Source organism: Gouania willdenowi, chromosome 6 (genome assembly GCF_900634775.1).
Source record: "Gouania willdenowi chromosome 6, fGouWil2.1, whole genome shotgun sequence".
In the NCBI taxonomy this organism is placed as follows: Eukaryota; Metazoa; Chordata; class Actinopteri; order Blenniiformes; family Gobiesocidae; genus Gouania; species Gouania willdenowi.
Window position 1 is genome coordinate 52,111,084 of NC_041049.1, and position 144,179 is coordinate 52,255,262.

The following is a 144,179-nucleotide window of genomic DNA, read 5'->3' on the forward strand; positions in this document are numbered from 1 at the left end:
GCGAGTAATAGATGTTCACTTATTTATAACAACACAAAGCAGAGAGGGATCTATACGTCATCTCTGAGCCACTGTGAGTCCTGCTGTGGCCTTTGCTGCAGGTGAGAATATCCCAGCAGGCGTGGTAAAGCAGCTTTGTCCCATCAAGGTCTTCCAACACGGTCACTTGGTTAAAAGGTCAAAGTTAAGCAAATTAATCCAGGATTTTCCAAATGTAAGATAAAAAAAAATTAAAAAAAAAATCTACTAGGGTGATGATTTCGCATTCAACAGGTTTGGATGACATAAGACTGTTAAAAAGACAGCAATACTAAATTGATATTTGTGTGACCATTTGGAGTTTCCCTTTGTAAAAAGGCTACAAGAAATGTATTTAGAGTTTTCTTTTTAAATACATGGGGGCACATATAGACTTACAGAATCTGTCAGCAACAACCTACACTGAAATAAGCAGGCTAAACAACGACTAAAATAGAAATGGATCAAATTTTTGCCCTACCTTGGCATGTGCAGTGGAAAAGAACAGGACTAAATAAACGTTTTTTTTTTTTTTGTTTTGTTATTTTTCTGCAGGATATTTTAAGGGCAAATATAATGTATTTTGTTTTTCTTGTATTAACAGGAAACAGAATATAGTTTAGGCACAGAGTAAAATACATGAGTCTCAACAACAAACCAGTACCTTTTCCAAAGAATATTTACAAAAAAAATATGTACATATACATGAAGACAAAGAAAAGGAAGGAGGTGGTAGGAGTGAATTGAGAAAGAAATCAAACCTAAATCAACAGTTTTTTGTGGAACGCTTGCTTTGTTGTATATTTAATGATTAAAGTTCTACTTTGTTTTAAATGTACATGGTGTACATTATAAACAATTCACATAAATAGAAAAGTCAAATAATTGAGAGCTCTGGCTACATTGTTTATCCAATACCAACATTTTTAAAAAAATAATTTTGTGAGGATTTAAAAAAAAAACCCCAAAACAAAACATTATGTTCTATCTACAAGTCAACAATCAGCAGTGGCTCACCTTGTTGTTTATGTCTGGCAACATAATGGCGTTATCAGTGTCAGTCCTTACGATCCAAACACAGGGAATATTATAAAATCCAGCTTGTTCTCATGTTATATGGCTCTGTCCGCCCAGCATTCACACCGGAGGAAGAAGCGCTCCTTCACAAGGATGGACAGTGATGGGTACAAATCTAAACGTCTTGTCAGATCCTCAGTTTGCACTTGTTCTCCTGGTTTTTACGCACACGGGCTAGATGTAGTCACTAGTCAAAGAGGATTATAGAGCGGGACAAGCTGCCGAGGCTCCTGCGCCTTGACGCGCACTGATAAGACCCAGAGGAGCCACCTGTTCAGGTTTCCGTCGCTGACAGCTGGGGCGGTCCCGATATAGATTTGTTTTTGTATCCGTTGGCTTTGCTTTCTTCCACCCACGCAGTGCGCTGTGGGACTGATGCGGGAATTTGCGTTTTGGTTCGATCTCACGATGAGAGTCGAGAAGAACGTGCGATGCTGAACCTGAGATCATCTGAAGAGTCTCCGACCCAGGAGCGCATTACACACCTTTAAGACCACATGTGCATGGTGGGAAGGAGACCGATTATATAATATCTATATAAAAAAGGAAAATGCATCTATACTTATCCTGATATAAACCATATAGCTGCCTATACACACACATATATATATATATATATATATATATATATATATATATATATATATATATATATATATATATATATATATATACTATAGGATATTAATAGACTTGGAAAAATTGTGTTGATGATTCAGTTTGCTGTGTTCTGATCTGGGAATACGTTATTCTGCACTCTTTCCATTCAGATGTGTATTTTGTGGTGAAAAAGTAACAGGCACATGTGACCCTGCTTATTGGTGCCCAGCCCCAGAGAAACTCACAAGAATTAACTCCAGTATGAGACTTAATGGTCTATTAAAGGAAAACTCAGGTGTCATTATTGTCCAGCCAAATCCAAACAGATTCACAGGAGCATCATCATCAGGACTTTCCAAAATGAGAATAGGTAAGATATTTTTCTTCTCAAAATAGCGATATACAATATAAATTCAAATAAAGTTGCACAATGTGCCAATTTTGGCTTTTTCTTCAATAAGGGACATCACATGTGAGTGAGTTCTGTAGTGTGGCTTGTTTAGTAGTAGTAGGACGCACTCAGAAATCCATCTAACTGACTAAAAGACCCAAGTCATTATGATGAATGGAGAAGTAGTGTTTTACATTGAGCACAACAGTGTTCAACTGCAGTTCTTATAAAAGTCAAATTCATATGTTGGTTTGTGTGTCATTTGAAAACAAAACACTATTTTGAGAAAAAATAACATTTTGTTAAGTTTCATTTTGCAGGAGAATTGAGAGGTTTTGCCCATTGTGTGTGTTTTTTGTATTTGTGTGTAGAGTTGTGAGAGTATGAGGCATGCTTTCAGAAAATGTGTGTAAACAATCAAGAAAAACTGTAAAGTCAAGGTTATTTTTCCCATAGCAATTTTTATCGTATCAATGACGCGATTTTGTATCACAAATGCAGTGTATCGTACAACCCCTAGTAACTACTGAATGCAGGTATAATAAAACACAGGCCACAAGAGGCACATTGACGACCTGCAGAGCAACTGTTACAACACAGTTATTCTTTACAGTTTTCTCGATTGCTTTATGTGCAAAAGCAAGAGACATTTTGTTTTTCAAGGACAAATCCATTTCTTAGGGTACACACACTATGAGTGCAGACGTGATGATTAGCCAACAACAAAGAGAATAATGTGATAAGACGACAGCTGTTATGCAACAGCAGAGGACACTTCAGTAATAAGACTCAGCTTCAAGAAAGCTGCTCTCGACCTTGGCATTACAACTTCTATTATCCTCCAGTTTATTTTCCTATTCTCATTCCTGCTTGTGCATTCAGCTTAAAAATATATATCTTGCATCATGAAATATATCCAAATATTTTTCTAGATAGTGGTCTGATACATATTTAAAGTAATATTAAAGGATGTTGATAGTGTGTTTAATGACCCAGGTGGTTGAGTGGAAATGATTACATAAATAACCTCCAGAATTGAAAAGAGAAGCACAAATTCTACACAAATTCAAGGGTGTATTCAATTAGTGACGGCAAAGGAAGCAGGAGATACTCATCCTAAACCTCCTTGTCCTTTGTCTAACTAAGCAGCTGGGAGGCAAAAGTGCTCTTTAAAACTGATCAGTGCTGATTTGCTACAATCAAGGCACATTGTTTGAATCACATTTATAACAAGATAAAAAAAAATAAAAAAAATGACCAACAACACCAATGTCTCCATGCTAAAATTAAAACACATGCTTTGCCAAGCATAAAAGCTGGTTACAAAGTGAAGCAGCTTGCTAGTAACTGTAAACCTTTGCCACACTTCACTTGGGACAATCATTTATCTGTGGGCATTCTGTAACCCTGGTGACATTGCAATGGAGAACAAATGAGAGTCACAGGAACCAAACAACCAAAAATACTGTATATCACACTGTTACAAATCAAATACTTTAAATGAAGCAGGACTTTTAAAAGTCATCCACAAATGAAAACTGAGCTCAGAACAAGAACTCGGCAAGATGACAAAAATGCGACGAGGCGTCTAAATGTGCGTCTGTTGAATTTCCAAGCAAAAGTTGTAATGTTAAGACAATTGATGAAAACATACCTCAGGTTGGATCCTCCTGTTCCTGCCCCAGCCCCAGTAGGAACTCTGGAAGAAGCTAAAACCACAGCAGGCCGGTGAGGTTCTTTCGCCCTTCATAGCACATCTCCTCCATGCTGCCACGACCACACCCCAAAGCACACCTCAAGTCTGACACATTTGTAGCCAGAGAGGAGGCAGTCACTCAGCAGGTTTGACAGAAGATTAAAGATGATGATGATGATGATGCCCGGACTGTATTTTTTAGAGTTCCTCGTCTAGAAACAAAATTTCAACTTTGCTAATCTAATAAACGTTGCATAACCTCTTCTTGTTCTTCTCAGCCGTTCTTGACACTCATAATTTTGCTTCGTCATCTATTCATATGCAGTCATTCTATTTGTTTGAGATCTTGTTCTTCTGTGCTGTTCTTCTCTACAGCATTCCTGCAAACTATGTCTCTCTTCTGTAATACGGATGGAATAGAGAGGCAGGCGGCTGACAGACAGTGAGAGGATGCTGTTGCTTTGTGCTGGTGCTATTATCAGTGAGGAAGTGCACTTTGTCTTCTATGCTGCCAATGACGTATAAAGAACTCAACTGGGGACTAATCCTGAGCCAGAGACAAAGCAGCAGGAGCCAGGCACATTCTGAGAGAGTAAAGTGGGGAGTTGGGCGGGACCACACAAACAAATACTTAAAGGTACTGTACATATTTCATCTTCGTCCCCAGTGTGCTCTTCCTGGGACTGAGAAAATGAAACGGGAGGTGGAGCGGTAATGGAGCTCCCTGGTGGTTCCACAGACGTCTGTAACTTTCCGGTCCCTGCTCACTTGGCATGGTATCCTGGAGACAGAGTCAGTGGGGATGTCATCTCCCCGCTCGTGTCTTCTTCTCTGCTCCTTCACCTCCGTCACCCTTCTCCACCTACTTCACTACTGTTTGAAATCTGCAAGTTTCTATTGACAACTTATAATCACGGCCCCAGGGAATCCTGCTAGTGACACAAAGCAGCGGAAAATAGAAAAATCCAAACCTGAAACTACACAGGGGAGAACTGTGGGGTGCTACTGTAATTACACCTAAAAACCTACTGTTTGTATAATCACTGTTAGGGGTGGGACAATATCCAAAGTTCACGAGACGAGATGATACATGATATTGGACTCACAATAACAATAAGAGACGATATATTTGAATAGGGTAAAAATATTTTTAAAAATGCAGTTTGAAAGACAACCATGCCTTAATTTGACTAATTTTGAACATACATACTTTTACTCTGACCTTTTCAACTTAAGTAAACATAAAAAAAAGAAAATGAACAATAACTCAAATAGAATAATTATTTTTCATTTACAGTGCAAAAAGTGCAAATAGAACGCAAAAACAGAACAGAGACTGAGCGTGCTTTCACACTGGTTTAATCCCAGACTCGGAGAGTTAATAATTTTATCACCTCGGTTTGCGTTAAGAGTGCAACTTCCGAGTCGCATCAAACAGCTTTTGGTGCAGTTACATAAGCCAACTACTTGAGGGCACCGTTACTGGAGTAGATACTTCAAACAGAAACCAGAAGAACAGGCTCTCATCTATGGGTCAAAGTCAGCACAAAAGAGTCTGCCAAAACTTTTGCCTTCTCCGTTTTTTGTTCTTTCACAATGCCCTGTTTTGCGCAGTAGCTGGTTCTCCTGACCACTCACAATGCCTTGAGTTCAACGTCATCTCCAATACTTCCTGTTTTCAGTCCACGGAAAGCGCGCTTGGGTTCATAGCGCTCCTAATCGCTCTAGACTTCGATTGAAAATGTTCAGAGACCGGCAGAAGCAATCCCTCTGTGCGCTCACATGTAGAATCTGAGCAAGTTTCTTTACAAATTGAGATCTATTTACTAGCCACTGGTTCTGTAGACAACTATTAACATGACAAGCAGGTTCATGTGCTGCTACATGGTACGAACCGGTTTACTTCTGCCTTAAAGCATGTGGTTACATTGCTGTGACACACACAACTCACAGACCTGCTCTCTACATATGTGCATATGTGACAGCACCAAGCGCCAGAACGATTCACCTCCTCAGTGTCGATTTGTGCATCTTACTCACACTAATCGAAACACATCACCTGATCGTTCATTTACTACACAGCACCCGACCCCGACCCACGCCTGTGTTTAAATGATAGAGATTAACCCTGAACCCGATCCACCCTGTTGGGGCTTCATTTTCTAGCATCAATTCAGACTTTTGGGCATTGATGTAAAGGTACACCAGCCCCAGCCCCTATTAATTGTGATACCACTTGTACCATCCATCCATTGGTGCCTATCTCCAGTTCTCAATCGGTGTTAGGCAGGGGTACAGCCTTCACATGGCGCCAGTCCAGTCCACTTGTACCATTGAGGATATATCAAGCAGCATTTTATATCACAATATCTTGTCGCACGATATATCGTCCACCCTGACTGAGTGTAAATTCAGTGTTGGTACTTGTTACTATATGTTGTTTTCATACCAAAGCGCCAACTCATTCAGCTGTAGAGGCCTTGCTACAACATGTACCACCATGCTGCCAAAAATAAAACCTGTAACTCACCAGGTTTTTGGTGACAGAAAAAAATGATGCTATTTCTGTAGCCTGAAGCAACAGTATTGTATAACTGCAGCACCAGTTCTAGCACTTGTATAACACTGGAGTGCATTTGTTGCCTACATCTACACATGGGCTAAAACATATAAAAACAGAGTTATTAATTCATGAGTTGCTGTTAATGCACAAACAGAATCACTGCAGAAAGTCAGCCTCACAGTGAACAGGAGGGGGCTGGAGCGTCAACACATGCAGATAAGACTTTGTTAAAATAGAGTCCAACCACCCTGTCAGGGTTAGCATCACCTGGTGTCTTACATTCTCTCAGGCAGTTGGTTAATCACTGCCAGATGCCAGACGGGGCAAACGTCAGCGAGGTGAGCCAAAACAGACAGAACAGTGTCAGTCCCCACTGCATTTGGCTCCGAAGCCTGCGGGTAATCTGACATCGCTGGCAGCTGCACTGCAGCATCTGCACATTTTAAGCCTTGCAGCAGACTTCTCAGTGACAGCATGTCACTAAGTGAGGTATGGGTCAAATTTACAAGTTGACACAAACCTGCTCACTTAGTCAGTCATGGTCACACAAGCTACTGTATAAAATGATCAGTTGGTTCGTAAATGTGTGTGAATTGACAAATTGTGATCATGGTTAATTAATTTGTGAATAAACATTTAGTGCTTCTAACTAAGCCTTCAGCAGACTTCTCAGTTGTCTCTAAACGTATTTATAAATGTTTCTTTTCTTTTACTTTTTTTAAAGTCTTTACATTCAAACACTTCAGTCTCCACACTAACAGTGTTTGGTCTAATTTAAAAGGCCCCAAGATTCTTTTTGTGCTTTGTTTGGACAGGTTTGAAAAGTTAAATATGTGTATAACACAATTTTATTATTATTATTATAATTGATAATAATAATAATAATAATAATAATAATAATAATAATAATACTAACAGCCTTAATAAGCACAATTTTGTGAATATAAATCCTAACAAGAAGACAGTCATTAAAATCCCCCGCCAGATTTTTTGTCATTATAACTCACAACCTTTTCCTAAATGTCCTAAATCTAAGAACTTAGATGTATACATAAGAAAATATTATCACATCAGAATATCAAATTACTAACTATCTTACTATCTTAAACGGACGGACGGATCTCAAACCTATATCCCCCTTTCCACTTTGTGGCGGGGGATAATATTATTAACTGGAACTACAAGAAGTTATGAAAGGGGGCCAAGCCTTCCCACGCGACGCGGCCCCCATTTTTTGTGAAGGATGACGCGCTTGGGGCGAGCGTCAGGACACAGGCCAACGTGTCATTTGCAAAACACGTTTGCACCCATTATAGCGGTGCACGTTTTGGTATGGGTGGTCTGTGTGTTCCTCTATATCCACCGTGTAAATTTCACAGCTCGCAACATAATACTTCAGTTGAAATAAATGTGTGTTGTTTATGTTGTATTAAGCCACGCGCTATTTGACCAATCACGATTAACTCCAAGATATGGCCTCAGGAGCGACCCATGGTCATACTCACCCAATTTGGTAAAAATCGATGTTGCCATTTAAGAGATATATATTTCCCATATTTGCAGTGCCCCTAAAGGCCAACATTATTCAAATTTAGCTCATACCCCCACAGTCACATGCCAATCGACATTCTCTGATTTGGTGTTGTTAGCATTTATTTTGACCAAGATATGCAACTGTTTGCGTTTTTATAGCTAGCTAGAAAACTTTATTTGTTAATAATTTGCGCATATTTTAACCAAACAAAATTATTTCCTCAACTTAAGATCAGGTCCAACTGAAGACTCCACGTGCAAAGTTTCACGCTGATTGGACAAAACCCCAAGGAGGAGTTAGAAAATGTAGATTCTGCTGTTTTCGCGATCTTGCGCAAACAAAACTCTAAGTGGAAATGAGCGTGGCCTAGCTCAGCTGATTCGGTGATATCTGTGTATTTAAGGTTTTTGAACTTACGACATATGGTGTGAGAGTTATAGGCCAAAAAGTGTTGACCTTGGTTATAGCGCCACCTGCTGGCAGACATATGTGAGTATTGATACCCTGGAGCCACACACTGAAATTGGTTATCCTATCTTAAACAGTTTCTGAGAAAACCTGTCCACTTCAACTCGGACACACGGACGGAGCTCAAACATATACAGTATCCCCCTTCCGCTTCGTGGCGGGGTATAATAACTCACGTTTTATAATTGATCTGTAATTGATTATTTAAAATCTATGTGAAACCCCCTCATAAATAGGATAAATAATCCTCCTGTGCTCTATATTAACATCACTTATCATTTCATGGACAGTAGTAATCACTAATGGAGACAAGGGCAGACTGTCCGCCTTCTTGATCTGACAGTAACCCAGACTGACACGTGAAGCAGAATTGGGCCATGATTCATTTTAAATAACATTGTTTAGTAGGTGACTGAACCTGTGTCCTAGTTCAGTCCATTCTTGATTTGTGTATGTAATTATTATATACCAGGTCTGGTACTAATTGTATTTTCTTTCACATCAGCCATTTTATATCAGCTATCATAAAGCTGTTGAATGACCATAAGATGTATAGAAAACGACAAGTTTTGGCCAAAGTGATATCAAAAAATTATATGATGATGACAAAAGGAATAAAATGTGTTTTTTGTTGAGATAATATAAAGCCTTTTTGAAAAACCTTTCAATTATATTACCATTGTCAGCTTTCCCATTACTTTACAATAGAGATGTAACGATTAATCGTAAGGCAGTTAAAAATCGATTCATAGGTACCACGGTTCACATCGATGCTCTGAAAATTGAATCGCAGTACTTTTTTTAAACAGCAGAGGGCGCTATATATCAATCCTTCCAGAAGCGGACGTGGCGGGCGGAATCTGCTACTACTTTCTTTCTGGCCGCCATTTACTGTTAAACATGCTCATAAATGATTCTTTACCCCTTTAGCACCGAAAGAATATCTGTAATATTACGTGAATATCTGTAAAAGTCACGTTTTTCGATTAGCTCTGTCTGCTAGCATAGCTTCTCTTCTTCACTGGTGGAATATCTGCATGCCAACCGACCATTGGGTTACCAGCGCCCTCTGCTGGTCCCAACAAATATCTGACGTAAATACAGTAAAATGACGGACTTTTAAAAAAAAAAGAAAACAAATTGTTAAGGCACAAAATACATTTTCAGTTGCACTTTTAAAAAGAAAAAGAACTATTATGTAGTTTTGAATTGTTTACTATAGAACCAGAATTTAAATTAATGGGCTTCTTCTTCATTTGTATTATTCCTTTATTTATTTCATTCAAGATTTATTTTTAGTTAAATTGCATTGTTTTGAATAGTTTATCAAAGGATTCTTTTGACAATGAAAAATAAAAGGAAAATAGTACAGTATTTTACCCAAAAAAATAAAGGAATATTTTTCAGTCATCATTTGTCTACAGTCCCATTTTGTAAAATAAATCGTGAGAAAATCGTATCGTGAACCCAGTATCGTGAATCGAATCGTATCGGGAGTTGAGTGAATCGTTACATCCCTACTTTACAATGACTGTATAGTAGGCTATTATATATATATATATATATATATATATATATATATATATATATATATATATATATATATATAATTCTTCAACTGAAATAAAAATGATAAAAACAATAAAAAATCCACAAAAAGCTACACAGAAGAGACAACCACACAAGACAGGACAATGGGAATTTCTGATGACCAGGTTAACAAAAGACAAAAATAACAAATGTTGCTACAAAAAATAATATCTGAATATTGTCTTATTTAAAAAAATAAACTGAAAATGTGTCAGTCATTTCATAGCCCTTACCTTCCTCTGTAAATAGCAAATTTACTCCAACAACACATCATTGGTTGGACAAAACTATCTGTGTAACATTGGTCTTTAATCCCAACTGTTCTCTGTTTGAAGAAAAGTTTATGTTCAAATGTGTGTTTTCGCATGCTTAATTTTGTTAATAGATTATGTTGTTTATAGATTGGTAAGTGTTCCGATGTTGCCTACATGCATCCCTCCTAATTGTCTTTAACCTACTTCAGTGAAAGTTGAAAAAAAAGTGCTGCTGGCATGAATTAGCAAAGGGAAACTGTCAAACAAACTGATAGCTGTTTACACTTTCCTTACCCCTGCCTGATAGTTCTCTGAGACTGGAAATCAACCTGTGTTTGACATGTAACATGTCAATTATAGTTTTTAGAAATGTCTCATTATCATATCGTATTCAACCCAATTCCCAAAATCACTTCTGCCTGCAGACGCCTTTCTCTTTCAGTACATACGTCGCAGACAGCAGTCTTTTGCATTAACCTGCTTTACAGATTGACTTCTTACCTCATTAATCATCCTTTCATCAGCGGTCTGCTGCGTATACCATCCCTGAAACGAGACCTGACCCAGTCCCTCTCTGGCTCTGAAAACCATTCAGTACGCAACTGTCACCTTGACAACAGCTGATCAGATGAAATCCACGGGCACTGGTGCATGTGCATCACAACCTATCTGTATCAAAATGTGTGATACTAGTCTTAGCGTGAAATAGTTAACCGGCACTGCCCCTATCGTGTGTGGTGTGGGTGTTGACCTGAATGCCCCGTCGACCTGAATGCCCCAGGCTTTTCCCTGCCAGGTATTAGAACTTGAGGATGGAGACGACGTACATGTGTAGCCAGGCAAAATGGAGTGATGATGGCTTGGCATCTCCGGCAGCTCTTAGGCCAAGCAACTTGTCCACAATTGAAAGAAACAACGCCTCCAGTAGGGCTCGAGACTGCGACCATTATGGTCGCATATGCGAGTATATTTTCAATGTGTGCGAGTGAAAAATGTATCTGGTCGTATCTGTGCGAGAATGTATTGGGTGACGTTATTTTATACGGTGTGGCTGAGCGCTTCGTCACGTCCCACAGAGTGCACTTATCTTTCTCTCTCTCTCCGCACTGCAGGATTACCGTAAAACAGTCTATAACAGGCACTGCAAATTGGCTGGCGGCCAGGTTGACCGAGGATTTCGGAGTGGAGGCTGCAGGTGAGGAGACGGTGCGTGCTCACGCAATTTTGCTGCGGGTAATGCAAAGGTGAATAAGTACAAACACCAATGAGCTCCATTGGAGTGCACGCGGAACTTGAACGAAGCCAGGCATAATGAGCCCTTCACTGAGAGTGCGCTCCCATTGAGAGCAGCAGTAAAAAGGAAAAACGTGCGATAGAACATACACGCTCATCAGAATCAGCATGGAGGGACCAGAACTGATGGACTATGATGCCAGGCCAGATGTTCAGCTGTGGTTCTCCCACGGCAGGTGTCTGCAACCTGTGGCTCTGGAGCCTATTGTGGCCCTTTGACTCTTTTGCAATGGCTCCCTATAGCTTTAAAAAAAAAAAGCTATTGAAATAAAATAATTTTTTACAGAGGCTATTAATGATTAATGACAAATAAAATCAAGATATAACAATTTGTTAACCTAAAATAAATCACGTTGTGCAATGATTTTTAGAATTTTAAATCACTGGTAAGATAACTAAACCAATAAAACACTATTCTGGAAGAAAATAGAAAATAGAGAATTTAATTGTGAGGGGACAGATTCATTTAACCACCAATGTGCTGGTTAAATATACATGTTTTATGTGTGGCAAGAAATAAGTAATTAGCATGTGTTGATCACATGATCATGTGTTATCAAATTCACATTACTTTTTGTAGCCTTTCAAATACGAAGAAATAAAAAAGGTGCGACCATTTCTGTGCTGGTGCGACCAACTGAGGAAAGTGGCTCTTAGGTAAGAGCCAGACTTCTTCTGCAGTCTGAATAGAGTTTCACCAGGAAAGTTCCAGAACAATGTTTGCACAGTAATAACAGTCTTTCATCATCTTTAGAAGAAAAACTACTCACAATAATCAAAAATAATGGTTGGAATAATGTAGCACCTTTCTAGGCCTCACATGGCCTCTACAATATCCACCAAATTAATTCATACATTCACATTTGCTTGAGGCAATGTCGTTTAAGGTACTTCCTCAAAGTTATGGCTGGTGCCTCCTGGCCAACCATTTCTCCTCCTTCTCTCAGCTAAACACTCGATCCAGATCACTCAGGTGAAGGAGGAAGTGTATTAAAGGGCTCAGAGGAACAGAAAAGAATGGCACAACTTTGACGGGCAGCAGTGATGTAGGGAGAGGTTTCATGCTCCTCACTTTGCATTCTGTAAGTTTGTTATTTCAATTTGAACTGGAGATTACTGGTAGTCCTGTTTTCATGTTCATTTCGGAGTAGATTTAGTGTTTCATTGGGTTTGAGGCCCTGTATAGCGTTGGCTCAGTGTCCCTACTTTTGTTTAGTTTGGCCAGGGTGTCCTGTCCCTTTTGTTTCATTTAGGTTCTGTTGCTACTTTTATGAACTTTGCTTTGAATGTAGGGTAGGTGATTTTCGAAAGCTAGCGTGATTTTGAATGTAGCCTCCGCGATGACGCCGCCTTTACCCCCCTCCCCCTCCCCTCTGTGCTCCGTCTCACTCACATGCATGCGCACAGCTGCTGCAGAAGAAGAGCTCAGCTCATCGCTTGTATTGTGTAGAAACGTCGTTGTCTCATGTCTCATTCAGCAGTAAGTAAACACAAAACTTTACCACTACATATGTTAAAAAACATGACCAAAAACTCTGTTTTAACTCAGCGGTGACGCGCTTTCAGTGTGAGCTTGTGCATGTGAAGGATCAAGAACGTTTATTCATTTTTTTCCATTGGTCAAAGTTATTACAGGTATACAGCTGCTACAGTTGACAGATTTTCTTTGTTCCTTTTTCAGAGCACATAAGATTTTAATTTCAACAATTTCAACCAAAAACTTAAAAGTGTATACTGTATGTAGAAAATCGCATTCCCTAGCTTTAATAGACGCTTTTAAATCCATTATATTATTTGACTAAGATCTAAAGTAACGGACCCCAGTACCCCTCGCACCCCAAACATTCTAGACCAAGATTTTCTAACGATAAGGTTAAGCAATGTGATAGATCACCTTTATTGTCACATATGTAGAGCTACATACATGAAATGTGTTCTTTTGTATTTAGCCCATCCCTGAGGAGCAGTGGGCTGCCACGTTGTAGCGCCTCGCTGACCTCCTATTACGAGCCTGCTTCCTTAACCACTACACCTCCACAGCCCCAGGATCAGTACAACTTTGATAGTGTCAAATATCTCATTCTCTCTAATCAGTTCATCCAAATCATGCATTTCAGATGTAATATCATTTCTAAGTATGTAAGTATTTATGATAAGCTTATTTTAGCACAGCAGTATTACACTATACATTTTGCTGCTTGTAAAGATGTCTATTGGAGCTTTGTTTGTTTGTACAGCAGGTAGTAGGAGGGCACAAAAAATAGACAGAGTGGCCTGTCATTCCTAAAAAAAATCTGTGGCTATGTACCTATTAGTCACACAACTGCAAGCACTATCAAGTCCACTTACATAACAGCATTTTAAATAAGAATGTGACATTCTTAAAATGCCCAAAAGCTAATGAATGCCAAATGAGAAGTGTGATGGGGGGAGTACATTAGCATATCTGCAGCTATGAGATCACTTTTAAATAAAAGCACTTGCAATCAAGCCAAGCACTCATTAACTCAGCTCCCTGGGGGGCAGTTTACCCTGCATTCTTTGCAGATTCAATTAATGTTTATCAGAGTGAGGGAGAGACCACCTATAGCCGTCCGCTGGGGAACGGAAACACCGCCACACGATTGTCACCTGCAGCAGAACGAAATTGTGGTGCTTTATCTTTATCTTCTTATTCTGTTTTCAGTCTTTTGGGATCCAGTGGAGGGAGGAAAGTCATCTGACAGCACTAAGGAACCTGCTATGCATGTGGAAGACTATTTTGGTGGTGATGGAACATGGAGATTCACACGTCAACACGCATGAGCCATGTGATACTAGCAGTGGTCTCAAACTTCTGGGCTGAAGTTACCCCTTTTTCTCATTTCTGAATCTAAGTAGCCAAGAATTCTGTGAAAAACACTTATAGAGCATAATAATGGAATGAATGAGTGATAATCATTTTAAAGAATGTATTTTTGTAAATAAGTGGAATGAAACAGTATTTAGTTTTATCATTTTCTGGTTTCTTTGTATTTTCAGTTCATGTTCTAATCAAGATCAATACTATAATGATTTTTTGTGTTTTTGGTGTCATTTTGTGTATTTTGTTTTTTGTCTGTTCTTTTTATTATTCAGTATATTTTTCTCTTATTTTACGTGTTTTTGTGTGTTTTTGGCATTATTTAAATTATTTTTCTCTCAGTGTATATGTTTTCGGTGTCGTTTGTTTCTTGTGTCCTTTTGTACGTTTTCTACTGTTAATTTTGTGAATTTTGTCGTAATCCTGTGTATTTTTCTCTCATTTAGCGTGTCTTTGTTGTCATTTTGTGTGTTACTGTTAATAGTAAGTATTTTTCTCTCTTAGTGCGTGTGTTTTTGGTGTCATTTTGTGTTTTTGTTGTCGCTTTGTGAGTTGCTGGTAATATTTAGTCTGATTATAATTTTTAACTAAAAACAAGCATATTTTTAATGCTTTCATTTGTTAATTTTCCCCCCCTCTCTCTCTTAAGTACCCCCTGCAGTGCCAGTACCAATAGGGATGCATAAAATGCTTAAAAGCATTAGTAGACACAAATTCTCTCAAGTACATATTCCTTAAACGACTGCTCAATGAGAAAAGGTCAAAGGTCTTTCGGAATATTTGTTGAAGCACCGTAATGAAATGTATAGACACCTGGTGCTTTTAAAAACAAGGTCGTGTGACTCTGTGCTCAATGATACTGATATCAGCCTGTAATCCAGTGAAGGTGAGCACTCGTTCTAAATGGCATTAATTCAGGTCTCCGGTGTCAACAAGGAACAAAGCTGTGATGAGAAACCTTATCGGGACCAGGGTTCATTGGAAGAATGGGGCAGCACCCTCCTTGCACCACTACGTGGGTGACAGCTGGGGCATGTGTGCAGGTTTGCCCTGATAAACAATACATGAAAGCAGGTCAAAACAGACCAAATAAAAGTCAAGGTCAGAATCCAACACAGTATGCACTATTGTGCCCTAACTATCACTATTAGCATTGGAGCGCTACGCATAGTTGTTAAAATGTACATAATTCACAGTTTTCTGTGAACAGATATGAAATGCAGAAATGCTCTGATAGAAATATATATATCAGCATGACTCACTTCACCAGTGAGTCATATTGGAACAAGAAAACACTTTTTCTAGTCTGAGGGCCTTTCATGGCCTCAAGAGTCTTTGTGGCGTAAAGAGCAATTGCTTGCGTATGTACGTTGTTGCCATTAGCTAAGGAACACAATTACACACAGTCTGTGGCGTCTATTCTTCTCTTTGGTCTCAGAGATTTTCATCTGTCAATTGCCTTGAGAGCCTGCTGCAAGGTTTCTAGCCACATAGTGAGAATAACACAAGCAATATATTTAATGCACAGACATTAAAGTATTTAGAGGTGCCATGGTGGGATAGCATTAAACATGTAGAATATACTGTATATACATATATAATTATATTAGCGCTGGGAGTCTGGGACTAAATCGCATTACAAAACATAAATACACTCTGAACAGCGCAAAACCTTTCTAATTTCACAAGTTCCAGGCATACCCATAATACTGATACATAGACCACAACACAAGAAACGGGAGAACCAGAGGTGAAGATGTTGCTGTGCTTTGTGGGTGGAATTTTGTTTTTTAAAATAACATCCATCCATCCATCCATCCATCCATTTTCAAACCCACTTGCTCCTGTTTTACAGGGTCGCGGGGTTTTTAACTAACAAAACAATTTAAAACATAATTCATCAGCTTAATCAGCTATTCTATTTATTTCATGCCACGGATATTCTAACTATTTTTCATTGTTCAGTTTCAACTTCTCCTGAATGTTCTGTACTGTGCTGTTTTTATTTTTATTTTAATAAACAAACACTTTACAAAAGATATGGAAAAGCATGAATATAGCTTACGTTCATTTAGGTTTGTGCCCTGTGAATGCAATCATAATATTCTTTTTTCATACTGGACATTATGTTGGCACTCAGTGATATAAATATTAAACACTATTTTGTTGTTTAAGCTAATTTATTGTGTTTTCATTGATTCAGTCATATACCAAAATCCATTTATTTTTAAAAACGTTTCTCGTGTCAAAAATTGTTTAGCAATTAACGGATGAAAACTAGCAAATTAAGATTAATTAATTACAAAGTTTTTAATTAATGAAATTATTTATATTTATATATTATATATTTCACCGCACGATTAACTAAACAAACGTACATGTGTAATTTATTTAAGAAAAAGATGAGGTTTTAACTGACGGGTCGGACTCGGACGAGAAAGCTCGATCAGCACTCCAACTGTGACACGGTTATTTATTTACTCGCCGTTCATGTGACTGTTTACTGCAAGACCTGTGCACATGCCTCTGCATACATCTGTGGAACCAAACAGTAGTTTAGTCCACCGTGCTTGTCTTATTTCAGTCTCCAAGCCGTCTTCTTCTCATTGTTTTTTATTTCCGGTAGCGGGCCGCCTCTCCAAGCCATCGAGAACACGCCCCAGCGTCATTTGACGTCACCATCAGCGTCATTTGCTTTCACGTCCACAGAACTGCATGACCCGGAACAGCAGCACAAAATGTATCACACAATCATTTCAAGGCAATAGATAGAAATATATGTGGACTCATTCTCTTTGGTTTAGAGCGTTCATCACCCAATAGCATTAAAAAAAACTTAACATGAATGTTTATTTTTTCCTCAAATCGTGCCCTATGCTCCTTTAAGAACTTAACACAATCAGAGTCTGTTGTAGAGCAAAAGTTACAATTTTTTGAAGAATGTAATTGACAGTTGTTCTCCCAAGTTTAAAAACAAAAAACAAAAATGTAAATAAATTGTATTTCATACCATTTTGTACTTGTAAAGGTGAAATATGTGATTATCGCTATACATCACAATGTATATCACATTGTTTAGTATATGGATATATCATAGTGTGACATGCAAATCGTGAATCACATCGTATCGTCATATTAATGGCTTTGCACACCCCTAATACTGTATATATAGAGTCAAAAAAGAATGGCCAGTGCAGGCAACTTCAGTAGGATGACCACCAGTAGTATCGTAGTCATTCTGCGGCTCACACATTAAATTAACCTTTCCATTAGTCTTGCCCACTAATGGGATAGCGGTTCAACTGTGTGAAAGGTTTAATCAACAGTAGGTGGGGAAGTGTTGAATTAAAGCTCAGTATGGGAGCTCTGAGCGGGTTTGAAAGACATTAATCCTCCCTGCACACAGAATAGGAGGAGTGTTGCCACGTGAGCAGAGCCTTTTGGAACAAAGCTAAAAGCTGCAGGAATTACCAAGAAGAGTCAATGGTAGAGTCAACATGTGTCGTCTATGGAATAAGACCCCACTCTTTGTAATGAAACAAAGATAGACATTATACTGAGGGGGAACTCTATAATATTCAGTGTGCTCTGCAAATGAATTTCCATCACCATACCTTAATCATCAGATGTGGAAAGATGCATTTTCCGTCCCTTCGAAGTTTATCCAGTTTGTACTTGGAGAGATTTCTGTCCAGAGTGAGAAGAAAAAGTTTAATGTTGTACACACAGATGTACAGCATGAACTGTTTTAACATATTGAGCTATAGATCAGCTCATTCTCCAAAAATAGTCAATGAGCATTGACCATGAATCTAAGCTTAAGCTTCAGTTGTTCTCAAATGGGAATCATTCTGTACGTCTGTGAAAACAAACGAGTGAGCATCTGTGACCTTTAAAATATAGTATAATGTATAGTCTGTGTGTGAAATGTAGTGTTGTCAAATGTAATTTTATTCAAATATTTAGTTTCTTAAAGTTATTCAGTTTCATTATCCACATACAATAACTGTTCTTATCACATGCAATATTATATAATAAAAACCTCCTCTTTCCACGGATGCAGTTAATATTAATGTTTACTGTTTTTCACACCCTATGACTGTTAAAATGCTGCAGAGAACATTTTTGTGTCCACACCTGCTGCTGTGAAATGGTTTTGGACATCATTTATTATCCACCATTTTCATTTACGTACCTCATACCTCAGAATCAGAATATACTTGAATTACCCCAGAGGTTTAGTGTATATTGTTAAATATTTTGGTTTGCTTTTTGTTTTTGCTCTTTGCAGGGAATTTCCCCATTGTGGGATTAATAAAGTAATATGAAATTTAATCAAAACAGTCTGTTTTCTTCAATGTAAAACTTAAAATCAAACATTATTGCTATGGGTTGTGAGGATGAGGATGCCTGGAAGTCTACTTCACTGTGACTTCAGCTTTTGGCCTTTATTACTTGTTATATATTCAATACATGAGAATATTTTTCTAGCTTTTTCAAAAAAGTGTGTGTCAATAAAGCAATTTACCAACACTGTTTTTCAGTTCACATGCAGGTAGTCTGAATGTCAAAGCTGAAGGGTTTATATTGAGTATTTGTAGATGACAATCCTGTGGCACAGACACAGAAACAATGTGAGAACAGGGTGAATTAGACAACTGTGGTTAAATAAACTACACTGACATCTTCTGGGCGTTTGTTTTACAATAAATGCGTCTCACTTTGTTAGAAGAGGTCGCTAAACTCAACTCACATCCGCCTGTTTTACTGCCATTCAACACAATGTGTGGGTAAATATAATTATGACAATAAATACACCCAATCTTTACACTAACCTTTTATTTGAAGACTTTCTTGGTGCGTTCATGATGAAAAAGTAAAAATGATGCTCAATACACAATGTACTACTGACGGTCTGTGGCGACGCGCCTCCAACTCCACCTCCACGGTATGTCCAACACACGCACACGCACACGCACGCGCGCACATACACACACACACACACACACACACACACACACACACACACACGCACACACCACACACACACACACACACACACACACACACACACACACACACACACACACACACAGACAGAGGGACAGAGGGAGACAATATCACCCACCCCCTCCCCCACCCGAGCTGAGTGACATTGGGCACGAGACCTCTGGGCTGTTCAAAAACATCAATTTTACATAATTTAAAAAAAAATAATAATAATTCAAGAAATTGATAATAAATTTTAAGTCAACAAGGTTGTGCATATTTAAATTGTATTTGTGAAATAAAAATCTTGGTTTTTTGTTTTTGTTTGTTTTTTATTTGTAATTCTTTATGTTTTTATACATGTATTTTATTTCTTATTCTTTTTTTTCACAATGTCTGCATTATGGAAAGCCAAGTGAGTATTTATTAGATATCTTGATATAACATGTAAAACCCCCCCACCCAAAAAAAAAAAAACACTAGTTCATGGGTGAGCTGCAAAAACTAGCCAATCATGAATTAAGGTTGTTAATTAACATAGTCAATTCAATTGTACGTTTGTGAAGGCCAACATGCTTACGAGTTAACTAGTTTAAGCCTTTTTTGTCCTCATTAGTAAACTAGATTGACCCAACATGTTCATTAGTGAACTAGTGCAAATGAAGCAGGTGTCTATTTGTACGGTTTGCAATACGCACAACCCCTGGCGCTATAAGTACGTTTACCGAAGTACACTTAAGTAGCACCTCAGGGTTAGGGGTTAGGTTTAGGTTTAGGTTTAGAGTTAGAGTTAGGGTTAGGGTTAGGTTTAGAGTTAGGGTTAGGGGTTAGGTTTAGAGTTAGAGTTAGGGTTAGGGTTAGGTTTAGGGTTAGAGTTAGGGTTAGGTTTAGGGTTAGGGGTTAGGTTTAGGTTTAGAGTTAGGGTTAGGGTTAGGTTTTAGGGTTAGGGGTTAGGTTTAGGTTTATTGTTAGAGTTAGGGTTAGGGTTAGGGTTAGGGTTAGGTTAGGTTAGGTTTAGGGTTAGGGGGTTAGGTTTAGGTTTAGAGTTAGCGTTAGGGTTAGGGTTAGGGTTAGGGTTAGGTTAGGTTATAACCACGTAGGTCAGATAGGTCAGTCACGTGACCTAAACTGGCCAATGAGGGGCGCTGCGTGGAAATAGAATATTGGCATATTGATACGGCAACCGCACGGATAGCTAGACTGCCATTACTAAATCCTAAGTATTAATTGGTTAACATGTCTCACTTTAGACTGGGGAGCCAATAGGAAAGCTCAGTGCATGCTCCTCCCACCTAATCATTCATTTTGGTTTCTGTAACTATTAACTAGTATATACTTTTAGCCCCACTACTTCACTAGTGCTGTTGCAAATGGGTTTTCAAGTTAACTAGTAAAAATCTTACTTTTACTAGTTCACTAGTAAACTAAAGACCTTCATCATGATTGATTAGTTATTAATATGTCAGAGTTTACTAGCTCACTAGTGAACGGTTCTCAAACTGGTCTCACCCTGGGACCCACATTTTGTCCCGGTCATAAATTCAACCAACAAATTTACTTTTCAAAAATAGCTGTTGAAAACACACATACATACTCTTTTTTCATACATAAATCTATATATTTTCCTGTGCAACATGCATTTCACAGCATGCCTGAAAAAAAAAATAAAAAATGTTTTAATCATAATGAGAGACCAGTTCATCATGATAGACATTAAAGCTGATATCCGGAGTATCTGAGAAATCTATATTTATGTATGATTCTTTTGAAATGCAAAAAAATACCTAACTAGTCTTTTACTATGGTCTACTGCTGGTGTTCATTCATATACATTAATGTATATAAGTCCCTCCTTCGTCCTATAGACCCCTATACAAATGGAAATGATCTCCAACTGCGCACAGCCTCTTCTACTTCCTGTTTTTGAGACTGTCAATCAAAGTGAATGTGGAACTGTGCACGGAACAAGGCCACACGTCACCACAGCAAACATGTAAATATGATTTTAGCTCTTACCTGACCCATAGACCTATATCAATGCGACCTTGTGTGACCGTGTTATGTTCTGCAATGCGCGTCCTCAGAAACTCTGAATATCAGCATTAAGTATTTATTTATTTTGACGAGCGTCTGCGACCCCCCCACTACGGGTCCGCAACCCATACCAATGATATATAATTACACACTCAGCTTTCCATTTGACACTATATGTTGTGCAAACTTTTCTTGACAGCAAACAACATTTATTTTATTTAGAAATCTAATAAAATAATTATATTGGATAATTGTGACCATCACCAGCCCTACCTATGAGGAAGGGTAAGCTAAACTTTATTAGGTTAGGTTTTGTTTGTAGTCTTGTGTCCTCTTTGTGACAGAGCACACTACCACCCATACTTTTCTCTACTGCATATGATTGAGAGAGAGATTTTTGGTCATGTTGTTGATGTCATGTGTTTGTTGATGATTTTATTTGATTTTACTGATGATTTTAAATGTTCTTATTGATTTTAAACAATTGAATGTTTTATCATGTAAAGCACAATGAGTTGCCTTGAGTATGAAATATACAAATAAATTTGCCTTGCCTTGCCTAACCCTCCTTGAATCAGATGGATTACATCCCTCAACCATCTTTGATCAGGATTAGATAGCAAAATGTTTAAATCCAGTAAAACATGGATATTTTTGAATATTTTATAAAATGAATAAAAATTCAAACATTTTCAATAAAGTAGTTTATTTAGGATAAACAAGGCAGCAATACAGCACCAGTGTGTCACTCACATTCAGTTCTTTCATGCATTTATGAAAGGATTTGTTCCACATTCTTCTGCTCCATGCTTGTTTTCACCAAAGAAGTCTCAGCTGTAGGTGTCGTCAAGAGGTCAACATCTGGTCACATCTGGTGCTGGCTTCCATAGTAAGCAGTTCAAACAGCACTGGACTGATGGTCTGGGGTTTTGGTTATAGTTGAAGTCTGACAGGCAGCAGATTAGATTCACCAGACTTTGTCAGTGAGGTGAAATGATACAATCACCTCAAAGAGTCAAAAAAATGCATTTCATCCAAGGTGTTTGTGATGTTTTTCAAAGCCTAATGCATTGTTTGTATTGGTCCCTGTTGGAACAAACAATATGATTACCATGATTTCTTAAGAATATACTATATATATATATATACACACAATACAATTATGATATAATTATAATTGTATTTTAAAAATTGGACAAAACTTGGTGGCTGTTGTAAGTGTAATTAAATTGCAATTTAGTTTAGATCATTTACTTTTGTAATTGTAATCGCTATGAAAATTCTATAAAAAAATGTCAATTATAATTCACTGTTGAACATGTTACAGTTCTATGTATAGTTCTACACATATGTAGTTAACAATTATTAAAATGTGTTTCATATCAAGCTTTCATGCATTTTACCAATTTAAAATAATTGAAATCAAGGGGTATGCTAACATAGAAAAGGCTCAGATATCCACACTAAAAATATTAAAACCTATATTTTCATTGATTAGGAAGCCCAAACAAGTTAACCATAGATAGGAAAGAAATTATATGATAGATATTTGTTTTTAGTTTATTTTACAGCTGATTTAGGATCAGTTATCATTTGAGATGCTAACAAAACGCTAACACAGGAGAAGGTTTAACTTTTATTAGGTTAATAATTGCAGGCTCAGGGATTGTTAATAATTGTAATAGTAATTTATTAATTGCGAGCGTAATTTCTTCTTCTACTTCATTTTCTCAAGTTAAAAAAATATTGTAATTTAATTGTAATTGGAAAAAATGCTGGTCACTGTATTCATAATTGAATTGTTAATTAAAAAAGATTAATTGAAAACGTAATTGTAACTGAAAAATGTAATTGACCCAACCCTGATACAAGTTTTCTGGGACTACTTACCTAAGTGGTCTTTGTATGTCTTTAAAGTATTTATGCCTCAAGCCCCGCCCATCTGTACACAAAGCAAAAATGAAAGATTTTTTTTTTAAAACAAAGAAAATTGTAACATATACTTTGTGATGCATTATGGGATTTTCCTTTCATAGTCAATTCTTCTTCTTCTTCTTCATTAAATTCCAGGTTCAAAGCCTTACTTTTTCTTCTGCTTATTAAATCAATAATAGATGATTTTAATCATTTTATTAATAATTTAACATTTTATTGTTGATTTCAAACTTTGTTATTGATTTTTAAGCTTGGTCTAATTTTTAATCATGTAAAGCACATTGAGATACCTTGTGTATGAAATATGCAGTACCAGGTCACACTAGAGTTGTCTATTTAGAGATTAATTTATTGTGATGCAGCAGACTGCATGCAGTCGGCCAAAAGAATCAAGGCAACTGCCAAAGATATGCATCCTCCGCTGACCTCCCTGGTGCTTTTAGGAGTAAAATTTGTCAGTGTTGACACGAATACAGCAGCAAATGATGTGTATTTAAACGTCCAGGGTTTAAAGCCTCATAAATAAAAAGACAGTATACCAGCATTGCCACGTTGCTTGATACACTGTCCACGGTTTGGGATGCCAGCAGGTGGGTTTCCTGGATTGATGATGTGACACTCGTAACCTGTAGGACAGTGAAGGGTTCGTCGCCATCCTCTGTTGTACTGCAGGCTTCAGCTAAAGGAAAAAAAAAAACCAAAATGGACAGGTTTTTTTTTTTTTTTTTTTTTTTTTTTTTTTGCTTTATATCAGTTTAATTGACAGAATAATTCAATTTCAGTCTACCTTTGTGATCAAACATTTTAATTGAAAATGTCTTTTTTTTGGTCTACTCGACCATAAACATCCTCCTATCATTGGGAGAAATCAAAAGCTTTAGTCATCTTTAATTTGTTTTGTCTGTTTTTGTAAAGAAAAAAGGTCGATAAAGACTCGACCCCCCAATAATTAGCTATAAATGTATGTTGAATTACAACACCCCCAAAATTATAAAAATTGTATTCAACGTTTTTTTTTTTCCATTTTCATATTTTTTTTCACTTTAAGGCATATCAACCGTTAAATAACAAAAATAGTTCAGTTCTGATTATTGCCATCATATCAGATCCTTAGTCTCCTCTAAAACTTACTAACAGGTCAGGTAAGTCTCACCTTGTAGAACCTCCTCAGGACCGTCAAGCAGCCACCCATTACCACCCAACCATCGGGGCTTGGGCTGCACCAACCAGTCCAACACTGCTCGTAATTTAAAAAACACACACACCAAAATTAACAAATAAAATTTCAAATGGTTAAGAAGTAATGGCCCGAAACTAAGGCTTGTAATTCATCAAATTAAAAGAAAAATGTAAACTATATGTATGCGTAAATAAAGACAAAACTCTTGCTATTCTTAAGGTATGGAAGCCAAAAGTGGTTCCTGGTGCTGACCTGGTGGTGGCCTGAACAGATTCCAGGCAGGCATAGATGCAGCCATTGTAACAGCATCGTTTATGCCTCTCACACTCAGAGTCTGAGCGACAGCCGGGCACTTCACAGGCCCTCTCTGGTAGCATTTGGGGTGGTGGAGGACATCGGTCATTCTTTTGATGCTGTGTGGACATGGGGTGGTTGGGGTACTCGTAATCCTGAAATACAGCAAAAATAGACACTGTGTCAGATTCAGGTAAAAAAGAGTTTCTGTGCCAACAATATTTAGTTTGGTTTCAAAGAAATAGACCACTACTGGAAAACAAGACTCCAATGTCTATGGTAAAGAGAAAAGCTTGATAATGTGTTTTTTTTTTTTACAGAGAGCAGATGGTAATGAAAAAGGGATATTTAAGCATTAAAGTTTTTTTTTATTTATATAATATATAATATTATATATATATATAAGTGCCAAGTAATGATCAGGCTTAATAGTCCTTTTTTGATGAGTTGCCAAAGCTTTGCCTGCATAACAAATCTCATTTGGAAGGGGGGCATATCATTATTTATTTTTTTGAACCCATATTATAGTTAACAGTGTGATATTATTGCTTTTTCCTTTTGGAGGCATTAAATGTAGCTTTTTTTTTTAAGTGTAGAAACAACTTAAATTGTATAAATTGATTTTGACCAAAAAACCCTAAAAAATATGTGGGTGGGTTTAAAGTTTAGCTTGATATTAATCACCAGTTTAAACCCAGAAACTCATTTACGTCTGCTTAGTGTGAAAACCCTGAGATAAGAGGTGAAAATATCACCTCCAAGCACAAGTCAACCTTAGAAATCAGTCAAACATTGATAAAACCACATCATCGTAACAACAACAAATGTAAAAACAGCCTGAGATATGAGCATGTGCTTGTGATCATGTTGAGAATGCGGACGAAGGAGCAAATTATTGGTGGGGATGCATGTAGGGACATCCTGGAGTTCATTTATAAGATTTGAGGGTGAGACTAAAAAAACGGCCGGTTCTGAGGTTGAGTTCACTCCATAAGGAAATAAACGGTAGTCAAATCAAATGCATGTACAAAACAACAACAAGAAGAAGAAAACAAGAATAAAGAAGAACAACAAGAAGAAGAAGAGAACATTAACAAGAGAAGAAGAAGAGAAGAAGAAAAGAGAAGAAGAGAAAGAGAAGAAGAAGAGAAGAAGAAGAAGAAGAAGAAGAAGAGAAGAGAAGAAGAAAGAAGAAGAAGAAGAAGAGAAGAAGAAGAAGAAGAAGAAGAAGAAGAAGAAGAGAAAAGAGAGAAGAAGAAGAAGAAGAAGAGAAGAAGAAGAGAAGAAGAAGAAGAAGAGAAGAGAAGAAGAAGAAGACATCCCTTGTTTTTTTGCAGTATTGTATTCTAACCACCAGGGGGCAGTAAGAGATCTTAATGTAGGCAGAGTGAATGGAGCTGTTTGCACACACTGATGGTAAAGATTGGAATGCATGTCTGACCGTGAACTACTTGATGTGAAAGGAGAAGGTGATTGACTGTGAGAACTATCACTTTACTGCTGAGGTGAAGTGAAGAGAAGCAGACATGATGAGACAAACATGCAGTTTTCTCTTTAGCTGCTTTAGCACTTTTGGAGGCACAGAAACAAACACACAGACATTCTTTGCATGCTGAACATTGGATAATGTATTCATAGTGTCTGTGGTTCAGTCAATTTCATCTAGTTTGTAATCATCGTTTCTCACTCAGCACGTTTGCAGGACGCGTGTTTAAATATTTTACATAGGCAGTATTGAATATCAAGATTATTTGTTCCACATCAAAAGCAGCCCATTCATTATTCAAGGCGTGTGTACACATGGGATGAATTACAATGCAACAAGCATAGCTGCCCCAAACTAAACATACACACTGATATTTTTTCATACACTCACGCTGCTTTCATAGAATACGGTGGAAAGTCCATTTCCAAGGACTTTACAACGTTGAAATGATCAACAAAAACGCTGAAGCAAGCCCTGGGAAAATAGTTTGAAGGTTTTTCATAATCAAAGCTTGGGAATCCTGTGATTTTTAATGATAGTTGTGTCTCTTCAGATAAGTTTAAAAGTTTCAAATTGATTCCAACCCTGGCATTCACTTGTTCTTTATCTGGAGCCTGAAACAAGGACACTCATTTTCAGGGTTTTGTTTTTATTGATGCCTATTAAGAATGGGTGCAAGTGTCTCTGACTCTTCTGATGTGAAAGTGAATGAACCATGGAGAAACTGCTCATTCTCTACAGTAGCAGTGTAAAGAAATACACACAAATCTGTTGTTAATTTGGCTATTTTACGCACCGCTCCCCCTCAACCACACAATACAAGAAATGACTTGGTTCTCCCAGTGAAATCACACACTCTTTAATGTGTGTGTGCATATGTTTGCGCAACACACACATTAATTCAGCCTTAACTATTACATTACTTTTGTTAATGTTGTGTTATGGAGTATTGGACAGAAAAATAAGAAGAATTTGGTGTTTTGGTGAAGTATTAAATATATGTCATGAGCAATGATGATGGTATCAAAAGGTTATTTTATTACCTTGAAAGCTAACATTTAAACACTTGAGCTGTATTTTATCCAAAAGTGATAGTGTGCCACAAAAAGCACTTTCAAAGTGACCCCCTGACACATTTCTGGTGTTTTCACAGATTGAAAGTTGTGCCGAAAACTTGCCGGATGTAAATTTTGTGGCTTTTAACGAAAACACCGCAATACGGATGAAATTTATTGACGTCACATCACAGGGAAGACCATAATCAATCACAACAAAAATGGCATCAAGCGAATAATGATCTTCCTTGTCTGGCAAAGAAACACAAGAATTTAAGGAATGTAATATCTGAAATGAATCTTTGAACATCGCAATCTAACCTTGTATCGTACGTGATAATGTCAGGCATTTCATGTAAGTTAAAGCAAAACCATAAAAATATATTGATTCTATTTTCACTGTGCCAACAGAGATTTAGCCAATACTATATGCCTAATCTTTCATTATTATTTTTTTTCATTCTAGCATCATCTTTGCATTCTTCTATAGGAGTCCCGATCCCACAATGCAATGCACAAAACTTTTCTGAAGTTAAAGTCATATAACCATTTGTCAACAAACCAGATGATTGTGATAGTCAATAACAATCGTTGACATTTGTTTGTGAGTAAATTTTCCCATTTTACGAAAGAAATACCTTTGATTAATTGATATATGAGGCCTACGCTATTTTGTGAAAAAAAGTGATCAGTAATCAGTAGTAAAATAAATACATTTTTTCAATGTTAAGAACAATGTTTATTGAACTTGATCAACTTTCACATTCTTTAGATATAGTATTTATGTATTTATCTTCTATGCATTTTTTTTTTAAATCATCCTTAAAGAGGCCATTTACTGGAGTACTAACACACATAAAAAAGACAATCATATTTACGGCCACTTCAGAGACTTTAATGTTCATTCATGTTTGGGAGGAAATTAGAGTAGAGTGGAAGCAATAGATAACATGCAAACTGCACAAAAAACGGTCCCTGGTGCACTTCTGGAGCCAAAGGTTTTTGTTGTGTGTCAGAAGCCATTACTCTTCATACTCAACTGAATAGATCAAACAAAACCGTGTGCGATCACTTTGTACTTCACTTGTAAAGCAAGTGTGTGTTAGTGTTACACAATGACTGTTGCTGTGCAGTGGAACACATTCACTCCCATAAACTACTACTACATCTGTGAATGAGCGCTCCAAAAAAACGCTGTGATTTGGGTAATTGTATAATGACTTTGACTCTCCCTATCACACATCCGATCTGTTTGCAGTCCCTTTTTTCATCCTGCTTTCTGTGCCACAGCATTAAGTCCTGGTTGGTTTCTAAAAAAAAATAGCTGGTGTAGACGAAGCAATAACCTTCTTACATCTTAAGACATGTTTTACCGTAATATTTCCTTTTGATCTATCAGTCATTTCTGTTGTTTAGCTCTTAGGACTTATCTAATGCTTTTAAGTCTTCTTTCATCTTGGTACATGCCAGAAGGGCAGCTTGTTATACATCTTATCACAGACTGGCACTGGCATTGGTAATAGTCTTGTACTTAGTGTCACCCTCACAAACACTGCCAGTGGGCATGTGTGTAAAGTTCATGTCCATCTGTCCTCTGTCTGAATCTTCTGTCCTTTCTATTTCCTTGTTTATAATCTTAAAAGCTCAGAGAGATAATAGATGAAATGTTTGATGTTACTGTAATTGCTCTTTCAATGTTTCCTTCTGCTCTCCTGCTCCTTTTGTGCGGCCTCTGGAGATCTTTCTGGCTAACTCACTACGTCTAAAGATCTTGGACTGATACTTATGTTTTCTGCTTCCTTTGTGGATTCGACCACACACAATTTTGGCAAAAAAAACACATTCTCCCACTCATGACTTCATATGGTCAATGGTTTTTACAGTCATATTCAACAAGTAACGGGTCAGTTGTTATAACACATCTATTTGACATACAACCGACTGACCAAAAAACGTATAGAGACACAAATATATAGAGATAAATCTGGAGGGGCTGTAAGTCAAACTTAGTGAGTGAGAGATGAAAGTTTAGGGGGAAATTTCAAAGCAGGAAAGTATGATTAGATTAACAGCTGGTTAAAACAGTTGTTTAAAAGTGAACATACTGACTGACTACATGTCCATCCTTGAAACACAGATGCACAGGGAGTCCTTTAGAATTCACAGAACAAAAGAGTTTCCAAATAATTGTTAATGAGAAAAAGATCTGTTAACTTTGCAGTCTTAGAAAAAGGTTAAAGTGTGGCTGTATAATCGAGGTGAACAAAATGATTATCATATACACAAACACACAAATGGGCCTTGAGTGGTGTATATTGTGTGCATTTGCGCACGTTTGTGTGTGTGTGTGTGTGTGGTAAATGCAGGTGACATGCATGCACATGTCACATGACTGGGATTACTTCTGCATAAAGCTACTTGCACCAACCTTACCATTACTGGCCCCTTCCACTCACATTTTGTTCAAAAAAAGTTCTAAGCTAGCTTCCATATAGCAACTTTTCAGGCTTTGCTAACCTCATTTACGTTACTTTCATACTGACGATGTTCTTAGCTAGGTGCTACTACCTCATTTAATCATCTGCACATTGTGTTGGTTCTAAGATGTTTAAAAGAAAAAATACTCCCTCACTCAATCTGTTTTTTTTTTTTTTCTGCGATTTTTATGTCTAGGGTGACCATATGTCCGGTTTTACCCAGACATGTCCTCTTTTCACATCTTGTCAAGAAAAAAACTCATGAAAATGGGTTTCCCAGGGACCCTGAACACATCTTGGGAACAAAAAAGACTCTTCCTCTATCTAAGAAATTCCACCAGTTTCTGAAAGCTAAGGAGTTGCTCCTACATCCATGTTTTGACAAAATCATCAGGCACGCACCAGAGAGAAGAGAAAGACTTAAGTCCAAGATGGATTGAAAGAAACCAAACACCGTTGGATTTAATGTAAAGCTTTTAGGAAGAAAACCCTCCATGAAGGTCCAGAGAAGGGTTTTTAAACGAAGGAGCCACTGGGAGAAACTTAGAATGTAGGAAGTTAAGGGTAAAATTTCTGAAAGAATAAATGTTGTTCTGCTTATTTGTAGCTAGTCTTTATGTGCGTAGAATATTTTTCATGATTTTTAAACCTTATGGACAATAACAACTTACTCATCTACTATATTGTATTTTGCCGTCACAAGGTAGATTAAAAAAACGTTGAGTACTTTATGAGTATACCAAGATCAGCACGAGTGTCCTCTTTTTAAAAATCAAAATATGGTCATCCTACAGAATTTGAATACATTTCCACTTTGTGCTGATCACATTTGGTATTTCAATGTGATTATTTCAAAAGTGGGACAAACTACAGGCTCATGAAGAAAATGTGTTTTCGTCAAGTACAGAATTTGACATTAACGTAAAATACTTAATGGTCTTTAAAAGAAGACATCTTTATGTAAGGATGTATTTAAACTCTGTGTTGATATTATAACCTCATTGCTTGGGATTTGAGAATTTATATAGTCCCTTGGTTGTCACTTAAATGGTCTAATTTTGTTTAGACAAAGAGACTTTCCTTCCAGGGAATAAATGACACTGTAAAGTTTTATGATGGTAGCGTCAGACTCTATTTGCTCACCATGTCAAGTCCAGGCAGATGTCTCAGTTAGACTATGTTATGGCTGTGCAAGACTAAACAGTCTGCTATGAGTGTGTTTGGACAGAAGTGTGTGACTCTGATGTGTATCTACAGTTTGTGAAGCTGAAGCAGACTGAAGTAGAGTGGTTCCCGAGAGCTTTGTCAAATGTATGAAACAGCTGGACTTTGTAACAGTTATTGGTAGTAGTTAGCTCAGAGAAAATTATTACAATTTATGAAAGTAGATTTGTCGACTCCAGAGTCTACTGATAGTATGGATTCATTCCAATGATACCAATAAATTAGGATAAATCAAATTCTTTTGGAAGACCAATGTGGACATACAGTATCTCCATTGGATTTCCATGTAAGAAACAGCAGCCAATCAAAAAATCGGAGCAAAAATTATAAGCCATAATCTACAAGTAATGATGAGAAACTTGACACCGGCATAGGTGTCAAACTCAAGGGCCAGGGGCCAGGGGCCAAATACAGTCATTTAGAGCATCCAATTCAGCCAGCAAGAAAAAGTAAAAAAGACAGAAACCATGAATCATTGTGTAAATTACAACTAATTCAGTTGTAGGTATCTCAGCCCCAGCAAATTCAATGAAAATCCACAATATTTGGGGCGCTCACAGTTTTCCAATGCTTATATCGCATGATAGCTGTTATTTTTATTCTCAAATTGTTAAAATAACTTACATTTCCCCAAAATAAATACAAATAACACAAAATCAGGGACATTTAAGTGAATTTAAGTCTAAGGTCACTTATTGCTTTGATTTTGAGGGTGCTTTACTTATTTAATAATATTTATAGGTGGAAGGACAAAACAGGGCACATTAATGTTGAAATTGCTCGTTTTCCCACCTAGAATCTGCTTTATTTGAGATGAAAATGGTTCGTGTTTGTCCCCTGAACCAAATTGAGTTTGACACCCCTGGGTTATGGTAGTAGAAAAAGAAACTTGAAACATGACACAAGATCTGATTCACAATAGTTTGAACAAACCACAAAAAATGGCATATGGTTAAGAGGTAGGGATGTAACGATTCACTCAATTCCCGATACGATTCGATTCACGATACTGGGTTCACAATACGATTCTCTCACAATTTATTTTACAAAATGGGACTGTAGACAAATAATGATTGAAAATTATTCCTTTATTTTTTTTCAGAAAAAAAACTGTAATACTGTACTATTTTCCTTTTATTTTTCATTGTTAAAAGAAACCCTTGATAAACTATTAAAAACAATGCAATTTAACTAAAATTAAATCTTGAATGAAATAAATAAAGGAATAATACAAATGAAGAAGAAGCCTATTAATTTAAATTATGGTTCTATAGTAAACAATGCAAAACTGCATAATAGTTATTTTTCTTTTTAAAAGTGCAACTGAAAATGTATTTTGTACCTTAACAATTGGAGTGCTTTGTATTTACATCAGATATTTGTTTGGACCAGCAGAGGGCACTGGTAACCCAGTGGTCGTTTGGCATGCAGCTAATCTGTGCAGTGAAGCAGAGATGCTATGCTAGCAGACAGAGCTAATAAAAAAACGTGACTTTTATAGATATTCAAGTAATATTACAGATATTCTTTTAAATAATTTATGAACATGTTTAAGAGTATAAGGCAGCCAGAAAGAAAGTAGTAGCAGATTCCGCCAACACTTCTGGATGAAAAAGTACTGCGATTCAATTTTCAGAAAATTGATTTCAACTGTGATACCGATGAATCGATTTTTAACTGCCTCACGATTAATCGTTACATCCCTATTAAGAGGTATTTAACATTAGATTAAAGATGTCAAAGTCTGATGTTTTGAAACAATAGAAAAGTGACTGTAGCTCATCCCAAATGCTCCTTTTTTTTAAATCCAGATGAAGTCGACAGTGCAATGTAATGAACTTTCTCATACATTTTTACAAGTCAAATATTTTTTTTGTTAGTTTTTTTTCCTCAGCAATATCTGTTTTTCTGAAATGAAAAAGGTTCATGTGAAAACTCTTTGCGGATGGCAATTACAGCATGTTTTAATTACAGCAACATGGAATCAAATTGGTGCTTTTGACTCATCCTCACTCAGAGCAGGAGGAGACAAGTGGAGGACATTTGAAAAAGAAAGATTAAGAGCTGCACATCGAAAGAAGCAAACTGGGAAAGGAAGGGGAGGAAGTGCTTAGGGTAAGTTGTTCATAAGTGATACAGGAACAGAGGGAAATCTGGTAATTGCGAAAACCTTATCAATGAGTAAGATTCCCTGATAGATGGGAGTGGCAAGTGAGTGCCTGTCAGAAACTGAGAACATTTATAAATCTTGTTTTAGGTGATCAATCGACTACACTGAGTGAGAGAGTTGAGTTATGATCAGCACATTCATCTATCAAGAAAACAGTTACATTATTGAGTTTTCATTTAGACATTTTTCTCATAAATAAATGAATTTTTAAAGAAAATAATACAACAATAATAATAATAATACCCCACGACCCTGAAAACAGGAACAAGCGGGTCTGAAAATTGATGGATGGATGAATGAATGAATAATAATAATAATAATAATAATAATAATAATAATAATAATAATTTTATTTTAGACCCAAGAGGATCCATATCACAATAAAAACAAAACAGATAAAATCAAATCATAAAAAGAATCTTTGATCGAGTAACTCAACAGATTCTTTTTAAATATATTGGGCTTGTATGTGGTGTTGATATGTCTTTGTGCTTTCGTGTAGGCCATGGTGTTCTTGAAAAGACGGTTTTATCTTATCAAGCTCCTTATCTTGTTGAATACATGTCATTAATCGAATATACTATTGCATTTTCTCATGGTTGAAGTGTCTTTCAAAAGTTGCCTGGTTAAAGAAAAAATGTACATACAACCACTATAACACTTATGAGAAGTATTTAAGCAGAGCGTAATTTCAGATTTACAATCAGCCCAGGTTGTCATTGTAAATAAGAACTGGTTCTCGACTGACCTTACCTGGTAAAATAAAGGTAAATAAATAATGTCATTATACCAAAACAGATGCAAGATAAACTATGAATATAAATTAACTAGCCATTTGACCTAAAGATGTGTACATCCAGTAATATAAGAGAGTGATAATAGGTATACAGTGGATAAAAAATTGAGTATTTATAGTAACAGCATGGAACAGAGGTACCTGAGAATACTTGTGATAAAGTGCACCTGAATACATATGAAATATTGCAACTGAGAGAATACTTATATGTGGATGTTCAGGAAAGATTGTGGAAGTGGACCGTGTAGATTTTGTGCTGCATTAAGCTTACTGTAATAACTACTGCTCCACAGCATGTTTTTGAGGTAGAGAGAGTGGAAGTGTCAGTCTTGGTCCCACTCAAGGCATGAGATGACCGGAAATGATTAAAACTATAGAAATAAATCCATTTAGGAGCCACTAAATCAGTGTTTTTCAACCTTGGGGTCACCTGAAATTTGTGAAAAATGTAAACACATTTTTTAAATGTTTAGTTATTATCCTTTGAAAAAGAAATACAAAATTAAAACAACACACAATCCTAAACAACTGTATTTCTATATCACTTTGTGAATCTAGTTAAATTAAAATGCAGTTAAAAAAAAAAAAAAAAAAATCTGAGCAAAAACTCATTTTAGAAAAAAATGTCTTTGGGGTCACCAGAAATTCTTGATATCAAAATGCGGTAATCATCTAAAGAAGGTTGGGAACCACTGCACTAAATACAGTTTCATTCCACCTGTTCACAAAACGAGATTCTTTAAAATGTGTATTATCACTCATTCATTCCATCATTATGCTCTATAGTTGTTTAAATAGTTTTCTAAGCAAAATATTGGACAAAGGGGGTACTTGGATTCAGAAATAAGAGAAAGGAGGTACTTGAGCAAAAAAACTGAAAACTAAATGTGTTTAAGGGACACACAGAGGTCAAAGGTCAGGTTAGTAGCCCCACCTTATGGTTGAGTCCTCGTTTACTGATCCTCCTGGCATCACTTCCTGTGGACAGAACCATCAGGAACAGCAGCAGCGACAGCACTGATCCCAGCATTGTCTGACAGCACCTTTATCTCCAACTCAGTGCAGAGGATACCTCGCTCTTCTTTTCCTGCTTCTCTTCTTATCACAAAGTTTGTACTTCCAGTTTTTTGCAGGTCCTGGTTTGTGTTGCCTTCCCTGCTGAAAGCTCCAACCACTCACTGTGTTCATGTGCTGCCCAAGATTACACAAGCCCTCGCCTTTTCAACAGAACCTGCCTCTATATCTGTCGGTGGAAAAGTGCCGGACAGAATAACAGCTTGGGTGGAGGAATTGCAGGAAAGGGGAAAGTAAAGATGAGATGAATGGAAGCTGTGTTGGAGAAGAAACTCAAGAGTGAGAGAATTCCTTAAAAATAGCTGAAAAATGCAGAGCAATGGACAAACAGCAGCTGTCTCGGCATCAGTTGCTGAAAACCGGAGCTGTATGTGCTGGCACAGCGTGCGCACATGTCTCTGAAAGAGAGGAGGGGAGGTGATCGGAGGGAGGGAGAGGTTTTTCAGAGGGCAGTGTGCAGGGAGACCTCCCCCCCTGCCCCATTGCTGCATTTTGGAGCACATCTGGGGAACTTTTTAGAAATGTGACAGCGTGGTGATGTACGCATAGGCCCCATTGTTCCATGGAAGTCTTCTAAAAATGCACAATGTAGGACAATGAGCTTTTTTTTGCTGAACATTAGGTTTAACTTCTTAATATTAACTGTTGATGGTACAGCATCAGTAGGGAGGGGACATGTACAGTGTATGACAGTGGGATTTGACATTTATGTGAATGTTTGAATGAACACATTGCAGTGTTTGTGTAATGCGGTTGGAGAGGATGCAGTGTGATTTCAGTGGCACTGACCCATACAGAATGACAGCATGTGGTGTCTCAGGGAAAAGGGGCCTCTCTGTCTCTTTTCCCATCTTGTGCTTCACTGGTCTTCCTTTTTTCCACATACATCATGGAGTCGAACCCTCTAAAAACGGGGACATTCCCTCACCCTCGTCATTGCCCTCCCACCTTATACCATTAGACCTCCCCCCCTCTTCCCTTCCCGTCCCCTCCCCTCGTTCCATTCTTAGTGTCTTGCTCTGAAAGGGAGAAAGAATGCCAAGCCTGCAGAAATCTCAGTCATTATTATTTTTACAGGAGCAGGGCTCATGTCACATGGAGGCCCCGGATACACTTACACAAAAGACAGAGCAAAGAAAATGAATGGGAGAGAATGAAAGGTCAGGGAGGGGGGGGGGGGGGGTACATAGAGGTAGTCACAGAGGGCAGTGGATGAATGAATGAATGTATGAAACCTGTGCAGAATAATGATGATCACATTAAAAAAAATGTTTAACCCTCCTATTATCCTTGGGGTCCAATTGACCCCAAGGATAATAGGAGGGTTAAACATTTTTTTTTTTTTTTTTTGCTTTGTCTTTCACAACTTTTCCTAATTTGATGGGTACAATTGACTATGCATAAAATGCATGATAATATTTTATTCAATGTGCTGAACGTATATTGCACGCATCGGTCTTCCTCTGAGGTCAATTTGACCCTAAGCTGTTTTAGCTGTGTAAAACTTGTCTGTCTGTTTGCGACCCATGTGTAACCTTACATCCCTACACCTGCAGGTGCAGAGTTGTTACTTTTGAGTTGATACATCAGGTATCCTCATTTTGGAACAGCTCTTTCACAGTGAAAGTGACATAGAGTTTCTGAGACAGAGGACTTCACAGTGAATAACCCCATATATGTTAAAATAAGTAAATAAATATGTGATAGGAAAGCGGGGGTTCTCTCAATCAATATGGTTCATTCTGTGAGAGTCATGCATGTGCACCCCAAACCTGATGGTGGTGCTGCAGGAAAGATCATATCATCACCACAACAACTCCTGTTGTTCATTAATGTTGTCAGCAAATTTGAGAAGATCTGGATAAAAGCTATTCAAGATAAATGAATTCTAATCTAAAAGTTTGGCCTGATGGTGGCACTAGAGAACAGGTCAAGGTTTCATAATCAAGTGGGTTTTTTATGTATTCAACAAAATAAACAAAGTGCCCGACACAAAAACTTGGTCAACAATTTTCAGAAAATCCTTTTCTGGAGGCAAATATCCCAAGGGTCAGAATAACCCCAAGGGTGAAATGTGTAATATTTGAGGAAAATAGGAGGGATAATGTAAAGTATTTTTTTAATGTTTTTGATGTCTTTGTCAATAATGATCCTGATGAGAAAACTACTATACTGCAGCACATTTGATTTCAGACAGGCTCGTTGGTAATATTGAAGTGGAAAGGAATTCAGCAGCCCAGTTTACAGCAGTGGACCGAGTACTAATGTTCCCAGACGGGTTCTCACATACATCATCCATATCCTGTCTGCCTTCTCAATGTGGAATGTACAGCATCCACCAATATCAAACAAAGTGTTCAGGGCAGGATGCAGGTAGGGACAAAAGAGCCCACAGACACAAGAACCAAAGCTATTTGAAGATTATTATTCCTTCACTGTCAGCTGCTGGCGAGAGTCGGAATTCAACTATAGCATGTGACTATAGGAGGGATAAACAGGGAAATATTTGAGCAGAATGGCTGTTCAGATAAAAACGTCCGTCAATTGAGATAAATCCTGTAATTTGACCCAATTTTTCTGAAGATGTTTGTAGAAAAGGACCGTCTGCAGATCTCAGGACACCTCACAGCACATGCACCACCTCTCTGATAATTTTTTTGTCTAATACATGCCGTAATGGTTGGTTGCCATCCAAAGACAGGCTTTGGCTCGACACGCGGTTTCAACGAGTGCAGGGAGTTTGACTTCGGACAAACCCAATGGAAATGTGTGCAGCATGTGTTTTATAATCAGATCCATCTTGTGCATCTGGATGGAGTGTCTGAGCATTTAGAACTAAGAGCTAATAGACACTTGAAGCGAAAGCTTTCACAAGACGTGGGAATTAGATTAAAAATTAAGTACATTAAATTCACACTGCAGACTTTTTGACCTAAAGACCCATATGAGTTATTTTAAATGATTCATCAGGCCAATATACAGCGCTTTACAGTATCAATGCTCCGAGCGAGGCTTCCCTCTTGAAATATCCACCATGTAAGTTTGGAGAGACGGACCGTCTTTGGCCAGGTCATGTGACCTGGAGAATACCTGGAGAACATTTCACTTTACAGCAGTCATGTGACCACAGGCCCGAATAACATCGTTCCCACATGACGTCACAACATGCGGGCATTTTCCAACCCGGTGCCATTGCTGTGGGCATGCTGAAACGAGTTCAGCTTCTGTTTACAGTTAAAAGAGCACAATATGGTAACTATAGTTTCATGTTGAATTAATGGTGCACTAATCACCGTGATAGTTCAGTTAAACGTGGATTTAGCGGACGGGTGACCCGGTGTGCGCGAGGCGGTGTCCGGGGCCGGGTCTATTCGGCGACTCTGGAAGCGCGCCGGGCTCTTCTCGCAGATCCCCCCAGCTGCGGTGCCCGCAGGGGTCCCCCCGTCTGTCGCGCCGACGCATTGACGGCTAAGATGTCAGGGAGTGGGGGGGGGGGAGCGCCACTGATGCAGCGAGGAGGGCCAAGCGCCGGGCCTCCGGCGGTGGGGAGAGGACGGCGGCGGCGACGGCTGCTCCTCCAGCCGCGGCACGAACCCAGCCCCGCTTCGCACCCCAGCCCGACCGACCTAGCCCTTAGAGCCAATCCTTGTCCCGAAGTTACAGGTAAAGTACTGTCTGCATACACTATCAAAAGATGAAGGGAGGCTGGCCTGACTGGCTGTTTGTTGAAAAGTTACAGGTCGAGTGCCCCTTTAAGTATGACTATTTATAAAGTTATTCCTTTTTTTGCTTAAAATTGAGAAAAGTAATTGAGCTACTGTTTTTCTAAAGTATAAAAAGTAATTTCTCTTATTCATCTAACACAGTGTCTTATTCCTTCTATTGTTTCTTCGCCTTCAAAATTCTCAGCCAAAGTATTTATTTATTTATTTTTTTTTAAAAACAAGCACAATTGCAAACCAAATTATTAATAAAAGATCCACCATTGATTATGAACACGTCCCACTTTCAAATTCACATGAGCTCAGCCAGGAAAAAAGGTGAATACAAGACAACAGACTTTAAAAATTAAACAAAACAGTGATAAAATTACCATATTCACAACGTTCAGCAATCAACAGGCTCCTTGTTCAGAATTTACTTATTCTGTTGACTCAGTCAGCTGGGATGGTTTCCACTACATATTTGAGACCTTCTACAAACTTGGAGATGGATAAAAATCCAGTCTGGCAGTGTTTTTGTAATTTTCTTTACATAAATGTTTTGATATGAGAATCCAACACATCATGAAACACAGAAATTGTTCAAATTATGTCATTGGCGTATTGTGTTCTGGACAATCCTGCAATGGGAAGTACAACTCATCATACAACAATAGTCATATATCTAACATTATTAGAACACTTAAAAAATAATTAAAACATTTTTTTTTACAAGTATTTCTTTCTTTTTATTTCTTTACATTTTTGGTTGCATCAATAAAATAATTGCAACAAAAAAAGTGTAAGTAAGTGCATGCTCTACTCTTTAAATCACAATATGGGGCCCGGGGGCGGCTCGTGTGTTTTGCAGTGGCGGTTCTTGGAAATACATTTGTCATGGATGCACTGGCCTTGGGCTGTGGGATAACACTCATACTGGGCTCAACCATAGACACGTTGTTCCCAAATACCTGTTTTATGGAATTTCCACTCACTTCTTCCTCTGTTCACAGCCACCACCATTATTCCTAAGCCGCACACTGGTCACCAAACTGGCTTGATAACACAACAATAAGCACAATATACACAACCACAATTTCACATCGCATCACTTGAAACCTTTCAACTATTCCCCACCCATTCTATATCCTATCTTGTATCCCTCTTCCCTGTTAACTTCCCCACCCCCCTCCACCCCCTCACCCTGGTGTAACACTGCCCTCTCTTTTTTACATCCTCCCTTTAATAAAGTATTTCTTACCCTTCCCTAGGGAGGGCTGGTGATGGTCACAATTATGCAATGAAATAAATAAATTTATTTAATTGCAATAATAAAATATGCATTGCTGTTAAAAGATTGCACTTCTTGTAGTGTTAACCTTCAACAGCATTTGCAGACAAAGGAAAAAAAAAAAAAAAAAAAAAATCACAATATGGGTGGAAATGAACTACTTGGCGGAGGTATGCGCTCTCCGAGTGCTTTCACTTTGGATCAACAGCATGCTCTCCATCAAGGTGTTTAAGACGTGTTTAAAATTAAGGTAACTGAAACACAAGCTTTTTACAAGTTTATGTTTGAAAAATCTGGATTAGTTTTTCTATTTTACCAGTTTTTTCTCCACATCATGCCCAATACATCTGCTAAAGTGTATGACGTGTGTTTTAACCTTTACAAAGACTAGCCACAACCATCAGCATTAAAACCTGATGGATTCAGATACTAAAGACATTTGCTTTGGCTTTGTGTAGTAGTGCAGAAGAAGATTAAATAGAAGACAGAGTGGTAATGATTTTTCAGTTGTACAATTTGTAACACCCATTGTGCTGCTGTCAGCTCAATGTTTCCATAAAACTCTACACATTAATGTTTACAAGCTTCTCTCTTTGGCTGTGCTCAGTGTGTTGTAACAGAAAACAGAAGTCTGTAAAAGACATTGGTTCCAAATCAAGGCTTCCAGCTGTGGGTCAGGGGTCAACCTACGGGGTCAGGGGTCAAGTGCAATCTATAGGTGTGAGACTGACTGGACTGTAGTCAATATTGTTTACTTTTTTTGGTGGCTTTCAGTGTCTTTGACACTAATTCCAAACCACTATCACAGATTCTGAGCAGGAGTTTCTGTTAAGAAATGTCAGATACAGTTGTTGCCAAATGTTTACTTACCCTGTCAGGATTATTTTAAAATTCTGCTCGAAACATGCAAGAATTTTTATTTGTTCTTAATTAGCATTAACAATAAATACAATAGTAATAGTATCAACATTGTGAAAAATACCAACATGTTTGTGGTAAATATTTCACCACTATTACACAGTTTGCAGCCATCTTCGGATGAACTGTCACCATCAGTGTGAAACATTTTACTGCACGCCCACATTGGTTCTGCTTTAAATTCATCCAGGTTCAGAGACTTCCAAACCCATCTGCTGCGCCAACCAGAATAATCCAGAAGGAGCCTCTCCTTTTCACTGGGTTCCCACTACAATGTGGTATCCACTATTAACATATTGCTTCAGATTGGATGGATAAATATTTTTTCTTTAGCTCCGTTTGGTTTGCGTGTCTTCATCTTTGGCATTTGACCATTTCTAGATTAAGGAAACAGTGTGAACAGCTTGTCCGCTTGGCATTTGGATCCTTTCCTCGATTGCTTGTTTAAAAGGTTGAGACTTATTGGCAATTTGGCTTGTGCAGTAAATTAAAAAACCAATGTCTGTTCTTTGAAGTTCTGTATATTAACAGCTGGTAAATTATTTTTTTAAGGCTCAATAACAAATTATAGCTCAGCTTTATCTCTTAATGTTGGTTGTATACATAATAAAGCTCTGACCTCATTTATATTGTTGAGAGCGGACACTCTCTGCATACTTACATCGTTTTATTGGGCAAGACTTATACAAATAAAGAAAGGAAAGAATATTAAACAGAAAAGTAAAGGGTAAAACTGCACATGATTATGGTATGCAATTGAATTTCCTCTATTTTTGCTTTCCAGTGTCAAAAAAGTTGCTCCATCCCAGTCAATGCAAAAAGAGAGTTTCATCAGTTGAAGTGGGACAGATGTCTAAAAATGCGAGCTGGCAATAAACTGATGGAAAATTGGAAAAGCTAGCGTGGAGGATCAAAGTAGAAAGAGAAGAGAAATTACTAGAAGGCAGACTGGCTACAAATGAGTTTGTTTGACGAGAGGTTCGGCTTTACCTGCCAATAAATGATAAAAAGGAAAAATGTGTGTTTTTAGGAATGCTTGTGCTTAACTGCTTCCCTGCCATGACTTTTGGATTCCACGCAGCATGAAATCAAACTGTACTGTGAGAACGTCCTCAATCATGGATTCCTTTTTTCTTAATTTAATCCTTATTCTTCCCATTCCTTGTAACATTTTGTGCGATTTCTGCCAAATGTTTCCCACACTTCATCTCTTCCAATGTTTCTTTTTTTCCTTCCATTCCCACCGAGCCTATTTCTAAATTTCTCACTTTTCCCATGCCCTTTAGGGTCCTCCTGGTTTTCTCTCCTTCTCCTTCTCTGCTAACAAACACTTTCAGTTCAGGTAGCTGTGCAGCATTCCTTGACATGACCCCAAGGTCAAAAAACAAATTTATCTGTTTCTATAGCGACCCTCAGCTCGAGAGTGTCAGTATGTGGGGGTCAAAGTGGCCGGGGAAGCGTCTCACCAAGTCACGATTCACTTCAAAGCTCTTCCTCTGTTTTCAGCTTTATTGGCGTTGATGTTGAAAGGGTCAAGTGTGGAACGCCTCTTCTCTTTGTTGTTGCTTTTGCTCCTTTCAACTAAAATTGGATTTGATCTCATGATCTGTTAGAATGAGGTCACTGCTACCGGGGAGGATTAGGAAAGATATGTTGATGGAATACTCAAGTATGCCCTTCAGGTGCTGCACAAATGTATATATGAATAGTTTAAAAACATCTGGTTATCTGATGTTGATTAAGGACTTTGAGTCTGCCATATGATTGAGTGCTCACACTGACTCGATTTTACTGCTAACATATGTTAGATGCCTCATTAGTATAGTTCTAGTTACTCAAAAAAAAAGGAGCTTTCTTTGCTAAATGTAAAATAACTAAGCTACATTTACTTGCAACCAAGCTAATCTTTCATTCTGTCTTTCTTACATGAATTTATGTTGCTTCTTTAAGGAGTTTACTTTTACATCAGAGCCTCAGTAAAGTTGTGTTAAAGACTGAAGAAAATATGCATTTAGGCTTGCAAAATCTGCAGCAGTGGCAAAAGTAATGTACACCTGCAGCTTTAAAAGTCATATTTAGAATTCAGGACCACAGAACGATTCTGTAAAAAAAAAAAAGAAAAAAAAGAAACGCCAGCCCAGCATTTTCACAACCATTGATTAATGGACTGAATGCATTTTATTCAGAGGAGGCATATCACATCCATAACCTGCATGAGTGAAAATAGATTAGTGTTTATTATCAGTGTATTTAAGCTTCAGTGACTGATGACTGAGAGGAAATAGATTTAAACACAAAGTCATTTTTTAGATGCATTTATCAAGTGAAATGCAAACAGTGCTACAGGAAAGGAGACTTGAATTATGTAAATGGCTTTGCTCACTTTAGTAACAACACTTAAACTGTAGACTCAACTGCCTTTCTGTGATGTTTTTTGAAGTCTGTATGTTTGATATAAAAGATCCACTAAGAGAACAAAGGAATGCAAAAAAAAGGGAAAAAACTTAGAGATACAAGAAGAGCGCAAACCTCCACCAAGCACCAAATATCCTTGTTGTCTGATATTTGCACTGATCTAGATCCAATTTTCTCCTGATCAAGGTACCATGATCATTCACACTTTAAAGGTTTTAAGGAAATTTCAGAAAAATCATGGTAAAATGTGCATTGCAAATCTGATTAGGACGAAACTCAGTGGAGTAACTGAGGAACAAACCCAACATAACTCCATCAGATTTAATAAAAATCAGTCAATTATGAACCGATACATTAATTCTTAAAATTTCACCAATGATGGAAGATTTTTTGATTGATTCAGAATCAGTATATTGATTGGGATCTCTGGCTTAAAGTCTATCTTTTGCTGAAATTTTGACAAAATCTGCTAAGTACTTTTGACAAAATTCTACTGACAGGCAGACAAACAAACTAACAAATAAATAAATGCAGCTACAAATATTACCTCCTTGGCAGATGTTTTAAACTACTGAACAACTTAAATAAAGCAAAGAAGAGTCAAAAAATGTAAAGTTCACAAATTCAGTGGGCCCACAGTGACTAAACACACTAGTTCAGAGAAGAGAATCAGTAGATCAGGCACACCTTAGTGGAGACAGGAGGTAGCCTATTCTCTCAAACACAGACCATGGCAAGAGGGTAAGGGTTTGACGATACACAGTAAATGTCACCCATAGACCGAGGCATCCACTCAACAGATTATAAACACAAAAAAATAAACTTAAGAACTGAAACAAAACCAGATCAACACAAGCAAAGCAAAAACATAAAACAAACAAACTCACTCAAGTCTAATGAATTACATCTATGAATACAATTTTGAAAAATACGGAGAAAAACTAATACAGCTCAGACCATGATGAGCTCTTTTTTAAGCCATTTTTACCACCCAAGTAGAGGTTTATGGTCCTTCAAGCTTCAAATAAACATCAAAATCTGGTTAACCAAGAAGTATTTGAGTTAAGATTGTTGAAGAAAGACTTGATGATTCCTCTTCTGTTTAGAGGAAGACTATTGGCTCTGCTGTTTTATGAAGTAACTGAATGTTTGTTTGGTTTTAATTTCTTTGTGGCTTCTTTGTGTCACTGTAAAGAGTTATTTCTAAATTATAGCAATGAAGGTTTTTATAATCAGCACTTTATTAGTGGGTACATTCATTTTAGGCCATTTTTTTGTCTCTGTAGTTGTGTGAGATTGCGGGCGGCCATGAAAAACCTCCTTGTAGGTCCAAATTGGGGTTTTTATTGTGGGGTGCTGTTGCTAAATCTCCCTTTAAAGTGTGTTTTTGCCAGTTTATGAATAGTGAAGTGTTTATTCAATCAGTCTGCCCCAGGGCAGCTGTGGCCACAATAGTAGCTTACCACTAAGTGTGGAGTGAAAGAATAATGTCTTCATTTTGTAAAGCGCTTTGAGTGTCTATGATAAAGCGCTATATAAAATCCAATGCATTACTATTATTATAATGTATACTTGTTTTCTTTTTGCATGTTGAAACTATGTCATGGTGACATTGTTTGGTTACATTTATTATTGGCTCTGCTTACCAAGCAAACTGCGGCAGAAGTGGAAAACAAAGTTTAAAAGTGACAGACAGTTTTGAACCGGTTTTCTTTGGTATCAAATGCAAGGAGTCAATTCTACCATATGATTACATGATTTAGTGCAAAAATAAAATGCATATCTATTCTTTTATTTATACAAATATTTACTTAAAAAACCTGAGTCATAGTCACATTACAGCAATAAATACTGAGCAACAATGTATTAATATGTTACCAGCTAATTGTGGCTTTTTGCAACATTTAGCAACAAATCACATTTAAAAAACGTATGTGATTATTTTTGTTTCTTTTGACCAGATTTACAGCAATACCTGTGAAATTTGTGATAATTTTTTTTCCGCAAAAATGTAATGTCAATGTTAAATCTACATGTTAAATCTAAATGTTAAATCTCAATGTGGTGGGTGAAACTAAATATTTAGCGAGTAAGCTAATTCTCTGAAATGAACTTTTATGTTGGTACCTTTGGTGAATTTGCGTGTTTGCTAAATAGTTAGTTTCACCCACAACATTTACATTTAACATTCAGATTTAGATTCAACATTTAAATTTAACATTTAGATTTACCATTTAAAATAAACATTCATATTTAGATTTCATAATTAAGACTGAGGATTTAACATTGACATTATAATTTTTAAGAGAAAAGAAATATCACAAATTTCACAAATATTGCTGTAAATCTGGTCAAAAGTAACCAAAAAAAAAAAAAAAAGATCACAATTTTTTAAACGTGGATTGTTGCTAAAATTAACAACTTTTAGCAACAATCCACGTTTAAAAAATTGTGATTTTTTTTTTTTTTTGGTGCGCAACTTTACAATCGGCGTTCCATATATTAAAGGCAATGTGTTTGCCCTAGTGAATTCATCCTAAACTGACCATATAGGGCAGGCCTACATCAGTCTCTTCAGGTTTTGTCCATTGAAGGATTTTGCAAACAACTCTACAAACTCATCACTGGAGGGCGCCAAAGCTACATTTTATACCTATTCTAGTTTTTCACTTTACTGTAAAAACACAACAAAACAAAATATTTAATAATAACACAAGGTCACATGAGTTCATTCAGGAAAATAATAATTTCTATTCAGAGATTATTGCAAATTCTATAAATTGGATGTGGACAAGGTTGTTTATGTGATTTGCATCTGTGTTTGCTATGTATTTTATTAACAGCCTGTCTAATGTCCACTCTACTTTGCAGCATCTGTAACATTTAATGGACACAATTGACCGTCTTCAGTATGAATGGATGAAAACTGACACTTTGCTGCTATTTGACCTGAAATTCTTCAGCCTGAGTTTTGTTGTCCGTCCTTTTTGTTCATGTCATATCCTGGATCTCCTTAAGCTCAGACTTCTGACTCCTTCGGTTCATCTGATGGAGAAGTAGCAGGAACAAGGCGGAGACAATGAGAGCCACTCCTGCCATCAGGAACCCTGTGCCATAGTCACTCATCTGGTCAATAAAGAATCCTAATCAGAGGAGAGGAGAGAAAGCTTTGTTATAGATATTTAAATTGAACAAAAGCATGTGCTTGGTTAAACTAAACAAAATTTGATTACAGTCCTGACACAAACCAGAAGGCTGGTGCAGAGATAAGAGTTGAATACAGATAAAACTCCTCCCGAGGCTGTAATGTACATACTTTCCTTTGATAATGAGAAAATTAGAAGGCTTTGATGGATCTTTAACATACATCAGTTTTAGCTGAAGCACTTTGAGAACATTACAGTCAGTAGATTAGAAATAGCTCCTGTTATAAGAGGGACCACACTCAGTTAAAAATAGGACACCATGGACTATATTTGTATCCACTTCAGTTAACATTCGACTCTCTTGAGGTCAGTTTACCTCCAGCGTTTTCTTGAATTCGACCTGTGCATGCCCTTTTCTAAACAAAACAAAACAAGGACCATTTCCTCCACAGCCGTTAATGTTTACATTAATGATAAATGACTTCTATGATGATTTTGTTTAATGAACTTAGCTTCAAAGAACTACATTATGTGAAAATGTGTGGTGTGTGGCTTTCTAGGAAAGGATTTTCTTGTTGAATTACTACTAGATGCAGGTTGGAAGAGAGTTGTTTTCTGGCTGAGGTTTGCTTGATGCCAATAAGGAAAGGTGTTTCTCAGGCTGTTTACTTAGGGCCATTTTTTTGTTGTGGTGGGTGAATAGGGACTGTAAACACTCAGTAAAGTATGTCAAGGACTCCTTTTATGAAACAGAGCTGAGATATAAAATATAGTAAAATTACATTAAATTGAGCCACTCAAGGAACCCCTTCATGATAATCACTAATTTTGCTGCATTGATTAAAAAAAAAAAAAAAAAAAAGCCATAACCAAGTACACTGCTTCAAAAAAAAAAAAAAAAAGAGTGGGAAGAGTTTGACCTACACGGTTTATAAAGGATACCTTTGATGGCATGTCAGTTTACTGTTTTGGTTTTTTTTCCTTCATTCTGTAAAAGAGTAAATCTCTCATAATGATGAGAGATGAGGTGGAGGGAGGAATAATGCTCAACATACAAGACAAACTCAGAAATGTTAAAACTGAAAAACAAACCCTTAAAACAAACACAAAACCCTAAGAAGAAATAAAGCAGACTAAAAACTGACATGAAGACAAAGCAGCAGCACTCACTCAGTTTATATAATCTCAAATATAACAAGGTTTGAATGTAAACCAAAAAATGGAGAAACAAAAGTGAAACTGAAAGAACGTCACATTGAGAATGGTTGCTCACACTCACCTTCCACTCAGAAATCAACAACACTAACCCAAAATAAGTAGAATTTTAGGAAATTGTTACATTTATGCAAGATGGAGGCATACAAATGTACAACCGCACAAGGCATTCGTAGGTGAATGAAATATGTAAGAATAAAAAATAATGTGGCTAAAAATGTCTCTGATCCCTTTATGTCAGATAATAATGATGATAATATGGCTTACATATCATAAGATATAGATTTTAGATTATTCAAAGTTGTTCAAGGCATATTATTGCATTGGTAATTTATATATTTCCTGACTTTCCGTGAATGCTCGAATAAGCGTGTCCATTTAAATATTGTCGACGCAAGGAATTGTGGGTCAGCATTATGTGGTCTCCTTTGGTAAAGAATGCATCAGTGTTTCCTAGGCTATAGGAGGTTATAAAGGAAGCACTGAGCCTGATTTCCTTAGCTTTTAGAGAAATGGAACACTCCGTATCATGGCCGCCACTTAAACACTTCAGAGGGTTAAGGAAAAGCGGATAGGAAAGGAAATAGAAGGGACTATTTGGTTGCACGCAATCCCTCACACTGACAAAGTTACAAGACCTAGGGTGAATAAACAAACAGGGATCCCAGACACAACAAAGATAAAAAAAATAAAAAGTATTGGCTAACCCAATTTATTACCAATTAAATGACTTACAAAACAACAACCAACCAAAAAAATAGCTATAACGGGACTTGAAGACTAAACAATGGAACATCACACTAAAAAAGAAAGTGAACGTAACCAACCACAGTTTACAAAAGCATGAAAATAAAACATCCACATGGCTGGATCAAAATAATAACAATTTGCATATCGTCAACCCAGAACAATAGCTGTTTTCGCCATTTTGAGATTGTATGCCCAACTCATGTATTTTGATCATATTTTTCTACATGTACAGTATATATTTTTAAAATTTTTGCTTAAAAATTCAATACATTTTAAATCAACATTTTCTATAACATAAAATTACATGAGTTAGGCATAAAATCTGAAAGTACCCCCCCCCCCCCCCCCCGAAAAAAAAAAAAAATTGGCACTTTTGTTATAAGAGAGAATGGTATTAGAAACTGTTTATTAAAAAAGAAAAAGAAAAAATGACAAAAATATAAATAAAATAATAATAATATTCTTACAAATTTTTAAAAAATGAATGAATTTGTTTGGTTTGGTGTCACCGCCTAGGATTTGGCCAACAATACTGAACCAAATGAACAAAGCTTATATGAGAATTATATAAAATACCAACAAGATCAAAGCATTCCTGCAGCATCTAGCCCTTTGTTCTCCATTGCTCTCACTGTACTTGTGTTAAGGTACATATTTAATTCTGGTAATTAATGGGTATTCAAACTGTCACTTGCTGAAACTGCCCTTCTAGAACAAATCTTTACTCAGAAAAGACGCATTTGTTAATGTTATGATTTTACATTACGATCATGTGATGGATCATCATTGACTGCACAATTACAATGAGAAAAAAAAAAGTCTATTTCCACAGCTGTTCTGCTATACTATGGGACATAATGCACAAAAGTGTCACAAGTAATTGAATGAAAACCCAGTGGAGAAGAAACTATGATTACAAAGGACAAAAATAATATTCGGTAAGATTCCATCCACGAAATGAACACACCCAAGACATCAAGAATTGTATGAAACTTGGTCCATGAATATAAAAATCAAAGATCCAGCACTAAAGGCATTAAATACCTTGATTAACTGAGGGCAGTCCTGCATGACATGGAGGTATAAAAATCTGATTTTATTAAACAAAGACTCACAAAACTCATAATGCTGAATGGTTTAAAGGTGAATCTGTTGTCTGATATTTAATCAGTGGTGTAAAGAGTACTGATATTTCCTACTCACGTTGAAGTACTTGATTGAAATTGTACTCAAGTACAAGTACAAGTAAGTCATACATAAAATACTCAAGTAAAAGTTAAAGTAGCTCAAATAAATAGTACTCAAAGTAAAAGTTACTCGTTACTTTTACCCCCCATATTTATTTTCGGGAATAAATCTTGCCACGGTTCCCTTGCATACAGTAAACATCTCATGTACAGTATAAACTTAAAAAGTAGAGACCAAATCTTGCACGATTGGAACTCAAATCATTTTCCACAAAGGCATATGTATATATATATATATATATATATATATATATATATATATATATAAAATTATTTGTCAAATTATGCTTTAAACAAAATAGCACCAATGATTGGATAATGGATTGGCAGACCGGGGTGGTGGTCCCTCTCTTTAAGAAGGGGGATCGGAGGGTGTGCTCCAACTACAGAGGGATCACACTCCTCAGCCTCCCCGGCAAGGTCTACTCCAGGGTGCTGGAGAGGAGGATCCGGCTGATAGTCAAACCTCGGATTCAGGAGGAACAATGAGGTTTTCGTCCCGGTCGCGGCACACTGGACCAGCTCTATACCCTTCATCGGGTGCTCGAGGTTTCGTGGGAGTTCGCCCAACCAGTCCACATGTGCTTTGTGGATTTGGAGAAGGCGTTCAACCGTGTCCCTCGTGGTGCCCTGTGGGGGGTGCTGCGGGAGTATGGGGTCCGGGGCCCTTTGCTAAGGGCTGTCTGTTCCCTGTATGACCGCAGCAGGAGCCTGGTTCGCATTGCCGGCAGTAAGTCAGACCTGTTCCCAGTGCATGTTGGTCTCCGCCAGGGCTGCCCTTTGTCACCGGTTCTGTTCATTACTTTTATGGACAGAATTTCTAGGTGCAGCCAGGGACCGAAGGGGGTCTGATTTGGGAACCTCAGGATTTTATCTCTGCTGTTTGCAGATGATGTTGTTCTGTTGGCTTCATCAAATCAGGACCTTCAGCGTGCACTGGGGCGGTTTGCAGCCGAGTGTGAAGCGGCCGGGATGAGGATCAGCACCTCCAAATCTGAGGCCATGGTTCTCCACCGGAAAAAGGTGGCTTCCCCTCTCTGGGTCGGTGGAGAGTCCTTGCCTCAAGTGGAGGAGTTCAAGTATCTCGGGGTCTTGTTCACGAGTGAGGGTTGGATGGAGCGTGAGATCGATATACGTATCGGTGCGGCATCAGCAGTGCTGCGGTCGCTGTATCGGACTGTTGTGGTGAAGAGGGAGCTGAGCCGTGGGGCAAAGCTCTCAATTTACCGATCGATCTACGTTCCTACCCTCACCTATGGTCATGAGATTTGGGTAATGACCGAAAGGACAAGATCGCGGATACAGGCGGCCGAAATGAGTTTCCTTCGCAGGGTGGCTGGGCGCACCCCTCGAGATAGGGTGAGAAGCTCAGTCACTCGGGAGGAGCTCGGAGTAGAGTCGCTGCTCCTTCACGTCGAAAGGAGCCAGCTGAGGTGGCTCGAGCATCTGTTTCGGATGCCTCCTGGTCGCCTCCCTCAGGACGTGTTTCAGGCATTTCCTATTGGGAAGAGGCCTCGTGGAAGGCCCAGGACCCGCTGGAGGGACTATGTCTCTGAGCTGGCCTGGTGTCGCCTCGGGGTCCCCCCAGAACAGCTGGAGGAGGTGTGTGTGGATTGGGAGGTCTGGGCATCTCTGCTGAGACTGCTGCCTTCGCGACCCGGCCCCGGATAAAAGCGGAAGAAGATGGATGGATGGATGGATGGATGGATGGACACCAATGAATTCAATTCAAAATAATGAAATTATCAGGCTCTAATTCTTCCTACATTTACAAACTCTAAAACTGAGAAAATAACCATTATTTAATGCTGTTTTAGCACCGTCAATTACATTTTAATCCGGTTGGTCGGCTATGAGTAATAGTTTACTCAGTAACAGTTGGGTGTAAAAATGTAACAAACTTACTTAAGCACAAGTAAAATTACTGATTTAGAAAAGTACAAGTACCCATAAAAGCAACTCAGTTACAGTAACGTGATAACTAATCCATTACTTTTACCTCTGTATTTAATGCATGTCAGAACAAAGTAAGGATGAGGATAAATGAAACTGTAACATTGAGGGTCCCCCCCCATAAAACTGCAAATAAAACCATTAACTCTCCAGGCCATGGTTGTATTTTAGCAGTGCCCTGTTCATCTCTTGTGTCCACATTTTTGGTGATCTCAGCTTCTTTTTGATATGCACAGGAGGTTTACTGTGTTTTTGCATCAAAGCTTACCAGCAATGGGTGGTCCTAACAGGCCTCCACTGCTGCGGATGAGCATGAAAAACCCCAGAGCGCTACCCAGCCTTTGGACTCCCACGACCTCACCCAGCACTGTGATGTGGATGGCTACTGTTGCACCGTACACCAGGCCGTACGCTGCACTGAAAGCAGCCAACTCTGGGAAGGAGGAGGCCAGTGGACAGAGCAGCAGTGTGGTGCCAAGCAGGGTCACTGAAGCAGTCAGCTGCTGGACCTGTGGGAAGCAAACAAGGAAAAAAATCAAGCTAAAGTTCACAAATACATGATAACTCACATACACGCTCCTTTAGAGACATCAAACAAAAATCAACGGTCAAAAAAACCCTTTGTTAGCTTATGCGTAATTGATAATTAATTGTAATTGTAATTGTAATTCAAAAAATCTGTTGCTGTTGTAGTCGTAATTAAATTGTAATTGAGTTCAGATAATTGACTTTGTAATTGTAATTTTGATGAAAAATCCATTAAAAAATGATCAATTATAATTAAATGCAAAACTGTTGAACCACGTTTACAGTTCTATGTACAGTTGTACACATATGTAGTAAACAATTATTAAAATATGTTTCATATTAAGTTTTCCCACAATTTACCATTAAAAAAAATGTAAACACCAAAAATATTAAAACCTATAGTTTCATTGATTAGGAAGCCTAACAGTGTAACCAATGGATAGGAAATAAATTAGATGATTTAGGACCAGTTATCATAAGAGATGCTAACAGAAAGCTAACACAAGAGGAAGGTTAAGTTTTATTAGGTTATTTATTTCAGTAATTGTGATTAATTGTATCTGAAATTTAGTAGTTGAGAGCATAATTGTAATTGACTTTCTAAAGACAAAAAATAATTGTAATTTAATTGTAATTGGAAAAACTGTCAGTGTGGTTGTAATTTAATTGTAATTGAAAATGGGTAATTGAAAACGTAATTGTAACTGAAAAATGTAATTAACCCCAACCCTGGTGTGAACTAGAATAAAATTGGTCAAACTAGTGTCTGGGAACCAATTAGGGACTACATGCCAAAGGTTGGAGGGGAAACCATTAAAAATGAATAAACAAATTAATTAATATTAAAAAGTAAAGGCGTATGTTTATGTAAAAAAAAGAAAGTAAATAAGCATTGCATCAAGAGACATGTAGGCTTTACATAATTTAGTGAAAATGGTTTAGTTTTTAAAAACCTTGCTCTTTAAAAAAAATATCAAGTAATAAGTAATAATAATAAGTAATAAATATAATTAACAAGAGGCCTCAGAGAGTGTAAACCTCTGTGAGGCACCAAATATCTTATTTGCCAGTAGTTATCTGGATAAGTGATCCTGATCATGGTACCAAGAACATTTGTAAGAAATGTATATTCCCATTAATAATAATACAATAGGTATAAATGTTGAGAATCCCCACTTTTTTAAAAAAAAAAAAATGTGATGAAATGCATAATTCTGGATCATATCTAGATAAAGCTTGGTAGGGTAATTGAAGAACCAACCTGACAAAACTATAAGTCAACTTTCATAACAAACCAAGATATGAATTTTTAAAATATCGCCGATGATGACAGATAGGATTTTTTTTTTTTTAAATTTTGGAACTGATCCAAAATCAGAATAATGACCTGGTTAGCCCTCCAAAAAGGTATGGAATCTTCCATGAGATAGGGTCTATCTTTTGTAAAACAAATTGCCAAAACCATTGAATATTTTTGATGTAATTTTGCTGACAGACAAATAAAACAAATGAAGGAGGAGATAATGAGACTACTGAATAGGTCTGAGTTCCCAGTTAAAGAAATGAAAGTTTAAAAGCACTCTAAAGTTTTTTCCTTCTAGTCTTTTAGTGTATATTTCTACACCTTTATGATTATAATAATAATACTTCAATTTTATATAGCACTTTTTTGGGAACTCAAAGTTGCTTTACAGAATTAAGGCATTATTCTTTCATTCCACAGTTAGTGGTGGTAAGCTACTATTGTTGCCACAGCTACCCTGGGGCAGACTGACGGAATCAAGGCTGCCACAGTGTGCCATCGGCCCCTTCGATCACCACCAACACTCACTTACACACTACATTCATACTAGGCAATGTAGGTGAAGTGTCTTGGACACAATGACAGATACCACTGAGGTGACTGCCACCCCACTGTGGCACCTAGAGTTCTCAGTGGTCTACCATCCAACTACTAACCAGGCCCAGACCTGCTTATCTTCAGAGATCTAACGAGATCGGTCAATGACAGGCTGGTATGGCCACAAAGATAACAATGCTTTTGTTTTGTGCGTGTAAATCCACACGTACCGTTTCCACCACTCTCAGGTTTGCCACCCAGCCAAAGAACACTCGCCCAAACAGGTCCAACACTGCAGAGATGGACATAAGTGCAGCCGCCTGGTACTCAGCGATCCCTTTACTGCGTGCATATGGAACCAAGAAAAGACCTGGTGCGAAGAAACCCAGAGCAGCAAACACCCCGAACATGGAGTAGACCAAAAATCGAGCATTTGTAATGAGGGTGAAATCTGCATAACGTAAGATTTGAGTCCTTATTTTTCCCATTTTAGTCTGAGGGTGAGAGTCTGTTTGGACATTTGGTTTGTTTACAGTGTCTTCCTGTGATGTCCACTGACAGTTCGCTTCAGATATTTTCAGGCCTTTTGCTTCGTCACATCTTTGCTGAACTTCATTCACATCCTCTTTTGAAGCAACTTGCAACCATAAGCGCATTTCCTCTTCTTTGACTTGACTGATAGGTACATCTGTGGTGGTTTCTAAAGGTCTGAGCAGCATCCCGCACACACACAGGTTAAGCTGTAGACCTGCTAGGATCAGCAGAGCACCTCTCCAGGAAAAGCTGTCAATCAAAAGCTGAAATAGTGGTGTGAGGATAAAAGTAAGAATGCACTCTCCAGAGCTGGCAAGGGCGTTTGCCAATGGACGCCTCTTCTGAAAATACACAGCCAGCATGGTGACAGTGGGGGTCCAGGTTAATGCATAGCCAAACCCTAAGAAGCGGAAAGGAGAGAGGAGACCATAAATTACAGAGTGATGAATTGCTTCATGTTCAGCTCTTCGCTGTGGGGGGACATTTTTCAATAAAACCTCTTACCATTTAGGAATCCCACTGTCAAGTAGAGTTCCACCAAGCTACGAGCAAAGGAGCCACATCCAACTCCTATACTGCATATCAGCCCACCCCAAATCACCACAGAGCGAGGGCTGTAGCGGGCACTGAGTGCAGATGATACTGGAGCTACAGACAGATCATTCTTATTAGCATTTTTACTGTTCATGGATTTCATAGAATTGTTTGTATGCACTTCATGGTGGATATTTGTTAGACATGTCTTATGTCTGTGCATGTTGTACATGAAGTCCTCTTTAAATTTAATCCTGTTTGAAAAATTAAATCAGATTATATTTATATGTATATATATATATATATATATGCTGTGTCAAAGGTCAACACTACATAAAGTGCAATCTTACATGTTTTGTTACTGCAATTATATAAATGAATTTAATTGTGACCATCACCAGCCCTCCCTTATACACCTTGGTGAGGAGGAAGGGAACAGGGAAGAGGGAGTCAGGGTAGGAAAATTATATTATACATTATAATATATAATATAATTTCTTATTCTTGATATTTAATAATACTGGCAGAACAAGAACACTCAAACATCTGCCAAGCTCTAAATCTCCTCTTTGCCAGATGTTCACAGTCAACTTGATCAGTGATCGTGATCAAGGTAAATTGATCATTCACACTGTAAAAATTTTGAAACAGATCCAGAATCAGTATATTGATCCAAATCCCTTCCAGAATGTACTGGAACCTTCCATGTTCTAAGGTCTATCTTTGAATACAATTTTGTTGAAATCCATACTTTGTAATCCTGCTAAAAGTCAAACAAATAAATAAATATAACCACCTCAACCCATGTATTAAGGTGAATAAAACCTAGTTATCTTTTTTATAATTTGGATAAATGAAATTAGAAAATGTCTAGTTATTCATATCCTTAGCACCCTATGGTTTGTATAGTCATAACAACAAATATGGTAGGATTATGACAATGATTGTATGATAGTTACCTACAACGTGAAGTGTAGCCACAGCGATGGAGGTGATCCATGATGTCCCAGCTGCTGTGGTTTCAAAATGCTTGTGTATTTCCACATAAAATACACCAAAAGCTTTGATGACCCCAAACGTCAGACCAAAAACAAAGAAGCAGGAGATCAGGATAAACCAAGCGTAGCCTGAATCAGGGGCCGCCACTGGGACCACAGAAACCCTTCTGTTCTCAGGCTTCACTGGAGAGTTCATGTTGAACGATGTTTGTTCCTGTAATAACAAGAAACAATGAAATGACACCAAGTAACTATGAGTTCACTTTGAATGTTGTCATCCATTCAAAAACCTATCGAGGTGTTTCTGTCATGGAGTGTGCAGTACTGCAGAGGAACACCATTTACCTTCATCAAGGATAATGGAAGAGTTTATAATAATAATAATAATAATAATAATAATTATTATTATTATTATTTAAATCTACTAGACCAAAGATTTGTTGATTCAACTTTAAACCAACCACGAATGCATAGCCATCTTTAACAATCAATACAAAACTTTACAGTGATTACGTAATCAAAATCATTCAAATCAATTTATTTTCAACAGGTTTAATTCCTCTTTTTGGTCAGACATTCCCTGCAAGCTGCAAAATGATATTGTTGAATATGTTGAATAACTTCAGTCCAGTTGTCATTTCTTTATATAATTAATAATGCAAAAACAAAAACTATTTGAAGTGTTACCTATTGTGCAAAAGACATCAACTTTCAAATGCACTTAAGTTTATTTATTTTTTGTTTATTTGGTAATTTTTGCCAAGAAAAAAAAAACAAACGAGAAAATGGATCATTTACTTAAAGAGCAAAGGTCCATCTTGGACAGCATGAAATAAGCCGTAGAGGCTTAACTAGTCATCCAAAGGAATGTTTAAGAATGCTGCTCTAAGCCTTGCAGTAGATGCACAGGTAGTGCGTGTAGATCAGATTTAGCGCATAAAATGAGATTAAATGGTGGGATTCAGTACCGGTACTTTCTCCATCAGTGGTGATGACAGGTGCACAACAATATGCAGCCTTGTTGAGTGCAGGATGTGCATGCAGATGATTTTGACAGTAGTGTGATGGTGCATGTGTTAGGCAGTGAGAATTGGGTTGAGGTGATTTAGGGAGGTGCTCTGTGGTTGATTATTTGCAGGTGTGCATGGGATTATTTATACCTGTCAGCAGATTTGCTACAAGTAGGTATTGAAGGAGCCACATTACATTTGACTTCTTATTTTTGAGATGGGAGAAACTCATTCCAAACTTCCCAATCCCTTTTGGTCATGCATTTACAATCTGTACCAGTTGTTTTCATTTTTCTGTTTCTTTTTTCTACCTATACATTTTGTCGACTGGATGTTTATTTGCTGATATATTTATTTTGTCTTAACATGTACTACGTCTATCATACTACTAGTAGGCTATATAATATAATACTGATATCATAGTTTTCACAATACAAGGAATTTGTTTTGGTGGTTGGTGCAAAAACAACAACAACAACAATAATAATAATAATAATAATAATAATAATAATAATAATAATAATAATAATAATAATAATAATAATAATAAATATAGGAAAACAAGAAAAAAATATAAAAAGATAGATTAAGATAAATGATAGAGGAGTAACTTTGAAGTGCAGGTAATATATATAATATTTAGAAATAATGTATAACATATATTATAATATTTTAGTTATTATAATATTACATATATTGTGATATATATATATATATATAATTACATATTATAATAATACAGAAAAAACAGCTTTACCTGGTGTGAGCAGATTAAATGTAATCCTCCTGCAGCTCAGCCCTCCAGCAGCAGTTTCTCATGTGCTGTGTTGGTAATGTCACAAATGCAAAGGATTCATCATGCTTACCAGGCTGTTTACAGGGAAAGGTTCAAATGTTAATGGGTGCAAAGGTTAAACACAAACCACAAGGGAGAAGAGCATAAAGAAAAAGTTAAATGTTCAAACACTAAAGGGATAAAACCATCATGCAACAAACCTGGAAATACCTTTGGCACCCATTTCCTTGCTTTCCTCCATCGGCATGCAAACATGAAACCAAGACTCACAAAGGGCAAAGTTTAAGGCTGCATGTTTTATAAGCTGCCACACGTGTTTGCATAAGTAGCATACATGTAATTATAGCAGCCAAAGTGACTCAAACAGACCTATTATCTCAGACATAAAGATTTCTTTTTGTTTTTTCTCACTTTATCTGTATGTACTGTCAAAGGTCAACACTACAAGAAGTGAATGAATTTATATATTTATGTTGTGGCCATACCAGCCTGTCATTTCCAGATCTTGTTAGATCACGGAAGCTAAGCAGGGTAGTAGTTGGATGGGAGACCACTGAGAAGTCCAGGGACCACAGTGGGGGACAATCGCTATGTATAATTGCAGTGTGTGAGTCTCGAAGGTGACGATGGCACTATGGCAGCCTCACCTCTGTCAGTCTGCCCCAGGGCAGCTGTGGCTACAATAGTAGCCTACCACCACTAAGTGTGGAGTGAAAGAATAATGTCTTAATTCTGTAAAGTGCTTTGAGTGTCTATGATAAAGCGCTATATACAATCATATGTACTATTATTAAACGTAGAACATAAAAAGAGAGGGCAGTGTTACACCTAGGTGAGGGAACAGGGAAGAGGAAGTCAGGGTAGGAAAAGGAAGGTGTAAGCTTCTTCTCTCACGCCCTCAAATTCACAGTGAAAACAATATAATTAAAATAATTAGCATACAATGTTAACAAACATAAATGATAACATGCACAGCATGCAAGTGTGATTTACTGTCCAAAAGAAAAACAGACTTAAAAGATCATTTACCTTGTTGGCTGCATGCTATTTGAACTAACTTCCATCTCTGTGATTAAGTGTCCATGAATGCTCGCTAACCTTCTGAGAAGCTGTTTAGTAAAAAGCAAAGGCAACAGGTAAGCAGCAGCTCTTTTGTTAATGGCTAACAGACTGTTGTGCAAGCCCTCACAACTCAACGTCACTTCAGGCAGAACTTTGAAATTCAACACTGTCTTCAAAATAAAATACGCAATTGCCATGATGTAATCTAGTAACAAATAAAACCCAATATAAACCTAAACATCCTTTACAGAAGGGGTGGGCAAGAGTCGACTGTTTTAAGATGAGAGTGAAATGTGATGTTGTAGTTGGGCATATTGTGCTTATTGTGTTTTGTAATCAGTTCAGCCATTCTGGTGACAAATGTGGATGAATTGAAGTGGGTAAGACAGCACCCAGCTAAAGTATAATGGTGGTAGCCGTGAACAGAGGGGAGATTGTCAATTTCTGTTAAAACCTGTGTAGGAACCAAGAGGAAAAATAAGGCAGTGACATTGGTGACATAAGGGATTAAACGCTGGAGCCAAATCACAGCAATTTCTGTTATATAATTGTATGAGGTAGCTTTCACAAAAACTACAAAACCTGGGCAGGGGTCAACAGTGACAGTTAATGATGTCACTGATCCAAAAAAAACACCACAGATCTAATCTCAGTCAATAGCAAAATTAAATTTCAATAGCCACTGTTCAACCCATAAAGGGCAATCACTCTGACAATTTACAACTAAAAATGCTAAATTTGAACAGTTTGGCCTCAAGACCGTATTTTGAAGGTCTTGGTCTTGTCTTGAGATCAGTTTTACTCAGTCTTGTCAAGGTTTTGGACTGGTCGGATATTTTCGTCAAGACCAGTGGAGACCAGCACTACTGATCTACTATTCTTCAACTTCATTACTGTGATAAAAAAAAAGAGAAGCACTTGAAACTGTTCCTGATTCATTAATGTTGTAATGTGACCTAAAAAATTAGCTCACTAATTGTTCTGCCTCCTGGTAAATCTTTTCCAGTGCCTCATCTGTCAGAAACTTGCAAAAACTGGGACATCAGTCCATCTTATTTCTAGTCAGAAATATCTCAGAACACTTTAGGCCTCATTCATCTGACAGATTAACATCTTATTTTCACATATTGAAAATTATTCTGAACTTCAGAAACTTTTAAATATAAAAATATAAATAAAAATATTTATTTTTTGCAAGAATTTAGTTTAGGAAATGTGTCAAGATTCAAGTTTTTTGCATGTTGTGTTTTGAAAAAGTTGCAAGGCCCTTGTTTTTGATTGTCAAATGTATTTAAACAAAAACTAAAATGAAAGAGAGAATGCTCTTTCACTGTTTAACCTTGCCATGGTTTTTAAAATTCATTTTTTTCTTCGTCTTGTCTCGGCCATTGGTTTTGACTCCCAAAAGTCCTGGGTTGTGTTTGAAATGGTACACTCTGTACTATACACTACAAACTCAACGAGTATATACTGCCAACTATATACTATCAGTATATTTAGGATGATGACCTGTGATGACCGTTCCCGCTGAAGGATACTTTCAAAGGTTCCCAAGTTGCATTTCAAACCTACAATGACAAAAACCTGAATCACACTGAATATCTCAGTTGATTCTCCACCTTTGAAAGTTCTGAAAACACTTTAAGCGAGAAAGTGACCAAGTAGAATATCAACTTGAAGTCATTTGATTCATAAAACTCATGTATGCACATTCCATTCCAGCATTTCGGTGATTTTCAGAGACCCGCCATTGTGCTACTGACAAAACTTCTGGTTAACTTCAAAACAAGAGCCTTATTTACAAAAGCGTTAAAAAAAACTAATGGAAGTCAAGAAGAGATGCTTTTGTTATGAAAAGGGGATGTTTGACTTTTAGATTGAAGTCGGTCCTGGGACAATTATACATTCCGCTCGCAATGCATCATGGGACGGTTGAGTATGACTAGTGTGTCCACCGTGCACAAATGTCCCAATATAGTATACATCCGGGTATTTCTCGCATACTCAATGCTTTCATGCTATCTAATGTGAACGCACTACATACAAAATTTGACATCAAACTCAGTATGGGGAACTGACTGCGCATGTGCAAACACATAAAACATGCTATGGGGCCAAAGGCAGAGCAGCAAAGTGCTTTTGGGAGAGGGTGTGGCCTCCTCCTGCCTTACAGCGGAGTGAGACTGTGCAGTATCTCTGCCGTACCAGAAAATAGCGATGTTTTGTCATTTGGGCAATGAAAAGCACAAAATGCGGACACTTTCAAACTTATTGGTACTGTAGGCTATCGAAAATTGAAAAATAAATCATTTATAAATATATTATAATTAAAACAAATAATCAAAATATCAATTCACCCTTGGGTAGGCACTGCCTACCTTGCCTACCCTGACTGCACATCACTGGTTAGTATGCAATTTAAAACAAAGCCTTGGTCTTGTCTTTGTCTCGGTGCATTCTGGTCTTAAGGAAGTCTTTGTCTTGAGCACAACACTTCACTAATCTTTCATCAACCAGAGCTTCCTACAAAGCTCTGCCTATCCTCTGGTCACTATTTCACATTTGTCATCTAAAATAGAATCTAAAAATAGCACTTACATATGAAACCACTGGGAACACCGTCTCTGTAACTCCTTGTATCTGGCAAAATGTTTTTAGAAAACATGGACATTTACCAAGATGAAAGCATTTATACATAAATCAGTCAAACCATTCTGAGCAGTTTCTATTTTGAGCGCTGTGCTTCCCTAAAGAGTTGCAACATAGACCTTTCAGGAATTTAGCTCTTGCTCTATGAAGGTATTGCAAAGTTTTTTGGGTTCTTAAATCATCAGAGATCATGAGAAAACACAACAAACACTCCTTCAAGGAACATAACATTTATCTTTATGTTATGTCAGTGATAAAACTACATTACATTACTACAGTGCCAAACCAGTAAGTGCCAACCTCACATTGACTGATTTGGTCAAATTTCAATGCTTTAAAATGTGCCACGTTTAGGTATTTTTATACCTGCAAATGATAACTGCTTTTGTCCATTAGCTTCACTCAGTACTGCAGTGAAGGTCATTGGTTGGCAGGTCTGCTTGATAATAAAAGCCAACAGAGCCTGAGACGAGAAAGAACAAAAGAATCAATCTTCCTACTTTGCATCTCTTAAACAGGCAATAATTCAAATAGATCTGCATGCCAATGATTTTCTTTCTTTCTTACTTTTTTTTAAAGATTTATTTATTTATTTGCAAACATGACAGGAAATATCTGATGAAATAATATTGGTGCAGAGAAAACTGTCACATTCGCCCCAAAGGGTGCTCAGAAAACAATTAATGATTTATGGGTGTCGGTCATAAATAATATATGGGTGTTGGGGATGACTGAGAAAGGTAGAGGAGTGATACAGATGGAGAGGAACACCCTCTGAATAATGGAAATGTGCTGCGGGATCTGACACAATCTGCTCCTTAAAGTCGAGTCCATCAAAGAACATTTAAGATGACTGAAAATTCATGTAACACAACTTATATTGTCTTTAACACAGAATTCCATGTGAAAACAATACCAGATGTGTTGTTTAACAGGGAAAAGTGATGGCAGATTTTTAAAGTGATGGCAGTTACATCATTAGATAGAGTCTGATGATGTAACAGGTGTTTACGCTGTTTTTTTACTCAAAATTTGCTGTTTTTTTCAACATGGCTATTGACTGATGATGATGTCCTATTTTTGCTACATTTTCAAAATGCAAATTTTATTCCCAAAATTTGAAAATGTGGCTATTTTTACACTTTTACTTCACCAACAACTCATCCAAACACCCAGAACTGTGGTTTACAGAAGACAGCTATCTGAATACTGATGCACCCTGATTGTGTGTGTGTGTGTGTGTGTGTGTGTGTGTGTGTGTGTGTGTGTGTGTGTGTGTGTGTTGAGCCAAGGTCGTTGTCAATAAACAATTAAGTGATGATAATACCTGTTGATAGTCTGATAAAAGCTCTTTGGATCTTATTTCACCGTGATTGTAGATATCCCAGATTGTTTCACAATTTATTTTTTCTGTCACTGAAACACTTTGAGTAAAAGATCTATTAGTTATCAAAGAAAAATATCGACAATGTTTTCTTTCAAGGTCCAATGCTTTACATATGAAGCATGTATAATTTAATGTGTTTAATATTGGTGATTTAATTATATATGAGTAGTAAGCACTAGTATTGGTTAAAAACAACTATTGATAAAACACATATACATGAGATCATTTAAGTTCTGTTCTGTTTTTGTTCTGTTCTCTATTTCCAAGTGTTCATCACTCAGATTAGATTGTAAATTATTAGAATTTAAAGGTGCCTATAAACATAGACTATTATTATTTAAATCAGACATGGGCACAAAATGACATAATCTATAAAATGACTCATAACAGGATAAACAATGAAAGAAACACACACACACACAATGACTTCCAAAACACAAAAAGTCAACATAAATAAACAAAGTGAGAGAAATATACTTTATATAGTATACAAAATAACAACAAATACCACTGAAATTCTTTCCTTGTTCTTTGCTGTATTAATGCTGAGTTTGGTCAATGTTCTAAATGCTGACTTGAATGTTGATTAACAGGAAAATTCCCTTGTTTCAGCAGTGAAGAGGAAAAAACCCTTTGCAGAAAGGAGTACACAAAACCAATTTAACAATATACAAATTATATGAAAAACAAAATAATAAATACAAAGTAATTTACAATGTATATGAGTGAGGTGCGAATGAGATATGAAAATGGATAGTGGATTCAAAATTAGAGACTTCACAGCAGCAGGCATGGACAAAAAATGTTACTAGAGGATTTCATTACTCCAAGTATTATTCAACAGGAAAAATGAATTTATTGCACATGATAATGTGGCCTTAACGTAAGACAATGCCATTTCTGTGGCCCCCACTGTGATCAAAGAAGCCCAGATGTTTAACCTCTGCATAGCATCAGTATTTAGAAAACAAAACAAAAGCCAAATTCTATTTATGCTCCTACCTTCAAGAATAAATAAATCCAAACATGCTGATATCTAATGCCAGTCAGGTTCTTTCAAGCAGCCCCTTGGACACTTTGCTCTCTCACCGTCCTTTTAAAAACAGCTTATCCAATGATCATTTAGGATGCATGCCTGTTTAACAAGCAAATCATGCATACTCTCTCTCCCTCTTTCTCACACACACTCACTCATTCCCACTGCAGCACCCTCTTTAAAATCTGGATGAGCTCCATTTTCTCCAAAACTGCTCTGATGTGCTTTTTAGCAGAACAATAGAGTGAAGAGGAATAAACCTCCAGAGGGCAGCTGAAGGCCTGGTCAGAAAGTCTGCAGGCACATGCAAAGTCAGCAGAAAATAGACCCAAAGGGGAAAAGTGGACTGTGTAATGTGAATATAAGTTATTTCAACCCACACAAGCAAGGTTAATGCTATTTTCACACAAGCTGGCCAAGTTGGGTCATTTGTATATTGCCCCAGCTTGGTGCACTTCCAAAGGAATCTAACCTGTGGACATCTAAACATGTTGCACCATAATAGAATCATAGTGAACACTTCAGCAACACTGCAGGAGCGTCCTCGGTTTGATCCAGTGGCATAAACAGTGGCATCTGTTCTGCTTTCAGTCCTGCCAACATAGGAAAAAACTAAGGTTGCAGTACAAGGAAAAATATCCGTGATGGGAAACTCTGGGTATCCGATTACATTACAGCTGGTAAGAAGTGAGTCAATCAACCCTGAGTATGCAAACTTTGGGTTACTTACGTGCACGAGCGTGATAAAAAGCCATCATAAATGGAGCAAAGATCCAGAAAAATACACAAAATGACTCCAAAAACATGCAAAACCACACAATAAGACAACAGACAAACTGTAATGCTCAGATTGGTCATTATTATGAATGCTGACGTGAAAGTGGATCATGTGGCCCTCGGATCACACAATCACATTGTTGTGGCCTCCACAGTGATATAAAACACCCATCCCTTGTATTCCTGCTGTGGCACAGTTTGTCCTTATATAGCCTTTCATTTCTAGCTTTGTATGCAGTATTCTGCCTCTACCTTTATTCTCTGCTCAGCCTGCTCCGTCTGTGGCACACTCCCAGAATGCACAGGTGTGAGTGGGTTTTCCCAGATGGTAGTGTTGTAGATGTTGGCAACCAACCCATCCCCTTTATTCAGGTCATCCACTGGCCAAATGAAACAATATATATTTCATACTCCAAACAAATCATTAATCAAATCAAACTATTTCCAATGAATGCAGAATAGACATCACATCGTTGTTCCTCACACACAATCAGAGGTTGTGTCTTAATAAGGCCAGACGTTGTCATGTGTGGCTTACCTCTCCCACCTGTTGCTGTTTATCTCCTGGGCTCCTAGGAGAAAGATGTGAGCTTGTTTCCAGGAAGATGTTTCCACGTTAGATGAAGGAGTGACAAAGATCTGGGACTTATTTTCCGGAATCAGCGGTTCTCATTTACCAAGGGAAGAATTCTCCTGAGCGTCGTAGCTTCCATTCGTTTTCAGAAACAGTTGGTGCTTGGTGAAGTCTTATGACAAAAATCTTGACAGGGGTTTCCAATCAACCAAAAATATAAATAATTCCAGCAAGTAAAAGAAAACTTCCTGAAAAAAGTTATATACATATTATTTAAAAAGAAGACAAAATGAACTTAAGATTAAAGATTAAATCGGGGCTTTCGCCTTTAATTGGCCATGTAATGTTACTACATTAATGGAATTCGTCCACTGCATTTAACCCATCCCTGAGGAGCAGTGGGCAGCCATTTTTGCGGCGATCAGCAGACGCCTCTGAAGAAGACTGGCAGTTGACAGTAGAAACATGTTAGGAGATCAAAGTAAATTTCCTGAAAAAATAGTTGAAGAAATGAAACCTTAACATATTATTCAAAAAGATAAATACCTTAATATTGTGATGACGGTGAATCCAGCCTTAATGTTGTTCTGTGTTGCCATGTCTGGGTTGCATGTTGGGTGTTTCCGTATGTGTTTGCCGCCCTGAATTAATATATGTGATTGTGATGTTTCCTTTTGTTCGGGACTGTGTCCTCACTCTCGCATTAGTTCGTGGTTGACGGGAATAGAACAAGGTTTAATAAGTGTTGGCGGGAGGAGGAGGAGCGTTAGTTCATGTTCTGACAGAGTGGATGGTGTGTAACGGCACTGTGTGCGATTGTCCTGCTGCTCTGCAACCAGCAATTAAAAGTGACTTCTGACAAGGCTTCAGCAATCCTTATTTCACGGCTTATCCACACTACATTGGTGTCAGAAGTGGGATAATGGAACGTGACGGAAGTCCAACAGAACTGTGAGAAGATGCCCGCCGCCACCGAGAGAGAGCAGCCTGGGTCGCGGAGAAGTGGAGAACCCTATGTCTCCCCGACGGCTCCAGCGACAAGCGGCCACACCACCCTGAGTCACCAAGGCCAACTGCAGTTCGAGACCAAAACCCTGCAGAACGACAGAGCTACGGCCACGAACCGCAACAGCCCGCCGCCACTACAGTCACACCTAAGGCTGCTGTCAAGTTGCCGAAATATGACGGCACGAACCAGCTGGAGTTATACCTCAAACGGGTACGAATCGCTGCAGCACACAACGGATGGAGTGAAGGAGACAGGCCGAGCACAGCAGGTGCTTCTGGACTTGGCCCCAGCAGAGGAGCGGAACTTGCTCGCACTGTCTACGGCGTTAGAACGGCGCATCGGACAGCGCTCATCAGAGACAGTAGAAAGAGAAAAGTTAAACAACCGCCTCCGCCGGGAAGGAAAAAGCCTGGGCGCCTTTCCGGCGGACATTCAGCTGCACGTTCGCAGGAGTTAGTCAGAACAGCCCGGTTGGAGGGAAACGACAGCGGGATGGCCCGATGAGGGGGTCGCCATCCCAGCCCACCATACCCCTCCAAGGCCGTTGCACGCTGGTGGGACATTTTGGTCATACCAAGGGACTGTATTTGACCTGTCAGCTTGATGATCAGAACTGTCAAGCGCTCATAGACACAGGGGGCTACCATCTCCCTGGTGAGACCGTGCTGTTTAATAGACACCAGCGGACCACTGACGAATGCATGGACCCCCACTGATGACAGTGACGAGAGAAAAGACGGAGCACACGGCGAGGAAGCTGCTTCGGGTCCGGGTTGGTGGTCAGGAGGTGGTGCACGAGTTTTGGCTGGCTGACATTAAGGAGCCGTGCATCATTGGCCTGGACTTACTGTCACACTGGGGGGCCTGCATCAACGCCACCAAAGCGAGCATTACTCTGGGGGGCGAGACCATCAGGCTGCAACATGGAAGGAAGGCAGTCAGCAGTTCCACGTCAAACACCTGTAAAGCACCAGTGAGGCTCCCCTCCATCAGCAACTCTCCCTACGTGGAATCAACAAGAGCGGTGCAGGAGCTTTTACAACGCAGCTGCAATGGATTAAATCCCCGCCAAAAGCGAGACTTGGAAGGCCTCCTAAAAGACTTTGTGGACATTTTCGCTGCCAAAGATGAGGACTGTACACAGACGGTGTTGGTCCAGCACCACATTGACACGGGTTCAGCCCCGCCTGTTCGCTTATGTCATCACTGATTGGCGTTTGCCAAGCGACAGGCAGCAGCAGACATGATCCGTCAGATGGCAGCTGATGGAGTGATAGAGCCGTCTGACAGCCCGTGGGCAGCACCAGCCGTGCTGGTTAAAAAGAAAAATGGAAACTGGCGATTTTGTGTGGATTATCGACGTCTAAATAGTGTCACTAAGAAAGACTCTTGTCCCCTCCCCCGGATCGATGACGCACTGGATTGGATTGCTGGTTCCAGTTGGTTCAGCTTCCTCGACCTGAGGAGTGGTTCCTGGCAGGTGGAGTTGGCTGCTGACGCTAAACCGAAAATGGCTTTCACCATCGGTCAGGGACTGTGGCAGTTTCGGGTGATGCCGTTTGGGCTCTGCAACGCACCAGCAACGTTCGAGCGGCTGATGGAGCGGGTGCTGGCGGACGTACCGCGAGACCGGTGCGTTATTTACCTGGATGACCTGCTGGTGAACACTGGAAGTTACGAGGGTGCCCTGGCTAACCTACGGGAGGTGTTCACTGCCATTCGGCAAGCCGGACTGAGGTTGAATCCAGCCAAGTGCAGCCTTTTGGCTAAAGAGACTGAGTTCCTGCATCATGTGGTGAGCGCTGACGGGATAGCCACTGACCCCGTATAGGCCGCCACTGTCAGAGACTGGCCTGTTCCCACAAATGTCAGCGAGGTGCGGAGCTTCCTGGGACTGGCGTCCTATTATCGGCGTTTCAATCGAGGTTTTGCCACCATAGCCAGCCCTCTTCACCGCCTGACAAATAAAGGTCAGGCCTACCAGTGGGATGACGCGTGTGCTGCTGCATTTAACCAACTCAGAGCAGCTCTAACGGAGGCTCCGGTCCTGGCTTTTCCAGATCCCAGCCGACCTTTCATCCTCAACACGGACGCCAGCAACACGGGGGTTGGAACGATTCTGGCTCAGCAAGGAGATGATGGAGAACGCGCAGTTGCTTACTTCAGCCGTGCTCTGAACCGAGCTGAAAGGAATTATTGTGTAACAAGACGAGAGCTGTTTGCGGTGGTCTCAGCGGTGCAACACTTCCGATCATACCTGCAGGGCAGCCGTTTCACTCTCCGGACTGATCATGCCTCCCTCACCTGGCGGTTGAGCTTTAAACAGCCGGAGGGGCAGGTAGCACGGTGGCTAGAGACTCTGCAAAGTTATGATTTTGACATTCAGCATCGGGCTAGCCATAACCACGGTAACGCTGATGCACTTTCCCGGCGGCCCTGTGTGACAGTAGAGTGCCGCTACTGTGACCGCCAGGAGGAACGGGACCAAGTACCGACAGTGGCTGCTGCCGTGGCCACCGAGGAGTTTGCTACGCTGTCCCCGGCAGAGATGAGACAGCAGAAAGGGAATGACACTACACTGGCTGCGGTGAGGACAGCGACCGGAGTGGGCTGAATAGAATGAGGTTTAAAAAGTGTTGGCGGGAGGAGGAGGAGCGTTAGTTCATGTTCTGACAGAGTGGATGGTGTGTAACGGCACTGTGTGCGATTGTCCTGCTGCTCTGTAACCAGCAATTAAAAGTGACTTCTGACAAGGCTTCAGCAATCCTTATTTCATGGCTCATCCACACTACAATATTTTACCTGATATACTGTAATACTGAAATGGAAGAGGCAAACATTCTATTACTATCATTTACTTGAAGAGTAACTAAAAACCGAAACTGCTTTTTTCTGCTGAAACCCAAATGTATTTGGTATGAAGTGTTGTCAATCATCCTAGTCCAAGTCTTGACATTTCAGTCAAAGTATTTTAGTTTGGCGTATTTTGTTGTAAAAATGTAGCGGTGACTGCCCTCTATCAGTTGAAATACAGCTATTACAATCAAATTTTCCTTTTGGCTGAGAATGGAGGTTTGTGACGTTTTGGAGGCTTTTTACATCACAAACCACCACTTTTAACCCCCCCCCTCCTGTAATTGTGAATATAGAGGTAGTTAGCATAGCATAGATTCTTCTTTGGAGATTTTATAGTCTATACTGACTTTGTCTTAACTGCTTCAGAAGCCCCACCCATAATCAAGGCATTTTTTTGAATTTCCAGCCTAGACGCACATCAAACAAAACCTCAGGGTTTAGATACTCTTTGAACGGTGCTTCTTTGAAGTCACTATCTTTGTCTCTTTGTTTTTGGTCATTATAAAGAGTATACCTACTTTCTTCTATCTGGTAATATATATTGTGATTAACAGTTTTTCTAAAAATGTGCCACATATTGCAGAGTTGAGCTGACCTTTGTTCTTGCTGGGAGGTTTTCAGTAGAGAAAAAAATAAAAAAAGAGAAACTCAGGAAACAATTATGGGCTGTTTGAAGCTGCAGTAACTCAAACTCATCATTGATTTTTGCCCTGATCATTTACTTGTTCTATTTTAAATTCCGCTCTTTTGTTTCAGACCTCCCTTTGTCTCATCATGCACTTATAAAGGACTGATCCCCTGTTATGGTTGCATTGTTTGGGACAAATAGCTTCCTCTGGATGTTTTTTTTTTTCTCATTACAGAAATCACTATAGCTACTGTCAGCAGCATTCCTGCCGAGCTTCCTCGCATCCTTTTTTTGCGTCATTAAATGTCCGCTCTTCGACTGAAATAAGAATAATATCAAAGTTAAAGTTAACCCAACATACACGAGTCATTTCAAGAATTTATGAAATGTGATCTAACTTCTTTTTGCCATAAAGTGAATGACACTTACCTCTAAATTCTTGTCTTTACTTTTACATGTATGTGTATTATACTGGGAATACAGCAACCCTCATACTGATCACTTACATTTACACTGTGTTTTCCTGGGTATTTGCAGGAGTGTTTGAGTCACAAAGCCAGTATTGATGAATTTAAATGAGAAAATTAGACTTGCATAACAATTTATTTTCGTTATTTTAAAATAGGGAAAAAAAGACCTTCCTGGTTAGCTAAAAGACCCATTTCTGACTGAAGTGTACATTTGCAGTCTTGGCTATACGTGCCCCCCATTTAGATGGTGGGGTATGGCTTCTATAAGGGCTTCTACTCTCCTACACTGTCTCTGTTTGCCCTTAATTGGATCCACTTCTTATCAAAAATCTGATGGTGTGCATCCGCCGATGCAAACATCAGGGAGCAAACACAGGCTGATCATATTACACATGGGAAGCAGTTCACAGATGCTTTTGCTATTTGTCAAGAAAGGGAAAACGGCTATATGATGACATTTGGCTGCATAACTAAAGACGATAGATAAAGAAACAGAATGAGAGCATGATCCCATGAACATTATACACTGAATATATTTCACTGTGTGGAAGAAACCATTAATGTGAGCAGAACATTGTTTGCAGATGTGACGATAAAACCATCATTACCAGAGGCTGTAAAGAAATGAGAATATTCTTCTGATGGAAGTCAAATGAATACGTTCTTTTATCTTTGTGTATACCACTATTGTAATTGATGTATATTTCTTTTTGTTGCTTACTTTTTGCAACTTGTTTTAAAGCAGTTCTATTCTAAAGTGAAAGATTGTGCCATATTTGGGAGTCTGGTATTATTTGAGGTTTAACATGGACTACACAAACCTAAAGCCTATTTAATTATTTGATACTTGTACACTGTCTTATTTTCTCTTCCTTTACCTTTTACAATTTTTTTTTTCCTTTCCCTCCTTTAACTTGTTTCACCATGCATCCCACTGAAAATGTATTTTCTTGTAACATGTCACATATGCCATTTATATATATAAAACAATTTTCTGCATGAATAAAATGCAATTTGGTGTCAAACTCTGAGGACAAACGAAGGCAGGAGAGAAAAAAAAAAAAAATTACAAAAAAAGCATTACATTGGTGGAACAGTACTATATTTTAAGGACACAATACAAAGAGAAAATGTTCCTTTATTTTCTCTTGGAAATATGGAAAACCTCAAGTTTAGATGTTCAAATATATTATGAGTAGTGCTGTCAATAGATTAAAAATATTTTACAATTAATTAATTATTCTCTGTGATTAATTATTCTAATTAATCACTTTTTAATCTCACCTAAAAATTGCTGAGAAATGCCCTTAACTTGAGGCATTTTCATTTAAATTACATTATTGTGGCAGATCGAAAGAATGATGTATAACAAAGTGTCTTTATGAAGTAATTTATTGTTTGCTTTTAACAAACTTGAATCATTTACATTCCTCTGTATGTGAGACTAGTCCCAAGGGCTGCTGACACCTTGAGTTTAGACCATCAGGGGAATATTGATGTGTACTTTTGTCCATTTACAAATAATAGAAAATAGAAATGAAATAAAACATCAGGTCCATATGTAGTGCTATAAGTTAGCAAATCATAAACACTAAGGGGCGTATTCACTAAAGGTTTAGGGGCATTAAAACGTGCAAACATCACTCCACGCGCTAATAAGTCATACAAACTCCAGCTTCGCGTCGCAATCTATTTAGCACGTTTCCCTCTAATGAATATGTATAGAAGGCGGAGCTCACAAGGGGAGCAAAAAAATGAGAGGAGGACATAAAAAATAAATAAATGCAGTGGGCACAATGCAATTCATCAAATCTGGAACTGTTTGTGGTGATTGTTTTAGCACCGTAAAATAGTGCGACTGACAAGCAGGTACAAACACACACGCAGAGATCTGCTGCAGTAAATGTTTACAGAAAACACAGCAGAGATGAAAAAAAAGTCTCCAGTTAGCCTCTCTAGTATAAGAAAATAATTCAAATGAAACAATAGTCAACATTAACATTCACTGAATGAGAAAATAAAGTGTGGGTAAAGTGTGTGTGAGGGAAAGAACAGCTGGAGGCCTGAAGCCAGTGTGGAGTCCGGTGCGTGTACATTTGTCACTCATGGATTTATTCAATTTGGCTCCAAACCCTGTCATCTTGTCCAGTGTGGATTGTATGGGCCACTCTGGCCACTTGGTCTGTGCTAGCTGCTACATAGTTAGCATTAAGGTGGAAAAGCTCTGCTTGAGGCGAGCAAGGCTCCAGTGATCCACAAACTCTTTCTTCAACAATTTGCGCACAACTGGGCTTTACTTTTCCATCCAGTGTGTTTTTTTAACTAAGATTTACGCGTTCAAAGCGTCTACCATTGTAGCCGATGCATCAGTATTATGGGTATACTGGGAACGAGTGCAAAGGTTCTGCGCTGTTTGCGGTGAAAAAAAGAAGAAGCGATTAACGCAATATTTTTTTTTTAGTACGTTATTTTTTCCTGTAATGAATTAATCACAATTAACGTGTTAAAATGACACTCCTATTCATAAGTACTAAAAAAGTGTCCCTAAGGGGAAATAATGTACTTCCAGTTTAAGCTTGGACCTGCTGTTCTTGCTCACCCTTCCAACTTTTTGCCATTATTTTAAACCACAGCACAGGAGCAAATATGATATGAAACAACTACAGTAGTTATAAATGTGATGTCAAAGATCTGTGATGCAGATCAAAGGAGCGAGAGCCAGAAATGATCTTTCTGGGTTTAGGCACAGAGACATTGTCTCCCTTATTTGAAATATAATGAGGATCGCTTGGTGGGCCAGAGGTTAGAATTTACATATTTTCATTAAATGTAAAGGGTTTCATTTAATGAAAGCTCTTCCCATTCTGTGTTTCACACCACATGTCGTGGTTGTCCCCTTCTTGCTCTGAGAATCAGAAGCTTTAACAGCCCCGAGACACTGATTAGGAAAAGTGGATAACTATGGAGGTCACATAGAACAGGTCTGCAATTTTATCGTAAATTGTGCACATCTGTGTTACTTTTTTTAAAACATCCATTTGGTTTTCCTCCTTTGCTTTTGCCCGGAAGCATCACAACATCAAATGTATCCTCTTCTTTGCATGACTGCGATTAAACCTTTCTGGCATATCTGTTCTTCTGGTGCGCTCATTTCCAATTCTTTTCTTTCTAATCACCTTCAATTTTGTCTGGATTTGGATATTTCTGTTGGGAAGTCCTTTTGCCAGAGTTTTTGCAGGAAAACAGAAGAAGTCACAGATGAGAGTGGCTGTGTTTGAAATGTCATACTAACGTACTACTCATACTACTGTAAGTCTGATGTCAAAATGAGTATGTTGTGCATTCACATGAGATAGTATGCATAGATCGAGTATGTGAGAAATATCAGTGTACCATACCAATGTATGTACAATTCTTAAGTATGCACGGTGGGCACACTAGTCATACTCAACCGCCCCATGATGCAATGCGAGCAGAATGTAAAATCATCCTGGGACCGGCTTCAAGCTAAAAATCAAACATCTCCTTTTCAAAACAAAAGCATCACTTCTTGTCTTCCATTAGCTTTTTAACCCTTTTGTAAATAGGGCTCTTGTTTTGAAGTTAGCCGGAAGTTTTGTTAGTAGCACAATGGCGGGTCTCTGAAAATATCCAATATGTTAGCATTGAATGTGGTTTCCACGATTTTTATGGATCAAATGATAAAATGACCACATGTTGACATTGTACTTTCTCGTTTAAAATGTTTTCAGAACTTTCAAAGATGGCGAATTAACAGAGATATTTAGCCTGCTTCCGGGTTTTGTCATTTTTGGTTCAAAATGCTTCTTGGGGAACTCGAAAGTACACTTCAGTGGGAACGGACGGTCACCATACTAATCAGACTAATAGTATATAGTAGACAGTATATAATCATTGAGTGGGTAGTGCATAGTACGTTAGTATGCGATTTCAAACACCGCCAATGAAGTAAAAACACTTCTGAGGGCTAATTGAGAATGAGGGACACCTAAGATGAAGTGTGAGGATTAACACGCTACCAATTGGAGAAAGGTAACTTACAAAAGATATATTATAATACAGCCCGTGTCTTACAGGGTATTTCTCGCTGTCTTACGGGGTAACTCTTGCTGTCTTATTGGGGAACTCTTTCTGTCTTGAGGTTAACTTCCGCTGTCTTACAGGGTAACTCTCGCTGGAGTTACCCTGTAAGACAACAGGAGTTACCCTGTAAGACACGGGCTGTATTGTAAAGTGCTACCCAAAAGACTTGAAATACATAAAACACACAAAACATCTATTATATATAATAGATTATAATGTGAATTAAAAAAAATGCAATTTTAGTGCTTTTAAGTAAAAAAAAACTAGTCCTGAGAGCATGTGGGCTACAATGACTGACATGGAAAAAGTGACATTCTTTTCTGTTTCCATAGGCATTCTGCACCCGCATATTCTTTCTTCACCTTCATCTATTCTACACAGAAGAACAAACAAAGTCAAGTGCTGGCTTCACTATTAAATATACAGCACTTCTTGCAACATACTGCTCAGCTCAAACATCCCAGCAGCACTTATGTGGCTGCCAAGCTACCACCAGTATATACATATAGGATGAATGTAGAGCTAACTATGAATTTCAAGCAGCCACCGCTCTTCTTTTATTTTCCTATACTGTTCCAGTGCAGACAGTTGCATCTCTATGGTGTAAAAAAAAAAAAAAAAAAATCTAAGATCACACACTTCACTAACTGAGTTTGAACTCCTTTCGAATACTGCTGTGTGCAACAATAACGTACTGTATGTGCATTGAAGATTTTGAATTAAATTATTTAACATGAGAGGTACGCAAATATATATATTTTTTTATTTTCCAGAAAAAGGTGATTAGAAGATTGCAAAATGCATACAATTAAAATTTGTAAAAAATTTAATATTTTCAATATATGCCCTTAATCGGATACATTGTTTTTTGCAAAACAACAGCTTTTATTAGTTATGTTCCAGAAGAAAGTACTTGTAAGCTGACTTTTATACTGGATTTTGATAATTGTGTACTGAATGACCTTAAAGAAGCGTGGGGCACATGAACAAAATGCTAATCACAGCAAAGGTTTGCTAATCAAACACATCAAAGTAAAAATGCACCCCATGTCTCTATTTCATCATCGTTTCATGAAGACCCACACCTTGTCAGCATTCTGCACACATGTCCACCTTGTACCAGCCATGATCATGTTTCTTAGTGAGGTCTTCCTGGAAAACGTCCTGATCACAGTTGCAGTCTAAAAAGGCCTCCCAACACCCAAAATAAATGGATGCAGCAACCTCTCCAAGCTGCCAACTCTCGACAAGAAGAAAACAAGCCTCATTTTTAATGTGAGTGTGGGCATGTGCAAGACAATTTGTCTGTGGTTGTGGTGAAGGGAGATGGAGGGATACATGCCCTTACAAACTTTTGATTTATCTGTTTACTACTCTTGAATAAATTAGATTTTAAATGTATGACTAATCTTGTTAGAGGGTATCGGTTGGACTTTGTGAATAATGGTTTGGTTGTATCGTTACTGCGCAGCAAGGGAAAGCATGTAGATTAAAAAAGATATGTTACATTTTCAACAAAGAGAGTGAGGATAAGTTAAAATGACACAATTACAAAGAGATCACATGTGTTGAAGCGATGTCATTTGTTTTTCTGCAGGGAAGCAAGTGTGAAGTAAATATGACTAAACAGGAGATGCATCCCAATAAGATCTCAACACAGCTACAGCAGCTAGTGGAAAACAAGGAGTATGTTTGCATGCAATGAAAGAGTTTTCTGTATCAATGTATGATTGGTTTATCAGCCCTCATCTTTCTAATCCCTTTAAACAATTGCAATCATTTTAAAGAGAGTTTTTTTTGGTATTGTTCTACAAATTTGTTAAATTACATAGACATAATGGTATTTTTAGCCTTTTAACAAACAATTAAGTTTACAAAGACAAATGTAAAGTGACGAAACCCTAAAGTTTTAGCTGGAAATTTTAAAAAAATGCCTTGTTTATGAGCGGAGCTCCTACAGCAGTTAGGACAAGCCCAGTTTATACTATAAAATCTCCAAAGAACAATCTATGCTATGCTAACGGCCGACCCAATACTCATTATACCTCTAAATTTGCAATTCTCTCAATCCAACCTACTGACCACAAACTGCGGAGACGACAGGTGCTAGTTATTATGGGGGGCAGGGCCAACAATGACAAAATAAACCACCATAATTAGATTGTTAGCCAATTTTCAACTCATAGAGGGCAGCCACTCTTACATTTTCCCAATAAAATACACCAAATTAAAATACTTTGACTAAAACGAGTCGGACTAGGGTCCATTAACAACACTACTTGATACTCAAAAACATTAGTTTTCAGCAGAAATAAATTGGTTTTAAAATATAATTGATCCTTGTCTGGATGTGGTTTTGCATATTGTTGGTTTGTTTACTAATTGAATGGTTCTCATTGTTTAAGCAGCTGCCTATAAAGTCTTTGAATAAACTCAAACATAGTTTTCTAATATCTAAAAATGGCTTTTTCTTAAACCTACTACCTGAGCAAGGGTTCATTTTCTTATCGAGTATTCATAGGCCAGACATTGAACTCTAAGTCCAAGTTGTTTCCATTGTTTACTCATAGATCTGGTTAATTTCAAGCTTCCGACAACTGCAGTCCCACTTTTAACTTTTTACATTCAATCGTCAGGAACATCATCATCTTTCTCCCCTGTTATGTGTAATGATTTTATTGCTAAAGTTATAGTTTATGCAAATGTACAAACTGTTTCTTAGAGTAGCTACTGTGACTCAGACAGACTGAGCAGTTTAGTCAATGTACAGTACTTCATCCCATCAGAGAATACAATGACTGGCTGTCATGTTCCAACTGATACCTACATATGTTAATGCAAGACTTCCGACTGAGCTCATATTGCACAGAGAATGAAATGCATTCCAGATATCACCCACAAAGCAGCCTATAAGTACCATATACAGTATGTGTTACATAAGACCTGTGGTCAAATTTCAGGTTGATTGTAATGCAGCTGTTGAAGTCAAGCTTCCTTCAGTAAAGGACTAAGGGTAGTTTAATCTAGATTACATTCACATCTGGTATGTCATTGCACACCCCATCAGCTGTCTTAACCCTTGTGGTTTGTCTCAAAAACAAGAGAATGGCCTCTACATCACCTTAACAGAGGAAAAGACATCTGGACTATTCCACAAGTGTTCCCAGTTTTTATGTGTTTTTCTGAAAAAGTGCACACAAAAGCAAAGATCTCTGTTATATATAAGTGATTTCCATCTTTCTTGCAAAGTGGTGTAACTGTGAAGACAAGAGGGTGATATAACAGTATTGTTGTCACAGAATTTACAGATTACTCATCTGTGTGTCTCACTGGAACAGATGTTTCTGCTTCTTTTCTCCCATAAATGTTGACTCTGATTGAGCATTCTGCTCAAGCTGAAGAGATTAGAGCATTACAGCAAGAACAAACTCCCTCAAAAAATACAGCCAAGAAGAGATCGAGCCAAGAAGATAGATTCCTCTCAGATTAAAAGGATGCCTTTATTTGGAGCGTTGCAAAGTCCAGTTCATGGAGTTCCTTTCTAGATGTTCACCTAACAAGCTCTTGTCTCTATTGCAAATGTTTTTCCTTGTGTTCTCTTTATCCATTCATTTTTATGATTGCTTAGAAAAACTCTACGAAACAGTTTACCTTAGTTTATATCTTAGAATGCATCAATTACAGACAGATGAATATACATCATACATGATTCAAACTAACACTTTGTATATTTCTTTATAGAACATGGCTTCAAGCTTCTTAAAGGAGGAGCACTTTTTGAATTAATGGCTGTAGAATAGAGAGTACAGTATAAAACATGTTTTAAGATTGTACTGTAGGCAACATATTAAAGAATCATGAGAATGAGCGTTGAAGTTGCAGCCAGGCTGAAGTAGTTTCACAGTGGAGAGGAAAGCAACTTTTGGTTGAATATTGCATGTTTGTGGAAGCAGCGTGTCTTTAATATTGCAGACTGTCCAAGTTCAAGGTGGATAACGTCCTTCAGTTTTAGGGAGCACATTTCATTTTGATGATCTCAACGACCAAAGTCTTAAAGGAAAATCTTCTGTCTATCAACTCAAGAAAGTTACTTTCAAAAGTAGACGTTAGCAAGGCCATTAGAGCAATAATCACTTGGAAATATTGTCTTTGTTTACAACACCCAGATAACCTGACTTCTTGGAAGTTAAGAATTCATTCAGTTTGTGGAATATTGCTCAGAAAGCTGCAGCTGGAAGGCTGTGGTTATTATTTCCTGCAGCCTCCCTGCCTTTCCCCAGCAGCGCCAAAGACTCCAACGAGTGCACGCCCTCCTTATCGAGACGTAATCCCAGTCCAGACGGCGCAGAGTCCTCCCCCACTACTTCACCTCCCACCTCCTGCACATCCCCTGAGGCAGCCGCAGCGGCTGCTGCAGCAGCGCACTCCTCTTTGAACAACCGGTCATGCTCCATCTTGAGCTCCTGGTAAGAGCGAGAGAACATGTGGAAGATAGAGGTAGCGGGGAAGGCCATGATGAGAATCCCACTAAGGATGCTGCTCAGTGCTACAACCTGTCCTGGAATTGATCTTGGGACCATGTCACCGTAGCCTACAGTCGTCATGGAAATGATGGCCCACCAGTAAGAGGCGGGGATGCTGCTGAAGTCGTGGGTTCCTGTCAGCTCACTTTCAGCTAAGTGGACCAGCGGGGAGAAGAGTGTGACAGCAACGCAGAGGAAAAGCAAAAGGAGGCCAAATTCTCGAGTGCTTCGTCTAACGGTCAACCCGAGCGTCTGTAGGCCAAGTGAGTGGCGAGCCAGTCGCATCACGTACAGGATCCTCAAAGCTCGCAGGATCCTTAACACCAGGCCCAGCTTGTCCAAGTAGCCCTTACCTCCTGGCCTCTCATGATCTAGATTTGAGTCCTCCTCTGCCACTACCAGAGAGACATAGTAGGGTAGGATGGCCATTGCGTCAATAATGTTGAGAGGCCCACGGAGGAAGTCCAGCTTACTGCGGGCCTGAATGAAACGCAGTATGAACTCCAGGGAGAACCAGGCCACGCACACAGTCTCTATGATGAACATGTTTTGGCATTTGGGGGAACACTCGCCCTGAGGAAGACACAGAGAGAGAGAGGATGAAGAGAGGGGCAGGGATGGGATGGAGAGAAGGGGAAAAACAAAATCCAAGGTCAGATAATCATCTTTGGCAAGCATCAGTAAATAATGACTCATAGTGAAGCAGAAGGCTTAAACTGCTGCACTCGTAGACAATGCATGGATAGATTGAACTAGTATTTCAGTGTATAAGAATAACATTTATTCTTATTTTCAAACACTTATCACTCAAAAAGAGGGACAAGCTTCCAAAGAATGACTAATGGTAAACCCGACGCCTCAGCATACACAACCCATTATCATGGCTGCAGTACTGAATCACCCCATTGCATTTCACTGATGAAAGTCATGTTTCCTGCAGCCAACCCTCTTTGCGTTTCATCACAATGTATGTTGATAGAAGTGTTTGCTGACAGAGTTATTGCTGCTGTTTTTCTCGTGAAGACAGTTTCCCTCCGGGCAGCCCCCATGCTGTCTACACTCAAGCTTCTTTTTTGCAGTAACTGAGAAAAAATAGCAAGAAACTGTAAATTTGTCGCTCTAGGCCTTAATCATTCCATTACCACATTAATGTTTTTACATTGTTTCATTCAAGAACATCACAGATGTTCACAGTTGTTTCTAAAATACAGGATTACATCAATTCATATACTGTATTTATTGTCAAGAAGGACTAGTGACCTTCGTTTCTGCAAGCGATTTTTATTTTCTAGTTTTTTCCATCGCTCAATATTCACTTTCATCTCTCATTGTGTCTCATCTATTTTCCTTCCAACTCGTTCTTCTTGTCTCACCCCGTCACCCACTTCCTTCTCTTCCTGCCTGTATTTCTACCTTCTCATCACTCATTCTGTTTCCTCTTTCATCACCCTCTATGGACTGCCTCCCCTCTCATCCTTCATCTCTTGGTTGCCCTTACACGTCTCTCTCCACATTAAGTACTTCCTTCATTCAGTGTTCCTTTAAGTGAAACATAACTCTCTCTCCACGGTTTCTCTTTGCATGACACATCCGTAGCAAACATGTCCATTCTGTTCTTCCAGCTCTGGTTTATATCACTCGTGTCCTCTCTTACTTTTTTTTTTTTTTTTTCAACATATTTTCATTCCATCATAGCTTCTATCCCCTCATTTATAAACAATAGTCTGTTGAAATGTATTTTTTGAAATACTCTGTATTAAAATGTCTTAGTATTTTATGTCATACATTTGGGTGAGGCTACTCTCAACTTATGTGTTCATTGAGTTTGCAATAACGCTACCTAAATCTAGATCAGACATAGGGAATTGGCGGCCCCCAAAACAAATCCCCCAAAATTGTATTTCAAGAAGTTGGAAGGTATATATAGCCCGACATACTACACAACATAACTGCAAAAAATACACAAAATCCACAAAAAACTCCAAATGACAACAAAGACAGACACAACAACCACTTATAAAAACAAAATGACTACAACGCATTACAGGATAGCTCCAAACACACACAAACTGTCAACAAAATTGCACAAAATGACAGGAAAATACTGAAATCAACAACAAAATGCCGACAATGAAAGAAAAGTATACATGATTACAACAAGAGTATAAAAATAACAAAAACACACATAATTACTCCAAAAACACGCAAAATGACTAAAAACTTACACAAAAAAAAAACCAAAGACAAAAAAAGCCCTTTTTAAAACCCTTATTACATAACAACTAAAAGCAGCATCACCATGTTTACTGTGAGCTCTGGGCTCCACTATCTGACCTGTGTCTATAGATCTGAGAGACCTGCTGGGTTTATACCAAACTAACATCTCACTGATGGATTCTGGACCAAATCCATTCACACATTTATACACCAGCAGCAGAACTTTAAAGTCTATTCTGAGGCTGACTGGGAGCCAGTGTAAAGACTTTAAAACTGGACTAATGTGCTCTGACCTCTTTGTTCTGGTTAAGACCCGAGCTGCAGCGTTCTGAACCAGCTGTAGCTGTTTGATGCTCTTTTGAGGGATTCCTGTCAGAAGACCATTACAATAGTCCAGTCTGCTGGAGATAAAAGCATGGACCAGTTTCTCCTGATCTTTCTGAGCCATTAAATCTTTCACTCTGGAGATGTTCTTTAGGTGACGAGATTCATGATAATTGCTGACAGCAGTCCTATTTTCCTTGTTACCAAAGACAATCACCTCCATCTTATCATGATTTAGTTGAAGGAAGTTTTCACTCATCCAGCAGTTTAGTTTTTCTAAGCAGTCACAAAACACCTCAATGGGACCATAGTCATCTGGGTTCAGTGATAGATATAGTTGTGTGTCATCTGCGTAGCTCTGATGATCAACTTTACAGTTCTGTAAAATGTATCCTAAAGAAAGCATATACAGTAAAGGCTAAACCAAAGGGGTCCAAGAACAGATCCCTGAACAATAATAACACCAAAGTGCTTTTGTATAAAAATAAATACATGTTTGTTGGATATATTGTTGGTTTATTTGGCCTGGTTTTCTTTCAATGGAGGCCCATAATCTGTGTTTTATTCTGCGCTTAAACTTTGCAATTTTTTTCATGTTTAACATGAATAAATGTTACATTAAAATCCTCACTTTTCTGTTGCTGTTTATGTACAATTACATTTTTATTTTACTTTTTAGTTTAATGAAACATTAGTTTTTCGTGGTACATGATGCTTAAACTTTTAAAACTATTAGCCCGTATTGGATTTTTCTGTTTAGTAATAAATATTTACACTGACATTTTGCCCCCAGATCATTAAAGAGCACTTAGTGTGACACTTTTTTCAGTTCTTATAACAAAAATGAAGATATTAAACAACATAACGAACTGATCGTCAAGCAGAAGGTTTTTGACTTTTGACAAAGTCATAAAGTGTCCATTGTAAACATATTCGTAACATCTGATAGCCTCCTCTGCCAATGAATATTAGGGATACAAGTGACATATTACAGCAAGAAATTGCAACAATTATTGCAAGATAATAAAGATTAAAGTTGTAAAAATGTAAGTGTAATTCAGACAGTTCCATCTATGTTTAATTTGTTTTGACATTTTAATGCTGAACTATGGCATGTATATATTTTTTAATCTACCGTTGTTCTACATATTAACCTTGACACACGTCCTGCTTCTCCATTTCACCTGGGTTCACGTGTTTCTCCTCCTCCATCGGAAGTCCAGCTCTCTTGAGACTTCCGGCTTGCTATCTGTCCTCTATCAATCTTGAACACACACCCCCACCCACCCACCCACCCACCCACAGAGTGCATGTTATGTCTCGCTCATGCATTATCTACCTGCCAAATACTTCTCTCCTACATCATGGCCAGCAGAGCATTGTAGCAGTCCTTTTGCCCTCTGCGAGCTGAGCTATTTATTACAGCTTGAGGCTTTTTCAAGTCTGTTTCTCTCCGCTTTGGACACACACACGCACGCACACGCACACACACAGACAAGTGCTCATACAAAAGCATTCAGCGATGCAGAGTTTCTCCCTGACCTCATGTCATCTGTACGACTCTCTGTGGAACTAATGCCAGTGACAACACATTTCAGCTCAGTCACTGTTCAGCCACACACGGTTTCACCCCATCCTCTGCCTGGACCAATCCTCATGTCAAATTAATAAGACGCTGTTAAGGACAGTCGCAACTCCCCTACTATATTGCTAACTGCATTTTTTCCTTTTTCTTCAATGTACTATAATTATCACCTCTGTAGTTATATCTGAGAAGGACACCGTATGTATGATGATAAACTATTTTATTGTGTTTTTACATCATGAAAATGTTGGGATGTGATATGGGATGTGATTTTTTTTTTGAAAAATCATTACTTAGGCAACTGTCATTTTATATATAGAGCAGGTCAAACATTAATACGATACCAGCTCACATAACAGATCTAACACTATCAATTACTAAAGAGCCGAGGATATGATTCCTGGAAGGAATAAATTGTAACCCATCCATCCATATTCTGACCCGCTTGTTCCCGTTTGAATTGAATTGTTTGAATTGTAACCAATTTCCAATATCATTAAACTCTAAGCAATTCATAATAGTACATTGGGCATGTGCAATAGCAAGCACAATTAGCACTTTAATGAATAAGACACAATGTATTCTAAGTTGTTGGTTTGACTGTGGTAGCAATATTTTATTTTACAAGATATATGCTTTTAAGTATCCATATGATTGCATTACTATTGCATATTTGTATGTCTTTACAGCATGTATTTTTTTTAATTATGTGTCTTTTGTAGACCCTGACACTCTGTGCCTGGTTTGAACACTCACACATTGTGCACTGTTTTCACATGACCTCAAGTTCCATGAACATGCAGGTCTGCTAAAAACTTCACTTGTTTCTATAACTAGAATAAACCACATAAAAATAGAACAACTCTTGTCATCTGGCCTCGAGCTGTTTAATAAAATAATTGGGAACAAGGTGGAAAAAAGAAAATCTTACAAGAAAGGACCATAGATGAAAATTAGCCATAGGCTAGAATCTCACATGCATATGGATCATCCCTTTATGTAAATAAATAAATAAATAAATAAATACAAGAATAAAGGCATACATTTTGCAGCTAAGACTGTTATTGGTGGTAAAAACTAAAATATCTAATTACCACCATGGCTCAGGTGGTAGTGGGTCGTCTTCTGATCGAGAGGTTGGGGGTTCGATCCCAGTACCTGACTATGTGCCGAAGTGTCCTTGGGCAAGACACTGAACCCTAAGTTGCTCCCAGTGGTCGACTAGCGCCTTGCATGGCAGTCCTGTCCCACTGGTGTGTGAATGTGAGAGTGATTGGGTGAATGAGCTGATATGTAAAGCGCTTTGAGACTGCTTCAGTGTGGTGATAAAGCGCTATATAAAATCAAGTTCATTTAACAAGTCCATTTACCATCTCCACCAGGGCAAAAACACACATTGTGCTGCATTATATCGATACTTTACTTTTACTATCTGCTAAACTAAGTCAGGTTTAACAGCTTGACACAAAAAAAGTAGATAAAAGAATTAAGCTTTACACAACTGAACGTAGAAATGTCACAGTCAGCAACATATTGTAGCGACCCTGCAGGACTTTGGGGGGGATTGATGGGAAGTTGTGGGGGAAGGAGTTGCCCTAGTTAGTCAGGATAGGCCAGTTTTGTTTGGAGCGGAGGGATCAGGGTAGTGTGGGGTGAAGAAGGCGGAGGGAGACGAAAAAGAGGGGAGAGTCGGGGAGGAAGAAAAAGCGAGACGCCACGACGAGTTGCCAGCCGAGTTAGCTCTCCGTTTTTGTTATTTTCGGCACTCCTCCAACCCAGTATTAGCCTGTTTTTGAGGGTAATAAAACCCGGTTCACCCGGTTAAACGGCAGCCACTCTGTGTCCTCGTCATTCGGCTAGTTAGCCCCGTAGTGTCGGGCCGCAAACGCTACACTGGTGTCAGAAGTGGGATTGCCAAGCCTCCATTCCCCTCACATACGCGGGCTACAACAGCGAGCTACTAGCCTACTGCAGGACCGAGATGGCCGAACGGATCGGAAAGTCCGACCACTTCAACCCATACACCCCGCCAGACACACCTACGGGAGTACCAGCTGATACCAGCCAAGCGGTAAGGAGAAAAGAAAAGAAGCTTAACTCACCGATGGCCACATTGCTGACTGAAGTCCCCGATGTGATGAAAAAAAATCCTTTTCAATTTACGGCGACACACCGGCAGCGCGCAGATGAGACAGAGGTGGACGGTCTGTCGGCGCGCACGTCCTGCCCCAGCCACAGTGACGATGACGTCACCGCTGTGTCTCAAGGTAAAGTGGTGGGCCAACAAAGCACTATCCCAGAGTTGCAAAAACACATTACAGCCAAAATAGAAGATGACTTTTTGCACAGAATGAGTATTGCAATGGAGCGTGCTTTTGAACGTGTCCTGAATAGCTCTAAATGTAACACAGCATCCATTATGGGGGAAACGCAAGACTCTGTTTTTAAACTGGATGAAAATGAGAGCCAAACTGATGATAATGACACCAACAGCACCCCAGTTAACAATGCTAATGTTCCAGTGGCTGTAACCCCTGTTAGCTCCATGGCTGCTGTCCACTGTCAGAGTGACCTGGTCCCCGCTCTTACTACTGCCCTCACTACAGCCCTGGCTGCTCTTCAGAAACAAGCCCCAGAACCCGTTTCCCGGAGCGGCAGCATTAAAGTGGGACGCTATGATGGCCTCACCTCTTGGGAAACCTACTGTGCCCAGTTTGAGTTGCTAGCCACGGCCAACGGCTGGTCCCCGGGTGAAAAGGCTGTTCAATTGATCTCCGCGTTAGAGGGGGAGGCAAGAAGAGTACTCATGGACATCACCGCTGCCGACCTGGAAAATCCACAAGCTATATCCATGGCCCTGCAGAGACGGTTTGGGAGCACCACCCCTGCAGTCGTTATGCGGCAGAGGTTCAACGAGCGCATGCGGGAACCTGGAGAAAAATTAGGTGTGTTTGCGGCGGAGCTGCGCTACCTTGCACAAAGGGGATTTCCTGACTTTGATGAAACCACGCGGTTGGTGTTAACTAAAGAAGCTTTCATCCGTGGTCTCTTACCCCCGCCATTACGCCAGCAAGTCCGACTCTCCGACCCACAGACTTTGGAGGCAGCACTGGAGAAAGCGCTGGCAGTTGAGGACATACTCACGGAAGGCTTGGACTACCAACCAAGACAGGTATCCATGCCGCCTAGTGGCCATAGCCTTCGGTCTCCTGGACCTGTCACTATCCAGGCAGGCTCAGAACGTAAAACGATGTCTCCGGCCGACCGACAGAGCCAAGTTTGCTGGAGATGCCATGGGAGAGGCCACGCATGGCGTGTTTGCCCGGTGCCTGATTCTGCCCTGCAAATGCCGGAACAGGGAAACTCCAGAGGCTCGGTGTAGAGGGGGGAGACCCGAGCCGCCCTTCGCTCCCCACAGAAAACGAGACACAACCTGCTGTGAAAGCGCTCCGCCCACCTGTCAACCATGCTCTCCTCAATCTGAACGCAGCTTCCACTAACTGCTGTAGGGTAGCTCTGTTAGTTAATGGCCAATGGACCAAAGGGCTACTGGATACAGGCTCCACTGTGTCGCTCCTTCACCCTGACCTAATGCCGACAGGTATCAGAACTCAGTTCGCTGATATTCCACTCACCACAGTCACCGGAGAGAAGGCTCCCATGCTCGGAAGAAGCACTGTTCACATCGAAATAGGGCCCTACTCGGCCTGTCAACCAGTTTGGGTCGCCAAAATAAAAGAGGACTGCTTACTCGGAATGGATTTTCTGTGTGCGGCAGGGGTGACATTAGACCTCGGGGCACGTACTGCGACATTCAAAGACGGGGCTTCTGTTTCATTCCTGGACAATAACCACACATTGAAAATGGACATGAAGTTGTGTGAGAACCATAGTGGGGAGAAAGACCCGCCTTCTGTCCCGGGCCCACCACAATGGGAGGCCCCGTTTGCGGATGTCCCCCTCCCACCGATGGATGACCACCTCGTAACCCCAGAACCAGATGCACATGTTCAGACACATCTCCCTGCGGCCGCAGAGACTGTGTGTGTGGCCTCCATTCCTGAAGCAGAGTCAGCAGCCAGTAAAGCGGTCCAAGACATCTGGGAGAGGAACCAGGAGGGCTTGAACCCTGAGCAGCAAGGTAGGCTATGGAACCTCCTATTTGATTATCGACACAGTTTTGCCACTGGCCCAAGTGATGTTGGTCAAACGCATTTGGTTCAACACTTTATCAAAACAGGGGATGCACAGCCTATCCGCCAGAGACCAAGAAGACTACCCAAAGCCCGGCAAGCTGCGGCTGATCAGATGATACAAGAGATGAGGGACGCTGGCATAATCGAGCCATCGGAGAGCCCATGGGTGTCACCAGTCGTAATGGTCCCTAAGAAAGATGGTGGCTCTAGGTTCTGCGTCGACTACCGACCGCTGAATGACAGGACTGTGAAGGACTCCTATCCACTGCCACGGATAGATGAGTCCCTTGATTATGTGGCCGGTTCAGCATGGTTCTCCTCATTGGACCTCCAGAGTGGGTACTGGCAGGTGGCCATGGCCCCAGAGGACAAACCCAAGACCGCCTTCACCACGGGACGTGGCTTATGGCAGTTCACCACCATGCCATTCGGACTATGTAATGCCCCGGCCACATTTGAGAGGCTAATGGAAAAGGTCCTTTTGGGGATGCCGCCTGAACGCTGCCTCGTCTACCTCGATGATCTCCTTGTCCACGGACCATCTTTTGACTCAGCATTTGAGGCCCTGGGGGAGGTACTAGAGCGGATTAACCGGGCCGGACTTAAACTTCACCCGGGGAAGTGCAAGTTTATGCGGCAGGAGATCTCCTTCTTGGGTCACAGAGTCAGCGGAGCGGGGATCATGACAGAACCAGACAAGGTAGCTGCTGTCAGGGATTGGCCAACCCCCACGGACGTTCACCAGCTGAGATCATTTTTAGGGCTCGCCTCCTATTACCGGCGTTTCGTGGAAGGGTTCTCTACTATAGGTGCCCCCATGTTTGACTTACTGCGGAAAGACAGACCTTACGTGTGGGGACCCCAACAGGATGCTGCCTTCCGAGAGCTGAAGCAGGCCTTGTGTAAGGACCCAGTGCTGGTCGCACCAAACGCAGCATTGCCGTTCATCCTAGATACAGACGCTAGCAACACAGGTCTTGGGGCTGTACTCTCGCAGCTGACCCCTGGTGGCGAACGGGTGGTTGCCTACCACAGCCGTACCCTGGATAAGTCAGAAAAGAACTACTGTGTCACCCGCAGAGAACTATTAGCAGTGATCGACGCAGTGAACCACTTCAAGCACATCCTCTGCGGCCTTCCGTTCACCATCCGCACGGATCACGCCGCTTTGAAATGGCTCATGTCTTTTAAAGAACCGGAAGGGCAAGTTGCCAGGTGGATTGAACAACTTCAGGCTTTTCAGTTCACCATACAACACAGAGCCGGAGAGAGTCATACAAATGCGGACAGCCTCTCCCGCCGACCGTGTGCACCAGGATGTCAACACTGCAACAGGGCGGAGGAGCGGGAAGCAACTAACCGACCGACTGGAGATGTGATCTGCCGGGCCCTGTTACCTGAAGATGTAAGGGGTTGGGGTGAGCTGCAGGCCGCAGATCCTGACCTCAAAATGGTCATAGAGTGGCTGGAGGCAGACAACCGGCCACCCTGGGACGATGTTGTGGCTCAGTCAGCTACTGTCAGAGGCCTGTGGTCCCAGTGGCCTGGGTTGGAGCTGCAGGGAGGAGTCCTGAAGAGATGCTGGCATGAGCCAGCCACCGGAGAGCCACGTTGGCAGGTGGTTGTGCCAAAGAACCACCGTGACAAAGTGTTGGAGGCACACCATGGGCTTCCTGGAGTGGGTCACTTTGGAGTGACAAAGACTTTGAGGCGGCTGAGACAAGCATTCTATTGGGGCAGGAGTCGGAGGGATGTTGAGGACTACTGCCGCCGCTGCGATTCCTGTACTGCCCGTAAGGGTCCCCAAGGTCAGTCACGTGCACCTTTACAGCAGCACCGGGTTGGGGCGCCTATGGACCGGGTGGCAGTCGACGTGTTGGGACCCCTTCCCCGTACCAGCCGAGGTAACCGGTTTGTTTTGGTCGCCATCGACTACTTTACAAAGTGGATGGAGGCGTACCCCATTCCGGACCAGGAGGCGACAACCGTGGCCGAAGCCTTGGTCCAAGGAATGTTCAGCCGCTTCGGGACCCCCTCGGTGCTCCACTCCGATCAGGGTCGGAATTTCGAATCGGAGGTATTCACCACTATGTGTAACCAGCTGGGCATCCGGAAGACAAGGACCACTCCCCTGCACCCACAAAGTGACGGGCTGGTGGAGCGTTTCATGCGGACCTTGGGCGCTCAGCTAGCCCTCACCACCGCTCCAGATCAGAGTGACTGGGACCTGCAGCTACCCCTCATTCTCATGGCCTGCCGCAGTGCGGTCCAAGAATCCACTGGCTGTACTCCTGCTTTGCTGATGTTGGGCAGGGAGCTTAGAACACCACCAGAGCTGGCCTATGGACGACCACCCGATGCACCAGATGCCATGGCTGGGCCAGAGTATGCCAGGCAGTTACAGGACCGCCTAGAGGCGGCCCACGGATTTGCCCGACGTCAGGCTGAACAGGCAGGGGTCCGTCAGAAAAGATGCTATGACCTGCGAGCCAAGGGGCAGGACTTCCAGGCTGGGGACCTCGCCTGGGTGTATGGACCCAAGAGAGTGAAAGGCCGCTGCCCCAAACTGGACAGCAACTGGGTTGGGCCCTGTTATGTGGTGGAGAGAGTTGGAGAAGTTGTGTATCGAGTCAAACTGGCTCCCAGAGGTCGCACGGTTGTGCTGCACAGGGATAGGATGGCACCATACCGGGGGAAGCAGCAACCCGCCTTTCCAGTGACAACCTCTAGGGCACGGGTGAGATCGTCACATCGCAATAGGGCCCCACCGAGGCGGCGTCAGGATGTGCCACCAGGAGAGGCTGTGACACCGCTTGGAGCCCTGGTGCCTAGGGACAATGCCACAACCATTGGGACCCTGCTGTTGGATGGTGGAATCAGAAGGTCGCAGAGGGAACGGCGCCCTCCGGGTCGCTTTCAAGACTTTCTTCTTCCTCGGGGACGAGGAATTAGAGGGGGGGGCTGTGTAGCGACCCTGCAGGACTTTGGGGGGGATTGATGGGAAGTTGTGGGGGAAGGAGTTGCCCTAGTTAGTCAGGATAGGCCAGTTTTGTTTGGAGCGGAGGGATCAGGGTAGTGTGGGGTGAAGAAGGCGGAGGGAGACGAAAAAGAGGGGAGAGTCGGGGAGGAAGAAAAAGCGAGACGCCACGACGAGTTGCCAGCCGAGTTAGCTCTCCGTTTTTGTTATTTTCGGCACTCCTCCAACCCAGTATTAGCCTGTTTTTGAGGGTAATAAAACCCGGTTCACCCGGTTAAACGGCAGCCACTCTGTGTCCTCGTCATTCGGCTAGTTAGCCCCGTAGTGTCGGGCCGCAAACGCTACAATATATTATGTCATCAGAGAGCGTGAGCTGAGACTGCCCTAAAACTTTATGTGACCTTGATTGGCTTGTTATGAGAAAGCAAAACAGATGGAAATGCATTATGTTTGCGAGACATTTTATTGATAATGGCTTCACAACAAAAGGTTCAATAGGACAAAAAGCCATTTGCCATTTTCAAGCCTCTGCTGCTGAATGATCATTACATTGACAGAATGAATGGATTCAGCTATTACATGGTTTCCTATGCATGACTGTGATAATACCTGTTGTTACAATACTGCCTGTGCTGACGGCTACACACAGATGGTCACAAATGTAAACGTATACTTTATGATGACATTTACTCTCTCTTTGAAAACAGATATGGTGTGTATGTTACAAAATAAAAAAGTGCTCATCGTTCTAACATTTACCCATCTGAATCATTTCACTAGCTCTATATGACAGGTTTGTCTGCTCCAATCCTGTTGTCATTTTACAGCTTACAGTGCAGCTTCTGATCAATGTATGAAGGGAATGAAGTGAAAATGTGTCTATTGATCGTTGGACAGGGAAAAGCTTCTATTGCTGTAAATTATGAATGTGTTTACATGCAAGCGGATCGTATAAAGCTCCACATTCCATTGTTTCCAGATGGTAATTAGGACAACTTTTTTCCTGTGTTGTAATTGTCATATTGGTGCATTATTAATACAGTGGCACTTGGAAACATACTTTTCTAATAACTGAAAAAGTATTATTAACTGATTGTATCCTGCTGTGAGTAAAAATACGTTTTTCTCCTACTGTGCAATTAAACTCTCATTGAACACTGAATACCCTTACTGTACAACTCACTAACTCTTTAGCTAATAGGGGTGTAACTATGGGCCAATGATGTTGAGTATTGTTCACAGTTTAAATTATTTAGGACTACATTAGTCATCACAAATCCATCAAAACTTAATCAAAAACAAGAACACTCAGAGCGCAAACTTCCGCCAAGTGCCAAATCTCCTCTTTTGCCAGATATTGGCAGTTATCGGGATCAGTGATCCTGATCATAGTATCATGATCATTAACAATTTAAAATATTGTAAGAAGTTTCTACCCCCATTAATAACAATACTGTAGGTGCAAATGTATAGAGTATAGACACTGCCATTTTTGGTACAATCGGGATGAAATGCACAATTTTTTTTGCATATTTCTTATGCAATAACATTAAAGGCATTCTAATCCAGATCAATTCTAGATTAAACTCAGTTGGGCAATTGAAGAACTAACCTGACATAACTGAATTAAATTTCATAAAGATCAGTCATTTAAGAAGCAAGATGTGTCAATAATGAGAGATGAATTTTTCAATTTTTCAAAGTGATCCAGAATCAATATATTGATATAAAATTCACTGGAATCTTCCACGGTGTAATGTTGATTATTGGTTACAATTTTTACTTATTTAATTTATATATATATATATATATATATATATATATATATATATATATATATATATATATATACATACATACATATATATTAAGAGCAGTGTGCTTTCTATGACTGTCCGTGAAAATGAATTGTTTTTGTTAACTATTGCAAAAAAGTATTTAAAAAAACTATTTTGTTAAAATCCCTCGAGTACATGTGAGTTCTGCTAACCGACAAATAAATAGATAAATAAACATTGGTGAAAATATTGTCTCCATGGCGAAGGTAAAAACTAATATTGTTATCATATTATTTTAATATATAATTTACTATGTTTACCTGAATATAAAAAAAAAGAAAAAAGTTTTAAAACACTTACATACTGTCCCACTGATTCAACTAGACAAGAGTTCAAAAAGGAGGAAACATTCATCCTGTCAATCACCCTTACTTTGGAAGACCTTGAAAAAATGTAGCAGCACTAAACAGTGTTACTCATCTTTGCTGCACTGTCCTTCCTCTCACGTCTCACGCTCAAAGCTCATTAGAAGAAGAATTAAAAAGAAGGGAAAGAAGGCCAAGACATCCACGTAGAGAAAGAATGAGGGGGTGGGGTTGAATATAGCAGACCATTGGTCCCATTGTGAAATGCTGCTCTTCAAGCACTGTGTTCACAAGTCATGGGTTATTAAGGAGCTTGTACGATGTGACACCTCCATTCATTATTAGGCTTGCTCTCCTGTAACCTAATCCTTACATGTACGTACAAATATGCACGAGGTTAGGTATGCAATGTGTTCTTTAATTTCTGAGAATCCCTGATATGTATCATGATAAAAGGGCTGTGAACAGCCGCCCGCCCACAACCCAAAGACAGTTCTCACTGATTCCTTTGACACTTGGCTGCTCGTACTGAGCCCCATATGAGGCAGAGACATAGGCAGCACATTGCCTCATCATAGACAAAGACATACAGCCTTGCACACACTCACGTACACACACGCATTAATGGGAAAACATGAAAGAGGGAAAGGCATGGTAGACAAAGAGGACATATAAGGAAATACAGATGAAAGGAGAGTGGGTGGTTAACTGGTGGCAGAGGGATAAAAGAGAAACCGGTTATTAAACAAGTTTATGAGGAAAAGACGGGGTGACATCTGAAGCAGGGCCCACATCTACACCTACATCTATGCATTCAGCAGGACTCTAAACCAATAATTACAAGATCTCACAAACACAAATACTGTCATTTTAGAGAAATCTACAATCCAACGATTCATTTTTGATGTGGAAAAAAACTAGTAAACAAGAGCAGTCAGAGATACCAAACCTCTGCCAAGCAGCAAATCATTACCAGATATTGGTAGTTATCTGGATCAGTGATCCTGATCATTGCACCATGATCATTCACACTTTAAAGGCTTGTGAGAAATTCCTATTCCCATTAATAGTCAGAGGTGTAAAGAGTACTGATATATCCTACTCAAGTAGAAGTATTGTTACTGGATTGAAATTTTTCTCAAGTACAAGTAAGTCATACATAAAATACTCAAGTATAAGTGAAAAGTAGCTCAATTAAATAGTAGTCAAAGTAAAAGTTACTAGTTACTTTACATATCATGTATAAACTTAAAAAGGAAGAGTCGAGATCTTGGACAACTGGACCTTAATTTATTTTCCACAAATGCATCTGTATAAAATAAAAAGTTTGTCAAAATGTACAATTCTTTAAAAATAAATAAATAACACCAATGAATTCAATTCATAATAAAAAAAAAAAAAATTCCCAGCTTCTAAGGATAGCTATATTTATGAACTCTAAAACAGTGCCATGCCAAATGTGCCATGTAGCTATCAACATAACAGGTAGAAACTGCAACCTGAACAAAATGTTACAACATATGGATTATGTTAAATGTGCTGGAAATAAAATAATAATAATAATTTACACAGTAACGGTTGGATGTAGAAATTTAATTAATTACTAGACTTCTTTTAAAACGTGTTTAAGTACAAGTAAAATTATTGATTTAGAAATAAACTAAAAAAAGTACAAGTACCCTTAAAAGCAACTCAATTACAGTAACGTGAGTACTTGTAATCCATTACTTTCACCTCACTTAATAATGATACAGTACACTAAGTCAAATTTCCTAAAGATCTCTCAATTACGAATGGAAATGTCTCCTATGATGAAAGAAAGGGATTTTTCAATTTTAAAAATTGATTCAGAATCAGTATATTGATCCGGATCCCCTCCAAAGTTTAATGGCGTAAAGTCTAAATTTGGTCAAAATTTTATAAAAATCTGTTTCAGGTAATGCTGCTGAGAGACAAACAAATAAATAACTAAAAAAAGAACACAAGTGAAAATATTACCTCGTAGGTGGAGGTAATTACTTAATGTGGAAAGACTTCTCATTACACCATTTTTAATCATTTCCTCTTTAATCCTTAAGACTTCTAAATATCATATGTCACATCAACGCATTAGAACTGATCAGGGAATACCCTTTAAAGAGAAGGAATGCTGTGTGCCAAACTCATACATAAATCACGAATAAGGTTTCTACATCCAACTTGGTTTGTTTTGCATTGGTAAAAGCCTCAAAGATTGGAGTTGAACGTAGAACACACACTTTCAAACACACTACTGTACACTGCAGCAGGTCCCAAAGGTTATTTAAAGAGTGCAGTAGAAACTATTGAGTGCTGTTATGTCATTTGATTGTTTGAGCACCAACAGTTTTTTCCATAGTACTTTAAAATGTGGTAGCACATGGTGAAAGATATTGAAAGTGTTCAGGCTGATGGAAAAAAAAAAAAAAAAAAAAAAAAACATGTGTGTGTGTTTGCTTCTGGCAATGTGACTTAAAAGCACATTTGCCTGCAGTGATGATGTGGTGAAGCTGTGGTGTGACAGTCCAGGGTTTGATTTATTTTGCATCCCCTCCCCCCAACGGGAAAAGATCCAGGCACAGAGTGATGGACGCCTGCTGCTGCTGCTGTTGTGTATAGAACCTCAGGACACAGGGCAGCTGGTGTGTTGGTTTGTGTGTGTGTGTGTGGGCGGGTTGTGTGTCATTGTCACAGCTGGTTAAACCCTTCACACATCTGAGCTTTCCCTGTGCATAAGGTTGGTTTTCCTCTGTCTGTGTTATTCCTTACCTGTCCAGTAGGCGTCCTAACAGACCATCCCAAGCTGCATTTCCCATTACTCTTGAAAATACACAAAATATAAAAAACCTGGTAATGGAAACACCTGCATTTTGAAAAAAAACACTCAAATATTCCTAAAAAGTTTTTACGCTTTCATGAGGAGGTATTTCAGATGTTTCAATATTGAAATGTGTCGTAAATGCTCTATGGAAACACTTTTTGCGGAAATACATATCACAGAACATGACGTACATGGTCACATGACACGAGGTACCTGGTCACATGACCACTCCTCTCCGAGAAACATGGCACGATACGTGTAAACAGAAGAGGAGACTGGGACATTTCTTAGCATTATACTTGAAAATCATTACTGCCACATTAGACGTGAAACAACAAAGGAATACACAGTGTTACAGTATAAAGAGGTTTGGCAACAACCTCCAATGAAAACACATTCAAAGCACAATTATACTGTGTAGATATTTAGAAACATCGCTTTTATTTTCAAACACTATTCTAGCAACAGCTTTTTTTTTTTTGTTGGCCTTTACTTTATTAATGTATTGACGTGATGGAGATTGATTTTTAATTTTAATTTCAAAAACATCAATTTACTTGAACGAGAGACAGCTAACAACAGTATTGTCATTAACCGCCACAGGTTGGTTTCGGGTGGGAGAGTGGAGTGCACACGTCTGCCACAAAGAAAAGTTGGCAGTTAATGCTTGATTAAAAATTAAAAGGGATCATTTTTAATTCATTAATCCATATTCAGTATCTGCTGGTAGCTCTATTCCTGAAAGGTAATCACTATATCGGTCATTAAAAAAAATTAACCTTATTGGAGCACCTTTACGTCACAGATGCAATTTATTTTGGTCTGTAAACTCTTATTTAGGGAGAGGATACCAGTCGAGTACACTGGTCTTTAGTTTGAGAGCTACACATCTTTTCAATGCAATGCACACACACACGCCATGAAAAGGTGCTTGATGATAAAGGCACCGTGTCTGCTTTCATTTATAAATAACTTCACTGTGAAACATAATAAAACCCTTCAAAGAGTGAAACAAATTTGTGCTGGTAAAAGTTCCAGTATAACTGTCAGAAGTAAAAAAAAAAAAATGCTAAAAATTGCACCACTTAAGTTTATTATGCTGTATTTGTCTGTGCTGTGTAATCCTATTCTGGCATGCAGAGAATAAACACCTCATACTTTGCTTTTCCCTCAGTAATCCCACTTGGCAGCCGTGCGGCAGATCAGGAGCAGGCGCTTGCAACACAGATAGACCGTAATAGGCGTGGAATCTGCCGCATGCTGATAGGGTCATACATGCCTGACAGACAGACGGAGAGACTGTAGGTGGAAAGGCATGAGTGTTATGAACAATATGAAATCTGATGGATTATAGTAGAGAGTGGTAATTTCCATGCAGTCGAGCTATACAGAGAATTAAAGTCATTCAATTTGAAAGTCTACGTCTGTGTGTGTGTGTGTGTGTCCCTGAGCTTCTGAAACTATGAATGCAATCCTTGTAGTGAATGCTTCGACATGCACTCCCTATCCGTTGTAGGCTTTTACTAAATTATGTACTGTATGTATTAACAGTCTTACGTACATTTTCTTTTTACCTTTCTTTCATCCTTTTTTTCCTTTGTTTTAATCATAGGCAGAGTTTGAGATTATCAAAAATTTGCATCAACGTATCCTTTATTAGTTGTAAATTCATGATAAAATCAGGCCGGCAGCCGTTTTCTGCTTTATTTGTGCTGCAGTACCATACAAGAATTACTGGACGCAGTGTCACCATTTACATTGTGAAGAAGAATTGTGCAACAGAAGAAGAACCAACCTGAAGTCTCAAAAGTTTGGGACCATTTCATGACAACTTATACTACACACCTGAGGTAGAACTAACATACAGTAGTATGTGACATGAAACTAACAATAATATATACTGTTTTATGGCACTTGAAGGGCCCATGTTAAGCTAAATAGATTTTTCCGTGCTTTAAACATTATAAAGTGGTATTTAGGCTTCATACACATGCCCAAAGTCTTTTTACATTGATTCCCTCAATCGTTAGTTAGAGGGTGATTTGCTCCTTTCTTACTGCAGGGTGAGCACAAACACCTCACTCCAATTTGATGACACGTTCCCACTTTGATGAGGAATTTGACACTGAGCTGGAGAAGCCGCGCCTCCAGGAAGCTCTCTGTCGTGATTGACATGTAAACAGACACGCCCACAAAGGTGAGCATTTCAACGTCCTTCGCACAGTGCTATGTATGTATTTTCTACAGTCTATGTGTGTACCAGCTCTGTCTCGTGTTTATAAAGCAGCATGAGCTTGGCTATGGAGTGGGTGGGAGGAGGGCGGGCCGTCCTCTGGCCCCACGTCACCGTGCGGGGAGGAGGAAGTCAGTGTCCCGTCTATAGACACGCCCACTCATGAATATGCATAAGTAGGTCACAAAACAGCCCGTTTGTGTAGAGTTGCTCAGAAAGTGACTTTTATGTTTTTGGGGTTTTTAAAACAAATGGAGATGGGTGAAAAATAGCATGACATGGGACCTTTAAAATATGTGTATGTAAATTACATTAATTTAATTTTTTCGAATGAATTTGGGAAAACTGTAATGGAAACTTGACCACGAGGCAGCAAAATTTGCGTATTGTTTTGGTGTTTCTCCTTTTCATTTGTAATATGTCTCAAGCCTCTGTAACAAAGTTCTCCCAAGAAAAGAAAATATTTAAGTATTTCTGATCTTATTTCTGATATATTTTCTTGCTTGCATTGTTTCAGGTGCTGACTTCACCTAACAAGTTTTTTATGAATTAGCCTCTCTCCGACTCGCTGCTAAAACACCATCCTCATGTACGGCTGCTCCACAGTTTATAAAAATCAATTTATGTTCCCTTCATGTTCACTTAATGCAGCTAGAAATTATGAAGAGCAAGCAGGAAATTATTTCACACAGAGAATGCAGCCTGAGTTGTGTGCTCCAGTTGTTAAACACTATCACAACAAGACTCGTGATTGATGATGGGGCAACATCTTTGGGATTTGGAGGATGAAAAAGTGTGCATGTGCGCATAAAACAGGCACACGGACAAAGACATAATCCATCAAAAGGTGTCACTTACAGTGTGTGACTCGCTCATCACATGTAGAAAGAAACTGAATAATGCACAAAATACAAACAATGCTAAGAAAAAAAAAAAAAGAGTTGGAATTCTATCCAAATTCAAAAGGCCACATAAGGCTAAGGATCCACACATAAGCAGAAACTCCTCTCAGATCTTATCTCAGTCAGATACTTTCATCTTTTCCAAGTGATTCTCCACAGAGCTGTACGTCGTGAAACGACAGATAAAAGGCTGAGCCTTGTTTTTAGTTCCTGCCTGTGGAAGACATTACATTTAGATCTTTTTAAAAAGTCTCATTTGCTGGACATTATCTTTGTTTCACAGCAGTCTCTAAATCAGTGGTTCCCAAACTTTTCACAGTCTGGTACCCCTTCAGACATTTAACCTGAAGTCATTTATCTATCAGTCTGTGGGCCTGTCTTCAGAATTTATTTCAGAATTAAATTTGCATTAGGAATTGAGTGTTTACAAGGTCAGTTGAAGGAGGATTTAACTTTTTTTTCTGAATTAAAGAGGAATTAAAGTTCCTGTGTAAACCATCCACAAAAAAGCTACTTAACCTCCCACTTTTCTGTATTACTTCCTACGGGCCTGCACTAGTGTACCTAATACCAGGAGCGGACTGGGACAAAAATTCAGCCTTGGCATTTTGTGTCCTCACCAGCCCACTACACTATCAGCGGACACCATGTAAAAGCTGTTATTAAGTCAGTGATGCTCAATATGGCTCTTTATGTCTTAATTTAAATTATTATTCCCCCAGAAAACATTAAAAGGGGGAATTTTTTTAACCCTTTTTAATCTATATTACTTTGCCATTTTGCAACTTCCTTTGTCCAATGTATCAGATTTTAGTTACCTTTTGCCAATAAATATCCCTTTTTGTCAATTTTTTTTATCAAGTTGTTTTTGACACTTTAAACCAATTTTTGTCCTTTCTTTTCATCCAAAGAAGCTAGAAATACCAATAAATACCACTTCTTTCCTTTTTTTACCCTTCATTTTGCTTCTTTTTGTTCCATATTTTCACCCTTTTTTACTATTGTTTGCCACATTTTGCCCTTTTTCACTATTGTTAGCCATATTTTGCCCATTTAAGTTACCCTTCGCCATTACATACCATCTGGTTCCTCTTTATTTGCCCACTCTTGACTGCTTTTAGCCCATTTTAATCATTTTACACTCTTTTCTTGACATGTTTTAGCCACTTTTGGACCATTTTTGGCCACCTGTTACCATGTCTGCCTCCACTAACGTAGCAGACCGGACTCGCTCACTTCGGGTGGATGGCCCACCGGGACAATGCCCAGTATGCCAGATGGACAGTCCACCCCTGTCCCCTACTCCTCCACACTTAAACATAATAATGTGACGTCATATACAATGTATTCCTACAGTGAAATTCGAGGAACAATAGACAGTATAATTTAAAAAAAGAATAATATTTTGTAAGCACACAATAAAACATCTTATTCAGAATTATCACTTGATTTGTTTTATTAATTAGTCTATTGGCATTTTCAGTGAGAAACAATCTATTTTATTTTGGAAAAAGAAACTGTGAAATACAACTCGCAACAACTTTAGTGAGAAATGTGAGGTTGAACAAATGCACAGAACTTTATTGATGGGGCTCTGCATGTGTAATTTTTGGTAATGCATGGATGCTCCTGACTTCTGATAGATTTATATTCTATTTTCTAATGTTGTAACGCTGTTTTTCATCTTTATTCACGTACCCACTATGACAATTTGCATATCCCTGGGGGTACCCGTAGCCCACTTTAGAAACCTAGGCTCTAGATCATTGCAGAAGTCCATTAGCTTTAAAGGTGAACTGTGTTTAAAAGGGTCATTACGTCTAACGCAGCCTTAAAATACTTCATACATGTCAGAATGTGTCATGTAAGCAGAGTACACCAGTCAGCCACGAAATAATATTCACTAATATATGAAGCAGATAATATTGAATATCATTAGCATTTATTGCCCATGTGTAATGTTCTGGACTCAGCATCACAGAGTGCAAATCACTATGTTTCACACCCAATATAAGAACATCCTGCTGCACCGCTGGAAAACAAACTGTGTGTGTAAAAGAAGTTAAAAAAAATCTCTAATTCTCTAATTCCTCATTAATCAAACATTTATCTTTAATTATTTACTTTTTATAACAAAAGAAAATAAAATGCGTTGGTGTTCAGCAATGATTTTTAAACTTTAAAGTACGGCCTCTAACACAATGTGATTCACAAGTTATTAAAAATTACAAAGTTTCTCTGTTTCTGCCTTTGTCACAATTTATGTTCAAAATAAAAAGTAGCACTGAAACAATTAGCCTTACTAACCTAACTTATATCTAACAAACAATTAAACACAAAAGCAATTTAAAGTAAAACACTTTTTCCCCAAAGCAGAAAGGGACTTGAAGTCAAAATCAATGTCTGATGTGAATCGAACCAGCAACCTACTGTACATAGCAGTGAACCACTTTGGAAAAGATCTTCGCTGTTTGCTGTAAAAACAACGTAACTGTTATCAGGGAAATTATTTAAAAAGTTAATTAATTTAGTCCCTGGTGTCTTTCCGTGCAAAGAGGTTTGCATGTTCTCTCTGAGCATGAATGCATTATCGCTGTGTGATCAGTTCATGTGTTGGCGTGTATATATATATATATATATATATATATATATATATATATATTTTTTTTTTTTTTTTTTTTTTTTTTTAATATATAAATACATTTCATCAATACTTTAAAGAAAATGCCCAAAATATGTTTTTTTTTTGTTAGAAATAGATTCTAAATAGGCCATTTTATTATGGAACTTTAAAGTTTTTAAAGAAAATGAGACATTTAATTGATTCATTAATTTATTTTACGCATTTTATTTATTTAAAATAACAACTTTTCAACACTTAAAAAATATATATGTTGAGAAGCCAGCAAGTGGGACATTTTAATGATTAAATACTTTCCTTAATATTTACTTTTCTGTTGACATGGTTGCAAATTTTTACTAAAAACTAACTTAATTGATTTAACATTAACCAACATTTTACAGGTTTCAATTGGTGCTTGAAGCAAACAAATTCATATAGTCCCAAATCTCTTATAATATTGACAAAGTAATAACAGCTTGTGTAAATATACTTTTGAAATATTTTTTTTACATAAAAGACAAGAAAATATACTGTGACTCAATGAGTGAATGCGATCATTAATAATATACTATTTAATAGCAGAGCTTAAAATGACAGCAGCTCCAGGAGCCCTAATTTACATGAACACAGATCCTATAGAAAGTGCAGACATGTACAGTGCTCAGCAGGAGGTGAGGGGATGAAAGACTGGTTTTTATCAGGAAGCTTTAAAACTAAGCTTTTAAGATTAGGACTCCTCCAAAAGCATTTAGCTGATAATGATATACTGTGTGATAAAAGGGGATCAGCCGAGGACACAAAGGAACACAGAGCATACAGAGGAGCAGAGATGAAGGTGAATGCTAAGGGGATTATTATATCTTCTGTTTCATTTCCATTTCTAGTTTTTATGCAGTTTCAGCACATTTTTCATTTTTCAAACTACTTCAAATTTTCCTCCATCGTAAGTGATTCTGAATATTAGATTGATCTCCCTTTCTCTTGCTTTTTTTCTACTTTTTAGAGTCATCTGCATCAGGATGACAGACAAGAACAATAGCGACACAAAGCTGTTTAAACCTGTTCAATAAATGTGACTGATTTCCCGTCAGCTTTCTGACCTCAGTCACTTAACAAACAAGAATATCCTACAAATCAGAAGCATGAAAAAAGCAGATGGACTTGTTTTCCCCCACACATGGTTGCTGATTTCCTGCCATCTTTCTGCACACATGCTACTCAGAGAAACAGACTTGCTTAGTAAAGTTTTCAAAAAAAATCCACAACAGTCAATCAAGGCTGTGCTATTCAAGTATACACCAATAATAATGGATCCCAGGGGATTAAAAATCACACAAATAGTCCTACATCCTGCATTCAAAATCAATTCAGGAACCAATAAGGTTTGATAAGAACCAAGTATGTCCATGGCTGTGTTCGAAATGGCATCACTAACGTACAACTCATTTTAAGTTTGACGTCAAAATGAGTATGTGGTGCGTTCACATTAGACAGTATGGAAAGGATGAGTATACGAGAAATACCCAGATGTGCATGGTGGGCACACTAGTCATACTCAACCGCCCCATGATGCATTGCGAGAGGAAGATAAAATCGTTCTGGGACCGGCTTCAAGCTAAAAATAAAGCATCCTCTTTTCAAAACAAAAGCGTCTCTTTTTGTCTTTCATTCCTTTTTTAACCCTTTTGTAAATAGGGCTCTTGTTCCGAAGTGAACCGGAAGTTTTGTCAGTTGCACAATGGAGGGTCTCCAAAAATCTCTGAAATGTCGGCATGAAATGTTTTTTCCGCGAGTTTGGTCACTTTCTCGTTTGAAATATTTTCAGAACTTTCAAAGGTGGCAAATCAACAGAGATATTTATCGTTGTAGGTTTGAAATGCATCTTGGGAAACTTGGAAGTATACTTCAGTGGTAATCATACTAATATAGTATTTAGTATAGAGTAGCCAGTAAATACTCATTGAGTAATATGTTAGTATGTGATTTCAAACACAGCCCATGATTTCAAGTCAGATGTAGGGAAACAAGCTGATCCCTGATTAGTGTTCACCTTAAAGGAGGGTTTGATTCCTCCCATGGACTTTCACATGCCTTGCCATTTACCGGCATGAATATCAAGCAGGGAAATCCATTTACCTATTCATGTTTAAAACTCTATTGTGAACGCTAAAGCCTTTGTATCTGCACATGCCACTGGATTATCATGCTACTATTTATGTGAATCATCTATTGGCAAATCATAGCAAGGATTTTACTGCTCAAGAAAAAACCCCACAACAGTACGACTTCAACATTTGTTCCACCCTCTGGGAAAATATGAACAGATTTGCTGTGTCAAAAACTTAATGGGGTTCATATCAAAAGTGTCACTCAGCCATGTAGGTTTACTATACACTATACTATATGCTCGCTCTGTGTCCGTATGTCACTAATAACTGCATGGATACTGCTCAGAAAGGCTGTCGATTCCCTAAAGTCATCCTGAGCAACTCATCAAGCATTCTGCAAAGGCAAACCTCCTGCAACACATCCTTCCACTGCTCATATCAGAAACCTTTATTAAAGTGCTTCTGCTGTTAGTAACTTCTTAAAGAATCTCAAATGCATGCTGTAATATCAAATCCTAAGAAAAATAGGAAAAGTTAGATTTCTAGCTGACTTTGTTGAGTTTTAAGCATTAAATGTTTGAGTGAAAACCAATCCAAATGATGACTGCAGTTTATCAGATATCTAATGCCAGATTCCCACTGGATGCGTAACTGCTGCGTAATCTGCTATCCATCGAAACGTGTACCCTTCGTTCTTTGGTTATTCCGTTTGAAAACCAAATCAAAATAACAAATAAACGGTGTGGTTATTTTGTTTTACTAACTTAAAACCAAAACAGAATTACAGAAAAATCAAAAACCAGACAAGCAGCGTTTTTCTATTCCAAAATTAAATCTTGTTCTGTTTGTGAGATATTTGGATATTTAAGGCTAACTAGGACGAGAGCTTCATGTTTTAAGCTCACCACACAGTGGGGACCCACAGACGGGGGCAGAATTTTACTACCAGACAAAAACAGGAGCAACGCATAAGTCACATTACTGATGAACTGGTGAATAGAAATGTTATTAATACATAAAGGTGATGTGTTAAAAGAGGAAGTGCGGTGATACAGCCGTAGTGTTTTAACAGGTGAACTGTCATGCTGTGTGTGAAGCAATAAAGAAAGCCAACTCGACATACCCGTCTGTCTTATCTTTCACGGCTTTCGCATTGATGATTTTGATATTTGAACATGTCTGTTGAGGGTGCACAAGCCAGGGGGCCCGGGATGTTTGCAGCTCCGGTCAAGTTACCAGAGTTTTAGAAAAATTACCTGGAGCCGTAATTTCAGCACGTCAAAGCCCAGTTCCAGCTCCGAGGTTTCACTGCGGAAATATTACCACGTCGTCGCGGCATTGGATTCATCCACCACCCACCGAGTGATGGGATCGCTGCGAGACCCACCGGTGCACAGCAAATACACCGCTCTTAAACATCAACTCCTCCGTCTTTTCCAGTTGTCCGACATGGAACGAGCGGATCGCCTGCTGTCACTCAATGGTTTGGGGGACAGTAAACCCACAGAGCTAATGGAAAATATGCTCACGCTGCTAGGATCAGGTAACACCTTGTTCCTCTCCATCCAGCTGTTTCTACGCCAGCTCTCGCTGTACGTGTGTACGGCTTTGGCCACTTCGCCTCTGGTGCGGGCTAAGGACTACTGAGGAAGCCGATCAGATTCTGCTCGCATCACGGCTGTACGGAGTGCATGCCGTGTGGCCTGCGCAGCAGCAACACTAGCCAGAGCAGGACGCACCAGCTGCCATCGTAGCAATGAGGGACTTACGCAAGAATGACAGCCAGCTGTGCTTTTTACACCGCAGTTTCGGAAGCAGAGCCAAGCGCTGCACACTGCCCTGCTCCTTCTCTGTGCAGAGAAATGCCAGACACAGCCACAAAAACAAAGTTAGCTTGCTAACATACCTCTGACAAAGGGGTCGCTACAGACACGGGCATCAGCACACTCTGCTCCTCCCAACCGCAGACGTAGGTTTGAAATCCACTTTTCACGGCATTGTTCTGTGAGTTTTTTACATTTCTCACCTTTGTGAACGACAATCTTCGGTACTCTATAAAATCTATTTTCCTTTTCTCGATTAGAACAATTGGAGCAGCCGTAAACTCTACAAAACATGGACATTTTGATTATTTCAGATGGCAGATTGTCAAGCTACTTCACTTCCTGCCCTCCATCTGAATTTCGCGCTCTCGCGATGCAGCAATGTGATGTCACGTAAAAGCAACCTGCTTCCAGTGGTGTATATTATGGTACAGTTTTTATCCAATCATATTTCAGCTAGCTTGTGTTGTTGTCAGGGTCTATGAAATCTAAGGCCTTCAGAATCAAGAGAGCAGGCTACCGTGTGCTGCCAGTGAATGGACACAGTCAGTTGCGATAGCAAAAAAAAGTTAGTGGGAAGAGTGGGGTGGGGGGACACAGTAGGTCAGCAGGGGGGGCATGGCCAGTGCATGCCCCTCTATGACGTGCAAAATATATTTTTTTAATGCCCCCAAAAAAGCTGTAATTGTTTTTGCAAAAGTGTCAAATGGTAGAAGTTATAACATCTATTCCTCCTCACTCCAGCCTCACAGTCAATAGTCAGTTACAAGTTGATTTGGATACTATTTGGACCGTAACAACGTAACACGCTCTGACAGAATGTGACGTGCTTAAGCTCTCACTCTAATTTCCATGTAAATATCCAAATATCACACAAATAGAACAAGATTTCATTTCAAAACAGAAAAATGCTGCTTTACTGGTTTTTGTGGTTTCTGTATTTCTGTTTTGGTTGCAAGTCAGTAAAACAACATATGCACACTATTTGTTATTTTGATTTGATTTTAAAACGGAATAACGAAAGAACCTCCGCTTGTGATGTGTATTTGCTGCAGCAAGGACTCAGGATCTCGCTAATTCATGCATAATTGTGCAATATAGCCAAAGCCATACTAACAGTTCATTGTGTCCTTGGAGAGGAGCAGAAGGAAATGGACTCAGTCCCACCCTGTAGACCTTCCACTTTCGTGGAGGTTATTGTGATTCAACCCCGGATGAGGTCAACATTTATATGTGAAATACAATCCACTTCTGTCCTCTCCAGGGTGTAACCCCACCTAGCACATGAAGAAAGTTGGAGATAAGCACCATAAGGCCCCTGCTACCCTGAAAAGGAGCAAGCGGGTTGGAAAATGGATAGAAATACGATCCACCTTGAACACACAGTATTTTATCGTGCTCCACACGACCTTATATTGTTGTGGAAATTGACGCAATGACTGGAGATGAAAAGGTATTAGCTCCGTTGCTGTTACGCAGCAGATACGCAGCAATTACACATCCAGTGGAAATTGGAAGTAAAGGTCACCGTGCAGTCAGATCAGCGCTCCACAGCCACTCGGTGAGCCACTCTCACCACATTGTATCAGCCAACGGTTTTGCCAACACAGCAATTGCAGAATATTCTGGCACTGATTTTTATCTGAAAGCTACCTTTAGGACCTCCTAACAAAGGAGTGGTAAAGACGTTAAATCCAGCAGATTGTAGAAATGCTCCTGCTCAAACACTCTTAAATCTGTGAATGTTGTATCATGCACCTCTGCAGAAAGCCTAATATTGAACCTCTTAGCTGTGTTGAAGTAGGGAGACGTCTAAAAGCTGCAGGATTCTCAGCCCTCTAAGATGTGTAATTTTATCGACTTTTGAAGTGGACAGTCAGAGTCTCAGTAAGTCTTCATCTGGGATGGAAATGAACAATGCCACAGTTAGGTTATGTTTAGTTTTGCATATTTGCTGATGTATGCTCCTTTCTGTCCTCATTTGTGTTTAAACAGTAACTTATGTTGACGTTCACTAAATTAATTTCACAAGTGTTTCCTCGATTATTCAGTTATTATGGAATTATGAAGCTCTCTTAAAGAATCACTAATTTAATGTTAAGAAGTTAAAAGTATCATTATCAGGTAAAAAAAGGTGGTATGATATCCATGTAAATATCTGTACATTTGCAGTACATGTGCGTTAGTGGTGGTTAATCATCAAAATTTCCCAAATTGATTGTGATTATTGAAGTCTCATTTATTCTATAAACTGATCAATTAAATATTTGATTATTGCTAATTATTGATCTTCCACATACCATTCAGTAGTACTTCTCTTTTGAGTAACACCACAAAGCACCTTCAATATTGTATAATGTAATTGAAATATCCCAATTAGGAGGACTCGCTTGGTTTGTATTATAATGTAATAATACAATGTACATAATTGTACCTTGGAAATTTAAGAATCGATTAAAATCATCAATTATAAAATCATGATTCATGGACTAGCAATTTTTTCACTACCCCTCGTGTGAAAACATTTAGTACATCAACTGTGCATATGGTGGACCTATGCACACATAAGTCTTAAAGGTAAACATTATGTGCGTGAGTTGTGAAAAAGTGTTAAAATTCACTGCTGCATAAAACAAGCATGAATATTGATTTTGGTTAAAAATAGTTCTTGACTGAATGACAGATATGCTGCAGTCAGGGTTTAGCTATAGGGCACGCAGAGAACTTGAGAGTAAATGCGTGCATAATTCAGACCTAGCCGTGTCGGTTACAGTGGACGAGTTCATGGCTGTTGTATCTGTAAATGCCCGCACGGGGCAGATGTGGGCATGTGACTCTGGGGACACATTAGAGTGTAGGTTAATGAGTTCAAATCTATGCATTTGTTAGAGAATCAGCTGATGTACATTTGTGTGAGCAAGCTGGTTCTCCAGCATTCCGTGATGGCCACATTTCATTATTCAGATAGGGGACAGGCCTCAGTGAGCAGCTCGGCCTTTATAATTCCATGCTGTGATGGGTCTTTAAAGATCACAGGACACACACAAGCTCAGCAGCAATCACAGGGATATTTACAAAGCAGTGACCCAAAGTGTATTTTTATGTTTAAATCATGACTTAATGCAGAAATACAATATCTGCATTTGTTATGCAAAAAACTAAACACGCATGTTCATTCTTCTCTGAAACATTTACATGTTTCTTCAAGCAAACATAACAATATCCATGCTGTGCTATGTGATGTATTAATGTGATGTTTTCATGATTGTAGAGACGAGGCCTGTTTTTTACTTTGTTGTATATTTACAAGATTACAATTTCATTTAGCAGACAATTTTATCCAAAGCAACATACAGTTAGGGTTAAGGGACTTACTCAACATCCCACAGTTATGACTCAGGTTGGATTTGAACCGATGACCCTCCACTTTCTTAACCTTTACGCCACCACCGCCTCATGTTTAAAGAATAAAAGAAAAAAGTATAAAAGGTTGAAACTGCCGCTCAACAGACAAGGAGAACTGTGTTGGGATTAGTCACTCGGGCAGTGTTTGTGGGGAAAAACACAAGGAATCTGCTGGCAAGTTAAAAAAAAAAAACTCTTCTATGCATTCATCTAGGGGACTCCAGATCCCACAGTGCAATGTGCAAAACATTTATCATTGTCATTAGCACAATGGTGGACAATATGGCATCTCTGAAATGTCGGAATGAAATGTGTGTGTATACGTGGGTTTTATGGATGAAATGACCAAATGTTGATATTCTACTTGGTCACTTTCTTGCTTAAAATGTTTTCAGAACTTTCAAAGATGGCGAATCAATGGAGATATCTAGCCTCAATGTGCTTCAGGTTTTAGTCGTTGTAGGTTTGAAATGCATTTTGGGAAACTTGGAAGTATACTTTAGTGAGAATGGTCACCATACTAATCATACTAATAGTATATAGTAGACAGTACATACAGTACTCATTGAGTGTGTAGTGTATAGTACGTGTAGTATGAGATTTCGAACACAGCCTTAGTCTTTATCTGATAATATAAATGGTCGTCCTTAGCAACTTGAATCAGAAAAACTTTATGTGATGTGACAACTGTATTCACACACACCAGTCATAAATAATCTGATTAAAAGACAGCTTTTGATGGATCTTCTTAAATAACCTTATTATGATAAATATTCAGCAAGTGTTGGGCTATGTTTATATTGTCTAATTGTTGACGTTAAACTCACCCGGTTCTCTTCCTCTCTGAGGTCAGGCATGGTGCTGATACACAAGCTGATGACCGTCACTGCCACCATGATCACTGACATGCAGGCAAAGATCTTTCCTGGTATGCCAGATTGTGGATTCTCCACTGTATCTCTCAGCCAGTTCATCAGTTTCCGATACTGTGTCTCTTCCACTGGTACCCATTGCATTGCGTTCCTTTGCCTGCGCTCTTCCTCGCGTCTTTCCTGCTCATGTGTTTCCTCGATACGCGTGTACATCTTCCTCTTGCAGCAGCGCTCCATGTACGTCATCTCCACGCCCCAATAGGTCAACTCGTCATGCAGGGACAGGATGCACATCTCGCGCAGCAGGCGTAGTTTCCCTGCAGCCAGGAAGTTGAGGATGACCCTAAAAGCTGATGGCGAGCGATCAAAGAAGTACTCCTTGTGGGCTTCATCGTAGTCATCGCAAACATTGGCGATGTCTTCTGGCGATCGGCAGCCACAGAGGCGGCCAAGGCGTGTGAGAGGGAACTGCTCCAAGGTGCTCCAGGGAAAAGTGTAACGATTTCCTCCAACGTTGATAACTGCCAACAGGGTGTGGTCAATGGACAGCAGGTCCTCTGGTCGACGGATGAACTGAGCCCTCTTGTAATAAACACCCTTGTTGAATAAAAGTTAGAAACAACACAGAATGAGCATCAGCAGAAGAAACATATTGTAGAGATTTTGTTTTTGGGAGAATCTTTAACTTTTTGGTTTGAGGTTTGTGGTTTTCATACCTTGATGGTCTCCGTCTCTGGGATCTCAGTAAAGATTCGGTCCAGGCTGCTGTCATCACTGACGGACAGGTTGCTGAAGTCATGGTTGGCGTTGCTGATGATGGGCATGACAGCATTTGGAAAACACACCGACTCAAAGTGGGAAGCTCAGTTTAAGCAGTGAAAAAGAGGTGGAGTCCAAACACAGAGCCCTGAAGAACCTCTCTGGGGCTTTTCTTTTCTTTGCAAGATATAAAAACTTGTGCAATGAAAAAGTTTTCCAGCCACAGCCCAAGATAGAGAATATCTTTAGTTATCTCTTACTTGTTTATATTCTCAGCAAAATTCACACAAAGAGGAACAACTGGTTCCAATGCTGGTAAGTTTGATTGTTCTTAAGAGAGGTCACAATGTAGGAATTGAATTAATTCAGCCTAAAAATGATGGATTCTTCCATTCTGAAGAAAAAACAGAGTTGTGATGGACTAGCTCTGATTGGGGGCATTAGGGGCACATAGCTGCAGAAGAATAGGTAAGGAAGACCAAAGTGTAGATTAGAGATGTCTGAGCAGATACTCTGTGCAGGATTAGGGCGGACCAGGACACACTGTGGCATCAAGGCAGCACTGAGAAACAAAGAAAAAGTAAGACAATGAATAAAGACAATGAGATGTAGAACTTGAAACATGAAACTGGGATGTTGCTGAAGTTAGTACATGAACAAAAAAAAATTAATTGCAGGAGCAGCAAAAATAAATCACGCTCCTCTTGTTCACGCTCGGACTGAGTTATTGGTTGCTATAAATGGGAAACTGTCCCACAACAGACACTAAAGACTTGATGCAATGTGATTTTGTTGGCAGTGGAGCTGCTTTGAAAACTCTGGCACAGAAAGTTGTTAAAGTCGCCCAGGAAGTTTCCTTGCATGTCAAAACTTTAAATAGTTTTTGGTTTAGAGACAATTTTCAAGTGGATCCTGTTCTCATGTTGTTTTACTGCAATGTGACTTTCTCTCTTTCCTGTAAAAAAAAAAAAAAAAGAAAAATTCTGAATGAACTTGAGTATACTAAAAGTAAGCATGTGTCAAATTTTGAAATAGGAAAAGATTTTTGAAGGTCAACTTAATCAATTAAATCATGCTTTAAAATAGTATTATTATGTGAAGAAAATGATGAAGAAAACATGAAACGTGTAAAAAAAAACAAAACAAAAAAAAACCCCAACTAATTCACTTGTAGATACAGTATCTCAGCCCCTCCAAATACAAGAACACAGAAACAAATTTCATAAAAATTGACCATGAAATCAGATAAATTCAAATTAAGATCCTACAGGGTCTGATATCTGACACATATTGCTTGGATATTGTTGGTGCAAAGCATACTTGACACATTATTTATACATGGAAGTACAAAAGACTATTAAAATTGCTTTTGCATTTGTTTTCCCTGCCTATAACCTGTGGCCAGTTTGAACCCAAAGTCATCTGTATTTTGCCCCTGAACTAAAATGAGTTTGACACCCTGCTCTACATAAAATGTCATCAACTAATATATTATTGTCGATGACCTCTTAACCTTCAGCTTTAGATACCAAAATCTGATGAGGATGTCAAAAGTATCAAATGTTAATGGCAAAATATAGAAGAGAATGTGACCCAGCTTTTTACCGTAAGATGTTTGTAGAATGAACTTAGAGCCTCCATGTAGTTAGTTTTAGCCAATTTCTAAAGTTAGATTTGCACTTTTATGCACATTTATGATCAGTCATGGCTTTGGCTCCATGGTTGCTGCAGTATGGCATGAGAAGTTATAGATCCGTCAGTTTGGTCGTCATCGATTCACCACACATTAGAACATGATTATTGTCTGGAGCAGACATGGGCAACTGGCGCCCTTCAAATTCTGCGCACACCCAAAGTAAATGGTCAAAATGACTATAAAACTACAACAAAAATATACAAAATGATAAGAAAAATTCATAAAAATAATAGAAAATCACACAAAAAATGCAAAACAATGACTTAAAAAAACACAGAAGATGACTCCAAAAATCCAAAAAACAAAAAAAAAAAACAAAACAACAACTTTATTCTTTCCTGTATTAAGGCACCGATCGGTCAAGGTTCTAAATGCTGACATGAATGTTAATAATGTGACCCAGATCAGACAATCACATGGCCCCTGCTGTAACAAAAGTTTTCCCTCTCTGGTCGGGAGTATCTACATTATTTTACTCTGGGTGGCAAACCATGGTGAGCACTATCATGTTGCATGACTATACAGAACAGACAGTTTGCCGCATTAGATGCATCAGTAATTCAGCTCTGACAAGACGCGCTCCAGTACTGAAGGAACCAATAACTCATTAGTAATGTTCAGATACTGGCATTTCATTTCAATTTGAAGGAGATAGAAGAACATGATACATTAATACCAGTAGGTTTGCATTCCACTTTAAAATCTACTTTTTAAAATGTATTTATTTATTTTTACCTTAAATACAGTTTACTGTGAACTTTATTGAGCTCTATTGGCTCAGTGAGGAAGCGCTTTAATAAAATAATCTTTTAAAAAGTAGTCACAAGTTGTGTTTATTTATTTTTTATACTGCATATTTAAAAAGGACAGTATTTGTCTATTTATTACTTTTGGTTCTGTAGGTTTGACATTCAGAGACATTTAACTGAATGAAAATATTATTTTCCCCCCCAATCCACACTATATTAAATATAATAACGAAATCCCTGAGATTCACCTCCAATACACCATTGCACATCAGCTACAATACCACTGCACTGCATGCTTTATATGGGATTATGTAACTAAGTGGCTTAGGAGTATAAAAGGCATAACAGCCCAAGATGTGCTTTGGCTGCATTCACTGCTTTAAGGAAACACATGTGACACTAAATATTAAAGTTAAAAAAAAAATAAATAAATAATAATCCATGCACTACCTCACCATTATATTTCTTTAGGTTTGTAGGTGTTTAAATCTAGTTTATAGAAGACATGCAGCGTTTAAGTTCTATTGATTATCCAGAGTGACTGCATTTGTCTCCTGAAGAAAAGAGATCCACGTTTCTCTTTGGATCAGGTTGCGCACGCGCACGCACGCACACACACACACACACACACACACACAAATGTTGAATTATTATGTTTGTCAGAATGTCCAAAATGAATGAATGAATGAATTAGAAACTGTTACTTTCAAATGCAGCCTGATTTATTTAAGCAATAATCCAACAGCTCATTCACAGGATGTACTGTATGACATGTTCTACAGCTGTGATGCAGGTGAGCCGCAACATTGTTCCATTGTAAGTTGTTGTGTAGTGACGCAAACCCGAGCTGCAAATCCTCCCCTGCAGACAATCATCATCATTATAAGTTAGAAAGCACTGCTGCTCACCATCCCGAGTTCAAATCCTCCTGCTGCCTTTCGTCCTTCCGATCATCCAGGTGTCAGTGATCAGTGATCAATGTTCACTCACTTACTGCGGCAGCGCAAACATCCCCAGCATCCTCTGACCGTAGCGGAAGGAAGACGCTCACCAGGCGGTTAGTTCTGTGCTCAAAGTGTCCCGTTACAGTCCGGTTGGTGGAGCTGCAGGAGGGGGGAGGAGGTGGTGCAGGGAGGAGGGGGAGGAGGAAGAGGAGGGGGAGCCCGGAGCAGTGATGCACAACATAGGAGACGTCCGGACAGCTCGGTCCAAGTAGAAGTTTTGCGTAAAGGTGCACGGAGGGCGCTAAAGGGTGCGCAAAAAAGTCGATGCAGAGGGAGGTGCATAAAAATATGACAGCAGATGGAGTGAGACTGTTAGTGTCCGCTGGACAAAGACTCTGACATTTAAAAAAATAAAAAATAAAACACACACCCAAGGACACTGAGCAGGAGATATGATGACATCTCCAACGGTTTCCACTGCGCGTCCGGCGCGCAACAGGGGGCGCGATTTCCTCCAAAATACCTTACCAAGTAATCCATCCACGCCATGCGTTACAAGTTCCAGTACTTTGACTTAATTTTACAAACAGCACGATACACCGATAGGATACTTGGTACGATATTTACTACACATATTTACGTGTGTGTGTGTGTTTGGGATACGCCTTCTCATTTAAAGTGAATAGGAAGGTGTTTCCACATGTGTTTAGTCCAAAAACTGTTGCCTATCTTTCATCTCTTTCTACATTACCTGAACTCTTATGAGGACAGTCTGCCAAAAAGCACAGTTTATTGTTGAATTACCGTTTACACTTGATTTGTGTTTGTTAATATTGACAAAATCTTAAATGTATATATAGTTTCTCATCACAGAGACTCAACACCAACACACAAGACCAAACTTTTCATTCAAAACATAAACATAGTGATGGAGGAATGAAGCAGAATAACCAAAAATTCCAAGTATGAACTTTGACTTTAAAGTTAATGAATGATGGATGGATTGTTTTTTCTGAAATGAAAGTTTATCTTGCATCAATCTTTGAATTCACTGATTTACTTATTTCTATCCTGCAGTAGGAAACATATATATATATATATATATATATATATATATATATATATATATATATATATATATATATATATATATTTTAATGATATTTTATTGGAAGCAGTGTCACAGGTAACAATACAACACAGTGTAATACAGAATACAAATAAAGAGAACTTCCTTTTGGTTTTTAGTTTTTTCCCCCCAAATCTCTTCTTCCCTCCATCCCACCCTCCTGTAACAGCCCTAGGAGAGCAGTTATCAGTGTGTAACGGTAAAGGACATACCAATAATACAAAGTACATTTAAATGATTCACTAAATAAATAAATAAAATAAAATAAAATATTTTTTTAAAAAAGGGGGAAGTTGTCAGAGAGTCAGTATGATTTAAAAGAGGTCTCCAAGTAAATTCAAATGAATTTAGTGAGCCATTAAGGGAAAATCTTAGCTTAACCCACCTCTGACGGGTTGGAAGGTGAGAGAGTTTCCAGTTAAGCAGAATGACATGCCTGGCCAGCTGGGTGGCGAAAGGCAAGGACGGTCTGCACGTTTTTGGAGGTCGTAGGCTCTATGGGGGTACCAAACAGGGCTACAAGAGGATCCGACTGTGTTGTATGCTGTTCTTAGAGACATAACAATATTAGACCAAAACGTGGCAAGCCTGGGATAGAAAAAAAACATGTGGGAGTGGTCAGCTGGAGATTGCTTGCACCGATTACAAGAGTCAGTTTCATTGGGGTAGATCCGAGACAGTTTCAGGTTAGTGTAACGGACTAGTAGAAAACATCTTTTGCACGTTGGTCACTTCCCAAAGTTGATTTTGCTTTTGTTTGATTGTCTTTCCTTCTTGTATGAAACAGCTCTAATGAGACACTAAATATTGACTTGTGATTCAAGTGTGTTGGTTAATTAATCCTTCAGGATTAGAATCAAACACTTTTTTTATGTATTATTCATACATAATAGTAAGGCACTTGAAAATTGTAACCTTAATGTTATTATACTGCTGGTAACTTTTCTTCTGATGACTCACTCACTTGTCTTTTTATTAGACTATGTAGGCGTTCTATGGTGGCTTTTCATAGCATGTAAAAAGTGTCAGAGAAAGGTTGTTTGGGAACAGGAAGACATCTGAGCTGCATTAGTGTGTTGTCTTTAGCCTAAGCAGAAGAAGGGTAGTCAATGATGCTCGTGAACAAGCTACAGTTAGCTTGTTTTGCTCTGACAGGACATGGTATCCTGCAGCTAAAGGTCACGCCAAGTCATTTTGCTAATTCAACATCCTCACGGAGGGTGTTATCCCAGCAGACCACTGGTAAGAATCTCATTTCCACTGTCAGCCTACAATCCTCCGAGACTGAATACTGATGCTATCGGTTTCACCGCTCGGCCTCATGCGTCATACAGGGCCAACTTTAAGACTTATTACTGCAGGATTGTAAAACCCCAACAGTTACAGTCGATGCTCTAACCAAGTTGTCCGGCCATCACAATATTTCCATTTTCTTGCTCTTTAAAGGGATTGAAAAGTACTTATTAGAAGATCTATGCCTATAAAATGCATTATTTGGCATCATGTTCGTTTTATTAACTAAAATGGCACTACTTCACCCTTTTAAAACCTGTGTTCCGCCATCTTGAAATCATGTGATTGAGGACGTCACACACACCTATTTGCCTGTAAACATCCCATTGTTTTCTATTTTGAGTGGAGTGTTCAGTATTTTAGATCATTTAGCAGCTTTTTTGGTGAAAATGATAATTTGTGCTGCTTTTGGTTGCTATAAATCCTAGGTTCTCATAGTGATAGGTTTCCATAGATCAATGGAACCATAGAACAGCAGTCAGCAGCCTCCATGCAATGCCACAAATTACACATTGGCCATAAGACTACATTCTCTCGCAGTAAACAATCTCATCAAAAAAGTGCAAATATGGCGAGAGCTACATTGCTTTTTTTTATTTATTTATTGCCATTTGCCACAATGTACTTGTGTAAAAGTGGATTTTCAGCTTTGACAAACATGAAAACAAAATACAGAACAAGACAAATTCAAATTAATCCAAACATTGCAGAGTTCTTTGCATCTTCTCAACCTCACGTTTCTCATTAAAGTTGTAATGAGTTGTATTTCACAGTTTTATGGCGATGAATACCGTATTTTCCGGCGCATAGGACGCTATTTTTTTTGTTGAGGGTGCGGCCAATGCAACGTTGTGGTCTATGTGTGGATTTATCAGTCAGTCACACACATGTGTCCAGTGAAAGCGGGTGTTGGGAAGGAGAATATTACTGATAGTCACCCCTACAGCAGAATAACTGAACTGTAACAGCCACTGAACATCAGAGTGAACTGAACATTCAGAAACAATCTTCAGATAATGTGAGGAAAGTGATGCACTCACAGGTTTATTAACAGGACGGAGGCGTCATGGTCCACAGGAAGGCATCTGATCAAGGCGGGAAATTGTGTGGGAGCGAGTGGCAGCAGAAGTCATACATCTGTTAAAGTTTTTTATTTATATATAAAATAAGGTTGCTGATTGTTTAAATAAAAATCATATACCGGTAATAAATTGAAGTTCGGTGGCTTGAATGTATTTACTGTGGGAAGAGTGTATAAAAAGTACAATGAGGTTTAAAATGTAAAATCTCAGCCAGTTTTTAATAGTAGTTAATAATAAACGGCATAAGGTTGTCAAATCACTGCGTTAGGTTTATCAGGAGCGATCACACACAGGACTGAGGCTGACAGCTGACGTAACTGACACACACACACACGGAAAGAGAGAGAGAGAGCATGCTGAAACACTCCGGATAAAGTCAAAATCATATAGAAACAATAAACAGCATAAGGTTGCCAAATCACCACGTTACGTTTGTTCAGAAGTGGTCGTGTTCAGCAGACGGAGCGCGGTGTCAGTCTGCTTCCAGTAAAAACCATAAAAAGCTGTAAATGGACTGATATACAGATGTGGGACAGTGAGGAGGAGACTTTATGTGGAGATGGAAACTCCGTTGAAATGTACAAAAACCTCCGTTAACCGGAGTATAGCAGCCCGCCTACCTACCCGTTCTGATTGGCCAAGTCGTCTGAAGGGCAATAGGCCAATAGGGTGTGGCCTATGTTACGGAGGGGCCTTTACAAGAATTTTTCTTAGAAAATTGCAAAATTTTTGGAAGGCGGCACTACAGCGGTGGGTTCAATAGCCTTGAAAATACGGTATGTTGTATTACTGCTATATGTTCAATCAATAAATGCTTGATAGATTTATTTTTTTTTTTTTTTTTGTGGACTGTGAAAAGTTTGTCAACCACTACTTTCTAAATAATCAGGAAAAGTTAAAGATGTTGATGTTAACCTACTGAAAACGGATAAAAAACAGCTGTGACCCAAAAAATTATCTGTGACCGCAGGGGGCGACATTTCCAACTCTTCGGTTTGGTAGTTGACAATGAAGCAGAGAAGACGAGCTCAGTGTGTGGCTGATGCTCTGATGGCTGAAGCTAGCGAGTAAATCGCGGACTGTTGAAGACACACAAACCCTGAGGATTGAAGTCCTTTTGGGTGGGAATCCTTCAACAGTCCTTGATTTACTTGCTAACTTTAGCCACCAGTAAATGGTAAAATCCTATTTTTAAAAAGTTAATGAAACAAATATAGTGCAAAAAAATGCATTTTGTTAGACTTAGATCTTCTAATAAGGACATTTCAAATATTTTAGGCCACATTTGTAAAAACAGTGGAGGATCCTTTTAAAGCGTTCATTTGCTCCTAAGTGCCACGATAATGACATAGCAAACACTCTCGTAGCTACTGGTTATTAAATTATAGCTGATTGTGAACACTAACATACACAAACTGAACAAACAATACAAACTAGCCTGAGAGCATTATGTGTTACTGTTGGCAACTGAGATAGAAGAATCCAATAAACCTAAATTGTTCCTGTCTTTACTTCCTGTTTGCCCATTCTCTGCATCCTCGCCCCCTTTTCTCCTCCTCTGTCATATACAGGGACTGGCGTTGTGCCCCTGGCCTGAACACATAACTGTATTACTTTCCCCCTGTCAAAGATCCCTGGGCGGTTTGTGACATAATGACTGCGCGACCTGAGGCAGGGCTTGCTGACATGTTTAGAGGGGACGCTCTAATAAACAATTAGGCCAGTGAACGTTCACACACAATGCTGTGCAAATATAACAGGAAAAGGCAAACACAACGCTGGCACGACACAGGCACTGCTGCAAACGTGCTCACATAAGAAAAACCTTGTTGTGCTGCATATATTATGACAAAAAAAGGTGGTAAATACCATCTGTGGCCACACATTTTAGGGAGCAGCCTGAAAGACATGTGGCTACGTTACATCAACTGCCAAACATTCAGAACACACAATAACTAGGCAGGATTTGGGAAGCTCAACCTCTTTTTAGCTACTGTCCCCCTGCCAAAAGATAAAATGCACATCTTGGCTTTGGTGTTGTTGGAAGTTCGACAACTGAAATTGCCTGCATTTGCAACCCAGCCCCTTGCTTTGAATTTCTTACATGTTTGCAAATAGCTTTGGAGATGTATTGATTTTTAGCCTTTTTTCACTTGGTGATAGTGTTCTACTCAAGATTACACTATCCTAGACCAAGACTTGCTCAAGACTAGAATGCACCAAGACCAAGACTTTTGGGAGTTGAGTCCAAGTCAAGACCAAGACCATAAAAGTCACATTTTAAAACCATGACAAAGTTGAACAGCTCAAGAGTATTCTGTCTTTACCTGCAACTCTTTCAACACACTGTATATTTATTCAACTAAATTCTTGCAAAAAAAAAAAAAATCCTTGTATGCAATAAAAAGCCATTGATAAGTCCAGCATTATTTTAAATTTCTGAAAATAAGATGGAGTGATATCTCAGTTTTTGCACATAAGGCACTTGAAAAGTTTTCCAAAGAAGCAGAACAATCAGTGAGCTTGTGGTTAATGTTTGATGTCAAACTACATTAATCAATTACTCAGGAACAGTTCCAAGTGTTTCTCCTTATTATGACTTTAATAAGGTTGAAGAACACGGCGATCGTGGCTCAGGTGGTAGAGGGGTCATCTTTTGATGAGGCGGTTGTGGGTTCCAAGTGTCCTTGGACCATACACTGAACCCTAAGTTGCTCCCAATGGTCGACTAGTGCCTTGCATGGCAGCTCTGTCCCATTGGTGTGAATAGATGAATGAGCAGATATTGTGAAGTGCTTTGGCATTACCTCAGTGGTTATACAGCGCTGTATAAATCAAGTCAAATTACCATTTAGCAGATCAGTGCTGGTCTCGACTGGCCTTAATGGAAATTCCGGATGTAGCTAGTCTAAGACACATAAAGACAAGACCAAGACCTTCAAAATGTGGTCACTACAACACTACAACAGTACTTGTGGAACAATTGCAAATTTCTATCTTGCATATTTGTTCTCTAATGTTATCTGCGGATCTTCAGTTTGCCAAATCTTTTTTTTTTTTATTAGCTGTCCAATTGAAGCTGTGATTGCTGTTTTGCTTCTGCTGTGCAGACAAGCAATAAAACTGTGCACTTTTACTATTATTAGTATGATTAATTACAGCAGATTCTGTTTTCACTTAGTTTCATTTCAGAATTTAATTCCTCCACATACATTCTTAAGTGCTGCTTTGTGCTCAGTGTAGGAATGTTTGGTATCAGCATTAGCACTGCCCTGCACAGTAGCAATATCACACAATAAATTACCTCAATGCTGATGAATTAGAGTGAAAACCAATCACCTCACTAGACTAGCTCCTTCTTTTTCCCCAGTAGCTGTGTTTTCACTCTACATGCTATCACAGTGTGTGTTTCGTCACCTGTAACAGGACCAGGAAATCACCAAAACCTGAGAGTGTAACAAGACCCGCACAGCTTTGGTGTCCAACCATTCTGCTCACGTTTCGTTTGGCATGTCTGAAAACCCTCAAGATCAATTCAGGGCAGCTGAAGGAAAAAAAAGGTCTCTATTAAACCGTGATGGAGCATTCTCTTAAAGCAAAGGGGTTTGTCTTATTACCCATCTGTCAGGCTTTCTGTCTACACTCAAGTCCAGTTGTGGAGGGCACTAACACAGCATGTTTTTGATCTTATTGCTTCGACACACCCGAGTCTAGTCATGGTCTCACCATCCAGGAACAGACTATGGCATAATAATCTACTATTCATACTGAGTCTGACGACAAAATGAGTATGTAGTGGGTTCACATTAGATATTATGGAAAGATTGAGTATGCAAAAAATACCCGGATGTATATTATATCGGGACATTTTTTAAAGTATGCACGTCAGGCACACTAGTAATACTACACCGCCACATGATGCATTGCGAGCGGAAGGTAAAACCATCCTGGGACCAGCTTCAAAATAAAAGTCAAACATTCCCCAAATTAAAAGCATCTGTTCTTGTCTTACACAGCGGCGGGTCTCGGAAAATCTCCGAAATGTCGGCATGAAATGTGTTTCCATGAGTTTTATGGATCAAATGAGCACATGTTGATATTCTGCTTGGTCACTTTAAATGTTTTCAGAACCTTTAAAGGTGGCAGATCAGCCTCAGTGTGCTGTCATTGGTTTGAAATGCATCTTGGGAAACTTGGAAGTATACTACATTGTGAACGGTCACCATACTAATCCTCCTAACCAAACCTTTAGTATATAGTAAACGGTATATATTCATTGAGTGTGTAGTGTATAGTGCATTAGAATGTGATTTCGAACACAGCAAAAGTCTGATGACGAGCTAACCTTTACAACCAGGTGTGATGGACCAGGGTAGAAACCTTCTAGAATAAGATCATTGTCGACTTATTGCTTATTCTTTGCTGCTGAATTTCTTTTTATTTTTGAAAATCTATTTTCAAAAATAAAGTGCTAAAGAATTCAGCTGACAGCACAGACTTAACATCCATCAATTTTCAGTCTGCTTTGTCCTGTTTCAGGGCCGCGGGGGTCTACCGGTGCCTATCTCCGGCTCACACTGGGCGCTAGGTGGGGGTACACCCTGGATGGGGCGCCAGTTCATTGCAGGACGACATTCTTTCAGACAAACAATCACACTCACATTTAATCCTTTAGGCAACTTCGAAACTCCAATCAACCTAACAGTCACGTTTTTGGAGTGTGGGAGGAAGCCGGTGACATTGGTGCCAAAAAGACTGTTTTAGACTAATTTTGCCATTTTTGTATAAATTACATGCTGGAAAATAGACACAAACTAAATCTGCAAAATGAAATGAGAGGGAGAAGGAGAAACTCTCTCGCTATTGATGGAGAGAGACATAGAATTCCTTCTCATGCTGAAAGGGATTTAAAGTCAATATAGGCAGCTTTGTTGATGCACTGCAAACATGCTTTGAATATAAAATAATTCACCCTGAACAGAAGATTCAAAACGAACTCATTGTGAATGATTTGGCCCTATGGAAAGGCATATGAATATTTTTACATTAACAATAGCCATTTGGATTCAAGAATTCAGCCATCAGTTTTTATTATAAAGACTGTGATGACAAATGATTGCTGTATTTATGGTAATGTTCTAATGGAACGACAGCATCCATTCCAACTGTAACCTATTCAAGCACCACAATAGCAAGCTATACAACGCCTGGCTTTGATTTCAGTCCAACACATTTTACATTTCACTGCATCACCTGTGTGATTTAACATAAAAACCTTGTTGAATGCAGTTATTTTCTTTTTTATATTCAATTCTGAACTAACATCACCACATCCTGCACTGGTTACTGAAGGTCAAATATTATAAAGGGCAATAATTACAGTCATTCTCAGATGCTTTGATTAGTTTCTAAATTTATACTTAAAGTTCTAAATATATATTTGTTAGACCTCCATACGATCTGCTCTGATGCCCACAACAGAAAACAAACTTACTCTTAATTATTAAGCTACATATTTAATTAGGCTTTAAATACATTTTTAAAACTGCCCTGCATGGTCAAATTGGCTGCAATACAGTTGAATATTTAAATAAAATATTTATACGCACACCCACTGAAATGAATAATAAACACAGCCATAAAGCATATACAAACAAAAATAGTTTTTAAACAGTTGAAAAATTTTAAGCCTAGTCATTTTTTTGTTTTAACAGCTATCACATTGAAACTTTAATGTGAATATTTTTCTTCAAGTTTCTGTTTCTTGTGTTATCTTTGCTTCTGAATCTGCTACAACACAAATGTTTTATTTATATCTATAAAGTTCATTATAAACATTATACATATATGTATCACTGTACGTGTGTTTTCATACTGAATGCAAAAATAATATGAATGATTTTTTGTATGCATTTTATCAATTAAAGTCATGCTAGGCTTAATGTACTAATGTTATTTTTAAACATGTGAATTTTGCTTCTGTTATATTCATGATTATCATGACAGTACTCTGGGAAAAAAACAAATATTATTGGTTTGAAATCTTTAGTGCAATCTGCATCAGGAGAATTATTTTTTTTGACCCAAAAAAAAATAAACAAAGATTATTTTAGGGTCTCATGAACCCTAACACTTATTCAAACAGACGTGTAGTAAATGCTGTCTTCTCAGATCAGCCTTGTGTTTTATCAACCTGTTCCTCCAAATTACTTCAACCCAAGCTCACTGTCACCTCCTTATAACTGGCTTTCCTGCCATCTGGAAGTCATTTCTAATATATCTTGTTTTTCCGTGACGATTTTTGTCTTTTTTTAAATTTATTTTTTATCATTGATGAATACTTCATCTAGTTAATCTGTCTGTTTGCATAATCCACTGAAAAGGCAATAAACTTTTGTTTTTTAGGTTGGCATTACAAGTAGTGTCAACAATATGCACATTTTTTCTTGCAAACAATAAATAAATTGAGTAATAAAGTGATAAAAGTGAGGTGGAAATATATAAAAAAAGAGAGGGCAGCGTAACACCTAACTAAGGAGCGGAAAGGAGAAGAACAAGATAGAGGTAGTGTTGCTAGTGCTGTTTGTAATTTGTGTTGTAATTTGTGTTGTAATCTGTTGTGCCAGAGTGGTGACAAATGTGTAGAAAGCATAATGGTGAGAAACATCTCAATGCTCAAAAACAGTAAAGATAAGAGTGAACAGAGGAAATAGATGTGTGCTTTCAACTGTGACAGAGCTACGTATTTGCTGGAGCAAACATTTCTAAGTTGTGTCACAACAAGAGCTGTCCAGTAGCCCAAAGCAAGCCTGTGAGTCCACAGCAGATGTGTGTGTGTGTGGGTCACTGCTGCAGGGAGACTTCCCACAGACCCCCGGGACACCTGAGCGAACCTATTGGACCGAAAGCCCAACAGGCCCAGCCATTGCCCAACCATTCCACTCCCTCAATTAACCTGATCAAGCATGACGAGATACTAAAAAACTTAAAGCTACAGTATGTAAAATTATGAGACATGTATAAAAACACCCACACTCCACCCTCCCCTCCTTGTTTTGATTGTGAAGTCACAGAAAAAAATATTCACAAATGTGCAGAATGATATTTACACAAATAAAATGACTGTTTCAAACTTGTAATCCAACATTTATTTGCATGTTTTTTTTTTTTTATTACTTGCGTCAATTATCGTTTACAACCACAACTCTCTGGTTACAACTTCTCGAATCTGCCGCTACAGACGCACAAACTAATTTTCTCGCGTGAATCTGCTCTGCTTGAGTTTTGCAACACATTTTGCGAAACGCGTGTAGCAAAATAGATTCGTGCTTGTAGAAATACTCGATAATTCGAGAAGTTGTATTCAGAGAGTTGTGGTTGTAAATCATACTTGACGCAAGTATTTACAAAACATGCAAATAAATGTTGGATAACTTTGCAACTGTCATTTTATTTGTGTAAATATCAGTCTACACATATGTGAATATTTTTTCTGTGACTATACATTCAGATCACGCATGCGTGACATGAAATTTATTTCACGTGTGTGGATTTTTTATACACAAGCTTACATCACATTCTACGAGCTCTACCGTTTTGCTACATATGTAACTCCATACTTTTTTCTCAATAGAGACTCATGACAAATGTAGGAACTTTTACTTGTGTTATTGGAGAGTTTTTTTATGTTATGTGTATGAATTGTGCTCTGGTGGGCAGAGTAAGTGATCAGGTAAGTGTGAAATGGTAGCCACGCTTCTCTCAGTCTGCCCCAGGACAGCTATGGCTACATTGTGGCTTACCACTACCGGAGTGACTGGTGTGGTGGCAAAATTGATTAATTATGTATACTCATATATTTGCTTTTTGATCTCATTCAACTTAATACCCCAATCTGTAACTTTCCACTCCTGTCTGGTGTCTTTTCTTCTTCCTGCAATGTCAGTGGACCCATACTCCCATGATACAGCTTCTCTAAATCAATCAATCAATCTTTATTTGTATAGCGCCAAATCATAACCAATGGTATCTCAAGGCACTTTACAGTAGAGCAGTCTTAAGGACGGACTCTTCATTTTATGGATACACACATATGCATATATACGTATATACACATATGTATCCCACACCCAACATGAATTCATCATGGCGGCAAGGAAAACCTTCTGTTAAGCAGCAGGAACCTTGTGTGGATCCCATTCCTATGATGAACAGCCATCCACGTTATGCTGTGTTGGGTGTGTGCAGAGGAGAGGGTGGAGACAGAGCCGCTGAGACTCTGTAACTCCACACTGAGGATCCCACGGACCTGCAAGACAAAAGCCAGAAGGAGTACAGGAGCAAACACACAAGGGAAGAAGCAGACATAGAGGGAGTGTTTGAGAGAGGAATGGGACCCTCTCCGGTCCCTCTCTAGCCTAAATGACCTCTCTCTTAAAGCCCTCTCCAACCTCTCTCCAACCGAGCATGCCAGACAACCCCCCCCCCCCCCCCCCCCCGGCAGTCTATGCCTATTGCATCTTAATTATGAGCTATGAGCTGGTTCCTAACTAAAAGCTTTACCAAAGAGGAATGTTTTGAGCCTAATCTTAAAGGTAGAGAGGGTGTCTGCCCCCCGAACCGTGGTTGGTAGATGGTTCCAGAGAAGTGGGGCCTGATAACTGAAAGCTCTTCCTCCTATACTACTTTTAGAGACAAATGGAACAACGAGTAGTCCAGCATTTTGAGAGCGTAGTGTTCTGGGGGGATTGTATGGCACTACAAGCTCCTTGAGATAGACTGGTGCCTGTCCATTTAGGGCTTTATAAGTGAGAAGAAGAATCTTGAATTCTATTCTATATTTTATGGGAAGCCAATGCAGAGAGGCTAATACAGGAGTAATGTGATCTCTTCTCCTAGTTTTAGTCAGTACACGTGCTGCAGCATTTTGAACCAGCTGAAGTGTCTTAAGCGACTTGCTCGGGCAGCCTGCTAAAAGAGAATTACAATAATCCAGTCTAGAGGAAACAAAAGCATGGACTAGTTTTTCGGCGTCGCCCTGAGACAGGATAGATCTGATTTTAGCAATGTTACGGAGATGAAAGAAGGCAGTTCTTGAAGTTTGTTTTATGTGAGAGTTGAAGGATAAATCTTGATCAAATAGAACCCCAAGGTTTCTAACAGTTGTGCTTCGTGCCAGAGTAATGCCATCTAGGGTAGTTAGGCTAGCATAGGTTTCTCTAAGGTGTCGTGGGCCCAGTACAATGACCTCAGTCTTGTCTGAGTTGAGAAGAAGAAAATTTTGGTCCATCCAGGCCCTAATGTCCTTTAGACAGGCCTCAAGTTTAGATAGCTGATTTGTCTCACCTGGCTTCATTGATACATACAGTTGCGTATCATCAGCATAGCAGTGAAAGTTAACAGAGTATTTTCTCATAACATTACCAAAGGGGAGCATATAGATACAGAAGAGGATTGGACCTAGCACAGAGCCCTGAGGAACCCCGTAGCATACTTTAGTGTACACAGAAGACCTATTATTCACGTGTACAAACTGGTACCTATCAGATAGGTAGGACTTAAACCAGTTTAGGGCAGTCCCTGTGATTCCAAGTAATTTCTCTAATCTCTCTAGTAGAATATAGTGATCTATAGTGTCAAAAGCTGCACTAAGATCTAATAAAACCAGCACTGAGAGTCGTCCTTCATCTGAAGCCCAGAGTAGATCATTAGTTACTTTAACTAAAGCAGTCTCTGTGCTGTGTTAAGCTCTAAAACCTGACTGGAAGTCCTCGAACGGGTTGTTGTTTTGAAGGAAGTCACAGAGCTGAGCCGCCACAACTTTCTCAAGAATCTTTGAAATAAAAGGAAGATTAGATATAGGCCTGTAGTTTGCTAAAGTGCTGGAATCAAGAGTAGGTTTTTTGAGAAGGGGTTTGATTACAGCTACTTTAAAGGACTGTGGCACGTAGCCTATTGATAGGGATATATTTATTGTCTCCAGCAAAGATGGGCAGACCAGGGGAACAACTTCTTTAAACAGCTTAGTTGGGATCGGATCTGAAAGGCAGGTCGATGGTTTGGAGGATGAAATAATAGAGTTAAGTTCCTGAAGTCCTATATGTGTGAAACAGTTTAGGTTAGGCCTATTTACATTTAATGGTACAGCAGGCCCAGGTGAAGGCAGGGAGTGGCTAATTTTATCTCTAATCTTATTAATTTTATCGTTAAAAAATGTCATAAAGTCCTCACAGCTGAGGGCTAGAGGAATCATGGGCTCAATAGAGCTCTGACTTTGTGTTAGCCTGGCTACAGTGCTGAAAAGGTTCCTCGGATTATTTTTATTTTCTTCAATTAGTGAGGAGTAGTATGTAGATCGACTATGTCGTAAGGCTGTCATGTATTTACTATGGCTTTCTTGCCAGAGTATTCGTGACTCCTCTGTTTTATTGGAGCGCCACATTCTCTCTAATTTACGGGTTGTTTGTTTGAGTGTGTGAGTTTCAGAGCTAAACCACGGAGCTTTCCTCTGACGTTTAATAGTTTTTTCCCTCAATGGGGCAATTGAGTCCAAGGTGGATTTTAGTAGACTAGCAGAGCGATCGACAAGCAGATCCAGTTGAGAGGGGTTATAATTAATATCATAGTTATTTATTGGATGGTGCACTGAGTTTAAGGCAGCAGGAATGGCCTCTTTAAATTTAGCCACAGCACTATTGGACAGATTTCTACTCGTAACTATTTTATTGCACAGTGCGAGATCCTCTAGGATGATGTTAAAAGATATTAAAAAGTGATCTGATAGCAGAGGATTTTCAGGGTAGACTTTTAGTTCATTAATATCAAGGCCATATGTTAGAACAAGATCAAGAGTATGATTTAAACGATGAGTAGCTTCATTAATAGTTTGAAAAAAGCCAACTGAGTCTATTAGGGACATAAAGGCTGAGCTCAGGCTATCACTATCTTCGTCCACATGGATATTAAAATCTCCTACTATCAGTATTTTATCAGAACTGAGGACTAAGTTTGATATAAACTCAGAGAATTCTGATAGAAATTCAGAATAAGGGCCTGGAGGATGGTAAATTATCGCAAATAAGACTGGCTGGCAGGTTTTTGATTTGGTATGAGATAAATTTAGAACCAGGCTTTCAAAGGAAGTGTAATTGGCCTTTGGTTTAGGATAGATTAGGAGAGAGGAATCATAAATAGCTGCTACACCACCTCCACGGCCTATGTCTCGTGGCATATGAGTATTTAAATGACTGGGAGGAGTGGCTTCATTTAAACTAACATTCATCTTGATACAGCCATGTTTCAGTTAAACAGAATAAATCAAAGTTATTTTCTGAGATAAGGTCATTTACTAGTAGAGATTTGGATCTCAGTGATCTAATATTTAATAGAGCACATCTAATGGTTTTATGTTTTGGTGTTTCTAGATTTGAGATTTTAATTTTTTTCAGATTTTTATAATTGATAGCTCTTTTATTTGATTTTATGTTAAAATCATTGTGAAATATGGGTCGAGGGACAGACACCGTCTCCATAAAATAATATTCACCACCATCACAACAGTTGCCATGGCGATGAACACAGCTATCATAATAGCAATGGGAGGGAAACTGTCCTAAGGCAAGCGCAGAGGGGCGTGGAGGACTCCACCTCTGTAACATGGTCTCATTCATGAGATGTCATAACAGTGACTGTGCCATGTTTTCTGATAGTAGAGATGCTCCCTCCAAAGTAGGATGGATTCCATCTCTTCCTATCAGGTTCGGTTTTCCCCAGAAGGATCTCCAATTATCAATGAAGCCCACCTCGTTTTCTGGACACCACCTCGATAGCCAGCGGTTAAATGATGACATGCGGCTATACATGTCATCACTGGTCAGATTTGGTAAGGGACCAGAGAAAATTACGGAGTCCGACATTGTTTTAGCATAAGCACAAACTGATTCAATGTTCACTTTGGTTGCTTCCGACTGACGACGTCGGGAGTCATTAGTGCCGACATGGAGGACTATCCTATCAAACTTACGATTACTCTTTGCCAGCAACTTTAGATTTGATTCTATGTCGCCCGCTCTGGCCCCTGGGATGCACCTCACGATGCCCGCTGACTTCGCTAGCTTCACGTTTCTCACTATGGAGTCGCCAATTATCAGAGTTTGTTCCCCGGTGAGTGTGTTGTCCTCACGGAGGGGGGAGAACCTGTTTGAGACGTGAACATGGTGGTGTCCCGAGCGGCTTTTTGACCTTCGACTATGCTTACCACGGACAGTAACCCACTCATTGCTGGCCGGGTGGGAGGCTAAGCTAGAGCTAGCACGGTCCGCACCGGCTAGGTCCTGCTTGCTAGCTTCGGTTTTGGTATCAGGGGTGCGGAACCGCTTCTCCAGATTGTTGATCCTCGCCTCCATATCTAACAGTACGCTGTTAGATATGGAGGAATGTCAGTTGGCCTCAGTTTAATCTCCAAGGTCAGAGCACGTCCAAACCCACCCCAACATCGGAGGTGTCACCTCCGGCAGACTGACCTTCCCCCCTGGTCTCTTCTTTGTTGTCTGTGGAAGGGGGGAGGTGGGACAGTGGGGTATAAATGTGTGTGAAAGGAACTTTTGGTCTCTTCTTCGCGCTTCTCCTCTGGCCAGAGGAGACCACTTCTTTGTCTATCCCGCTTTGTACCTTTTTATTTAGTTTAAATTAAATCATTTTTTATTACTTCATCATCTCTCCTGTCTGGTCTTCATCATTTATCACCACAGAGTGTGTTTTCAAGTCAAAGACGAGGTAACCGTAAATTTCACCGTAACACTGGTGTGAATTAATTTCTTTGAGTCTCCTCAAAAAAAGCGCTATGATAATCCAAGCCATTATTACTATCACAATACTTTGTGTAAATGTGCCAGATATAGCCATGAGCTTGCTGAGTTTTGCTTCAGGCTGTCCCTTGGTCGATGAGAGGGCAGCTGTAGCCTATTGTGTGTTTGTGTGTGTGATAGTGAAACACATTTGCAAGTTATCTGGTTTATTGTTAAGAGGTTAAGGTTTCCCAAAGTGAAATAGCACACTATCAAGCAGAGGTGAAAGTAACGAAGTACTCATGTATGGGTACTTGTAGTTTTTTAAGTATATTTCTAAATCAGAAATTTAACATGTTTTTAAGAACATTTTAAAAGAAGTAAAGTAATTCAGTACATTTCTACACCAAACCGTTACTGAGTAAAATATAAATTTTTCTTTTTTGTTTTAAAATGAACAATGGACATTGTGAAACTACAAAAAATGAAATAAACAGGACAACAATCAAATGCATCACATCATAGCTGAACAATCAAATTAATCGTAATGCACGGTGCCACAATAGCATTGAATGCTGGTTATTTTCTCTGTTTTAGAGTTCATAAATGTAGCTATACTTAGAGCCTGAGAATTTTATTTTATTTTTTATTTTGAATTGAATTCATTGGTTTTATTTTATTTAAAAAGAATTGTACATTGTGACAAACCTTTTATTTTATACAGATGCCTTTGTGGAAAATAAATGAAGTTCCTATTGTGCAAGATTTGATCTCTTCCTTTTTAAGTTTATACATAACTTTTGTGAGGTTCTGTTTAGTTTTTGTTGCTCTTCGCCCTTCTGGTCCTCTTTCTGCTTTTCTGAATCTGTTTAATCTCGTTTCATGTGTTAACTCTTGTCTTTTTGTTCTCAGGTATTCCTCCTCATGCCTCCTTGTGCCCTTTTCGATTTTTGTTTTTTGTTTTTGGTTTCATGATCATTTAACATGGACTCTTATTTTGAACGTTACTTCTGTCTGCTGCCTGATGCTCTCTCTGCGCTATCCTCATCCACAACTCAGAAACGAGACAATTTTTACTTTGAGTACGATTAAAATGAGTTGCTTTTCACTTGTACTTGCACTTACACCTCTGTTTTCATATCAAGCAGCCGTATTGCTTTTGCTCTTACACTGACGCACATTGAGGAAAAACCGGATTGAGCGCTTATACCCCAGCGTGTGTGATCAGTCTCAGGTTGCATCCACTAACCAGCCCTGCAGGTTAATGAATAGTGATGGAAGGATTGAATTGACAGAACACACACACACACACACACACACACACACACATGCATACACAGAGCGAGACAGACCACCACCTGCCTACATCCTTAGTTTCCATTTCTACCCTTGCTAATGCGCCGTGCGTTCCCTTAGCAGCCGTAAATGCCTGGACAAAGTGTTTGCACCTTCTACCTCATCCCTCAGGCACAAGCAGGCTAATGAGCTGCAGCTCAAGGACAAAGTGTGAGTCCAGTCATGCAGCAGAGAGACCATTTTCTTCTCTGAACACTCGCCTTGTTGCAATTGTGGCTCTATAAGCCTTTGCAGAGTTTCTAACTTATGCATTGAGCTGGAGCAGGCAAAGGTTGTAAAGTCAGAGCTACACGTGGATGGAGCTCTATTTACTTTTGACTCAGGCAAAAGTTTGGCCAGCTGCTTGGTGTCACTTGGATTTATAACCGTCCGGTCTCTTTGTGTGGGACAGTATGCTTTGCTGCTTTCAGTAGTTAGCTGTAGCTGTTTGTCATTTATTTATAATGCAAAACATCTGGCCAAGCCTCAAAACAATTATAGTCCATAGTTGTTTTTAGTGATGTATAAAAGAAGAGAGGGAGCATGTATTTTTTGTTATCTTTAGAAACATATGGGTGCACTGAAGTTCTATCAGTTTTGCTGGACTTTTATGACAAGGCAAATGTTTTAAACAGTTGCAGCAAGCAAGACAAAAACCTACATACGGTAAATTATGTTAAGGTTTAATTTATTCTGACAACAAAGTGATCAGTAGATGCCTTGATGCTTTCCTTATGAAAGAACTCGTAGGGATACGTCAAAGCAATCAGTAGTAGGAAGACTGATCGTTGGCAGTCAAAACATGTCAGGAGATCAAATTTCCTGGAAAAAGGTTGTACGAATACATGAAACCGTAACATATTATTTAAAAAAAATAAGACAATATGACGTTGCTGGAATTATACTGTATGTCGGTTTAAAGCAGTTAAAAATGTTTTAGGAGAAAGTAGTGTTTAGAAAAGCTGCCTCTTGGTTGTTTGTCCAAATAAAGAAGAAAAGTGTTTCAATTCCTTTATGGGAAACAATTCTAGTTTACATGACTTTTAAGACCACAACGTGGATTGAACCATAAACTCATAATGAGGGGACACTTGATCCCAGCTCCTTCTGTCAGGCTGCTCCTTCTCTCATCTACACATGTCCAAACAATCTCTCTGGCAGTTCTCCCTTTGCAGCGGTTCTGATGTACCAGTTTGTACAGCAGATATCAGGGACATCAAACTCTGACTACAATGGCATCGTATTCATAGTCTGTACTGATAGTTTCACCGTTCCTTATCTAAAAATTGTAATCATATGAAAATGACATGTTTTCCAATTTTTTTATTAGAATTATTTGATAATTCATCCAGATTTTGATTTTCTTTTAATACATAATATTCCTTAAGGTGCGTTCACACCAAAGGAAACTTCAGCGATTATAGTTGCTTAAATCGCTAATGCTAGCAAAACAATGACAGGGACGTCTTATCATCACACTTTTTAGCATTATTTACAGCTTACCGAAGTGCTCTGTTCGTCGTCTCCAAAGATAGAAGGAATTGACCCCTCAATCAGACAAAGTCTTTCAGCAAATCCTTCTTCATACTGGCGAAGCAGTCATCATTGAAGTGCTTCGCCAGAGTGAACATTGAATCAGTTTGTGCTTATGCTAAAACAATGTCGGACTCCGTAATTTTCTCTGGTCCCTTACCAAATCTGACCAGTGATGACATGTATAGCCGCATGTCATCATTTAACCGCTGGCTATCGAGGTGGTGTCCAGAAAACGAGGTGGGCTTCATTGATAATTGGAGATCCTTCTGGGGAAAACCGAACCTGATAGGAAGAGATGGAATCCATCCTACTTTGGAGGGAGCATCTCTACTATCAGAAAACATGGCACATTTATGACATCTCATGAATGAGACCATGTTACAGAGGGGGAGTCCTCCACGCCCCTCTGCGCTTGCCTTAGGACAGTTTCCCTCCCATTGCTATCAGGATAGCTGTGTTCATCGCCATGACAACTGTTGTGATGGTGATGAATATTATTTTATGGAGACGGTGTCAGTCCCCCGACCCATATTTCACAATGATTTTAACATAAAATCAAATAAAAGAGCTATCAATTATAAAAATCTGAAAAAAATTAAAATCTCAAATCTAGAAACACCAAAACATAAAACCATTAGATGTGCTCTATTAAATATTAGATCACTGAGATCCAAATCTCTACTAGTAAATGACCTTATCTCAGAAAATAACCTTGATTTATTCTGTTTAACTGAAACATGGCTGTATCAAGATGAATATGTTAGTTTAAATGAAGCCACTCCTCCCAGTCATTTAAATACTCATATGCCACGAGACATAGGCCGTGGAGGTGGTGTAGCAGCTATTTATCATTCCTCTCTCCTAATCTATCCTAAACCAAAGGCCAGTTACACTTCCTTTGAAAGCCTGGTTCTAAATTTATCTCATATCGAATCAAAAAACCTGCCAGCCAGTCTTATTTGCGATAATTTACCGTCCTCCAGGCCCTTATTCTGAATTTCTATCAGAATTCTCTGAGTTTATATCAAACTTAGTCCTCAGTTCTGATAAAATACTGATAGTAGGAGATTTTAATATCCATGTGGACAAAGATAGTGATAGCCTGAGCTCAGCCTTTATGTCCCTAATAGACTCAGTTGGCTTTTTTCAAACTATTAATGAAGCTACTCATCGTTTAAATCATACTCTTGATCTTGTTCTAACATATGGTCTTGATATTAATGAACTAAAAGTCTACCCTGAAAATCCTCTGCTATCAGATCACTTTTTAATATCTTTTAACATTATCCTAGAGGATCTCGCACTGTGCAATAAAATAGTTACAAGTAGAAATCTATCCAACAGTGCTGTGGCTAAATTTAAAGAGGCCATTCCTGCTGCCTTAAACTCAGTGCACCATCCAATAAATAACTATGATATTAATTATAACCCCTCTCAACTGGATCTGCTTGTCGATAGCTCTGCTAGTCTACTAAAATCCACCTTGGACTCAATTGCCCCATTGAGGGAAAAAAACTATTAAACGTCAGAGGAAAGCTCCGTGGTTTAGCTCTGAAACTCACACACTCAAACAGACAACCCGTAAATTAGAGAGAATGTGGCGCTCCAATAAAACAGAGGAGTCACGAATACTTTGGCAAGAAAGCCATAGTAAATACATGACAGCCTTACGACATAGTCGATCTACATACTACTCCTCACTAATTGAAGAAAATAAAAATAATCCGAGGTACCTTTTCAGCACTGTAGCCAGGCTAACACAAAGTCAGAGCTCTATTGAGCCCATGATTCCTCTAGCCCTCAGCTGTGAGGACTTTATGACATTTTTTAACGATAAAATTCACAAGATTAGAGATAAAATTAGCCACTCCCTGCCTTCACCTGGGCCTGCTGTACCATTAAATGTAAATAGGCCTAACCTAAACTGTTTCACACATATAGGACTTCAGGAACTTAACTCTATTATTTCATCCTCCAAACCATCGACCTGCCTTTCAGATCCGATCCCAACTAAGCTGTTTAAAGAAGTTGTTCCCCTAGTCTGCCCATCTTTGTTGGAGACAATAAATATATCCCTATCAATAGGCTACGTGCCACAGTCCTTTAAAGTAGCTGTAATCAAACCCCTTCTCAAAAAACCTACTCTTGATTCCAGCACTTTAGCAAACTACAGGCCTATATCTAATCTTCCTTTTATTTCAAAGATTCTTGAGAAAGTTGTGGCAGCTCAGCTCTGTGAATTTCTTCAAAACAACAGCCTGTTCGAGGACTTCCAGTCAGGCTTTAGAGCTCAACACAGCACAGAGACTGCTTTAGTTAAAGTAACTAATGATCTACTCTGGGCTTCAGATGAAGGACGACTCTCAGTGCTGGTTTTATTAGATCTTAGTGCAGCTTTTGACACTATAGATCACTATATTCTACTAGAGAGATTAGAGAAATTACTTGGAATCACAGGGACTGCCCTAAACTGGTTTAAGTCCTACCTATCTGATAGGTACCAGTTTGTACACGTGAATAATAAGTCTTCTGTGTACACTAAAGTAAGCTACGGGGTTCCTCAGGGCTCTGTGCTAGGTCCAATCCTCTTCTGTATCTATATGATCCCCCTTGGTAATGTTATGAGAAAATACTCTGTTAACTTCCACTGCTATGCTGATGATACCCAACTGTATGTATCAATGAAGTCAGGTGAGACAAATCAGCTATCTAAACTTGAGGCCTGTCTAAAGGACATTAGGGCCTGGATGGACCAAAATTTTCTTCTTCTCAACTCAGACAAGACTGAGCTCATTGTACTGGGCCCGCGACACCTTAGAGAAACCTATGCTAGCCTAACTGCCCTAGATGGCATTACTCTGGCACAAAGCACAACTGTTAGAAACCTTGGGGTTCTATTTGATCAGGACTTATCCTTCAACTCTCACATAAAACAAACTTCAAGAACTGCCTTCTTTCATCTCCGTAACATTGCTAAAATCAGATCTATCCTGTCTCAGGGCGACGCCGAAAAACTAGTCCATGCTTTTGTTACCTCTAGACTGGATTATTGTAATTCTCTTTTAGCAGGCTGCCCGAGCAAGTCGCTTAAGACACTTCAGCTGGTTCAAATGCTGCAGCACGTTGTACTGACTAAAACTAGGAGAAGAGATCACATTACTCCTGTATTAGCCTCTCTGCATTGGCTTCCCATAAAATATAGAATAGAATTCAAGATTCTTCTTCTCACTTATAAAGCCCTAAATGGACAGGCACCAGTCTATCTCAAGGAGCTTGTAGTGCCATACAATCCCCCCAGAAACACTACGCTCTCAAAATGCTGGACTACTCGTTGTTCCATTCATCTCTAAAAGTAGTATAGGAGGAAGAGCTTTCAGTTATCAGGCCCCACTTCTCTGGAACCATCTACCAACCACGGTTCGGGGGGCAGACACCCTCTCTACCTTTAAGGTTAGGCTCAAAACATTCCTCTTTGATAAAGCTTTTAGTTAGGAACCAGCTCATAGCTCATAATTAAGATGCAATAGGCATAGACTGCCGGGGGGGGGGGGGTCTGGCATGCTCGGTTGGAGAGAGGTTGGAGAGGGCGTTAAGAGAGAGGTCATTTAGGTTAGAGAGGGACCGGAGAGGGTCCCATTCCTCTTTCAAACACTCCCTCTATGTCTGCTTACTCCCTTGTGTGTTTGCTCCTGTACTCCTTCTGGCTTTTGTCTTGCAGGTCCGTGGGATCCTCAGTGTGGAGTTACAGAGACTCAGCGGCTCTGTCTCCACCCTTTTCTCTGCACACACCCAACACAGCATAACGTGGATGGCTGTTCATCATAGGAATGGGATCCACACAAGGTTCCTGCTGCTTAACAGAAGGTTTTCCTTGCCGCCATGATGAATTCATGTTGGGTGTGGGATACATATGTATGTGTATATACGTATATATGCATATGTGTGTATCCATAAAATGAAGAGTCCGTCCTTAAGACTGCTCTACTGTAAAGTGCCTTGAGATACCATTGGTTATGATTTGGCGCTATACAAATAAAGATTGATTGATTGATTGATTCGCACACACAAAAAATAAAAGCGAGAAATAAAAATGGCGGATTGCTTGAAGTGTTGGGCCTGGAGTCGATGTCCTAATTTGGCAGTTCCACTGCAAATACTGTGACGTTATTGTTCAAAAAACGTAATAGAGAATCGAAAAATCAAAGCAGATTGCAAAATATGACCAAAACAGAATATAAAGATATCAATGGAGCACCTGAAGAGACTAAGTTGAACTTTTCTGTAGTTCTAAACACTCTATACAACAAAATGCATGATATGTCTCCTTTAAGCTAAATCAAATTTTCTGTGCTTTAAATATCATAAAAGTGCTATGTGGGCTTCATACACATGCCCAAAGTGTTTTCTTCATTGATTCCCTCAATGGTTAGTTAGAGGGTGATTTGCTCTTTTCTTACTGCAGGGTGAGCACAAACACCTCGCTCCAATTTGATGACGCGTTTCCACTTTGATGACGAATTTGACGCGGTACTGAGCTGGAGAAGCTGCGCCTCCAGGAAGTTCTCTGCAGTGATTGACATGTTAACTGACACGCCCACAAAGGTGAGCATTTCAGCATCTTTCGCGCAGTGATATGTATGTATTTGCTTGGGTACGGAGTGGGTGGGAGGAGGGCGGGCTGTCCTTTGACCCTACGTCACCATGCGGGGAGGAGGAAGTCAGTGGACTTGTCTATAGACACGCCGACTCATGAATATACATAAGTAGGCCGTAAATCAGCCTGTTTGTGTAGAGTTGCTCAGAAAGTGACTTTTCAGAGGCTAAAACTCTGAAACAGGCGAGTTTGTGAAAATAAACCTCAAATACTATGTTTTTGGGGTTCTTAGAACAAATGGAGATGGGTGAAAAACAGCATGATTTGGGACCTTTAATCATAGTCACGCTTTTTTTCAACTTTAAGCGACTTCCAGTGACTCCTATTTGAGTGACTCAATTGCGCAATATGAGTCACGGGAGTCGCGTCACTTGAAGGGAGGTCACTTGACGTACTCAAGTAAAAGTTTAAATACTTGACTAAAAAATATACTGGTAAAAGTAAAAGTATTGAAGTGGCTCCCTTACTGCAGTTTGTAAGTAGAATGTTTCACGCTTCTTCTCCAGCTTTGCTATTGTAGTTTAAAAAGAAATAGAAATTTATACTTTGTTTTTATTAGGTATATTTACACGGAACAAACAACAAACAAGGATATAACAGTAAGGATAGCAGACAGGGTCAGTACAGGTTCAACATGCATTCATTCCTGAGTTTGATATCCTCGCAACCGCAGACAAAAAATAAAATAAAAAAAATTCTACAAATGATAGAATAAGACATTTTTACAGGACAGAACAAGCACTTTCACTGTTTCTGATTTGTGTAAGATTTCCATGGTTTCCAGTACCTCTCAAACTTAGCACTTGGCATATCTCAGAGAGAAAGCCAGATGCTCCATAATATAAATCTCCCCAATGATCTCTTTCCATTCTGAAATAGACGGTGGCTCCTTACTGAGCCATTTTCCGGTTATAGCTTTTCTGCAACTAGCTTATTAGAATTTGTATTAAGTACCTATCTTGTTTCTTTATTTTCGTTGGGAGTACATAAGACTGAAAGAGCAGTCTATATCTGAGCAGAGAATTAATATGATTTATATGATCACATATCCCCAAAACAGAAAAAGCGCAGGACACTCCCAAAAAATGTGGAAATATCCAGCAGACGTGTTGCCACACAACCTCTACAGTGACCAAGCTCGGGTCCGTTGTTTGAGGTGGATGACTGTGTTTTGCAGGTATTGAGCCAGTCCTCCTCAGTTATCTTTACCTTTGCTTCCCACGATTGTAGGTTTGTGTCTTTTACGTTGCGACATCATCTTCGAAAGTCTTAAAAGTAACAAGCTCAATTTAAAACTGTAAAGTGTATATTTGTTTTTTAAAAAAAGTAAGGAGTAAAAGTAAAAAGTTGTCAAAAAAAGAAATACTCCAGTAAAGTACAAAATACAAAAAAACAAAACAAACAAAAAAACTACTGAAGTACAGTAACAAAGTATTTGTACTTTGTTACTTGTCACCTCTGGCATTTACATTGATTTTGAATTCATTGAAAAAAGCATTTAAAAGACTTTGCATTATTCAAAACTATTGATTAACAACAAGTTCATTATTAAGTTAAGAGAAATTTATCAAAATTACATTATTATTTTTCTACATCTCTTAATAGCAAACTACTACCATTTTTAGTCATTCACACGCACACGCACACACACACACACACACACACACACACACACACACACACACCACACACACACACACCACACACACACACACACACACACACACACATTCATACTTTCCTATGAAATCCTTCCCTGCTTCTATTGATATCTCTGTATCTCTTGCTTCATTCTCATCTGAAACTGCAGCACCAATTAGTTCTTGCCGCTGAGCACAAAGTAAGACTACTGTGGGGCGAACTGTGTGAGCCGCAAGCAGAATAATGAAAGAGAGGAGATGAAAAATGAAAAAAAGTTGAAAAAAAAAATCCTAACAATGACTTTCACCTCATCATCCCAAAGCTTTTATTTTGTGGATTTCAGACAAACTGAGTTCAGTTAGACAGCATTATGAGTAGCACAACAATAGAAATGCAGCCCTGCAGGCATCCTTTATCCACAACATTGGATTTTAATAAATGCTATGAATTCCCACAATTGCCTTCCCTCAATAATGGATAATATGTTATGTAGAAGTCCTCCGCTATCAATTGACTCTAATTAATTGGAGCAATTCATAAACCACAAGAGGAACAAAAGCTAAGGAGAATTTATTATTCAGAGATAGTCTAGAGATTTTGTTTGTGCCCTCTATGCTGACAAGAATGTTAATGCTTATTAAATTCTAACTTTAGCAGAATTTGCGAAAGAGGTCAAAAATAATTCTTAAGGATCTGCACTTTGTATGATTTATTACTCATTTTCATTTCATTGCCAGTTCATTTTTTATCCTATGTGTAGGTTTTCAGTAAACTTTTTTTAACTATGAATCTATTGCAAAGTACAGATTATTCTCTTCATACCACTGTGGGTGTTTGGTTTGTGGAACGCTGTAATAATATTGTTAGTTTATATACATCAGATCTGTCTCTGTTTACACCTTTCTAAAGTGTCTTTGTTTGACCTCAGCAGCTGGAAACCAGTGAAGAAATGATGCTCAAATGTCCATCCTTTAAATCAGTCATTCCCAATCAGGGGAACACGTACCGCTAGGGGTACAGGAGCACATTACAATCGATTTAAAAAACAACGTTCCTAGATCCTTTTAAGACAATTTTTTTTCACAAATTTTCCACAAACTAAGAATAGTATTGCTCAATAAAATACTGTACTTTCAATGTATGCCGTGGAGGCCATTTAATCACACTTCTGACGAGAGATGCACCTAAATGAAAATTTGTGGCCGAAGCCTAATAAAAAATAAACGTTTGGCCGAATACCGAATAATACCAAATATTGAATGCGGTTGTTAAGTTATTCACAATTTTTTTTAATAGTGCATGAATAGCCTATAATACATTTTTAGACATGTTTTTTAAAGAAAGTAAATGTTTATTCAGTAAAAAGTCAGCTCCAAATGGGCGAGTTGGATTTTGCCCACGTTGGCATTTAACGTCACCTAACACGCCTCCTAGAATGTGAGCTCCGCCCTCTCCAACAGCTAAAACAACACTGCGGTTTAATATAGAATATATATTGTGCTTTATTGCCATATATGTAATTAGCACTCCGTGCTAATGCTACACCAGCCTATGCAGTGACATCGCTAGTGAACTGAGGAGGAAACGATGGGGATGTTTACTCATTCGTGGCTCACAACGCTAACAACAGACTTGGTTGTGGAACTTTTACGCGGTGACAGAGAGCGGAAGAGGAAAGGAGGACTTTCTGCTGCTCTGGTTCTGCAGCAAAGCGCACACACTTTTCCGACTCAAAATCACTGCACGTTGTTTGATTGTGTCATTGCGTCACACGCTACTATTCGGCCTTGCTTTTAATTCATTCTACCAAAGGCCAAAAGTAGCTTTTTTTGCAATATTCGGCTGAATATATTTGATGGCCCAATATTCGGTGCATCTCTACTTCTGACATTAGGAGACAATAAATAGTTGAAAAGAAAGAAGACAGTATTTACTCACTAAAGAAGTAATCACATGAAAGTCGCATTGGTATTTTATTTTCTTAAAAACATGCACTTAGTATGTCGAGGGTAACACTTTACTGGAAGTTTTATATCTAAAGGCTGACATTACACTGTCATTATTATGACATGACACCTGTCATTAGCATGAATAAGGTGTCATTAACCCAAACTCCACAAGATCCTCCACCTAACCCAAAAAATGCCAACATAGCTCCAAAAGTGTCATAGTTTAGCAAACAACACTAAATGACACCTTATTGACAAATGATGACAGCTTAATGTCAGCCTTATGTATAAAACTTCAAGTAAAGTGTTACCATTTTGAGTTTGTGGATTAAGTGAATGTAAGTGTCAACATAAGCTCAAAGAAGCCCAGTGTGCCATGGAGGTAGAAAGCATGTTGTCGACCAAATCAGAAACAGTTGAACGTGTATATTTTTTTTATACAAGTGATGTTGTATTACAGTTGTATTAGGAGTAAAAATTGAATAATAGATTCATCTCAATTAAAGTTTTTGTAGCCAGAACGATGATATGAAAAGGTCAAAAATAAAAAAGTAGGCCTACATTTCTCTGCACAATGTGGCGAAAGGAGATTTTCATTCCTGTGTTATTGTCCAGGATTTATTGTACTATATTATTATCTATTCCTACCTGTGTGTTTCTCTTTTTTATGGCTTTGCTGAAATTTTGTACCACCATCTGTTATTGTTTTCCATTTTTATTTTCAATGATGAATAAAATATCTCTTATATATGAGACATTAGCACTTTTGCACCTGGTTGATGCCCCATTGTTACTGTTAATCTTTAGCTGCTCTTTTAAAAGCTGTGGTTTTACATCCATTATGAACTCTTTTACACTGAAGCTTTCAGGTCATTTTGCCACTGTTACTTTCTGCATGAAAGACAGGTTAATAGTGGGAGGATGGAGGTGGAACACAGTAACAGAGGTGTAGAAGAGGGAAGAAAATTTACCTTCTGGCAGAATTTAAACTCACTCTCAGAAAAAGAACAATAAAGAAGATTCTTTCCATTTAGCAAATTGGGAGGGTTAATAATCTAAATGATGAATCTGATTCCCTAATAAAGGGTTTTGTCTAAACTGGTCCAGTCTTTCATTCATCTATCTTTGGTTCTCTGCTGCTTCGACTTATGCAAGACCATGATTACCTCAGGCCCCTATCACTGTTCAATATTACATGATGCATTAACATACGGTATGCATGGGCAATCCTCTACATTGTTGTTTGCTGAAGGAGCAGACTGAGGGTCGCAGACACCAACAGACTCAACAAACTCATCCGCAAGGCCCGTTTTACCCCGACGTTGTCGGGTAAAACTGGCCTCTCAAACAGTGATGACAGAGAGGAGGACCCTGTCCAAGGTGAAGGCCATCTTGGTCAATGAATCTAACCCACTCCATGATGTGCTTGTCAGTCACAGAAGTACCTTCAGCACCAGGCTGATCCCACCACAGTGCTCCACAGAACGCCACTGGAAATCCTTCCTGCCTGTGGCGATCAAACTGTATAATTCATTGTGTAACCTCACAGCTTTGATTGTTGTAAATATCTGTATTATTATTATTATTATTATTATTATTATTATTATTTATCTTATTTTATTTTTCACTGCTATAATGTGTGTGTATCTAATCTTTATTTTTAACTGTCTTTACTTACTATGCACTTTTTTACGTTTATTCTTTCTTTATTTAACATTTGTTCTTTTTATTTGTAATATTTCTTGAGCGACTGTAACAAAAGTAATTTCCCTCTGGGATAAATAAAGGTCTTCTGATCCTGATTCTGATTCTGATTCTGACGAATGGGTAAAGCAGATCTGAGAAAGAGGAAAGACCAACTGTTCCAGACACGCAAGACTCCAAACCTGAGGAAAAAGACGCTGCAGGCCAATGCGCTTGTTTTCCAAGCTGTCCGCACAGAAAGAGACAAAGAAACAGAGGGAGGAAAACAAAAGACTTCTGATGAGTCATTGACTGCATGATGGCTTCACAATATTGCTTTCATCCATTTGCAATCATCTCATTTTCCAAACAAATCAACTTGTTTACCAAAGTAAACAATGTGACAGAGAGGACTTTAAGGATCTGCATTAATTGGCTCACTTGCAGCTTTCCTCTGTTTTATGACATTAATCATGTTCTGAATAGAATATTTACCCACACAAGTCCACTTAAAGCATAAAAACGGACATTCATTATGTAACGCTATGAAAAAAGAGCACTCAGATAGAAAACCTCCGCCAAGTGCCAAATATCTTTTTGCCAGATATTGGCAGTTATCTGGATCAGTAAAGTGACATCACAGAGTACAATTGGAACAGTAAAAGTCACCTTCAACATTGGTGAAAAGCCAAAGAGGACATGTGTGTCTTAAGGTGTGATTTAAAAACAGGAAGGGAGTCAGCCTGTCGAATGTACAGAGGCAGCTCATTCCACAGTTTGGGACCAACAACAGAAAACGCTCGGTCTCCTCTAAGTTTGCGATGCGTCTGAGGGACCATAAGCAATGCTTGATCGGCTGACCTGAGTGAACGTGCTGGGGAGTAGAACACGAGCTGGTCAGACAAATAACGCGGGGCAAGGCCATTGAGGCATTTAATATCAAATAACATAATTTCAAAATCAATTCTGTGTTGGACTTGGAGCCAGTGAACAGAAGACAGAACAGGTGAAACATGATCATGTTTTTGTGAGTGAGTTCGAAGACGTGCTGCAGCATTCTGAACCCGCTGCAGGCACGTGAGCAAGGACTGATTGATGCCGCTGAACAGAGCGTTATAGTAGTCCAGCTGTGTTGTGACAAAAGCATGGATCAGTATTTCAAAGTGCTTGTGATGCTTGGAAGTGAGGACTTTATATTTGCTAGTTGCCTCAGATGGAAAACAACTTGGCTTCACCACAGCACTAATTTGTTGTCAAATTTCAAATTTTGATCCATTTTCACTCCAAGATTTGAAACAGTGGGCTTGACAAACTGTGACAACGATTCTAGGCTTACCAAAGCGGCGCTACCAGAATTGATCGGCCCAACTAAGAGGACTTCAGTCTTTCATCCAGGATTTGATTAAATCAATACACTCCAAAAGTTGAGTGGTACTGAATGCATTCTCACGCTTCAGGGGCATATAGATTTGGCTGTCATCAGTACACAAGTGAAATGACACCCCAAATCTACGGAGAACAGATCTTAGCAGTAGCAGATACAATGAGAACAGGAGTGGCCTGAGGATGGACCCTTGCGGTACTCCTAGAGACACCTTGAACGTTTCGTCACCAGCCAAGTTACCACCCACCCCTTCACAGCAGACCGCCTCCCCCCTCCTATGTTCTCTTCCTTAGTTCAGCCCACAGCACTCCCCTCCTCTTAA

General features: G+C 39.1%; 4 protein-coding genes and 1 pseudogene across 9 annotated transcripts in view; all 5 read right to left on the bottom strand.

Annotated features, from left to right (window-relative positions):
• Nucleotides 1-1,534, bottom strand: part of dyrk4 (dual-specificity tyrosine-(Y)-phosphorylation regulated kinase 4) — a 17,609-nt gene extending 16,075 nt beyond the window's left edge. The window contains exon 1 of the mRNA XM_028448308.1: nucleotides 1,036-1,534. Coding sequence (XP_028304109.1) covers nucleotides 1,036-1,059 — 24 coding nt within the window. The 5' untranslated portion in view covers nucleotides 1,060-1,534. The remainder of the gene's footprint in view (nucleotides 1-1,035) is intronic.
• A 20,504-nt stretch (nucleotides 1,535-22,038) lies between these two features.
• Nucleotides 22,039-35,427, bottom strand: wfdc1 (WAP four-disulfide core domain 1). Its single transcript, XM_028450568.1, is given in 9 exon segments — nucleotides 22,039-22,435; nucleotides 23,240-23,255; nucleotides 23,257-23,291; nucleotides 23,824-23,925; nucleotides 23,928-23,963; nucleotides 24,438-24,521; nucleotides 24,717-24,726; nucleotides 24,728-24,913; nucleotides 34,901-35,427. Coding segments are annotated over 9 exon segments (621 nt in total). The 5' UTR covers nucleotides 34,997-35,427; the 3' UTR covers nucleotides 22,039-22,379.
• A 10,669-nt stretch (nucleotides 35,428-46,096) lies between these two features.
• LOC114465239 (monocarboxylate transporter 12) lies at nucleotides 46,097-64,131 on the bottom strand. 6 transcript variants are annotated; one of them, XM_028450113.1, is made up of 9 exons: nucleotides 64,017-64,131; nucleotides 61,994-62,090; nucleotides 58,946-59,025; nucleotides 57,878-57,942; nucleotides 56,072-56,324; nucleotides 55,083-55,226; nucleotides 54,275-54,978; nucleotides 51,945-52,185; nucleotides 46,097-46,508 (listed from the first exon to the last, which is right to left on the bottom strand). In XM_028450113.1, the coding sequence occupies exons 5-9, from the start codon at nucleotides 56,304-56,306 to the stop codon at nucleotides 46,357-46,359; spliced, it is 1,476 nt and encodes a 491-aa protein (XP_028305914.1). In that variant the 5' UTR covers nucleotides 56,307-56,324; nucleotides 57,878-57,942; nucleotides 58,946-59,025; nucleotides 61,994-62,090; nucleotides 64,017-64,131; the 3' UTR covers nucleotides 46,097-46,356. The 6 variants fall into 6 exon arrangements, with proteins under 6 accessions (XP_028305914.1, XP_028305911.1, XP_028305913.1 ...); XM_028450110.1 differs by having other exon boundaries at nucleotides 57,878-57,990; XM_028450112.1 differs by lacking the exon at nucleotides 58,946-59,025 and having other exon boundaries at nucleotides 57,878-57,990.
• On the bottom strand, nucleotides 54,116-54,233 carry LOC114466266 (uncharacterized; annotated as a pseudogene).
• Nucleotides 64,132-77,939: 13,808 nt separating the features above from the next.
• On the bottom strand, nucleotides 77,940-113,662 carry kcng4a (potassium voltage-gated channel, subfamily G, member 4a). The gene is made up of 4 exons (XM_028450514.1): nucleotides 113,351-113,662; nucleotides 109,955-110,559; nucleotides 109,194-109,835; nucleotides 77,940-79,564 (listed from the first exon to the last, which is right to left on the bottom strand). The coding sequence occupies exons 2-4, from the start codon at nucleotides 110,060-110,062 to the stop codon at nucleotides 78,686-78,688; spliced, it is 1,629 nt and encodes a 542-aa protein (XP_028306315.1). The 5' UTR covers nucleotides 110,063-110,559; nucleotides 113,351-113,662; the 3' UTR covers nucleotides 77,940-78,685.
• Nucleotides 113,663-144,179: the final 30,517 nt, after the last annotated feature.

Excerpts from the sequence above, each read along its gene's own strand:
- LOC114465239 (XM_028450112.1), bottom strand. The coding sequence starts at position 56,306 with ATGAACTCTCCAGTGAAGCCTGAGAACAGAAGGGTTTCTGTGGTCCCA. Across the intron at positions 54,979-55,082 it reads GACAGTGGGATTCCTAAATG|GGTTTGGCTATGCATTAACC; the intron begins GTAAGAGGTTTT and ends TCCGCTTCTTAG. Across the intron at positions 46,509-51,944 it reads GTTAGGACCACCCATTGCTG|GATTCTTTATTGACCAGATG; the intron begins GTAAGCTTTGAT and ends TCCTCTGATTAG.
- kcng4a (XM_028450514.1), bottom strand. The coding sequence starts at position 110,062 with ATGCCCATCATCAGCAACGCCAACCATGACTTCAGCAACCTGTCCGTC. Across the intron at positions 109,836-109,954 it reads CAGAGACGGAGACCATCAAG|GGTGTTTATTACAAGAGGGC; the intron begins GTATGAAAACCA and ends TTATTCAACAAG. Across the intron at positions 79,565-109,193 it reads TCAGAGAGGAAGAGAACCGG|GGCGAGTGTTCCCCCAAATG; the intron begins GTGAGTTTAACG and ends TGTCTTCCTCAG.